At 50.2% G+C, this 142,856-nt stretch overlaps 1 protein-coding gene and 1 non-coding gene across 2 annotated transcripts; one reads left to right on the top strand and one right to left on the bottom strand.

Moving 5' to 3' along the window:
• Positions 1-38,674: 38,674 nt before the first annotated feature.
• On the bottom strand, positions 38,675-38,743 carry TRNAV-AAC (transfer RNA valine (anticodon AAC)). The gene has a single exon. It is a non-coding gene; the product is annotated as a tRNA-Val (tRNA).
• Positions 38,744-40,573: 1,830 nt separating this feature from the next.
• KCP (kielin cysteine rich BMP regulator) lies at positions 40,574-134,718 on the top strand. Its single transcript, XM_056846636.1, has 52 exons — positions 40,574-40,685; positions 45,844-46,400; positions 48,900-48,972; positions 58,607-58,878; positions 60,964-61,147; positions 62,048-62,115; positions 62,792-62,962; positions 64,333-64,446; positions 65,584-65,680; positions 66,420-66,502; positions 68,219-68,312; positions 69,369-69,448; positions 70,063-70,239; positions 71,669-71,762; positions 74,104-74,186; positions 74,416-74,509; positions 77,116-77,195; positions 77,989-78,088; positions 78,264-78,349; positions 78,925-79,018; positions 80,547-80,699; positions 81,774-81,880; positions 83,676-83,769; positions 84,663-84,836; positions 86,891-86,973; positions 87,732-87,825; positions 88,376-88,558; positions 91,249-91,419; positions 94,151-94,327; positions 95,242-95,327; positions 95,718-95,808; positions 97,272-97,354; positions 99,752-99,925; positions 100,469-100,648; positions 101,503-101,773; positions 102,887-102,969; positions 105,043-105,136; positions 107,994-108,167; positions 108,569-108,651; positions 113,833-113,953; positions 116,061-116,143; positions 116,740-116,839; positions 118,477-118,565; positions 119,808-119,910; positions 120,180-120,189; positions 121,252-121,384; positions 123,570-123,742; positions 126,295-126,406; positions 128,519-128,620; positions 129,148-129,312; positions 132,945-133,251; positions 134,480-134,718. The coding sequence occupies exons 1-52, from the start codon at positions 40,574-40,576 to the stop codon at positions 134,695-134,697; spliced, it is 6,984 nt and encodes a 2,327-aa protein (XP_056702614.1). The 3' UTR covers positions 134,698-134,718.
• The last annotated feature ends 8,138 nt before the right edge of the window (positions 134,719-142,856 follow it).

Raw genomic sequence — 142,856 nt, 5'->3', positions numbered from 1 at the left:
CTCGATGGTATACCATTAGGGTTGCTGGGTCCCCTCCAGCCACCAACAGAGGAAGGGGGGTAGTGTTGCCATGTTGCGGTATTAGACAAATATTAGGTTAAAAAACATCAAATACAATGCAAATTGCGGCAATTAAGGTATTAAGGCTTTAAAATCATGGACAAAGCCCCAAACTGAAGCTGTCAAGCTACTGCGATCAGTGACTAAAATTGTATTTTCACTTAAAGGTATGTTGTCTTATTAAAAATAGCCGCCCCAAGTAGAGATGCAACTTCGAATTGTAACACAATTCTTTTATTGTTAGCTTCTAGTTAACTAAAATAAAAACCACACCAATATATTGAACATATGAAAGTTATATTGTATGAAAAAAATCTAACAAAATATTACAGATCTGATTACAGTAAAAATTAAAATACAGTGAAAATACAAAGTTCACATACCTCTGGATGAGCCATGCTGGGGAAGTTCTTTATACAGACAGAATAGAGGTAGCATTCTGAGTAAGGACTTCCCCAGCATGGCTCATCCTGAAGTATGTGTATTTTCACTGTATTTTAAGATATCTCATTATGTATATGCAAAAATTCCAAAATATTCCAATATTAGGAAAGTTCCGAAATACAGACCACATCTGGTCCCAAGCAGTCCGGATAAGGGATAATCAACCTGTAATAATGATGAGTACTAACAAGGTAAAGAGGGCTATATTCTGGGACAGTCTCATTTTCTAAAAAAAATCAGAATAGAAATGTGCATTGATCTATTAAATTTGTTCTGTCGAGCCTTTCTTCTAAAGGCCTCAGGGTGGCATGGGCGGTTCCCCCCTCGGGCATCTGAACCTCACAACAACCCTACAAGGTTGTCCTCTGTAAAAAGAATCCCACCTCCCCCAATAAGAAAGCGGTGGTTCTTTCACCCATCAGGTGACCCAATTTCAGAGCAAGCGGCCCTAACACGCGGCACCAGCCCTGGCTGGACTCCTCGCCCATCCCCAGCTCACCTCACTAATGTTTTGTGCCAAGATGGTATCCTCTCGAAACTGTGGCTTATTGTCGTTCTCATTCATCACTTGGACTATGATCCTGTACTCGACCTGGGAAAGAGGAAAAGGCCGTGAGGGGGTTCTGCTTTCCCAACCCTCTGCGATATATTCAGGGCTGGTTCTCCTGCCAAGCAACCCAAGTGACTGCTTGGGGAAGCACAAAGAAGAGGGCACCAATCCATGGCAGGGGCTCCGTTTGGTCCCAGCCATCAGCAGCATGCGGGGGGTGGGGAATGGTATCCCCTGCCGGACTTGGGACGCTGCTGCCCTGGGTCCAGGAGAAGATAAGCTGTGTTAAGTCTGTCTGTAGCAGTAGAAAAGAGCAGTAGCACCTTAAAGACTAACAAAAATTCTGGCAGGATATGACTCAAACTCATGCCCACCAGAAATTTTGTTAGTCTTTAAGATGGTACTGGACTCTTGCTCTTTTCTACTGCTTGAAATCCTGGTTATTATGGTTGCTTTATTGGGCCCTATTTCTGCATGCACTATGGGAATCTACCCTCTTAATTGGATTATGTTTAGAATCATAAAATCACAGAATCATAGAGTTGGAAGGCGCCCTAGAGGCCATCTAGTCCCACCCCCTGCTCAATGCAGGATTAGCATAGAGCATCCCTGAAAAGTGCTTGTCCAGCCTCTGCTAAAAGACCGCCAGTGAGGGGGAGCTCACCACCTCCCTAGGCAGCCCATTCCACTGTCGGACAACTCTTACTGTAAAAAACTTTGTCCTAATATCCAGCTGGTACCTTTCCACCCACAATTTAAACCCAATATTGCAAGTCCTACCCTCTGCTGCCAACAGGAACAGCTCCCCAGCTGTTTCTTGTACAGCTTGCCGCAACTACCATCCACAGGGTGGAAAGCATCAATGGCCTCCCTCACAGAGTTGGTGTATGGGGAAAACTAATCGGAACAGAAGACTGGACTGCAGACCCCCGAGGAACGCAAGGAGCTGCTGGAAGCTGCGGTCTGAAAGGTGGGATGTGAAAAGCACATTTTACCAAATGAAAGAAAATAAGAAGGAATTCGTACCGGTGAGAACCCATCTTCAACGCAGGTGTAAGAGACCATCAGGACTGAGGATTCCAACATCTGGAATGCAAAAAAAAAAAGGTCCTCTGTCATTCCTACAGCCGGTGCTCCAGTCAGTAGAGCTAGAGACAGATATGGAGAGTTGCTGGTTTTTCTTTTTCTACTTCTCCCATGCCCCCCCCCCAACCTAGCCTAACTGAATTCAGGCTGAATGACATTTTCTAAGCTCCATCTTAAGCTGCTGACAAGCTGTGGACCACAGCTCTCCATAATGCCCTAAAACGTCTTTCTCTTCCTCTCTTTGCTTCTTTGTGCACTCAGCGTTCAGCCTTGACAGCAGGTCCCAAGTCCTTCAGGTCTATCAACTGGCCTGCTATACCAGTTTGGCTAACATGGTGTAGTGGTAAAGAGCAGTGGTTTGGAGCAGTGGGCTCTAATCTGGAGAACTGGGTTTGATTTCCACTCCTCCGCATGAGCGGCGGAGGCTAATCTGGTGGACTGGATTTGTGTTTCCCCACTCGTATACATGAAGCCAGCTGGGTGACCTTGGACTAGTCACAGCTCTCTTAGAGCTCTCCCAGCCCCACCTACCTCACAGGGTGTCTGTTGTGGGGAGGGGAAGGGAAGGTGATTGTAAGACGGTTTGATTCTCCCTTAAGCGGTAGAGAAAGTCGGTATATAAAACCTAATTCTTCTTCTTCTTCTATACCACTTTGGCTTTGTGATCCCTGAAACTGTCGATGCTGGTCTTTCCAGCATGGTGTAGTGGTTAGGAGTGGTGGACTCTAACCTGTTCCGGAGAGGGATGGGCAAAGCTAGAAGAAGAAGGAGGAGGAGAAGAAGAAGAGTTGGTTTTTGTATACCGACTTTCTCTACCACTTAAGGGAGAATCAAACTGGCTTACAATTACCTTCCCTTCCCCTCCCCACAACAGTCACCCTGTGAGGTAGGTCGGGCTGAGGGAGTTTGGAGAGAACTGTGACTGGCCCAAGGTCACCCAGCTGGTTTCATGAGGACGAGTGGGGAAACCATCCCAGTTCACCAGATTAGTGTCCGCCGCTAGCCTGGGCCCCTACCTGCCAAGTGATTCCAAATCCTTTGGAAACCCCCACAAATCAGCAACATGACCCAGAGCGGTTGCAGCCCGCATGAACGCAGCCAAGGGGTGCTCACCTCTCTGTCCAGCACCTTCTCCTGGGAGGCGTTCAACCGCACCGCTTTTCCGTCCAGGTAGAACCACTCGGCGTCCGTCCCACTCAGGCTCAGGTGGATGGTGTCGCTCTCCGGGTCGCCAAAGACCGTCAGGTAGGATACCAAGGTGCCAAAGGGACTGTTCTCCGGGATCTCGGTGAAGATGTTGCTACCCCCACTGCACTGGTCCGCTACCGCTGGAAATGGGACAACAGAGGAGGGGTGGGGGGCGCTGCTGTGAATTCGACTGGCTCGATTCCAGTAACGGAGCGCTCAAGACTTTGAGGGGGAAAAGAAGGCTCCTTGGAAAATCGTACAGAAGATAACACATCTTGACCTGTCTACGAAATGCCAACTGTAGCATCAGCACCATGTGAGAATAGAAGGGGGGTTGCCTAACATTATGGGAATAAATGCTAATTCATTTCTGTAAAACATTTATTAGCTACCTTTCTACTTTGTGGAACTCACATGAACATACGAAGCTGCCTTATACCGAATCAGACCATCAAGGTCCAACAAGGTCAGTATTGTCTACTCAGACCGGCAGCGGCTCTCCAGGATCTCAGACGGAGGTCTTTGACGTCACCTCCCTGCCTGGTCCCTCTAACTGGAGATGCTGGGGATTGAACCTGTGACCTTCTGCATGCCAAGCGGATGCTCTACAAACTGAGCCACAGCCCCTCCCCTCAAGACCACTTGCAATGTCAATAAAGACAACAATCATAAACACACACACAAACACATAAAAGCCCACAATCTAAAATCTCCACTTAGGACTTAAAAAGGATAACAGCAGAGCTGATGCAAACTGAGCTGTCACAATCCTGCAATGTGCATTTTATAGATGCACAGGAACATCTCCTGAAGTGTGAGACACGGATCGATGACTTCGCAGCCAGACAGAGCAGGAAACCGCCGAGAGTGTCTTGCCAGAGTCAGCTGAAATGCGGGTGGGAGGGGGCAGCGTTCAGGGACTGCCCCAGCTGCCCTCCGGGGATCCGTAAGCCATTGCAAACAAGCCAGGGCATATCAACAGCATAAAACACAATCCCTGTATCCAGCCCCAACAACAGCCTGGCTTCTGCGTGCTGGATCGACTGAGCGTCTGGGCAGTTTTCACATAATCTAACCCAGATGCAATCCAAGCATGGGTCATTGTGGCCAGGTGGTGCTTGCTGAGGAACTAGGAAAATTGGATACTACTAGTAAAAATGGATACTAGTCATGATGCAGACCTGTTCTCTCCAGGATCAGAGGAGATACCTATTACATTAGGTGCTGTGGAACACAGGCAGGATAAGGCTGCTGCAGTCGTCCTGTTTGTGGCTTCCTGGAGGCCCCTGGTTGGCCACTGTGTGAACAGACTGCTGGACTTGATGGACCTTGGTCTGATCTAGCAGGGCTTTTCTGATGTTCTTATGTTTTTATGAGCATGCCTATTATATTAGGAGCCATGGAACACGGGCAGGATAACACATTTGTTGTTGTGAGAAAACGGAGGGAGGGAGAACAATGTTCTAAGCCCCTCTGAGTCTGAACTGTGGGGAGAAAGAAGAAGAATGGATTTTTATACCCTGATTTTCTCTGCCTTTAAGGAGTTTCAAACCGGCTTACAACCGCCTTCCCTTCCTCTCCCCACAACAGACACCTTGTGACGTAGATGGGGCTGAGAGAGTTCGGACAGAACTGTGACTAGCCCAAGGTCACCCTGCAGGCTTCATGTGGAGGAGTGGGGAAATGTACCCAGTTCTCCAGATTAGAATCCACCGCTCATGTGGAGGAGTGAGGAATCGAACCCGGTTCTCCAGATTAGAGTCTACCGCTCTTAACCACTACGCCACACAGGCAGGACATAAATAAACGCAATGCAACTTTAGAATCCTAGAATCATAGAATTGGAAGGGACCACCAGGGTCATCTAGTCCAACCCCCTGCACAATGCAGGAAACTAACAACTACCTACCCCACATCCCCAGTGACCCCAACCCTCCCCCCACCATGCAGGTAAAGTATTCATATTTTAATCCAACTGGTGAGCTCACAAAGCTCAATATATGGGAAATTTCGCATTTCTGAGCAGAATCAAAAGTGGTTTACCACTCTTTTGTCTTGGTACAGGTTACCGGGAAAGCGTTTATGCACAGCTTGGCTCCAACAGGGACGGTGCGTCCCGTTGCGCCTCTCTGTCGGTCCCAAGTACTGAACCTCTCCGCTTTTGGGACCCCTGACTCACCTGTGATGAGATGGAAGGTCATGTAGGTGACATGGAGGAGAACTCCGCATGTCAAAGGAGGCATATTTTGCAGCCAAGAGACCCAGCGGTGGAGGGGGGGAGCCGTTTTCACATGCAGAACTGTAGGCGCAAGATCAGAACAGCAGCCAAAAGCAAGTTCCCTATGGGAAAGAAAGAAAACCCATTGATGCAAGGTAAAGCATTCAAAACAAAAAGGGTTCTGAAAGGTTTTGACTTAATCAAAGGAGCAGGTCATTTGAATGAAACTCCGCCGGAAACAAGCAGAAATATTACAGGGCTCTGCCACAACATTTGAGCTTCAGGTAGGCACCGCCTTGGCATGCCTCTGAGCATGTGCATTATGCCTTCTACCCACTGTTAAACTCTTGTCCTCTACCAAAAAAAGGGGGGGATCTGGGATTTGGACTAAAAGGCAGGATGCTTAAACCCCAGAATCCAAAGTATTTGGGAGTTTTGAAATAAATCTGTGCCAGGAATAATCAATTATCTTCACGTCAAGAGTGCATACACTCTGCACATGTGCAGAGTGCTTTCCCCTCATTGCACAGAAAAGGAACGCATCTGCCCATATGGTTTTAGGGAATAATTTCTAGGTTGGAAGGAGCGATTTCCAGACACATTTAATTCCCAGTAATTTCAGTAATTAAGATTTTGCTATCTTTGAGACCCAGCATGGTTAGAGTGTCAGGGTAGGATCTGGGAGACCCAGGTTTGAATCCCCGCTCTGCTATGGAAGCTGGCTGAGTAACCTTGGGCCAGTCACACACACACATATGAACACATGAAGCAGCCTTCTGCTGAATCAGACCCTTGGTCCATCAAAGTCAGTATTGTCCGCCGGCAGCGGCTCTCCGGGGTCTCAGGCAGTGGTCTTTCACATCACCTACTTGCCTGGTCCCTTTAACTGGAGATGCCGAGGATTGAACCTGGGACCTGCCCTATCACTGAGCCATGGCCCCTCTCCATGGCTCTCCAGGGTCTCAGCGCTTCTTCCATCCCAGCTCTGACTCATGAGGGGTTCTCTTGGAATAAATTGTGTCACTCTCTAAAGGGCCAGAGCTGTTCTGCTCCGGCAAAACTCTGCCTGGGACTGAGTGTCACTGGAACAGGGCCGCACCCACACAAAGCACCTACGCATCTTTAGTTTGCACCCCAGAAATCCAGCCTCCCAGATACTGCACTGCCGCACTCCAGAAGCATGCGCAGTTCTGTGGCTGCAGGCCTCTCCAAACGAGACAGAGTCACACCGGGGAAACTCTTTGCCTCGCCAGCATCTCACTTAAATTGGGGGTCCTACCGAGAGACCTTGGAGAGGGTGCAGGAGATGTATGAGAGAATGCAGTCCCCCCAAAAGACCATGCTCTGGATGAGGACATAGGGTTGCCGACCTCCAGGTACCAGCTGGAGATCTCCCGCTATTACAACCAATCTCCAGCCAACAGAGATCAGTTCCCCTGGAGAAAATGGCCACTTTGGCCATTGGACTCTATGGCATTGAAGCCCCTCCCCTCCCCAAACCCTGCCCTCCTCAGGCTCCGCCCCAAAAATCTCCAGGTATTTCCCAACGTGGAGCTGGAGCTGCAATTCTAGGAGCTCCCCAGGCCCCACCTGGAGGATGGCAACCCCACTTCGACAGACCCTTCCCCAAAGCCCAAGCGACCTCGCTCCCCTGCGTCGTGCATCTGTTCTTTCCCTTGCCCCTTGGACCCCGCCCCACGAACAAAGCAAAAAGACCAGAACAGCAGACGCCACCCAGAACTCCCCCTCCCAAGACCCGCACCGTGCGGGTTTGCATCCCGCTCCGGAGTTTCGCAACGGCCAAAGCAATGTTGGAAGGGACCACCAGGGTCATCTAGTCCAACCCCCTGCATAGGGTTGCCAACCTCCAGGTACTATCTGGAGATCTCCTGCTATTACAACCGATCTCCAGCCGATAGAGATCAATTCACCTGGAGAAACTGGCCACCTTGGCAATTGAACTCTATGGCATCGAAGCCCCTCCCCTCCCAAACCCCGCCCTCCTCAGGCTCCGCCCAAAAAACCTCCCGCCGGTGGCAAAGAGGGTCCTGGCAACCCTACTCCTGCAGAATGCAGGAAATTCACAACTACCTCCACCACCCGTGACCCCTACTCCATGCCCAGAAGATGGCCAAGGTGCCCTCCCTCTCATCATCTGCCCAAGGTCACAGAATCAGCATTGAATCAGCATAATCAGGGTTGCCATCCTCCAGGTGGCGCCTGGAGATCCTCCTGCTGTTACAGTTGATCTCCAGGCAACGGTGATCAGTTCCCCTGGAGAAAAGAGCTGCTTTGCGGAGGGGGGGGGCTCATGCCCTGCTGAGGTCCCTCCACCCCCAAGATCTACAGGTATTTCCCAACACAGAGCTGGCAACCCTAGTTTTAATAGCTGTTGCAGGGCAGGGAGGGATGCCAGATTGGAGCTGCTACACCAGTTGAGAGGGAGTTTTCTCCTTTCTCTCGAGCCGTTTTCCTATTTTATCTCCCACCATTAGCATCGCCAACCTCCAGGTGGCGGCTGGTGATCTCCCGCTATTACAACTGATCTCCAGGCAACAGAGATCCATTCACCAGGAGAAAATGGCTGCTTAGGACGGTGGTCTCTATGGCATTATACCCCCACTGAAATCCCTCTCCAAACCCCACCCTCCTCAGGCTCCACCCCAAAATCTCCAGGTATTTTCCAGCCCGGAGCTGGCAACCCTAATTATGGGTGGCAAACCCTGCTCTGTTGCCATGCAATGTAGGAACAGCTCACAGAAGAGTGTGGATTAAGCAGTAGAACCTCAGGAAGAGCAGAGTGGGTGGGGGGAAAGGAGAAAGTGGGGATGACAGGCTGGGTGTAATAGCAGGCACTTCAGGGGAGGGGCCGTGGCTCAGTGGTAGAGCCTCTGCTTGGCATGCAGAAGGTCCCAGGTTCAATCCCCGGCATCTCCAGTTAAAGGGACCAGGCAGCAGGTGATGTGAAAGACCCCTGCCTGAGTCCCTGGAGAGCCACTGCCAGTCTGAGTAGACAATACTGACTTTGATGGACCAAGGGGGTCTAATTCAGTAGAAGGCAGCTTCTTGTGTTCATATATGTTCAGATAGGGTTGCCAACCTCCAGGTGGTGGCTGAAGTTCTCCCACTAATACAACTGACTTTCCTGTGGCACAGATCAGTTCCCCTGGAGAAAACGGCCGCTTTGGAAGGTGGACTCTATGGCATTATACCCCATTGAAGTCCCTCCCCTCCCCTAAACCCACCCTTCTTAGGCTCCACCCCCCAAATTGCCAGGTATTTCCCAACCTGGAGCTGGCAACCCTAGTTCAAGTTACCACTTTAACTGCTTCACCAGGTTGATACTTGCGTACACATTCTGTATGGGAGACCAATACAGTCCACTATAAGAGCAACTTGCAGGCACTCCAACTAGAGGGCTTTATAATTTGAAACACCCTACATGCAAGCCTGGGCTGGTATAGAATCATAGAGTTGGAAGGGACCACCAGGGCCATCAAGTCCAACCCCCTACACAATGCAGGAAATTCACAACTACCTCCCCCCCTCCACACCCCTAGTGACCAGAAGATGGCCAAGATGCCCTCCCTCTCATCATCTGCCTAAGGTCACAGAATCAGCATTGCTGACAGATGGCCATCTAACCTCTTCTTAAAAACCTCCAGGGAAGGAGAGCTTACCAACTCCCGAGGAAGCCTGTTCCACTGAGGAACCGCTCTGTTAAAAAATTCTTCCTAATGTCTAGACGGAAACTCTTTTGATTTAATTTCAACCCATTGGTTCTGGTCTGACCTTCTGGGGCAACAGAAAACAACTCGGCACCCTCCTCTATATGAAAGCCCTTCAAGTACTTGAACATGTATATGGTTGTCTGTACATGTTGAGATATCTGTAAATATCTGTGTATACATTATATGGGTTTAATTTGACCACTGATGAAGGCCTGCTGGCCCAAACATGTCTGGCGCGTGGTATAGGAATATCAACCTTATAAGATGCCATTGTGCCGTGTGCTCTGGGTTGGGAAATACCTGGAGATTTTGGGGGTGGAGCCTAAGGAGGGCAGGGTTTGGAGAGGGGAGGGACTTCAGTACCAATTCCCAAAGCAGCCATTTTCTCCAGGGGAACTGATCTCTATCGGCTGGAGATCAGTTGTAATAGCGGGAGATCTCCAGCCACCACCTGGAGGCTGGCAACCATACCGCTAACAGAGATCCTTTCTGAAAGGGGAGGATATCGGGAATTGGGGCTGGGAGCTTCCGGATGCAAAGGGCGGGCTCTGCCCCTGAGCTCCATCCCCTCCTACTTCCAAGGAACCGTAGCTGCTTGTAGCAGTGTTTAAAAAATGGGCCCAAATGCACACTCCAGCACTGCCTTTGTGCACTGGGGGAGCAGCCTGGCACCAGTAGGGCTGTCGATACGGTTCATCCCAAACTGAAAAGAAGCCAAATTTTGCCTGATTTGGCGGTTTCTAGTTCGGATGGAACCGGGAAAACAACGAGCCGAATTCGGCGAGTTCGGGGCAAACGCCGAATAAATTCAGCAAATTTGGGGGCTCCGAATCAGCAGCATAGCCATAAAGGCATTAAAAACATATTCCACGCCTTTCCAATGGGCTGAGCAGCCGCTCCTGTTGTTTCGAATGGGCTAGCCTGTCATTCGTTTTAGTACATCCCCTGTAATGTATTTCAGTGGAGTCAATGCAAGTCAACCGACATTCCCCTCTCCCATTATCTTCAATGGGCTGGGCAGCCTCTCCCATTGCTTCCAATGGGCTGACCTGTCATTCGTTTTCCTACATCCCTTTTAATGGCTTTATTCCAATGGGCAGATGGGGGGACCCCTTCCGGGCCCCATATCTCGGGACCCCATGACCCAATCTTTACAAAACTTGGGGGTTCTTGCAAGAAGGGTCCCCTCAAGCTATGCTGAAATTTTGGGACCTCTACCTCCAAAAATGCCCCCCCCCCGGAGCTGTGGAAAGGCGCGAATGCGTTTTTAATGGCTTTATTCGGCCAAATTTTTTCCAGAACTCGGAACTTGGTGCCTAATTCCACGGATCCGAATCGGGGGAGTTTGGACTTTGGCATTTCCTGAATCAAAATGGGCTGAATTTTGCCGAATCCGAATTTTACCGAATTTTTTTTTCAACAGCCCTAGGCGCCAGTCAATTCCTGCATTGGCAAGGGGGTGGCCGAATTCATGTAATCATAGAGTTGGAAGTACCCACAGAGGCCATCTAGTCCAACCCCCTGCTCAATGCAGGATCAGCCTAAAGCATCCCTGACAAGTGTTCGTCCAGACTCTGCTTAAAGACTGCCAGTGAGGGGGAGCTCACCACCTCCCCAGCCAGCCAATTCCACTGTTGGACAACACTTACTGTAAAAAAAAAATTCCCTAATATCTAGCCAGTACCTCTCCGCCTGCAATTTAAACCCATTATTGTGAGTCCTATCCTCTGCTGCCGACAGGAACAGCTCCCTGCCCTCCTCTAAGTGACAGCCCTTCAGATACTTCAAGAGAGCAGTCCTGTCCCCCCCTCAACCTCTTCTCCAGACTGAATGTTCCCAACTCCCTCAGCCTTTCCTCGCAGGACTTGGTCTCCAGGCCCCTGATCATCCTCGTCGCTTTTTTCTGCACCCGCTCAGTTCTGTCCACATCCTTTTTGAAGTGTGGCCTTGCTACACTGAGGCCAGGAGGGGTCACACTCAAAGAGGACATGAACAACACTGGAAATAAATATTCACCAAATGCTGTAGGCATGCAGGGAGACAGCCGCACTGCTGTTCCGTAATGACGTCACTGACAATAGCCGATAGGTACCTGTGGCATGTGAGACCAACCCCATTCCACACCTTAACAAGTGTTCTCTGGAGGGGGTGAATCACATGTTTAAAGGCATCAAATATCCCAAGGGGGAAATGCAAGAGAAAAGCAACCGCCAGTTGAGCTGCACACAATAAATGGGTCACATTTGTCTATTGTGTAGATGTACTCTGAGCCTCACATACAGACACACATTCCTAGATCCAGCGAGGGCAAAACTTACTTCTTCAAGAACTTTGAAAACAGAAAGCTGGTCAGAGCAAGCAAATTTATTACTCATTTACTTGATGTGTTTAAAACAATTGTTAGCACTGCCTTTCTGCCTTATGGAGCTCAAGGCAACCTGCATTGTAAGCAAAGCAATAAAAAACCCACAGTTAAAAAAAATTAAAAACCCCACAATTTAAAAATCACAATTTAAGACAGCCAATAAATAAAAACAAAATTAAGCAAACGCTGTCCTGTATAAATAAAACCATCTCCAACTGCCTCCTAAAGATAGAAAGGGAGGCGGGCCAAACCTCTTTCCCCTATAAAGGGGATTGTTTGGTGTATTTTGTAGCATGTCTCAGAAGGTGGAAGGGCTCCTTTCCTGACGTAACTTACTGTCTGCTGAACTCTGGCCAGATCGCCTTTCTTAAAACGTTAACTGTTCAAGGCAGCCTACGCAACAGATGTTGTGTTCATCCCAACGGAAAGCCAGGGTGTGACATTGTGTCCTCTGTGTAACAGCCCCCGTTTTCGCCGGGCCGTCCACCAAGCCCTCCTGGATCTGAACGGAGCGGTCGCGGTAATCGCAACAGCCAGCTTTTTAAAAACTGTACTTCAGCAGCAGTCAGACACACAAAATCGTAGCCACAAAAGCTTTCCTTGGCCCAGAAAGCTTTTCCTGCACATGGCTGTTTCCCCCGCGGTCACCCCTACGATGACTTCGGGTCTTTGGGTGGGTTATGCATGCCGTTTCCGACCGTCAGAGGTCGCCTCGCTCTCCCCGTTTTCAAATTTGAGATAAAGCTGGTCCCTGGAAACGTGGGGAAACGCAGGGGGGGAGCGAGGCGACCTCAGACGGTGGGAAACGGCATGCATCATCCACACCAAGACCCGAAGTCGTCGGAGGGGTGACGGCGAGGGAAACAGCCATGCATAAAAGCCCTGTACCTGTGTGAATAGCCCAGGCAGAGGGCTCCACGCATTTGGTTGCTGCCTCTGGATCAATTTTGCCCTTGATTAGGCCAAGGAATGCTCTGCCTGGTGACATCAGGGCCCTGCGGGACCTTAAAAGGTTTCACAGAGCCTTCAAGACAGAGCTTTTCTGCCAGGCCTACAGTTGAGGGCAGCCACGGGTATCATCTTCTCCTGGCCTCCCTATTTGCCCCCCTCATTTATATGTTACTCTTGTTATGGGGTGGGGGCAACCTGCTGCTTATTCCAGGCACTATGGGCTAAATTAGGCGCCATCTGGAGTTTTAAGGTTTTTAAATTGGGTTTTATTGTTTAATTTTAGAATTATTAATTTTATTGTTGATGTTTTGATGTGTTTGGATGATGTTACCCACCCTGAGCCTGGTCTTGTCCTGAGAGGGAGGGTTATAAGTTGGAAAAAATAAATAAATAATAAATAAGGTCATGCTAAAATTTGGGGGAAGGTCATATAATGTACTACCTTAAATGTCTCCTGGATCCCCAGGTTCACTGTACCAACTAAGAATAGTTTGGCCCTGAGAGCACAGAATGTTCTTGTCTAAAAGGAGGCGGCAGAGCAGCCGGCCGATTGCGAGGGCTCGCTGTCTGGCCACAGGTAATTGGGATCATCTGGCGTTTCGCAGAACCCAGCATGGACAGAATTAGCGCATCACGTACGTGACCAAGAACAGAGACACACCATTTTGAAAATTTTTGAAACCACAGAAACACAAACATTTTTGGGGTAAAAAGATGAATATTGGGGTTTAGCGTCAATATGCTGATCAAATGTACTTATCAAATGAATGGAAGGATGTTGTAAGCAGGGGGGTAGGGTATAAATGAAGTCAATTAAAATAATAAATAATAAAATATTTACCCTTTTAAGAGTATGAGCTGCGTTATCTGTAATGCTCAACCCATAAGTAGTATTTCGTATGTATTTATGAATTGTAGGATTTCTTTATAAAATAAAATAGCAATATTTAAATAAAATGTCAATATACCCTCTTATTAGCAACAAAACTGCAGCTGATGGAACGCAGATACTTTGCATCCCAACCTTACATAGGCTTACTCAGAAGTAAGCCCCCCCCAATTCAACAAGACTGGCTTCCAAGCAGGTGCACAATCACGGACAACCTAATCATGAATCTGGCCCTAACTACAAGTTACACTGACCACTTTGAACTGCCCTTATAATCTGGTTGAGCAGCAGGTTGCTAATGAACACATGAAGCTGCCTTCTACTGAATCAGACCCCAGGTCCATCAAATTCAGTATTGTCTACTCAGACTGGCAGCAGCTCTCCAAGGTCTCAGGTGGAGGTCTTTCACATCACCTACTTGCCTAGTCCCTTTAACTGGAGATGCCAGGGACTGAACCTGGGACCTTCTGCAAAGGTCAAGGCACACATGAAGCTTCCTTCTACGGAATCAGACCCTTGGTCCATCAAAGTCAGTATTGTCTACTCAGACCGGCAACGGCTCTCCAGGTTGTCAGGCAGAGGTCTTTCACATCACCTACCTGCCTAGTCCCTTTAACTGGAGATGCCGGGGATTGAACCTGGGACCTTCTGCATGCCAAGCAGAGGCTCTACCACAGAGCCACGGCCCCTCCTCTAATTGATTTTTTTGTGTCAATTCAGACAAAGCCAGTTTGGCTCCTGCTTGCTAATGGGTTGTTTTTTTTTAACCTGTTCAGACAAAGTCATTTGCGTCCAGTTGGCATCACGGGGCTCTAGCGCTGTATATGAAAACTGCTCTCTCCCGTTTAAGTTCTTCCTTGCACTTCTGAATCGCTCTAGTGTGCTGTTGGAACTGTGGAGCGCTTCCGAAAGGACCCCTATATTTCCCCCACCTTTTTCTGCACAGCATTATATTTTAAACTTAAAAAAAATGTTCTCACATTTGTGCTGTAGTGTTATAACGCTATAGCAGCACCATTGAGATGCCTATTGCTGTAGCCGGAAAAGAACGCACCACCCAAAAAGGGCAGGAAAACAATAGCGGCGCTGTTTGAACTGGCCAGAGCGCTTTCGAGACAGCTCATAGACAGATTGAAATCAGCTGTACGAACACCCATCTCCGTATCACTTTACTTGGAAATGGGCCAACAACAGATGATGTCCAGTTGAGAACAGTAATCTGAAAGGGGGCACTGTTTACAGATCTGCCTTGCAAGCATAAAAAAGAATACGAATCCGTCAAGACATCAGTATATGAAAAATAGGGTTGTCAACTGAGTTGAGAAATTCCTTGAAGTGGAGCCTGAAGAGAATCATAGAATCATAGAGTTGGAAGGGACCGCCAGGGTCATCTAGTCCACTACTTCCCCACCCCCGCACACCCCCAGTGACCCCTACGCCATGCCCAGAAGAAGAGAGGGTGAGGTATAATGCCACAGAGTCCACCCTCTGGAGATCAGTTGTAATTCCAGAAGATCTCCATGACCCACCTTTAGGCTGGCAACCCTAGAAGGAGAATACCATTCTTTGTCTGCCTGAAAACAGTGCGAGGATTCCTGAAATAGTATCTTGCAGAAGCCAAAGAAACCTGTGTTTCTCGAAAAAATGGCCACCCCAAAAGACCACATCATGGGGATCGCCTTTAAAGATAACTGAGGTCATTTATGCATGTGTGTTTTACCTGAGGTTCGTTGCTGGCTGGACCCACACTTTCCTGTTGGGAGTCTCTGCACCAGCAGTCTCCAAGCTCAAATCAAGTCCCCACCCCTTTAAATGCTGCCTTGTAATTGGCTTACTTTGCAGTGCTCACTGTGAGAGAAAATCCTCCCCCAAACTTAATTGCCGCATAAAAAAAAGCATTTTAAGAACAAAAAACAAAAAAACTGAGCAATCTGAAAGGAGGGGGTGGGGGAAAAACAAGCCTGGGTTTTAAAAGGCCTTTCTTTTGCTCAGAAGTATTTAAATTCCAGAGTCTTTAGACTTCCGCACGGAGATTTCAGCCGGGCTGAGCTCAGGGCAGATGGAAGAGTCGGGTTAACAGAGGAATGGGAAGACCCGGACATTGCGAGGACTGGCAGCGAGGTCATTTCCAATGGATGGAAAACTCATGCAGAACTCCAAGGAACAACCGAGTCAGACTGGGGACGAACCTGAGTCCAAGTACCCATGCATAAATGACCATAAAGGCTCTCTAAATAATGTGCTTTCAGCCCACTTTCAATGCACAAGGGAGTTGGGGGGAAAGCAAATAAATGTGGATATAATCAACACACCCATGGGACTGAAACCCCTACCCCCTGGAGACTTGCCGAAAGGAACCCTAGCTTTAAAAGAAAAAAAGTCTTTGGAGGTTTGGCTCGCAGTAGGAGATAATATAAATGTAACTCAAAAAATATGGATAAATTTATATGGCTATCAAAATGAAAGAGAGGTTCTCCAGATGCTCAATTCTCAGCCTGACGCCAAATTCCACATTGCTGAGTAGAGATCACAGAACAGCCCTCTGAAAATATTGCAGCACGTAATGGATGAAAACCCTTTTAAATGCCTTTCTAAACACCATGTCACCGTGTCCGCTATTTTAAGCAACGCCAGAGTCTCAACCTTAGAATCATAGAATCATCGAGTTGGAAGCCACCACCAGGGTCATCTAGTCCAACCCCCTGCACAATGCAGGGAATCCCAAACTATCTCCCCCACACACACACCCAGTGACCCCCTACTCCATGCTCAGAAGATGCCCAAGATGCCCTCCCTCTCATGATCTGCCTAAGGTCATAGAATCAGCATGGCTGACAGATGGCCATCTAGACTCTTCTTAAAAACCTCCAGGGAAGGAGCACTTACCACCTCCCGAGGAAGCCTGTTCCACTGAGGAACCGCTCTAACTTTTAGAAAATTCTTCCTTGTGCTATCCCTCCTTCAAAAGTAAGATTGCCATCAACCTGGAGGAGGGTAAATGTCCTGTCCCTTTAATGGAGGCTTAATGTGTGGAAATCAGTAGGTGAAGCTTTCCTGGATGGAGGTAAACAACATCAGCTGGTACATATCCCATTATGCCTCTGTTAAAGGAGGCTGAAGTTGGTTCCTTATTCCCAGTTTGTTCCCTATTCCCAGTTCCTTATTCACATTTCCTAGATTCTGAATAATTTTGAGGACATTTCAAAAGCTCTGAACGCCAACATATGGATTGGACCACCACATATCATACACCCCCACATTCAGGGGACTTTGCCCTTCCAGATGGCACATGCTGGGTCCTGGTCCAAAGTCCAGTTCTTGTGCCAGCGGCTCCCAAGTAGGGTGACCCAGGACAGATGCCCATACAGACCCTGCACCCCAAAATAATCTTTGGACCACCCCAAATAATACATCACCACACTCCAGAGACTGTCCCCTCCAAGAGGATATACAGCGGTGCCCGGTCCAAACACCGGTTCTGGTGCCATTGGCTTCTTTTTGGGTCCGCCCCCCCGAAAACTGTATTGCAAAGAGGTTTTGAATAAGGAACTGGAGCTCTGCACCCCAAAATATGGATTGGACCACCACATATCATATACCCCCACATTCAGGGGACTGTGCCCTTCGAGATGACATATTCTGGGTCCTGGTCCAAAGTCCAGTTCTTGTGCCAGCGGCTCCCAAGTGAAGTGCCCCCAGGACCAAGGCACATGCAGACACTGGGGCTCAGCTGCAGCCCAAAATAATCTTTGGACCACCCCAAATGACACATCCCCACACTCCAGAGACTGTCCCCTCCAAGAAGACATACAGCAGTACCCGGTCCAAACACCGGTTCTGGTGCCATTGGCTTCTTTTTGGGTCCACCCAGAAACCTGTATTGCAAAGAGGTTTTGAATAAGGAACTGGAGCTCTGCACCCCAAAATATGGATTGGACCACCACATATCATACACCCCCACATTCAGGGGACCATGTCCTTCGAGATGACGCATGCTGGGTCCTGGTCCAAAGTCCGGTTCTTGTGCCAGTGGCTTCCAAGTGGGGTGACCCAGGACAGATGCCCATACAGACACTGCACCCCAAAATAATCTTTGGACCACCCCAAATGACACATCATCACACTCCAGACACTGTCCCCTCCAAGAAGACATAAAGCGGTGCCCGGTCCAAACACCGGTTCTGGTGCAATTGACTTTTTTTGGTTCCCCCCCAGACAACTGTATTGCAAAGAGGTTTTGAATAAGGAACTGGAGCTCTGCACCCCAAAATATGGATTGGACCACCACATATCATACACCCGCACATTCAGGGGTCTGTGCCCTTCGAGAACGTGCATGCTGGGTCCTGGTCCAAAGTCCGATTCTTGTGCCAGCAGCTTGGGAGCCGCTGGCACAAGTTCTTCCTAAGGTCTAGACAGAAACTCTTTTGATTTAATTTTAACCCATTGGTTCTGGTCCGACCTTCTGGAGCAACAGAGAACAACTTGGCACCCTCCTCTATATGACAGCCCTTCAAGTACTTGAAGATGGTTATCATATCACCTCTCAGTCTTCTCCTCTTCAGGCTAAACATACCCAGCTCCTTCAACCTTTCCTCATAGGACTTGGTCTCCAGACCCCTCATCATCTTTGTTGCTTTCCTCTGGACCCGTTCCAGCTTGTCTACATCTTTCTGAAATTGTGGTGCCCAAAACTGAACACAGTACTCTTGGTGAGGTTCAACCAGAGCAGAGTAAAGTGATACCATCACTTTGTGTGGTCTGGACACTATACTTCTGTTGATACAGCCCAAGATCTCATTTGCCTTTTAAGCTACTGCATCACACTGCTGACTCATGTTCAGTGTTTTGTCTACTAAGACCCCAAGATCCTTTTCCTGCTGCCCTCAACTACCACGATTGTCTTTTCCAGTGACTCTTGTCTTCTCATATGTCCAAAGTACGACAGCCTCAGTTTAGTCATTTTAGCTTCTAGGGTCAGTTCAGGCTTGATTTGATCTAGAACCCACTGACATATTGTTGTTTTTTGGCGGTCCAGGGTATCCGAAACACCCTCCTCCAACACCACATTTCAAAGGAATCTACTTTCTCCCTATCAGCTTTCTTCAAAGTCCAGCTTTCACACCCATACATAGTAATAGGGAATATGATGGCATGAATAAAATATTGGAGAGCATTCCCCAAATGATAGTACCAAACTTGCTTTTTTGCCAGTTAAGGGATGGCATGGACGTGCTTGATCTCTTCAGATCTCAGAAGCAAAACAGGGTCGGCCCTGATTAGTACCTGGACGGGACACCGCCATGGAAGTCCAGGGCTGCTACGCAGAGACAGGCAATGGCAATTGGCAAATCACCTCTGAATGTATATTGCCTTGAAAACCTTATGGGTTTGCCATACATCAGCTATAACTTGATGGCACTTTCCACCAGCAATCTCTTATTGCCCTGACCTGGATGGGCCAGGCTAGCCCCATTTCGTCAGAATTCAGAAGCTAAGCAGGGTCGACCCTGGTTAGTTCTTGGATGGGGGACCACCAAAGAAGTCCAGGGTTGCTAAGCAGAGGCCAGCAATGGCAAACCGCCTCTGTTTGTCTCTGCCCTGACGTGGATGGGCCAGTCTAGCCCCATCTCGCCAGACCTTGGAAGCTAAGCAGGGTCAGCCCTGGATACTACTTGGATGGGAGACCACCAAGGAAGTCCAGGGTTGCTATGCAGAGGCAGGCAATGGCAATCCACCTCTGTTAGCCTCTTGCCTGAAAACCTTACATTGTTGCCAGAAGTTGGCTGCGACTTGATGGTGCTTTCCACCACCAAGGGACAGGACTCAGGCTTCATTTAAACATATCCTTGGCAAGGTAGCTTCATTTCCCCGGGCAGCTTGGCTCCTCCGTGGCGTCTCATGGAAATGGGGCTGCCTCCTTTGCAGAGGAGTGATGCACAATGCATCCCAGCTTTGCACCCGGTCCCGGCCTGCACGGGTCTCTTCTGCTGTCTGCAACTCTTCCCCGGGTGGGAGCATTCCCCAAAGAGGATCACTCTTCCTTACTGGCAGTTTCCTCCCCCTGGGCCTCATGATTTGACAGATCAGGGAGACGCCCAACCCAGCCCAGATGGTTTCCGAGCCCTCGACTCTGACCTTCAGCCCCTCCCCCCGTGCCAGCTGCCTCCTCTGCCCTTCCAGCCCGAGACTCTTTATGCCTGAAAAGTGTGGGGTGAGGTTTCCCATCTGTTGGCCAATTTCAATGCCTGACCTTCTCACTGCTTGAACTGCATTACTTTAGGCAGTATCTTTCAGCATCCTATCTGTCACCTAAAGCTCACTGTGCCCAACTCCTAGTAGCAGGGGGTTCCGGAGGTTCCTCGGTGGAGGGTAAGGGATTGGAGAGAAGAGGAATCACCTTTTTTACCTGGAGGAAAAGAAAGATGGGAGAATGCCTGTCCTCCCTCCCCCTCCACCGACTGCAGGGTTTATGTCTTCTGCTGCACTTTCCCAGAGAAAGCCCAGGAGGAGAAGCAGGTGACTTGCAGGACCCCAAAGTAGAGCTGTAGGGACTCGTCTGTATCATGCCAGGCTTAGCCCACCCACACTGGCATCCAGTTTGTTCCTGAGTCTAATTCAAGGTGCTGTATTGACCTTTAAAGCTCTGTATGGTTTGGCACCATCATAACCTGAAGGACCACCTACTCCTTTATGAACCTACCCTACCACACAGAGGCCCTTCTTTGGATGCCCCTTCTTTGTGAGATTAGGTGGTTGTTGGGTGCTCTGACCTGGATGGCTCAGGCTTGCCCGATCTCGTCAGATCTCAGAAGCTAAGCAGGGTTGGCCCTGGTTAGTCCATGAATGGGAGACCACCCAGGAAGTTCTGGGTTGCTACGCAGACCACCACTAAATGTCTATTGCCTTGGAAACCTTATGGGGCCACCATAAGTAAGCTAGGACTTGACAGCACTTTCCACCACCAATCTCTTATTTCCTGACCTGGATGGCCCCTCACTAGCCTGATCTCATCAGATCTTGGAAGTTAAGCAGGGTCAGCCCTGGTTAGTACTTGGATGGGAGACCACCACGGAAAACCAGGCAGACCACCAAAGAAGTCAAAAGAGTTTCCGTCTAGACATTAGGAAGAATTTTTTAACAGTTAGAGCGGTTCCTCAGTGGAACAGGCTTCCTCGGGAGGTGGTAAGCTCTCCTTCCATGGAGGTTTTTAAGAAGAGGTTAGATGGCCATCTGTCAGCAATGCTGATTCTGTGACCTTAGGCAGATGATGAGAGGGAGGGCATCTTGACCATCTTCTGGTCACTAGGGGTGTGGAGTGGGGAGGTAGTTGTGAATTTCCTGCATTGTGCAGGGGGTTGGACTTGATGGCCCTGGTGGTCCCTTCCAACTCTATGATTCTATGAGGCAGGCAGTGGCTATCCACCTCCGTTCGTCTCTTGCCTTGACCTAGATTGCCCGGGCTAGTCTAACCTGCCTCTGACCTGGATGGCCAAGGCTAGCCCAATCTTGTCAGACCTCAAAAGCTAAGCAGGGTCAGTGCTGCTGAGTACCTGAAGGGCTGTCATATGGAAGATGGTGCTGAGTTGTTTTCTGTTGCCCCAGAAGGTCGGACCAGAACCAACAGGTTGAAATTAAATCGAAAGAGTTTCCATCTAGACATTAGGAAGAACTTTCTGACAGTTAGAGCAGTTCCTCAGTGGAAGAGGCTTCCTCGGGAGGTGGTGGGCTCTCCTTCCCTGGAGGTTTTTTTAAGCAGAGGCTAGGTGGCCACCTGTCAGCAATGCTGAATCTATGTCCTTAGACAGATCATAAGAGGGATCTTGGCCATCTTCTGGGCATGGAGTAGGGGTCACTGGGTGTGTGGGGGGGGAGGCAGTTGTGAATTTCCTGCATTGTACAAGGGATTGGACTACATGACCCTGGTGGTCCCTTCCAACTCTGTGATTCTATTCTATGATTCTATGATAACCTTCTACCTGGTCCTTTCAACTGGAGATGCTCAGGATTGAACCTGGGGCCTTCTGTGTGTCAAAGAGATGCTCTACTACTGAACCATGGCTTCGCCCCAAACTCTGGCCAACGGGGATGGGGCCAGTTTCAATGCTGGGGGAAATAACCTCAGTCAGCGAGTCCCACTGGGTGACTGTACAACCAGCAAAGTACTTGGGAAACTGCTGTGCAACATTTTAAAGGTTCCATTTTTCCTACCCCGAATCATCGGCTGAGGCCTGATTTAAACGTGAACCTTGTGAGGCCCGGTCCCTTTTCCCTGGTAGGACAGGTGACGTTGAAACAATCAAACATGTATTGTCCATTTTACCATGGGGCTCGTACTAGTCTTATTGCTCCCCTGATCAGCAGATTCCCAGATAAGTCGGTTGAGTTCCTGTCTAAGAAGCTTCTGATGGGGGAGACGCCTCATTTTTCACTCCCCGCTGCCAAATGTTGCCCCATTGCAGTTAAAATACACAAAAACAGGGTGGAAAAAAACTGTTAAATTCTTTTATACTTTTAGTAATTTTAAGATGGTAAGCCTACATTTGTGTTATGCACCAGTATTTTCTATTTTATTAATATCAGAGTTTTATCAGTCTTTGTAATTTGTATCAGTTTTACAGTCTTATCAAGTTAGATAATTTGATGTACTAACCTCTGGCTGGCCAAACAGACCGCATCAATAAAATAAACAACTAAACATCCCTTTCCCCTGGGGCTTGCGTGGCATCTCGCTGGAATGCGCAACTGCCTTTGCGTGTGGAGCAGCCCTGTTTTAAGGAGATCGGATTGAATGGGATTTGGGTGATTTTCCATCATCACATCCACAGAAAAAACACCATAGCCTCCGAATATCCCCTTGGCAAGACAAACGAAATCCCCAATGAACCACCCGCCCCCTCCATCTGCCAACAAGAAAAAATAGTGATCCCCCCTCCAGCATCTCTGGAGGAAAGGAAGCGCATTTGCTTCTCATGAAAGAGTACCTGGAAAGAATACATAAGCTTTCCAGCGCGCTATACAAATAAGTTTTTCCAAAGACAGTCCTGAATTTCTTTCTTTCATCTTGTTCTAATCATGCTGAACCCATTGTACCTCTGTTCCTGACTCCTTTCTCTGCAATGCCCCTCCCACATTCAGACTGGAATGAAAGGGGAGACATGACAGAGGTCTATAAAATGAAGCATGGTTTGGAGAGAGTGGACAGGGAGAAGCTTTTCTCCCTCTCTGATAATACCAGAATGTGGGGTCATCTGCTGAAGCTGGAGGGGGAGAGCTTCAAAACGGATAAAAGGAAGTATTTATTCACACAACGCACCGTTAAATTGTGGAACTCCCTGCCCCAGGATGTGGTGATGGCTGCCAACTTGGAAGGCTTGAAGAGAACCGCTCACCTGGAGAAAATGGCCACTTTGGCAATTGGACTCTATGGCATGGAAGTCCCTCCCCAAACCCTGCCCTCCCCAGGCTGCGCCCCAAAGACCTCCTGCCGGTGGCAGAGAGGGACCCGGCAACCCTACCCATAGGCCATACACCAAAAGAATTTAAGAAAGAGAAATAGCAGCAACACTAATTCCAGTGAAGCGTTCTTCGTCACGGCACGTTCACCTGATGAATTTCTACTGATTTCCTCTCTGCTCCAGTCGCAAGAGCCTTCCCAAATATAAATCTGGCAAGCTCAAATGGGCTGCCGAACACATTAGTGCAGCAGAACTGTTTTCTGTCATTCAGAGACATTTCTTTGGAAGCAATCTGGAGGCTTAGAGGGAAATGGGGGGCTTAGAGGGAAACCTTACCTGCAAATTTGCGCAACAAATATACACAGACATGATACAAGCATCTGATACTGAATCCGACGCTTGGTCCATCAAGGTCAGTATTGTCTATTCAGACTGGAAGCAGCTCTCCGGGGTCTCAGGCGGGGGTCCTTCACATCACCTACTTGCCTGGTCCTTTTGACTGGAGATGCCGGGGATTGAACCTGGGAGCTTCTGCATTATGCAGAGGCTCTTCCACTGGGCCACAGCCCCACCCCACTTTGTGAACTGGCAGCTGGGAGCCGAGGAGCAATGCTTGGGGAAATGCTAAGTCGTCTGGTCTCTAGAAAATGGCAGAGCCGGAAGACTGAACACCTGGATTCTCGTATTTTTAAAATGTTATTTTGCTTAATTTATACCCCATCCAGTGGGGAACCAAAGCTGCATACAACCTTCTCCTTCCATTTTATCCTTACGACAGCCCTGTGAGGTAGATTAGGCTGAGAGCATGTAACCAGCCCAAAGTCAATCAGCAAGTTTCCACGGTAGGGTTGCCAACCTCCAGGTACTAGCTGGAGATCTCCTGCTATTGCAACTGATTTCCAGCTGATAGAGGTCAATTCACCTGGAGAAAATGGCCGCTTTGGCAGTTGGACTCTATGGCATTGAAGTCCCTCCCCAAACCCCACCCTCCTTAGGCTCCGCCCCAAAAACCTCCCGCCGGTAGTGAAGAGGGACCCGGCAACCCTATTCCACAGCAGAGTGGTGACTCAGAACTGCATCTCTCAGATCCTAGTCCGACGCTCCAACCACTAGGCCACACTGTCTCTTGGAGGCAGGGAGGCTGGTTTTAGGGGTCCAGAGCCGCAGCCCCTCTTCCGCATAGTAGGACAGAGCAAGGAAGATACCAGGCGGTACGGGATGCTTGTAGTTATTCAATGGGTTGTGTAAGTAAGCGAGCAGAATTCTGCATATGTTCAGAGGTACTCTTATTGCTCTTCAGATTCCAGGGCTGAGCTCTAGCATCAGTCAAATTCAAAGAGAAAGTGTTTTCCCTGTAGGCCCCAAAAAATGGGGGCTGCCATCATGATTTCGGGGGGGGGGGCTTGCTCGTAACTATTTAGAGCAATACCTTCCGCTATCTTCTTTCAAGACAGGCTGGGGAATCGTTCCATCCTGGAAAGCAGCTGGCCAAAGAAACTCAGAGTACGCAGAACTTAATCGGGGGGGGGGGGACGACAGATGGGTGACCCCCGCACAGACAGCAAGCGGGGGCTTCTCCTTGGACATGCCAGGAGGATGTATTTCAGCTGGCGATGTGTTTCAGCCCTCCAGGATGGATTTCAGCCCTTTTGGCTGCACCTCTTCAAAATGTGGGGGGCTTTCCTTGAACGCTTTGCGCCAGACCGCAGTAAGTTACATAAACCCACGCAAAACATCCCAGCAATGATGCTCCGATTCCTTCACAAGGAGAGCCTCGAGCATTAGACTGGCATCCCGACAAGCGACATTCAGGCCGCGTCCACACATGGCTGAGCATTGCACCGTAGCGATTGTTTGCAACGGATGCTTCCCAGCACAAACAAGAGAATCCCGGAGCGCAACGGCATGTTGCTCAGTGACGGCACAGGCCTCCGGGCTTGTCTCGCTCATGCCGGAAAACCCAGCTGTGCACAATCGCTACCGTGCAATGCCCAACGATGCCTGGATGTGGCCTTAAAATTGAGACTGCACATGGCAGGCTGCCAGGGCCACACTCCCCTGGGGCTCCATCCCACAGCCACCTCACCTGGAAGTCCGGCTGGCTCCTCGTAGCCCCGGGTCCAGGAACCCCCCCTTTCTCAAAGGCAGCCGGCTGCCGTACGTCAGGAGCCGCCCCTGGTCCGGTGTCGTGGTTCCATGTTCACCTGCCGGGGAGACGCCACCCGCAAAGCGCACACCGTGGTTCGGGGAGACCGCGGGGACCTCGCGGGCAACAGCTGTGGCCCAGGAGGAGGAGGAGGAGATGGCTCAGCGTTAACCCTGTGGGGCCTGGTCAGGTGGGCGTCCCACTAATGCTCTCCCGCCAGCCTGCTAATTGGATTCAACGCAGGGAGGGTTGACCGGCTTACGCTAGCAGACTTGGGCAGAGGAGACGGCCACTACCGGCACCCGGAGGCCGCCCATGGGAGAGCCACGCTCAGCTCAAGGGACGCTGGCAGGGAGAGTTTGCAGGGTCCAGGCCCAGAAGCGAGAAGGGCATTCTTGCCCCCCGGGTTTGCCAGGCCCACGGAGGCAGCCTCGCCGTGAGGTTTCCATCCAACGTTCTCATGATGCGCATCATGATGGTAGCGTTGCCAGCATGGGGTAGCGTGGCCAACAGAGGCGTATCATCCAAATCGCAAGATGTCACGGTCCTGCTGTACACCGCACCTGTGTGCAGTTCTGGAGGGCCTCCCTTCAAAAAGGATGGGGACAGATACTATTGATAACAAAGGCAATAAAAGCAGGAAGGCAGGCGGGTTTTGACGGGCATGGTCACAAAACGAATTGCACACCTTTTCCCTACCCGCCCCCTCCCTTTTCCCCTTCTTCTTTTTCTTCTTTTTCCTTTTCTTTTAGAAAAGAAGGAAAGTAGATAACGTAACCAGTTATATGAACACGTAAAATGTTTTTGAATATAATAATGACAAGGACCAACAAGAATGCTCGTCTATTGCAGACAGAATGCCATACCCTTCCCTTTCTCTTTTCCTGTACCCCATATCTATAATAAAATAAAATTAAAATTAAAAAAAAAGGATGTGGGCAGAATGTAGCGGGTGCAGAGGAGAGCAACAAGGATGGTCAGGGGCTGGGAGACCAAGCCCTACGAGGAAAAGCTGTGTGAGTTGGGAATGTTCAATCCATAGAAGAGGAGGTTGAGTGGGGACCGGATTGATCTCTTCAAGTATTTGAAGGGCTGTCACACAGAGGAGGGCAGGGCGCTGTTTCTGTCAACAGCAGAGGGTAGGACTTGCAATAATTTAAATTGCAGGCAAAGAGGTACCAGCTGGATATTAGGATTTAATTTTTTTACACTAAGAGTTGTTTGACAGTGGAATCAGCTCCCTAGGGAGGTGGTGAGCTCCCCCTCACTGGCAGCCTTTAAGCAGAGGCTGGACAAACACTGGCTGATCCTTAGGGTTGCCAGCCCCAGGTTGGGAACTACCTGTTTTGGGGTGGAGCCTCAGGACGGCGGGGTTTGGGTAAGGGAGAGCTTCAATGCCATAGAGTCCAATTGCCAAAGCAGCCATTTTCTCCAGGTAAACTGAGCTCTATCGGCTGGAGATAGTACCTGGAGGTTGGCAACTGTACTGATCCTGCATTAAGCAGGGGGTTGAACTAGATGGCCTGTATGGCCCCTTCCAACTCTATGATTCTATGGGGCTGGGCAGTTTCTGGTGATTTGTGGATGGAGCCTGAGGAGGGGAGGTCTTGGGGAGGGGAGGGACCTCAGCAGGCTGTAACACCACAGAGTCCACCCTCCAGCCCTTCAAATACTTCAAGAGAGCAATCTGTCCCCCCCTCAACCTCCTCTTCTCCAGGCTAAACATTCCCAACTCCCTCAGCCATTCCTCGCAGGGCTTCTTGGTCTCCAGGCCCCTGATCCTCCTCGTCGCTCTCCTCTGCACCCGCTCCATTCTGTCCACATCCTTTTTGAAGTGGGGCCTCCAGAACCGCACACAATACTGACCCATGCGGTGTACAGCAGAACTATGGCATCTTGTGATTTGGATGTTGATGCACCCCAAGATCGCATTAGCTTTTTTTTGTCGCTGCGTCACACTGGCTGCTCATATTTAACTTACGGTGCACTCGTACCCCAAGATCTTGTTCACACACAGTGCTACCCAGAAGTGTATCCCCCATCCATAGGGTTGCCAACCTCCAGGTAGTAGCTGGAGCTCTCCTGCTATTGCAACTGATCTCCAGCCGATAGAGATCAGTTCACCTGGAGAAAATGGCTGCTTTGGCCATTGGACTCTATGGCATTGAAGTCCCTCCCCTCCCCAAACCCCACACTCCTCACACTCCGCCCCCAAAATCTCCTGCCAGTGGCGAAGAGGGACTTGGCAGCCCTACCCATCCAGTATGCATGTCCCTCATTTTTGTTACCCAGATGTAGAACTCGGCCCTTACCCTTGTTGAATTGCATCTTGTTCACATCCACCCACTTGCTCCATAGTGGTCAACCAGATGCCCCTAGAAAGGCATGGAGGGCAAACTTTCCCCCTGTTGCTACCCCCCAGGAAGTGGTATTCAGAGATACACTGCCTCTGAACAAGGAGGTTCCATTTACTGATCATAGCTAACAGCCATTCCTCTCCCATGAATTTGTGTCCTTTTAAATCCTTTTACGTCCATCTTCGTGGCCAACCTGACGAGCTGCTGTTATTATACACCTGCACTAAAGTAGACAGGATCAGGCAAGAATTTCCTTCCATTTTTACATCCGTCAGCCTCCGCAACTGGGCAGCCTTCCAGAGGACATCGGGAGGCGCGGTGAGGGATCGCCGACCTGACGTGTGTCACCCAGGAAGACCGAAGCGCTCTCTGCTTCACCTGTGAGCGGCCCTGAAAGGGCGTGGAAGTCTATTCTGGTCCTTCTTTAAGCTGCTTGTGGGATCAGCAGGTGGTGAAGCAGAGGTAAGAGCTCACCTTTGTGAAACTAAAATGGGAGTCTGGTGGCACCTCAAAGAAGAACAGAAATTAGGCCAATTTAAGCATCTGTAGGGTGGGCTGGAGATCTCCCACTATTACAACTGATCTCCAAAAGAGATCAGCTCACCTGGAGAAAATGGCTGCTTTGGAAGGAGGACTCTGTGGCATTATATCCCATTGAAGTCCCTCCCCCTCCCCAAACCCCTCCATCCTCAAGCTCCACCCCGAACATCTCCAGGTATTTCCCAACATAGAGCTGGCAACCGATTTCCATCGCATACATATACGCTTCTGGCGTTTCTGATAAGAAAACCCATAAAACGTGGATCGGGTCTGCATCTAAGGGTATAAAAGGGTGCTCTCAAAATCCAGCTGCGGATGGATGGGCTGAGCAGAAACGAGGCTTCCTTTTAATTCCCACATTCAGAGCTTGGATTGCCAGCTTTCCTGGAGAAACAGCCCCTATTCCGTTAATAGAGGCTTGATCGGATTTTAAACCAGGTGATCTTATTTACCTCCATGCCATGAAAAGCTTCAGCTGCCCATTTCCACACTTTAAGCCACTGTAAAATGGGCAGGACGTTCTCCTCCAGGCTGATTGGCAACCCAAGCCGGAGCTCGCTTCTTCAGCTGCATCTGGGGTTGCCAACCTCCAGGTACTAGCTGGAGATCTCCTGCTATTACAACTGGTCTCCAGCCAATAGAGAGCTGTTCACCTGGAGAAAAAGGCCGCTTGGGACATTGGACTCTATGGCATTGAAGCCCCTCCTCCTCAAACCCTACTCTCCTCAGGCTCCGCCCCAAGAACCTCCCGCCGTGGCAAAGGGGGACCTGGCAACCCTAGCTGCATCTGAGCTCCGACTCCCAAAAACTGCTGCAGGAATAAATTCTGTTTGTTTTCACGGTACCACCCGTCTCCTACTGACACACAGCTGCCTGTCTGGTGAGGGGGTTTGAGTGTTGGACTAGGATCTGGGAGACCCAGGTTCGAATCCCCACTCTGCCAAGGAAGCTTGCTGGGTGACCTTAGGCCAGTGACCCGCTCCAGGCCTAACCTACCTCATATGGAGGAGAGGCGAATGCCGTAAGCCGTTTTGGCTTCTCATTGGGGAGAAAGGCACAGTATCGAGGGTTGCCAGCTGTGGGTTGGGAAATACCTGGTAATACCATTCAGTCCACTTTCCAAAAGAGCCATTTTCTCCAGGGGAATGGATCTCTGTTGCCTGGAGATCAATTGTAATAGCGGGAGATCTCCAGCCACCACCTGGAGGTTGGCAACCCTAAGTGTAAATGAAGGAAATAAAAACAATCTTTCAAAAGTCATTTTGTGTGTGCATTAGAGCACAGTACCCAAGTGAGCAGCATCTAAAAGCAGCAGGGTCCAATTGCACCCTTCCTCCAAGGAGGTCAGAGGACTCCCTCCTCTGCTTCATCCTCACGACAACCCTGCACGGTAGGACAAACAGAGAGAGAGAGAGAGAGAGAGAGAGAGAGAGAGAGAATGACTGGCTCACTAAGATGACCTAGAGAGCTTCATGGTTGAGGGCCAAGCTGTATCTGGATTCATAGGGTTGCCAGGTCCCTCTTCGCCACCGGCAAGTGGTTTTTGGGGGCAGAGCCTGAGAAGGGCAGGGTTTGGGGAGGGGAGGGATTTCGATTCCATAGAGTCCAATTGTCAAAGCGGCCATGTTCTCCAGGGGAACTGATCTCCGTCAGCTGGAGATCAGTTGTAATAGCAGGAGATCTCCAACTAGTACCTGGAGGTTGGAAGAGATCCAAACAGCACTCACAAGATAATATAATAAAGAAATCAGTTTATAAAAGTGCAGGTAAGTGTAAAAGGTGAGTATATATACATACAAGAATACTGAGACGTACAGAGTTCATTTCCTCACATTGCTTTCTATTTGAACTCGCATCTTGTCAGTTTCATTATACGCTTTGGAGACCCATGTAGAAATCCTTTTGGTCCCGTTTGAAATTGGTGTTATTCTATGAACTTCTTGGGTAAGATAATTTTTTAGTATTTATTATGATGGCTATATAGTTCCCTTCTTAATTACATATTTTATACTATTTATAATAAAGGTTGAATTTTTAAATTGTTCTATTTATTGATATGAAATTCTTGTATTAGTCTTGTATATTTATTTATTGTGATACACAGATACATGTAGCTGATGAAGCCATATGCGAAACGTGTTTCTGATCTAGACGACACGGCTCTGTATTCTTGTATGTATATATACTCACCTTTTACACTTACCTGCACTTCTATAAACTTATTTCTTTATTATATTATCTTGTGAGTGCTGTTTGGATCTCTTCCATTATCTGTACAGCACTGAGCCCTTATTCTTCTTAAGTACCTGGAGGTTGGCAACCCTACAAATATATGCAGCAGGTTACCCCATAGTTGACAGCAGCAGTATACCCAAAGGGAGGGGGATAGGGAGGCCAGCAGATGATGATACCCACGGCTAGGGTTGCCAGGTCCCTCCTCTCCTCCGTCGGGAGGCTGGTCTGAGATAGTGTGTGCGCGCATGGCGTGCCAACACACGAGGCACATGCGTCACTTCTGGTTTAGAACCGGAAGTGCCCTTAGGTGGTCGGCGGGCAGAGGGGTAAATTGCCGGGGGTTTGCCCGCCACCAGCGGGCGCCTGGCAACCCTACCTGCGGCTGCCCTCAACCGTAGGCCTGGCGGAAGAGCTGTGTCTTGCAGGCCCTGCAGAACTCTTTAAGGTCCTGCAGGGCCTTGATGTCCCCAGGCAGAGCATCCCACCAGGCCGGGGCTAGGGCCAAAAAGGCCCTGTCTCTCGTCGAGGACAGCTGCACACTCTTAGAGCCAGGGACCACCAGTGGTAGCGTTGCCAGGTCCCTCTTTGCCACCGGCGGGAGGTTTTGGGGGGCGGAGCCTGAGGAGGGCGGGGTTTGGGGAGGGGCTTCAATGCCGTAGAGTCCAATGGCCAAAGTGGCCATTTTCTCCAGGGGAACTGATCTCTTATCGGCTGGAGATCAGTTGTAATAGCAGGAGATCTCCAGCTAGCACCTGGAGGTTAGCTAACCACAAAATAGAAGCACTCCCGTGCTAATACCATAAGGTTAGAAATTCAGCACAGAGATACTAGTACAAAGTAGACAAAATATTATAGTGTTTAAACATGTAATGAAACAAAGTGCAATGATACATACAGGAAACACATGCAACTATATATACAAATGTACAATTCTTTTTCTGATGCAGTCTTTATGCAATGAGATTTCCTTGTGTAGTTGTAGGAAAATTCATTAAAAAGTCCATAAGGTACTTCTATAAATATTCAAGTCTTCATAGGATAGCAGTAGATGGGGGACGGCCGTTTCAAGAATATTTCTTCAGCCCCAATTTAATTCAATTTTACAAACTGTATCATGTATCATATACTCAGTTAGCTGGTTCCCGTAGGATGCTCCCAAGTGTAATGGCTAAGCTCGTATATGATACATGATACAATTTGCAAAATTGAATTAAATTAGGGCTGAAGAAATATTCTTGAAACGGCCGTCCCCCATCTACTGCTATCCTACGAAGACTTGAACATTTATAGAAGTACCTTATGGACTTTTTTATGAATTTTCCTACAACTACACAAGGAAATCTCTTTGCATAAAGACTGCATCAGAAAAAGAATTGTACATTTGTATATATGATTGCATGTGTTTCCTGTATGTATCATTGCACTTTGTTTCAGTACCTGGAGGTTGGCAACCCTAGCCAGTAGGCTGTTATCAGTTGACCGTAACGATCTTCGGGGGGGGGGGTGTATACCAGGAGAGGCTGATAGACCTCTTCTCCATGCATCCGTCTAATCTAATGCAGAAAGCATTTGGCAAAGCTGGGGAAATCCTCTGTCCTCTCCCCCACCCTCCAACACTGGAGAGGATTTATTTCTTCATTTTACTGAATGCCTTTCTACGGGGTCTTTCTACCCAATTCAGGGCCCCCAAGGCAGCAGGCATGAGAACATCCAAACAAAACATTAAAACATCTGTCACATTAAAAAGCATTCAAAAAACAAGTAAGTATAAAATATTTAAAACAAATAAAACAATATAAACATATTAAACAACACACCAAAACCACATGAATTGTTGCCTTGACAGTCCAATAGATTGGGGGGGGGGTTGAGGTTGCTTGTTCCAACTTGACCCTGTGGATTTAAGTGCGACCGGCTGTTCCTGGGGTCTGTCAAGGGTGGGAAAGGAGGATGGGGAAGATGGGTGCTTGTGGAGCAGAGAAGCACACATTCTCCTCGGATTTAAACCACACAAGCTCAGATGCTGGGAAAGCTGTTCAGGTCCCTCCTTCCTTGGGCCAAAGGATCGGGGCCGCAGAGAGGCTTTTTCACGCGTGGGGGCATCGTGGTTGTTCAGACTGCAGCTCTAGAGGGTGACCTGAGAGGCCCCTCCCCAATCGCTGGCATCACCCAAGCTAGGGTTGCCAGCTCCAGGTTAGGAAATACCTGGGGATTTTGGGGGTGGAGCCTGAGGAGGATGGCGTTTGGGGAGGGGTGGGACTTCAATGCCATAGAATCCAATTGCCAAAGTGGCCATTTTCTGCAGGTGAACTGATCTCTATTGGAGTCAGGAGCAGGCCATGAGGACGGTATGTGGTAGTGTTGTTGTGCTGCTTCCAGGTGCTGTTGTGCTATTCTGTCCAAGGCCAGTCTAAGCCCCGTGTTTAGTCTTCATAGATTCCCATACTGTGGGAATCGCCAAGTGCTCCTTCCTGCCTGTTGGAGGGGGGGAGTTTGCCTGGGTAACCGGTTATCTCCTTTTGCTCTCCCATATATGCTATGTGCCTTGCCTTTGACCCTTACTAGTGTCCTTTTGAATATGGCTTCTGAAACCTGTCGATTCTAACCAATAAAACTGCTTTCGTGGATTTGCCGTCTGCTGAAATCTGTTTATGGGTTTGCCGCAGGGCTAGAGCTTACAATTGGCTGGAGATCAGTTGTACTAGCGGGAGATCTCCAGCCACCACCTGGAAGTTGGCAACCCTAGCCCAAGCCCTCTGCCCACGGTGTTCTCAAGCCAAATCCCCTAAAGCCAAATTTGGGAACAAGAAGCCCACCAGTATCCCAACCTCCAGGTGGTGGCTGGAGATCTCCTAGGGTTGCCAACCTCCAGGTGGTTGGATAAAGATAATGGTATCAAGCTCAAAATGGTATGCAAAAGTGATATATTATTTACAAGTGCAGATGTTATACAGAAATACAAAGAATATGTAGCATAAAGTTACTCAAAGAAGGCAAATAATTTTCAAAGGTAAGTACAATGACTTGTAAAATACTTTCAAAGGTAAGTACAATGACTTAATTTTTTCTCTTTACAGAACGAAATAATGGAGCTTGAGAACGACGTAGGCACGCCTCTGCTGGAGCATTTTCCGGATGCTTTAAACGCTTTCGCCATATAAAGACAGCTTCATCAGCCGGTGGCCTTAAAATGTTGCTCCTTCACAGAAGCCTTATCATTAACAATATTCGTATATTCAAAGTCTTATTCTTCCATGCACCAGGATAGCTGCCAGAATAACAAGCAACAAAGATCAGTTCACCTAGATAAAAGGACCGCTTTGGAAGGTGGACTCTATGGCATTATGCCTCATTGAAGTCCCTCCCTTCCCCACACCCTGCCCTCCTCAGGCTCCACCCCCAAAATTTCCAGATATTTCCCAACCTGGATCTGGCAACCCTACCATCCCCTATGATCACAACTGATTTCCAGGCGACAGAGATCAATTCACCTGGAGAAAAGAGCTGCTTCAGAAAGCAGGCTTTATGGCATTATGCTCCACTGAATTCCCTTCCCTCCCCTCCCCAGACCCCCACTCCTCCTCGGGCTCCACCCCAAAATCTCCAGGTATTTCTTTTTTAAAAAAATATTTTATTAACATTTTCAAAAGAAAGATAACAAACAAACCTATACATACACTTCCATCCACACATTTTACACTTACTTCAAGGATCAGTTCACATCTTAAGCATTGCTCTGTTGTTATGATATTTACTTAAACATTACTAAACTTATCTATGTTTATACTAAGTTTATCTTTACCTATAACTTAATCAAGGTGCATAGCTATTATTTTTTATCTCTATTAAATTTTAGTCTACCCTTTCCAGTTAACATATTCAAAATAGCATTCCCATTTCTTCTGTGAATCTTCAATCATTCTTGGTTAATCTGGCCATCACTGCAAATTCTTCCATTTTTTGTTGCCACTTTTCTAAGTCTGGGACAGTCTCTTGTTTCCATGATGCTGCCAGCTCTATTCTTGCCGCAGTCGTCAGATATCCAAAAAGTTCTCTATGGTTACTTTCCATATTTTCTGGTGCTATCCCCAATAGCATGATTTCTGGATTCGTTGGAAATTTGATTTTAAGAACCTTCTGCATTTCTTGATTAATCTGTATCCAAAATTTCCTAACTTTTTTGCAAGTCCACCACAACCATCTTTTTTATATCCATTGGTGTGATGTACCATCTGAAAAATTGTTTATACCAGTTTTCTCGCAGATTATTATTGGCAGTCTCCAGGTATTTCTTAACCTGGAACTGTCCTCTCAGGCAGGGCTTTGGGGGCCCCTAACAGACAGATCTAGCCTTTCGTGGGACACAACCTCCAGGTGGAGGCTGGAGATCTCCCGAGATTACAACTGATCTCCAGACTGTGGTGATAGGAAGGAGGAAGGGACTAGGAGAAGGTAGTGGAAGTAGGGTTGCCAACCTCCAGCTACTAGCTGGAGATCTCCTGCTATTGCAACAGATCTTCAGCTGATAGAGAACAGTTCCCCTGGAGAAAATGGCCGCTTTGGCAACTGGACTTTATGGCATTGAAGCCCCTCCCCTCCCCAATCCCCCTCCTCAGAATATTGTCGAAGGCTTTCACGGTCAGAGTTCATTGGTTCTTGTAGGTTATCCGGGCTGTGTAACCGTGGTCTTGGAATTTTCTTTCCTGACGTTTCGCCAGCAACTGTGGCAGGCATCTTCAGAGTAGTAACACTGAAGGACAGTGTCTCTCAGTGTCAAGGGTGTAGGAAGAGTAATATATAGTCAGAAAGGGGTTGGGTTTGAGCTGAGTATTGTCCTGCAAAAGTATTGTCCTGTAAGTATCAAGATAATGTGCTAATGAGGGTATGGTATGTTAATATGGAACCATTGTATCCTGAAGTGATCTGTTAATGTGTGTAATCCAAAGCTAATCTGTATGGCTATTGTTGAATGTTGTCTTTGTCTGGAGGTTTTTCAGGGCAGGAACCCCTCCTCAGACTTCACCCCCAAAATCTCCAGGTATTTCCTAATCTGGAGCTGGCAACCCTAGCTATTACAACTGATCTCTGGGTGACAGAGATCAGTTCCCCTGGAGGAAATGGCTGCTTTGGAGGGTGGGCTGTATGGCATTATACCTTGGTCAGGTCCCTCCTCTCGCCAAACCCCACCCTCCCCACTCTCCACCCCCAAATCTCAGCAGATAGTAGGGTTCCCAGGTCCCTCTTCACCACCAGCAGGAGGTTTTTGGGGGCAGAGCAGGGGAGGGAAGGGTTTGGGGAGGGGAGGGACTTCAACACCATAGAATCCGATGGTCAAAGCGGCCACTTTCTCCAGGTGAACTGATCTCTATGGGCTGGAGATCAGTTGTAATGGCAGGAGATCTCCAGCTACTACCTGGAGGTTGGCAACCCTAGCAGACCGCCATCTTCGCCCTCTTCTTTTGGCATTCCCCCTCCACTGAATGGGCACAGTTCCTCCTCGCCTGCTGGAGAGTGTTGAATTGGCACAGAAATATGGGGGGGGAGGTGTTGTCTTTGCCATGCTTGGGCACCGTCTAGCGACCAGCTGCTTTCTTGGAAACCAGTCCTTGCAACCTGTGCTCGGGGCATTCCATTCCAGTTCGGTTCTGTGCCCATTCCAGGGTGCCAAAAATATTGTGGGAGAATCGCACAATTGCTGGGCCGATGTGCATGCTGTAGCAGGGCCTATGCTATTGCAAAAGCTGTAGGTTGAATCTTGAAGAAATGGGGAGGGGGGAGGAAGTCAGGTGTATAGGGAGGGGGGACGCAGGGGGGACGCAGGCTGGGCGGGCGTTAGTGGCTGTGCCCATTCTAACTAGCCCTGATCCCCTCTAATAGGCTTTGCTAACAAAGAGGATTAGAGATTTCCAGCTGCTAGAGCTATGGAGAGGTTAGAAATGTCCCTGTTAGGAAGGGGGCCAAGCAGGGGGGGGGGCGAAGGGGAGAGGGGAGGAAGGAAGAGATGCTTTTCAGCCATGGCTCTGGGGCGATCTCTTCTATGGGGCAGCCTGGGCAATTGCCCAGTGCTCCATGCCAGCCAGTGGGAGTGATATACTATAAGACCAAGATGTCATAGTTTCTCTGTGTGCTGCATTGGTCAGGCCGCACCTGGAGTCCTGTGTGCAGTTCTGGAGGCCTCCCTTCAAAAAGGATGTGGAAAGAATGGAGCAGGTGCAGAGGAGAGCGACAAGGAGGATCAGGGGCCTGGAGACCAAGCCCTGCGAGGAAAGGCGGGGCAGGGGGAGCTGGGAATGTTCAGTCTGGAGAAGAGGAGATTGAGGAGGGACATGATAGCTCTCTTGAAGTATTTGAAGGGCTGTCACTCAGAGGAGGGCAGGGAGCTGTTCCTGTTGGCAGCAGAGGATAGGACTTGCAGTAATGGGTTTAAATTGCAGGCGGAGAGGTACTGGCTGGATATTAGGGAAAAAATCCAGCCCAGGGTTGCATCTGCTGACACCCGATGACATTTTGCAATAGTCAAGTCACACACCACAGACTCTGTGAAATCCCATCTTGCTTAGAAGTTCGCCATTCTCCTGCTCAATTCAGGACACCTGAAGTCCATAAAAATAGTAGGTGCCTGCAGAAAAAGTTTGCAACCTGAAATATGCCAAGAAGAAAAGGAAGAGGAAGAGAAGGACAAAGTTGTTGTTTTTTAATGCTGGAAAATTGCACATGGTGCAATCAAAGGGACTTGGGGGATCCCACAAACGTCCTTGGATTTTGCCCACCCTACAGTGACTGTTTGTGGGACGTTTGTGGGATCCCCCAAGTCCCTTTGAGGTAGTACAGTCCTTGTTAAGACATGGGGAGATTCTTTCCCCAAAATCAGAAACAGATTCCTTCCCCAATATATTGAACAACTGTTCCTAAAAACTGTACGGAGAGCTATTTAGAACAAACACGAGAGGTCTCAGTCTGGCCAGTTCCATGTTCATCCACTAGATGGCAGCAACAGCCACAAATTATTGTTCTCCAACAAGAGAATCTCAATGTCTCTCTCACTCTCTGGCCATTTACGCAGGGTCAGTTTTGATGCTCGCTCAAAGCTCTTTTTTTAAAATGCCTATTCATGGTCCTGGCACAAAAGGAGAAATTCCACACACCCACCCCCACACACTCACCTGCTCCTTCGTTCCTTCCATTAGCAACCGCCATTTGCATAGCTAGCACGTGGCTGTGATTTTGCATGCTTCCTTGTGGGGATTCTTCGAGGCAGGGGCAGAGCAAACACAAAAGGTCACGTTAAAGGGGCTCTTAAGAAATGCGAAGCAGGTATGTGCCAGCTTTGCAGTCACTTCCTGAATGATGGTTCAGCGTGAAAAACTCAAAAACGTATGTGGGGCACTTCAGCCTGGGACGTGCTGCTAATTACCAAGCATAAATGCACGCTCTCTCTCTCTCTCTCTCTCCTCTCTCTCTCTCTCCCCCTTATAGGCATACCTCACAGATATTGTGTTTTTAAGCAAGTCTATTAGTGCCATTTTTCCAACAGCATGTGCTCACTTTGGTATTTTGTGCATGGCCGTTTCACTCGCCATCACCCCTCTGATGACTTTGGATCTTTGTTTGGATTATGCATGCCGTTTCCGACTGTCAGAGGTCGCCTCGCTCTCCCTCTGCGTTTTCCCACGTTTTTGCCTGTGTTTCCAAATTCAAGATAAAACAGGTCCCTGAAAATGTGGGCAAAACGCAGGGGGAGCTCAAGGCGACCACTGACGGCCAGAAACAGCATGCATAATCAACACAAAGACCCAAAGTCGTTGGAGGGGTGGTGGCTTTGCTTCTCAGACTTGCCCCGGGCTTACAAAGGCATTCCCCTGTTGCTGGTTTCCAGCATGTTATTCACAGATATACTGCCTCTGAATTTGGAGGCTCCCTTTAGCAATCATAGCCAATTAGAGGACTTCCCTGGACAGAGTTTATCAGGAACTCTGAGTGGGTGAAGCTGAAGGAAGACATGGTGACAGTGGCTTAGCTGCAGGGTTGCCAACTGCCTGGAGCAAAGAAAATGTTCTGTCTCTTTAATAGCGTTTTAATGGGATGTTATTTATCTCCAGGCCAAGAAATGCATCACCTGCCCATTTCCACCCACTAAGCCTCTGTGAAAGGGACAGGCCAACATTCTCCAGACCTGTTGGCACCCAACGTAGCAAGTAGGCCGGAATTGTAAATCATTCCAGTGTTTTGGAGGCACCAGATCACCCCTGAGGAAACAGCATGTGATTCAAGAAGGGAGTCCCAGGATCTCTGAAGCCCTGTCAAGATACATCCAACGGATGAAAACAGGAATCTGCCTTCTACTGAATCAGACCTTTATTCCATCAAGGTCAATATTGTCTACTCAGACTGGCAGCAGCTCTCCAGGGTCTCAGGCGGAGGTCTTTCACATCACCTGCTTGCCTAGTCCCTTTAACTGGAGATGCCGGGGATTGAACCTGGGACCTTCTGCATGTTGAGCAGATGCTCTACCACTGAGCCACGGCCCTTCCTCATAAAGCTGCCTTGTACTGAATCAGACCATCGGTCCATCAAAGTCAGTATTGTCTACTCAGACCGGAAGCGGCTCTCCAGGGTCGCAGGCAGGGGTCTTTCACATCACCTACTGCCTGGTTCTTTTAACTGAAGATGCTGGGGATTGACCTTGGGACCTTCTTCATGCTAAGCAGAGGCTCTACCACTGGTCCGCAGCCCTCCCCCAAACAAGTAGGTGGGAGCCTGTTTTTGGGTTGGTGAGGTGGTCAAAATCCCATAATGAAATTGTCAGATCTCAGAAGCTAAGCAGGGTCGGTACTTGGATGGGAGACCACCAAGGAAGATTCTGCAGCGGAAGGCAATGGCAAAACCACCTCTGCCTCTCGTTGCCTGGAAAGCCCCTTGCTGAGGTCTTCTGCTAGGGTTGCCAGCCTCCAAGTAGTGGCTGGAGATCTCCTGGGATTGCAACTGATCTCCAGACAACAGAGATCAGTTCCCCTGGAGAAAATGGCCTCTTTGGAAGGTGGACTCTATGGCATTACGCCTCGCTGAAGTCCCTCCCCTCCCCAAACCCCACCCTCCTCAGGCTCCACCCCAAAATCTCCAGGTATTTCCCAACCTGGAGCTGGGAACCCTAGCTTCTGCTGCAGTCCATCTGCTGGGGTGCTCCAAGACCCCTTACCGCTTTCAGAGAAAGCAAATGGCCACGCCTGCTCCTCCTGGATCCTCTCCAGGCCCACCTCTCGAAGGTGAATAAGGACCCCAGTTCAGCCTGGTTGCACCAGGAGACGGAGATTCCTTCCATCCAGCTGGCATGGTGTAGTGGTTAAGAGCGGTGGTTTGGAGAGGTGCACTCTAATCTGGAGAACTGGGTTCGATTCCCCACTCCGCCACATGAGCGGCCGACTAATCTGGTGAACTGGGTTGGTTTCCCTACTCCTCCACATGAAGCCTGCTGGGTGACCTTGGGCTAGTCACAGTTCTCTCCGAACTCTCTCAGCCCCACCTACCTCACAGGGTGTCTGTTGTGGGGAGGGGAAGGGAAGGTGATTGTAAGCCGGCTTGAGTCTCCCTTAAATGGTAGAGAAAGTCGGCATATAAAAAACAACTCTTCTTCTTCTTCTTCTTGGTGGGCTTCCTGGAGGCACCTGGTTGGCCACTGTGTGAGCAGACTGCTGGACTTGATGGGCCTGGGTCTGATCCAGCAGGGCCTTTCAGTTGTTGTTGTTGTTGTTGTTCTTCTTCTTCTTCTTCTTCTTCCTCCTTAAATGGTAGAGAAAGTCAGCTTATAAAAAACCAACTCTTCTTCTTCATCACCTTCATCTTCATCCTCCCAGGAAAATAATCAACTTCTCCGTTTCCTCTCTGCTGCATCTAATCCACAGGCTGGATCCACCTCTGGTTTTTGCTCAGACCCTTCCAGAGGTGGACCCAGCCACAGCATCTCCCCCCTGGTGCTTTTCGAGTGGGGGGGAGGCCTCAAGTTTGCATCAAAGCTGGGCAGAGCCCAAGACAGAGAGAGAGAGAAGGCCCAGCTCCGACTCTCCCCAGCCTATCTGGTTCAGAGCCTCCCCTTCTCCGAGATGCTCGCTGCAGCTTGACTTTTGCCTTTTACCTCGCCTCCCTTGCTCCAGCGTAGACCGCTTGCCCAGAAACCCCCCCCCACACACACACACACACATCTGGCTGGACTCGACCGCCCCTCGTGGATGCTTCGGAGATCGGCTGCCCTCCACGCTTCTGGCTCTGCAAACTTTGCCAGGCTGGAGGAGAGCTTCTGTCCCCCTTCCCCACCGCTGCCGGGTTTCCAATGACTGTGGCAGCTGTGTGGCTCCGGGGTCATGCAGGGGTGGTGGCGAGTCTATCTGGCTCAGTGGGCAGCCCTGACCCTCCAATGCGCAGGGCACAGCATCCCCGGAGACGACTCGGAGCTGAACTATTATGGGGACAATGGTGAGTGAGCATGGCAAGAAGACCCTGGTGCCTCTTGGCGTCTCTTTCAGCATGTCGGATAGGAGAGAGTCTTGTTGGTGCCAGGGATGGGGGGGAAGCTAACTGGGCATGCTTTGGTTGGGGGGAAAGGAAGCATATGCAGACCTCTGGGTGGCACAGAGCTCTGCCTTGGGCACAACAGCAAGCATGTGTTTGGGGGGGGTGTTTGGAAATGGTTAGAGCCAGCGTGGTGTAAGAGCGGTGGTTTGTAGCGGTGGACTCTGATCTGGAGAACCAGGTTTGATTCCAGATGCTAATCTGGTGAACCAGGTTGGTTTCCCCACTCCTCCATATGAATCCAGCTGGGTGACCTTGGGCTAATCACAGCTGTCTCTGAGCTGTCTCAACCCCACCTACCTCACAAGGTGTCTGCTGTGGGGAGGGGAAGGGGATTGTAAGCCGGTTTGATTCTCCCTTAAGTGGCAGAGAAATTCGGCATATAAAAACCAACTCTTCTTCTTAGAGTAGAAGCCCCATCAAAACACAATGTCCTACTGGAGTAAAACCTTGTTGGTTTTTAATGTGCCACTGGACTCTTGCTTAGTTTTGAGTGTTAGTTTAGTTGGTAGCAGAAAATGCCATCAAGTAGCAGCCGACTTATGGCGACCCCGTAGCGCAGGGGTGGGGAGCCTTTTTCCTGCCAAGGGCCATTTGCTCATTTATAACATCATTCAGGGGCCATAACCAGGTGTAGATCTCCCAGCACGGGGGGGGCTAGGGTTGCCAGGTCTCCAGCCACCACCTGGAGGTTAGCAACCACAGGGGAGGCCGTGCAGAGAAGGCCTGGAGGGCACCCCCGCTCCCCCCTCCCTCCCCCTCCCAGGCGGGAGGGCAGCCAGCGGTGGGCCCCGAGCAAACAAGGTGCCAGGGGGGCGCAGCCAGCAGCCAATCCCCAGGGAAGGAAGGGAGGAAGGAAGGAAAACAGAAATGGAGGGGGAGAAAAGGACAAAAGGAGACAGTCAAAGAAAGAGACAAGGGAGAGAGGGGGAGAAAGGAGAAAGAGTGACAGAAAAAGAGGAAGAGAGAAAAGCCTCCACACACACACACACACGCAGCCCCGCACAACCGAGCCCCAGCCTCCACGCCCTCCCACCCCGAGTCCACAAAAGGCCCTCCAAGCCCAGTTAGCTCCCCTGCGCATGTTCCGCCGCCGGTAGCCACCGGCCTCTCCCCCCCTCGCCACTTGGCAGGCGGCGAGAGGGTCTTACAGTGTGCCACGGCGTTCCTGCATGCCACGATTGTAGGGGGCAGCCTTGGGGGACGCGTCCCTCCCCCTCCTCTCGCCGACCAACAGTCTACCAAAGGAGGTCCAAAGGGTGCTGCGGCCCCAGGAACACCCTCGGGGAGTGCTGCGCCTCCGCGGCTGGGCCCTGGAGCTCCCGAGGGCCACTGAACATGTCATCGGGGGCCGCATACAGCCCCCGGGCCGGACATTCCCCATCCCTGCCTTAGCGTTTTTCCAGGCAAGAGACGTTCAGATGTGGTTTGCTGTTGCCTACCTCCGCGTAGCAACCCTGGACTTCCTTGGTGGTCTCCCATCCAAGTATTAACCAGGGCCAACCCTGCTTAGCTGCTGAGATCTGAAGAGATCGGGCTAGCCGGGGCCAACCAGGTCAAGGCAAGAGATTTTCAGAGGTGGTTTGCCATTGCCTGCCTCTGCGTAGCAACCCTGGACTTCCTTGGTGGTGCTTAGCTTCTCACCAAATACAGAAAGCAAGACTTCCCGAGTTAAGTGATTACTTTCACACAGCTTGCTTCTGTTGGTGTCAAAATGTACACATTTTGTAGTAACTCCAGCCCTCTTTGACAGCAGGAAGCACAAATAACTGCTGAGGACTGGTCAAGAGATATTAAGCACCCGGTAGACCCAAACTGTATGGCCGGGAAGAAGAAATGCTGTCAAAAGAGTTACACTCTTTTGCAAACTGCAGGAAGAGGTCTCTTGCCCCAGACTCTCCCGCACGACACCACCACTAAAGGGAGGATCCACAGTCAGCAAAACCTTTCAAGACCCTTTAATGGCTTAGCAGTGAGGGAAAGACATGTTCAAAAGCACTCCCTGTTGAACATATGCTCAAAAGCACTCCCTGTTGCGTCTCTGTATGCTTCAGTGTCCTATAGCCAGGGAGAAACTTCCTCTGTACCTGGAGGTTCCATTTCCCTAATCCATGGAGGCTGGCTAATACATTTTACTAGAAGCCAGTCAGTTTGGGCCAAACTAGACGTTTAGGAGGGAAAGATGAGATTTCCAATTCTGCTTTTCCATCACAACTCTCTGCTACACACGACAGCTTCTTTCGTGTTTTTGGAGGGCAGTTTCCCACTTTGCAGGTAATATTCACACACACGCGCGCGCGCGCACGTGTAGCTTGAAACACCTGCTTTAATTAGAACATAAGAAAGGCCATGCTGGATCAGACCAAGGTCCATCAAGTCCCACGGTCTGTTTCTACTGTGGCCAACCCGGTGCCTTTAGGAAGCCCACAAGCAAGATGACTGCAGCAGCATTATCCTGTCTGCGTTCCACAGCTCCTCTGATCCTGGAGAGAATAGGGATGCATCATGACTATTATCCATTTTGACTAGTAGCCACGGATAGCCCTCTCCTCCATGAACATGTCCACTCCCTTCATAAAGCCCTCCAAGTTGACAGCCATCCCCACATCCTGGGGCAGGGAGTTCCACAAGTTAACTATGTGCAATGTGAAGGAATACTTCCTTTTGTCTGTTTTGAATCTGTCATCCTCCAACTTCAGCGGATGACTGGTGTTATGAGAGAGGGAGGAAAGCTTCTCCCCGTCCATTCTCTCCACACCATGCATAAGTTTATAGACCTCTATCATGTCTCCCCTTAACCGCCTTCTTTCCAAGCTAAACTACTCCTCCCACTTCTAGGCCAGGGTGGTTAAAGGGTTGCCAGCCTCCAGGTGTTGGCTGGAGATCTCCCGGAATTACAACTGATCTCCAGATGACAGAGAACAGTTCCCCTGGGGAAAATGGCTGCTTTGGTGGGAGGACTCTATGCCATCGTGTCCTACTGAGGTCCCTCCCCTCCCCAAACCCCACCCCTAAAATCTCCAGGCATTTCCCAACCCAGAGTTGGCAACCCTAAAGATGCTTCCATCACTCACACACACACACACACTTCTGGTGCTTCTGGTAAGGAACCCCGTAAAACATGGCTCGGGTTTGCACCCGAGGGTGTAAAAGGGTGCTCGAAATCCAGCTGCGGACAGATGCGCTGAGCAGAAACGAGGCTTCCTTTTAATTCCCACATTCGCAAGTCAAACCGGGCCAAAGTCTGTCGCTGTCCGGGGGCTGTATTAATCCATGCAAACCCATGCAAATGGGACGCTCCCTTTGTTTTAAGAGCCGGAGAGGCAGCCAAGCGGTTGTCTGGGCCCCTTTCCCGGCAAATCCCTCTCAAATCCAGTTTAATTAAGTCCAGCTGGTGGTACTTCAGTGGGGAGAGGGGGGGGGAGAGAAGACAGAGATGGAATGTGTGTGGGGGGAGGTTGCTTGTACAACCCCTGGAGGGCCAGGAGGAGATGCGCTCAGCGGCAGGCCAGATCTGGGGCCAGGTCTTTCTGCCCCAATAAAACTGTTTGGGATTCCTGCACCCCCCCTCCCCCCCTTTGCATTGTAGGATTCCATGCATGCCATAAACCCATTAGCAAAGGGGCTCCCTTCGCTCAATCTGAGCTGCTGCAGAGAGGACGGGCCCTCCTTATCAAAAAGATTCTCGCCACCAAAAGATTCTTGGCAGTGGAATAAGAGAATCTCTCACCCTCCCACCCCGCCAGCTGGGCCCCCGCTTTTATTGATCATTGTTTCAGTGTCTTTCAAAGCTGCCTGATCGGCAGGAATGCAATGGGGGGACTTATTTGCCGCACAGAGAGGCAGAAAGTTCACCTGTTGGATTTCTGGCATTTCCACGGCTGTTAGAAGCACAGAACCCCTGGCAGGAAGAAAAAAAAGGTGTCCAGAGTCCCTGGAACTCCCTGCCCCAGGATGGGGTGACGGTTGCCAACTTGGAAGGCTTTAAGAGGGGAGTGGACATGTTCATGGAAGAGAGGGCTATTGATGGCTACTAGTCAAAATGGCTACTAGTCATGATGCATCCCTATCCTGTCCAGGATCAGAGGAGCAGGCCTCTTATCTTAGGTGCTGTCGAACACAGGCGGGATAAATGCTGCTGCCGTCATCTTGTTTGGGGGCTTCCTAGAGGCACCTGGTTGGCCGCTGTGTGAACAGACTGCTGGACTTGATGGGCCTGGGTCTGATCCAGCAGGGCCTTTCTCATGTTCTTATGAGTCCACCTAGAAAAGGTAAGGCAGGGATGCCAACAGCCAGGCATTACTGATGGGGTTGCCAACAGGCCTGGAGAGAAATAGCCTGTCATTTTGCTAGGGACTTAATCTATATCAGTGGTTCCCAAACTTTTCGGGCTACCGCCCCCTTGGTTCCACAAACTCAACCCCAGCACCCCCCTACCCTACCCTACCCTACCGTACCCTACCCTACCCTATTAAAAGCATTATTCAAAATAGGGGTTTGCATGACGCACTAAAGGAGATAAGAACAATAAAAAATTCAAAACAGTAACAATTAATTGCACATCTGTTCAAAATCAAATTAAAACTTTTTAGTTGAAATTTATTCAACGAAACTGTTGAACTTGATCCAGCGGTACCAGCTCTTCAAAGTCTGGGGGGGGGGGAATTCTGATAGTTTCCCCCAAATTTGCCGGCATGGTGCCATAGCTTGATCTATTGTAAATTAGTGAACAACAAAGTTGAAGGGGCCCACCTCTAGCGCCCCCCCTGCTGCCCCCTTGCCTCTTAGTGCCCCCCTAGGTAAATCCCACTGCACCCCAAGGGGTGGTACTGCCCACTTTGGGAACCACTGATTTATGTAAATGGGCAGCTCTTCGTGGCATTTTTTCTCTCTCTCTCTCTCTCTTTTTTTTGCCGTCAAGTCACAGCTGACTCATGGCGACCCTGTAGGGTTTTCAAGGCCGCCACCACCACATCCTGGGGCAGGGAGTTCCACGATTTAACTATGCGTTGTGTGACCACTGCCTCACCCTGCCTTTCCTCCTGTTCCGGTTGCTTTGCAGTGATTGACCTGCTGGAGGCCCTCAACATCACCCGCTCCGTCGAGGGGGTCACCAAGGCCAAGGGCCTCGATCCGGGAGCGCCAGCCTGGAAGCTCCGCCAGCGGGTGCCCCACCTGACCCTCCCCTGGGATTACTCGGTCTACCTGCTGTCCACGGTGCAGGCCGCCCTGGGGTTCCACTTCGTGGCCCGCCAGAGCCGCGGCTCGGAGGGGACCCTCGTCTCTCTGGTGTCTCCGGCCGCCACCAAGAGGGACGGGCGGCCGCTGCTGCAGCTGTTGTCCAGCACCCGGGCCGACCAGCTCCGGCTGGACTACCGCGCCGTGCACAACATGGAGCCTGCCTCCTTGGTCTTTCCCGGCAGAACGCCCTTTGCCCAGGGCCGCTGGGTCCGGCTGGCCCTCAACCTGGAGCCTCAGCGCATCTCCCTCTTCGTGGATTGCCAGGAGCCGGTCGTCTTCGAAAAGGGCGGCGGGGAAGACGTCCTGAGCCTCATCCTGCCCCTGGATCTGCAGATCACCTTTGCCAGTTTGTCTGGAGATAAGACCAGCAAATTCTTGGTAAGACTCTCTCATATGATCTGGAGAACCGGGTTTAGATGCCCCACTCCTCCGCATGAGAGGCGGACGCTAATCTGGTGAACTGGGTATGATTCCCCACTCCTCCACATGAAGTCAGCTGGGTGACCTTGGGCTAGCCACAGCTCTCTCTGAGCTCTCTCAGCCCCACCTACCTCACAGGGTGTCTGTTGTGGGGAGGGGAAGGGAAGGTGATCGTCAGCCCTCTTCGATTCTTCCTTAAGTGGTAGAGAAAGCCAGCATCTAAAAACCAACTCCTACTCCTCCTACTCCTCTTCTTCTTCTTCACTCTGCAGGGGCTTTGCCATAATAATGAGCTTGTGGAACTCACTGCCACGAGGTAGGACATGAATGGCAGCTAGTTTTTTTAAAAAAACTTATTGTTGTTATTATTTAGTAATAGAAACAGAACAGAAAATGTAGAAAATACAGAATAGAAAACATAACACACCTAAAAAGATATAAATTGATAGCACACAAGTGTCAAATATTAATAACCTAACTCAATTTGCTACAAAATGTACTTTTAACCTGAAATATTAAAACTACTTCATTTACTCTAAATCACGGGTTCCCAAACTTTTTGACTCATGGAGAACTTTTCAGGAGAGGAATTCATCACGGAGCACTAATTTTCACCTGGCACTTGTATACTAAACCGAACGGCAGCAGTATTTTTCTTTCCAATCTCTTCACGGAGCACTAGGAGATGTTTCGCGGAGCACCCAGTGCTCCATGGAGCACAATTTGGGAATCTCTGTTCTAAACTACCCCTGCATATCTTAACATCACTCCCTGTACCTTTTTAGGTAGTTTTATATTTCTAAAAAAAATGATACCTTATATAATCTATCTTTCTATGTTAAAATCTAACCCTATATGTTAATGGCTGCTGGTTTTCATGCTCTGGGCCAATTCATAGAGGAGGGAGGATCAGTGGCAATTATTTTGTTTATTTTAAAAAAAATTATGCTGCCTTTCCACCCAAATAGGATGCCCAGGGCAGCTAACATCAAAACACACCAAACATTAAAACAGCATATAAAATAAAGTATATATAAAATAAACAATTCAATAAAACGCATACATGCATAACACAACCATGGAGAATGGGCCAGAGTAGTTATTGGGAGTAGGGTTGCCAGGTCCCTCTTCGCCACCAGTGGGAGGTTTTTGGGGTGGAGCCTGAGGAAGGCATGATTTGGAGAGGGGAGGGACTTCAATGCCATATAGACCAATTGCCAGAGTAGCCATTTCCTCCAGGTGAACTGATCTCTATTGGCTGGATATCAGTTGTAAATAGCAGGTTATCTCCAGCTAGCACCTGGAGGTTAGCAACCCTCATTGGGTTGGCAGAAGACAGACAAATGTTTGGTGGGAGTTCCAAATTTTTACTGTCACGGCCGAGAAGGCCCTTTCTCAGGTTGCGACCCGTTGTCATGATAGCTAAATGAAACGTCCATGTTCAGATAGTTTCAGGTGGGTAGCAGAGTTGGGAAGAGGGCTTGCAAAGGATGCAGAAGTGCAATCTCCATTGTCTCCAGCTTGATTAGAGGAGAGGGGAAATGCTTGGGGGCAGTGCTTGTCGCAGCTTCGGCTCTTGAAAAGCTTATACCCTGAACCTTATATTGGTCTCCAAGGTGCTGGTGGACTCCAAGCCTACTAGGGTTGCCAACCTCCAGGTGGCACCTAGAGATCTCTTGCTATTACAATTGATCTCCAGATGACCAACAGTTCCCTTGGAGAGAAGGGCAGGTTTGGAGGGTAGACTCTATGGAATGATATCCTGTTGAGCATATGTACACATGAAACTGCCTTCTACTGAATCATACCCTTGGTTCATCAAAGTCAGTATTGTCTACTCAGACCGGCAGCGGCTCCCCAGGGTTTCAGGCAGAGAAGTCTTCCATCTCACCTGCTTGCCTAGTCTCTTTTAACTGGAGATGCTGGGGACTGAACCTGGGGCCTTCTGCATGCCAAGCAGATGCTCCACCACTGAGCCACAGCCCCTTCTCCTTGCTTTCTACTGAGAATGACCCTTGATCCATCAAGGTCAGTGTTGTCTACTCAGACTGGCAGCCGCTCTCCAGGGTCTCAGCTGAAGGTCTTTCATATCACCTACTACACAATCTTTTTAGCTTTATCTTTTAGGGCTATCCATGGCTACTAGTAAAAATGGCCACTAGTAAAAATGGATACTTGAGGTCCCTCTCTTCCCTAAACCCCGCACTCCCCAGACCCCACCTCCCCAAATCTTCAGGTGTTTCCCACCTGAATGCCATAGAGTCCAATTGCCATAGAGTCCAACTGCCAGAGCTGACAACCCTGCCTACCCTCTGAAACCTCCTCTGCATAGCAGGTTCCCTTCTTCCTTGGTGGTCTCCAAACCAAGAGCTGACCCTGCTTAGCTTCTGATGAGATCAGCCTGGTCTGGGCTCCCCTGTGACGCTTTAGGGTGACTTTCCGTGAATGTTTCCGCAGGGCTACTGGCAGACGGCGGAGATCTCGCCCAGTGGATTCCCACACCGCCCCTGGCACTGCGAGAACCTGCCAGGTAAGCTCCTGGAGGTGGAAGAGGAGAGGTGGCCATAATTTGACAAGGAATAGAGGATAAAACTGCTGCTCTCATACTGCCCTTGAACAAATCCATGGTGAGACCACACTTGGAATACTGTGTGCAGTTCTGGTCATCACACCTCAAAAAAGGATATTGCAGAGCTTGAGAAGGGGCAGAAAAAGGGCAACCAAAATGATCAGGGGGCCAGAGCAGCTGCCCTACGAGGAGCTGTTAAGACGCTTAGGGCTGTTTAGCTTGGAAAGAAGGCGGCTGAGGGGAGACATGATAGAGGTGTATAAAATTATGCATGGTTTGGAGAGAGTGCACAGGGAGAAGCTTTTCTCCCCCTTTCATAATACCAGAACGCGGGGTCATCTGCTGAAGCTAGAGGGTGAGAGATTAAAAACAGATTAAATGAAGTATTTTTTCACACAACGCATAGTTAAATTGTGGGACTCCCTGCCCCAGGATGTGGTGATGGCTGCCAACTTGGAAGGCTTTAAGAGGGGAGTAGACATGTTCATGGAGGAGAGGGGTATTCATGGCTGTTAGTTAGAATGGATACTAGTCATGCTGCATACCTATTCTCTCTAGTATCAGAGGAGCATGCCTATTATTTTGGGTGCGGTGGAACACAGGCAGGATGGTGCTGCTGCAGTCGTCTTTTTTGTGGGCTTCCTGGAGGCACCTGGCTGGCCACTGTGTGAACAGACTGCTGGGCTTGATGGGCCTGGGTCCGATCCAGCAGGGCCTTTCTTATGTTCTGATGGTAATGGCTGGAAAGAGCAGGCGGGCACATGTATTTCTGCTGGAGAGGATGAGCAGGAGTCCATTTGCACCCCCAGGGGAAGGTTGAGCAATATAGGGCAAGCTTGGAGTCAAGAGGAGAGGGCCTGTGGCTCAGTGGTAGAGCATCTGTTTGGCATGCAGAAGGTCCCAGGTTCAATCCACGGCATCTCCAGTGAAAGGGACTGGGAAAGTAGGTGATCTGAAAGACCTCTGCCTGAGACCCTGGGAAGCCGCTGCCGGTCTGAGTGGACAATACTGACTTTGATGGACCAAGGGCCTTATTCAGTATAAGGCAGCTTCATGGGTTCATGTGTTCAAGATGAAGGGGGCACCGAACCAGAGAGCAAAGCAAACTGGGGGCGTTTTCTCCTCATTAAGCTCTTGGCATCTGTGCTGAGATCCACAACAGCTGGGCCAGATGTTCCTCATCATGGGCAGCTAAGAACCCAAGGTTTGGAGAAGATCCAGTGACAGGCAGGGTGGGAGAAGGGAACGGGGCTGGTGCCAGGGATCCATGCTGAATTGCAGGGCCAGAAGTGTCTGGCTGGAAGCGCCAACACAACTTCACGTTTCTGGCTGCTGCTAAGCCAGCCAAATGGCCTTTCGAAGAGCTTGTTCTATGACCCAGTCCAGACGATCCTTCTGTCACCCTCTTAATGTCCACAGGGATAGAAATGTCTTTCCCAGAGGGAGGATGTACTTCTCTTGTAGGGAAATAACAGCCCTGAATTCACCCTGGCTAACCAGCAGGGCTAGAGAGCCCCGTGGCACAGAGTGATCAGCTGCAGGACTGCAGTCAAAAGCTCTGCTCACGGCCTGAGTTCGATCCCAATGGAAGTCGGTTTCAGGTAGCCAGCTCCCTTCCGAGGTCGGCGAAATGAGTTTATTGTAGACAACTGGGGAAGACGATGGCAAACCACCCCGTAAACATAGTGTGACATAATCTATGACATGATCACTCCTTCCCCCCTACCCCGCAACTCTCCGCTATCCACTTTCTGCTTCGTGAGCCCCCTTTGTCCTGCGCGCTTCAAGTGGGCATGCTCAGAATTCCCCTCTCCTGCAGTCATTGCAATAGGAGAGGATGCCAAAGATTTGACGTTGCCAGTAGGGAGTGTGTGGTCTACGAGGGTAACATCTGTTTTTGCTAACTCACACCCCACGCGAGCAGTCTTTTGATTTTACCGCCAGCAGTCTGCCGCTGACTTGAACAAATGAGTGATTAAAATGTAGAGTTCACTGTCAGAGGAAATAGTATGATGGCCACAGGCATAGGTAGTTAGGCAGGGGTTAGGCAGATTTGTGGAGAAGAGATCAGTGGCTGTGGCTCAGTGGTAGAGCATCTGCTTGGCATGCAGAAGGTCCCAGGTTTAATCCCTGGCATCTCCAGTTAAAGGGCAAGTAGGTGATGTTTAAGACCCCTGCCTGAGACCCTGGAGAGCCACTGCCGGTCAGAGTAGACGATGCTGACTTTGATGGACCAAGGGTCTGATTCAGAATAAGGCAGCTTCATGTGTATTCATGTGTGTACTAGCCATGGTTACTAAGGCCTTATATGCATGGCTTCCAGTGTGGTATAGTGGTTAAGAGCAGTGGTTCGGAGGGCTAGCATAGTCTAGTGGTTAAGAGCAGTGGTTTGGAGTGGTGGACTCTCATCTGGAGAACCAGGTTTGATTCTCCACTCCTCCACATGAGCGGTGGAGGCTAATCTGGTAAACTGGATTTGTTTCTCCACTCCTACACACGATGCCAGCTGGGTGACCTTGGGCTAGTCACAGTTCTCTTCGAGCTCTCTCAGCCTCACCTATCTCACAGCTGTCTGTTGTGGGGAGTGGAAGGGGATTGTAAACTGGTTTGATTCTCCTTAAAAGGTAGAGAAAGTCAGCATATAAAAACCAACTCTTATTCTTCTTCAAATCATAGAATCATAGAGTTGGAAGGGACCACCAGGGTCATTTAGTCCAACCCCCTGGACAATGCAGGAAATTCTTCTTCCTCCTCCTCTTCTTCCTCTTCCTCTTATTTTTCTTTTTCTTCTTCTTCTTCTTCTTCTATAGTAATTAAAAGACAATAATTCTACTTTTCTCTTCAAATTCATTAATTGGCTGTCAAAGATTTTAAAAATCCTGTATGGTTTCCATGACCGTTTGGTGAACTTTCTACAATGGGTATGAGAAGTACATAAGAACATGCATGTTTGGTGCGTGTATCACAACATTGTTCCTTAAACAGACAGCTGCGCTCAAAAAGCCATGACCAAATTTTAATTTACAGTACCGTGGAGCAGCCTTACATTGGGCAACGAGGACAAATCCAGCTACACAAAGGCATGCCTCCATCTGTGCTGAAATTTGGCTAGCTGCCGCCAGTTTGAGCTTGGAAAATATGCCAGCGGTAATCCAAAATACAGTTCAGATGAAGAATCCTTTGCAGCCAGGTGTTTGTGTGTTGAGGCTGATGTAAGGACTGTTCCCAAAGACCGAATTTTGGCAGTCTTCCCCTTCCTGCCTTAGATTTTAAGCCAATAAGTGAAAGCATCCAAAGCAGCTCTCCGTTAGATCGGCAACTTGCCTAGGTCAGCTCAAAGTTTTAAGGAAGACATATGGTAACCCAACATTTTTGCGTCATATAAAAAGTGCGGGCAAATGTTTGCGTCGATCGTGAGGAGGAGGGCCGCTTTCCTTCTCAGGTGTTCCCAAGACTTTTGGGGCAATCTTTCGGTGGCTGCAGAGAGAAAAATAACAGCACGATGAGGAGGGCTCTGTTTTGTGACCCCAGACCTGCCAAATGAGCATCATAGACGGCCGGCCAAAAACACAACTTTAATGTCATCATAGCTCACACGGAGAAGTCCTGTTTGCAGTGAACACGTGTACAGCCCACACATACGTACACACATCTGTTTGCAAGAAAGAACCAGTGCATGGACTAGGATTGGGGAAACACAGGTTCGAATCCTCACTCTGCCATGGAAACATGCTGGGTGATTTGGGGGCCAGTCGCACACTCTCAGCCTCAACCCTTGAAGAGAGACCTCCAAGGAATACCAGGGGCGCGTGACACGGTCACCATCTTCAAGTTCTTGAAGGGCTGTCATAGAGAGGATGGTGCCGAGTTGTTTTCTGTTGCCCAAGAAGGTCAGACCAGAACCAACAGGTTGAAATTAAATCAAAAGAGTTTTCATCTAGACATCAAGAAGAATTCTCTAACAGTTAGAGCGGTTCCTCAGTGGAACAGGCTTCCTCGGGAGGTGGTGATCTCTCCTTCCCTGGAGGTTTTTAAGCAGAGGCCAGATGCCCATCTGTCAGCAATGCTGATTCTGTGACCTTAGGCAGATGATGAGAGGGAGGGCATCTTGGGCATCTTCTGGGCATGGAGTAGGGGTCACTGGGGGGGGGGAGGTAGTTGTGAATTTCCTGCATTGTGCAGGGGGTTGGACTAGATGACCCTGGTGGTCCCTTCCAACTCTATGATTCTATGAAGAAGAAGTCTGCATTCTCTTGATCTCCTGCCAAGTTCATTCCATACATTGACGAAGTCAGTTCCAGGATGTAGACCCAGCCGGCGTTCCTCTGACCGTGGTCTTGGCCTCTCCTTTGTACAGGGGGGAAAAGCAGGGTGGTGGAAGGAGCATAATACGGGATGCGGCTGCCTGCCAAGGCAGGAGATGCCTGGGGAGGAAGAATCCCCCTCCCCCCAGCCTCAGCACTTCAAAACAAACTGTGTGCATTTTATGGAATGATTATTTACAAACTAGCGGGCTGAGAGCCAGAGAAAGAAAAATGTGTGTGCTGGAAAGAAAAAGAGGGGAAAATTCTGGGGCAACATCTGCACCCCTTGCAAAATGCAATTTGCTGCAACCCCTGGTGGGATTAATGCGAGCCAAAATCTCTCCCGTGTTTGCGTGGGGGGAGGGGGGAATGGTTCCTTGCTGGGGAGAACGTCTTCATGTGGTTGCTGCTGAAAGGTTTTGCTACTGTGCCCTTGGCGCATGTCAAGGGGGGTTGCCAACCTCCAGGGAGCGGGCTGGAGTTTGCCTGGGATTAGAACTGATATCCAGATACATTAGATCAGTTCCCAAGTAGGGGTCTGGAGACCAAGTCCTATAAGGAAAGGTTGAAGGAGCTGGGGATGTTTAGCCTGGAGAGGAGAAGGCTGAGAGGGGAAATGATAACCATCTTCAAGTACTTGAAAGGCTGTCATAAAGAGGAGGGAGCTGAGTTGTTTTCTGTTGCCCCAGAAGGTCAGACCAGAACCAACGGGTTGAAATTAAATCAAAGGAGATTCCGTCCAGACATTAGGAAGAATCTTCTAATAGTTAAGAGCGGTTCCTCAGTGGAACAGGCTTCCTCGGGAGGTGGTGGGCTCTCCTTCTCTGGAGGTTTTTAAGAAGAGGCTAGATGGCCATCTGTCAGCAGTGCTGATTCTATGACCTTAGGCAGATGATGAGAGGGAGGGAATCTTGGCCATCTTCTGGGCATGGAGTAGGGGATCACTGGGGGGGGGGAGGTAGTTGTGAATTTCCTGCATTGTGCAGGGGGTTGGACTAGATGAACCCGGTGGTCCCTTCCAACTCTATGATTCTATAAGTGGCTGCTTTGGAGGGTGGGCTGTATAGCACTATGCCCCGCTGAGGTCCCTCCCCTCCCCAATCCCCGCCCTCCTCAGGCTCCATCCCCAAAATCTCCAGGAATTTCCCAAGCTGGGGTTGGTGGCCCTGGGCCAGCTCCAGGTTGGGAAACTCCTGGAGATTTGGGGGGTGGAACATGGGGGAGCACAGAGTTTGGGGAGGGGAGGGACCTCCGTGGGGTATAATGCCACAGACACCCTCCAAAGTAGCCACTTCCTGCAGCGAAGCTGATCTCTTCAGTCTGGAGAACAGTTGAAATCCCAGGTGATCTCCAGGTAGTGATGCCAGCCTCCAGGTGGGGCCTGGGGGATCCTTCAGAATTACAGCTGATCTCCAGACTACAGCGCTCAGTTCCCCTGGAGGAAAATAACTGCTTTTGGAGGGTGGACTCTATGACATTGTACCCCACCGAGGTCCCTGCCCTCCTCAGGCTCCATCCTCAAATCTCCAGGAGATTTGGCATCCCTACCTCATCCCCTGCCGATAGCTGGGGGGATGTGGCAACCCTATCTCCAGGCTCTGCCTGGAGATTGGCAACACTATTCTTGGGGATCTTTTCTGCTCCCTAGCCCTTGCCACCTCTGCCCCAGAGCCAGCCCCCTTTTTGGAAGCTAGCGTAGTGTAGTGGTTAAGAGTGGTAGTTTGGAGCAGTGGACTCTGATCTGGAGAACTGGGTTTGGTTCCCCCTCTCCTCCACATGAGCGGCGGACTCTAATCTGGCGGACTGGGTTGGTTTCCCCACTCCTACACATAAGGCCAGCTGGGTGACCTTGGTCTAGTCACAGCTCTCTCAGCCCCACCTACCTCACAGGGTGTCTGTTGTGGGGAGGGGAAGGTGTTTGTAAGACAGTTTGATTTTGCCTTAAGTGGTAGAGCAAGTCGGCATAGAAAAACCAACTCTTCTGCTGCTGCTGCTCCTCCTCCTCCTCCGCACAGGCCTGACAGGGTGCTAATGAGCGACATACAAAAATTAGTTATAAAATTCTTATGCACAGTTGATATAACAATGTAAATCACCAATGCTTGACCTGATGCGTTTCAGCCTGAGTAGGCCTTCCTCAGTGGTCATAAATACATAAAATTATAAAAACACATCCGGAAATAGACCTATGAAATATTTTTTATCTAATTGGCCAATTCAGATTAATCACAGGTTGATGTACTCACATCCGTAAGCATTCTTCATTTTTCATCAGATTGTGTGAGCAACCGCTCATTTAGCAAGACCCACAATTTGGGTTAAGAATTCACATCAAGCCACACTAAATATTAAATAAAAATATCTCGTAGGTCTATTTCCGGATGTGTTTTTATAATTCTATGTATTTAGGACCACTAAGGAAGGCCTACTCAGGCCGAAACGCATCTGCTTAAGGGCTGGTCATTTACATTGTTATCTCAACGGTGCATAAGAATTTTATAACTGGTTTTTATATGTAGCCTGTATTCCAGGTAGGGTTGCCAGGTCTCTCTTTGTCACTGGCAGGAGGCAGCCACTTTCTCCAGGTGAACTGATCTCTATCGGCTGGAAGTCAGTTGTAATAGCAGGCGATCTCCAGCTATTACCTGGAGGTTGAGCAACCAAAATAAGCACCACTGTACTGTTACCAAAGGTTAGGAAATGAGCACAGAGCATGGCTGAAGGAACTTACAACTGCTATATAGAACAAAGTGTATTAAAGTGCATAAAGTGACCATAAATAAATAATTACATATATACAATTAAACTAAACAGTCCAAAAGGTACAAGTATCAAAATTCATAGCAAGTAAAGTCTGGAACAATGTCTTCATATATAATTGTTGTTGCAGGGGTATAAATGTTGTTGCAGGGGGATGATCGTTTCATTAAAAGGACATTACCGTTGCCATAAATGCTTGGCTTGTAGCTTATCATTGGAGGTTAAAGAATTTAAAAGGACCGATTCAGACTTTGTTTTTCGACTTCAGGATTGTAAGTTCCTTCAGCCGTGCTCTGTTCTCATTACCTGGAGGTTGGCAGCCCTAATTCCAGGCCTGGTGTTTTTAACAATTTTACTGTGCAATAAATGTCATTTTTTTGTTACATTGTATAGTTTGTAGCTCAGCATCTGAAGCTCCATCCACTCATTTGGGTGAGTTCCCCCTCCCCTTTTTGTTGTCCTGGGGGGCTAATGAGCTTCAGCTTTCTGGCTGGCCGCGGGCTGCCCTCTGTGCTGCTGGCAGGCGGCTTGCCTCCTTTCCTTCTGGAGGTCAGCCTTGGAACGGCTCCCGGTCATCGGCTGGAGCAGCTCGGGGTCTGCCAGTCATGCCCCGCCAGAGGGGTCAAGGCCTGGAGCCAGGAGCGGATGCCCCCTGCTGCTGGCAGAGGCCGGCGGGCCCTGCGGTTCTGGAAACCGGAACGAGGCCAGGCCTCAGGAGGGAATTCCTGCCGCGGGCGGAGGGGCTGGACCCCAGCAGGTGGCGGCTGCAGCAGCCAAGACTGAGTCTTGCCTGGTCCAACCACACCTAGGGTTGCCAACCTCCAGGTGGTTACACAGAATATGACACCTCTGTGTTCAAAAGTATAGCTGAAAGCCAAAATCATCACAGAACGACAAAGATACCGAGATTCTCTATATATTGTCAAATCAAAGAATCTCAACCACAGTTATAATGTATACACAAAATAATCCATATGAGTCATAAACTCAATAGTACACAGGAGTTCATAGTCCCAATAATCCAAATTTATAATCTTTCATTTCTTTACATCCAAGGGAGTGTCCATGAGAGTCCGGAAAACGGTTCTTCTCGAGATTATTATATTCCCTTTCGAGGTCCTCAGTTCCTTTTTATATCTCTCCTCCGGACTCTCATGGACACTCCCTTGGATGTAAATAACAAAGAAATGAAATATTATAAGTTTGGATTATTGGGACTATAGTATACACCACCTGTATACTATTGAGTTTGACTCAAATGGATTATTTTGTGTATACGTTATAACTGTGGTTGAGATTCTTTGATTTGGCAATATATGGAGAATCTGGGTATCTTTGCCATTCTGTGTTGATTTTGGCTTTTAACCTCCAGGTGGTGGCTGGAGATCTCCTGCTATTACAACTGATCTCCAGGTGACAGAGATCAGTTCCCCTGGAGAAAATGGCCACTTGGGCAATTGGACTCTATGGCAATAAAGTCCCTCCCCTCCCCAAACCCCACCCTCCTCAGGCTTTGCCCCCAAAATCTCCAGGTATTTCCCAACCTGGAGCTGGCAACCCTGCTTTAGCTACACCCCTCTTGCCAGCCTTCATCTGGGGAGCTTAGGGTTGCCAACCTCCAGGCGGGGGCGAGAGTTGTCCTGGAATGACAACTGATCTCCGGATGACAGTTATCGGTTCTCCTGGAGAAAACGCTCTTTTGGAGGGTGGGGCTCTTGGTTGATATACCCTGCCAAAGTCTGGAGACCAGTTTTAATCCTGGGGTATCTCAACAACGGAGCAGATGTTCTTGAGATGTCCTTTATTATAAGGAGGTTAGATTAAAATTTGTAAAGCCTCTGTTAGATAAGATTTCTGATGAGACCGATGAAATTAAACTGGATTTTCTGTTATCGGACAGAAACCATTGGATATCATGCCAAGCAGCCAAATTATGCTTCTCGATAAGCAGGATTCGTGGGAAAATAAAATAAAACCATTGTAGGTTAAACGTATTTTGGTCACATTATGAGAAGACAAGAGTCGCTGGAAAAGACAATCATGCTAGGAAAAGCAGAAGGCAGCAGGAAAAGAGGAAGACCCAACAAGAGATGGATGGACTCCGTAAAGGAAGCCACGGCCCTCGATTTGCAAGATCTGAGCACGGCTGTCAAAGATAGGACGTTTTGGAGGATGTTGATTCATAGGGTCGAAATGAGTCAGAAGCGACTTGAGGTCACTTAACACACACAGGGTAAATGGTCTTAAAAGGTTGAAGGTTGCATTTTGAAAAGTTTTAAGACTCGAATTACATTGTCATGGGATTGAACTGCAGTTTTCCTTTTTTTTCTGTAATACTGGTCAATGACCATAATAAAGTTATGACTTTGATGAATCCTGGGTTATCTCCAGGCCCCACCTGGAGGTTGGCAACTCTATTTATTGGGCAGCAAATGGGACATGGCAGCCACGGTGTGACCGCAGGTGTGTTCCCATGTCACCCTGCCCTACGAAGGCACTGAGCGTCTGTCTCACCCTCTGTTTCCCCCCAGATCCTGACCCGCTGCCTTTGCCCTACACCATGGCCGAAGAGCACTACCTGGATCTGCCGGGGCAGCCCCTCACCCAACTGGATGCCCCACCACCCCTCGAGCCGCTGGCCCTCACGGACATCCGCCATTACCAGCGGGAGCCCAGCGAGGCTGATTTCCCACCCCTGGGGGTAGCAGCACGGTCTGGCCTGGGTAGCCCAGAGGAGAGGATCCGGAGGCTGGAGGAACTGGTGGACGGACTGGGGACCATGCTGGATATGGTGAAAGAGCAGGTGAGGAACCTCTCTGGCCGTGCCGAGCTCACACTTCCCGCCCACAGCAAACCCAGAGTGGGAAGATGGGTTATCAGTAGGGTTGCCAATCTCCAGGTGGTGGCTGGAGATCTCCTGTTATTACAACTGATCTCCAGGGGACAAAGATCAGTTCCCCTGCAGAAAATGGCTGCTTGGGCAATTGGATGCTATGGCATTGAAGTCCCTCCCCTTTCCAGAGAGCCAGCATGATGTAGTGGTTAAGAGCAGTGGTTTGGAGTGGTGGACTCTTGTCTGGAGAGCTGGGTTCGATTCCCCACTCCTCCACAAGAGCGGCGGACGCTAATCTGGTGAACCGCGTTGGTTTCCCCACTCCTACACATGAAGCCTGCTTGGTGACTTTGGGCTAGTCACAGCCCTCTTAGAACTCTCTCAGCTCCACCTACCTCACAGGGTGTCTGTTGTGGGGAGGGGAAGGGAAGGTGATTGTAAGTCAGTTTGATTCTTCCTTAAGTGGTAGAGAAAGTCAGCATATAAAAAAACCAACTCTTCTTCTTCCTCCAAACCCTGCCCTCTTCAGGCTCCACCCCCCCCCCCCAAATCTCCAGGTATTTCCCAACCCAGAGCTGGCAACCTTAGTTATCAGGTAGATATGGGGGAAGCAGTAGGAGAGAAGGCAGGGCTGTAAAATGGGAAGGAAATATGAAATAAGGACATCTGAAGAGCCTTACTGGGTCCAACCATCAGGCCCAGCATCTTGTTCCCACCAGTGTCTATCCAGGAGGGTCTGGGGGGCAACGGCAGGAGATCTGCTTTGCTGCTAATCCCTAGCAACAGGTATTCAGTGGTGTACTGCCTCTGAGCTTGGAAGCTCCATTTAGTTATTGTGTCTTGCTCCCCGCTCCTCCACATGAGCGGCAGACTCCATCCTCCAAAAGGAGACATTTTCTTCAGGAGAACTGATCTCTGTCGCCTGGAGATCACTTAATTTTCCAGGAGATCAGTGGCGGACTGGCCAGGGTGCCAGCTTGCCCGATGGCAAGTGGGCCCTGTGGGCCCCTGATGAAGCGGGCCCTCTTAAACATTAGACAGTATGACAAGGCATATGATAACCCTTATGAACTTTATAAAGTCATCTGCACACTATCAGTTACTCAGGTCCAATGTGAGAGGACATTTTCAAAGCTAAAGATCATAAATACAAGGCTAAGAAATTTACTGTTTGAGAAGAACTTGGAATCATGCATTGAAAAGGAATTGTTCGATGATTTGGATGAAGAAACAATCATTGACAGATGCGCACAATCATCTAGTGAATTCAAATGATTGCTCTTAATATAGTGGACTGCATGAAATATTATTTTGAGCTACCTGTCAATGTGTAAATTGTTCAGTAGGTAAGGTAAAGGTCCCCTGTGCAAGCACTGAGTCATTCCTGACCCATGGGGTGATGTCACATCCCGACGTTTCCAAGGCAGACTTTGTTTACGGGGTGGTTTGCCAGTGCCTTCCCCAGTCATCTTCCCTTTACCCCAGCAAGCTGGGTACTCATTTTACTGACCTCGGAAGGAGGGAAGGCTGAGTCAACCTTGAGCCTGAAACCGACTTCTGTTGGGATCGAACTCAACTCATGAGCAGAGCTTGGTCTGCAGTACTGCAGCTTACCACTCTGTGCCACGGGGCTCCTAAAATGTTCGGTACAAGCAAACTATTTAAGAATATCCACCATTTATTTAAAAATTAAAAATAATAATTTAAAAATTCAATTATAACAATCTGTATTTACATTTATTATCTACTGTATACTGCCAGTAATATGTACAATATATGTACACTGTGATTACTAAAAATATATACATTTATTTTGCAAAAAAATTAATTGTACCTTTTTTCCACTTATGTATTTTTAGAAATTTGTATTTATTTCTTATAAAAATTAAATGATAGCCTTATAGTTGTGGGTGGGCCCCCTTTGTCTCCTGGCAACCAATATTTTTAGACCCAATCCGCCACTGCAGGAGATCTCCAGGCCCCACCTGGGGGTGGCAACCCTATGCCTGGCCCCCTCGGCCAGCTTCTTGACTACCTCTGCCACCCCCTCCCCAGAATTCCAACCTGCTGGGCCGTGTGAAGTCCCTGGAGGAGTGCGAATGCCGGCGACTGACCTGCCTTTGGGAAGGGCGGCGCTATGAAGACGGCGCTTCTTGGGATCAGGACCCCTGTACCACCTGCCTGTGTGTGCGGGGCAAGGCGGAGTGTTCGCTGAGACATGACCGACCGCATTGCCTGGGTAAGTCACGGCAAGGGGCACGATCCATGCCTTGAACTGTCTCCCTTGCATGTGTGCAGGAGACCTGCCCGGTGGACTGAGCCCAAGGTGGGAGGTGGGAGTAGGGTTGCCAGGTCCCCCCGACAGAGCAGATGAGTTATCCAAGAAGACCTGGAGCTGGTCAGCTACTGCTCTCTCCATCGCTTCTCCGAGTCCTTTCAACTGGAAATGGCTGAGATTGAACCTGGGACCTTCTGCGTGGCAAGCAGGTGCTCTGCCACTGAGCCACTTCCCTTCCCTACCCTTGGTCCTTTGAGATCAGGATTGTCTACTCAGATGGACAGTGGCTCCCCAGAATCTCAGGCAGAGTTCTTTCAAATCCCCTACCATCTGGTCCTATTGAGTGGAGATGCTGGGGATTGAACCTGGGACCTTCTGCATGCCAAGCAGATTCTGCATGCCAAGCAGATAGAATCATCATAGAGGTGGAAGGGACCACCAGGGTCCAACCCCCTGCACAATGCAGGGAATTCACAGCTACCTCCCCCACCCCACACCCCCAGTGACCCCTACTCCATGCCCAGAAGATGGGGGGAAACCGTCCAGGATTCCTGTCAATCTGGCCTGGAGGAATATTGCTTCCTGATGGTTATCATATCACTGGAAACCCTTTTGATTTAATATCAACCCCACCCCCACCCCCCATATCCATAGTTCTTCCTTCCCTCTTTTTTCTTTTTTTTACCCTCCCAGCAATCTTTTGAGGTAGGCTGGGTTGATAGAGAGAGGGACCAGCCTAAGGTCACCCAGTGAGCAACCGTGGCACAGCGAGGATTCGAACCCGGGTCTCCCAGATCCTAGCCCAACGCTCGAAACCACAGTGACTCTTCCAGCACTGACCACTCGCCTCTTCCCCTGTAGGTTGCACAGACGACCAAAAGGAAGGTGAGAGCTGGATGCCGGACCCGTGTCAGACTTGCCGGTGTGAGGTGAGACGTCAATTGTGCCATTCCGGCTGGGCGTCTGTCCTACCCTGTCCTGGCGGTTCAAAGCCTGCCCCTGTGCACATCTCAGCACCTGCACCCTGGTCCCGTCTGTCTCAAATGGGGGGGGAGGGCGCGGGGCTGCGGAGATTGCGGTCTGAGAGGCTTTCCTCTCTGGGGCAGCTTCCCAAAGGGGTACCTTACTGCTGAATCAGTGGGTGCCAGCTTTTGAGAGACACAGGGCTCTTTGTCGGCAGAAAAGGGAAGCAGCTGAGCATTGCCTCTTGCACTTATTTACTTATTTATTAAATTTCTAACCGGCCCTCCCCAGCCAAGACCAGGCTCAGGGCAGGTAACAACATTAAAATTAATTATATTTCTAGCAGTGGACCCATTCCTGCTAGGGTTGCCAATTCCAGCGTGGGGAATTCCTGGAGATTTGGGGAGGCATTAAGGGAGAAGCTGTGTGTGACGCCATACAAGCTGCCCTTCGAAGCGGTCATTTTCTCCAGGGGAACTGACCTCTGTGTCCTGGTGATGAGTGGTCATTCCGGGAGAACTTCAGTCCCCCCCACTACGCTTCCCACCCCAGTCCTTCTGTATGGACTCTCACATCGAATGCCGTTACAACCATGGTCTTCTCCCCAGCACCACCCACCATATTTTGTGCTTCTCTGCCCAGGATGGCACAGTGACCTGCGAGGTGGAAGACTGCCCCCCGCCACCGTGCCAGCACCCCGTCGTCCCAGAGGGGAAATGCTGCCCGGAGTGTGGGGGTTGCCTGTACAAGGGCCACCACCTGGCTGACGGGCAGAGCTACCTGGGGGAGTCGTGCATCCAGTGCGTCTGCAAGGTGAGGCTGCAGAGAAGGTCGGTCTGGCGGGAAGAGGGGGGGGGCATTGGGAGAGGCCCGTGAAGAACGAGGCTGCCTCCGGGGCCATGATGGATGGTGTACCCTTCGGAACAACAGCACAGTACTTTTGAGAGGGTCCCCGTGGCGCAGAGTGTTAAGCTGCAGTACTGCAGTCAAAAGCTCTGCTCACGACCTGAGTTCGATCCCAACGGAAGTTGGTTTCAGGTAGCCGGCTCAAGGTTGACTCAGCCTTCCATCCTTCCAAGGTCGGTGAAATGAGTACCCAGCTTGCTGGGGGTAAAGGGAAGATGACTGGGGAAGGCACTGGCAAACCACCCCGCAAACAAAGTCTGCCTTGGAAACGTCGGGATGTGACGTCACCCCATGGGTCAGGAATGACCCGGTGCTTGCACAGGGGACCTTTACCTTTACCTTTACCTAAAACACTTCCGTAACAGCTGGAATAGCCCAGTTCTAGCCAAGCTCACTCTGAAACTAATAGGGTTGCCAGGTCCCTCTTTGCCACCAGCAGGACGTTTTGGGGGTGGAGCCTGAGGAGGGCGGGGTTTGGGGAGGGGAGGGACTTCAATGCCATAGAGTCCAATTGCCAAAGTGGCCATTTTCTCCAGGGGAACTGAACTCTGGAAATCGGCTGGAGATCAGTTGTAATAGCAGGAGAGGGCTGTGGCTCAGTGGTAGAGCATCTGCTTGGCATGCAGAAGGTCCCAGGTTCAATCCTCGGCGTCTCCAGTTAAAGGGACTAGGCAGGTAGGTGATGTGAAAGACCACTGCCTGAGAGCCTGGAGAGCTGCTGCCGGTCTGTGTAGACAATACTGACCTTGATGGACCAAGGGTCTGATTCAAGATATGCTTCATGTGTTCATGAGATCTCCAGCTAGTACCTGGAGGTTAGCAAAACAAGAAAAGAGCTCCTCCGTGCTACTACCGTCAGGTTTGGAAACTGGCACGGGAAGAAATCAGTACAATAATACAAAATGTGTATATTGTGTTTCAAAACATTTCAACAAGTACAATGGACTACAACAAGTGACAATAAACAATATATACAAAATATACAAAACGTGTTTGATGCAGTCTATGAATAGTACAGTCTATAAATAGTAGAATCTTCTTAGTATATAGAAAAGTATTTTGACGTAAGATTTCTTCCCGTGCCAGTACCTGGAGGTTGGCAACCCTAGAAACTAAGCAGGGTTGGCTATGTAAGCATGTGGATGGGAAACCACCAAGGACGTCCAGGGTTGTTATGCAGAAATAGGCAATGGCCAACCCCCTCTGTGGTCACTCGCAGCACATGATTCGTCCCCACACAGCCTCCCTAACGCCAACTGCTTTCTAATTGCCAATAGTGTGTGAAATGGAGTTCTGCAGGGATCCCCAGCGCGGTGTCCCTGGGCACAGGGGCGCACGCCGACATCTTTCCTGGCATTTGCCAAGGTCTTCTAGGAAGCAGGCGGGGCCTGGTGAGGCTTTTTGCCCAGCAAGGCATTGGAGATGTAGTTGGCTGTGCAAATTGTTAAAAATGTGGCTTTGGCAGCTGCTGCCACCGCATCACAGGGCTCTTCACTGTGTGACTGAACGTAGACGGCCGTTTTGTAGACGGCTCTGTCTCCTATGGCAGCCGTTTTGTGTCTGTGCCAGCCACACTGTGTCAGAACTCCAAAGGTGTCCATATAGGGTTGCCAACCTCCACGCAGTGGCTGGAGATCGCCTGCTTTAACAACGAGGGTTGCCAGCCTCCAGGTGATCACACAATAAACCTGTGCTGACAATGTTAATTAGATCAAAATAACAGCACATGAGCTCATTTATATATACAATTTACTGGCATATAATTCAAAATTAACCTATAAATTTTGTGTTAGTTAGATTTTCAGAAATTACCTGTTCAACTGTGACTAGAAACAGAACATTAGTTTTTCTTGGACTTCTCTATGGAGTATTATCACTTTGATTTTGTTAATTTTGAATTATATGCCAGTAAATTGTATATATAAATGAGCCCATGTGTTGTTATTTTGATCTAACCTCCAGGTGATAGCTGAAGATCTCCTACTATTACAACTGATCTCCAGCCGAAAGAGACCACCTGGAGAAAATGGCCGCTTTGGCCATTGGACTCCATGGCATTGAAGTCCCTCCCCTCCCCAAACCCCACCCTCCTCAGGCTCTGCCTCAAAAATCTCCTGGTGTTTTCCAACCCGGAGCTGGCAACCCTATGTCACATGAACACATAAAGCTGCCTTCTACTGAATCAGACCCTCGGTCCATCAAAGTCAGTACTGACTACTTAGACCAGTGGTGGCTCTCCAGGGTCTCAGGGAGGGGTCTTTCACATCACCTTCTTGCCTAGTCCCTGTAACTGGAGATGCCGGGGATTGAACCTGGGACCTTCTGCATGCAAAGCAGAGGCGCTACCATTGAGCCACAGCCCCTCCCCAACAGGCTCCCAAAGGTTGGGGACCCCTCCCCTATTGGATAGTACTTGTGAGGTAAAATCTTATGTGATGAGCACCCTCACCCCGTGGATCCACAACCTGATGTCATTTTTACTACTAAACCTGTTGGTCATATTTCTTCTCTATGCATAATTGTCCTAGGCAGGCACCGTGCAATGCCAGGCTGCCACGTGCCCAGAGCTGGCATGCCGGGAACATCACGTGCCACCCGGGGAGTGCTGTCCAGTTTGCCGCCCAGGTAAGAGCCTGGGGTTAATGCATAACAAGGACAGGGAGGAGGACGGCAATTGTTAGGCCTGGATCAAGATTCTGCATTGCCAGAGAGCCTGCAAAGCATGGCCCATAGAAGACAGTCAACAGTCCTATGAGGAAAGGCTGAAGGAGCTGGGTATGTTTAGCCTGTAGAGGAGAAGACTCAGAGGGGATACGAGAACCATGTTCAAGTACTTGAAGGGGTGTCATATAGAGGAGGAAGCCGGGCGCGGGGCGCGGAGCCCTTCAAAGCCCCCCCCCTTCCCTGGACTCCCCGCCGCCTGGCTTTAAAGGGCTCCGCTCTCTGCGCTGCCCTTCAAAGCCCCCCCTCCCCTGGACTCCCCGCCGCCCAGCTGGGAGTAACCCGCTGCCACCCCTTCCCTGGACTCCCCGTCGCCCAGCTGGGAGGAAACCTCAGTATTCAGATTGAATTGCCGTGTTGGCCCTGTGTGATAAATAAGTGGGTTTTGGGTTGCAGTTTGGGCACTCGGTCTCTTAAATGTTCGCCATCACTGCTATAAAGGAAGCCACAGCCCTCAGTTTGCAAGACCTGAGCAAGGCTGTCAAAGATAGGACATTTTGGAGGACGCTGATTCATAGGGTCGCCATGAGTCGGAAGCGACTTGACGGCACTTAACACACAACACAGTCTTGACCCTTCCGGAGGATGAACATAGTGAAGGGAGGGAAGTTCCCCAAGTGATGGTTTCCCTCGTTTTGTCCAGGTTGTGAGTACGAAGGTCAGCGCTACCAAGAGGGAGAGGTCTTCGTGGCCGTGTCCAACGCCTGCATGAATTGCTCCTGTCTGGTAGGTTCAGAGACTCTTGTTTCAGCAAAGAAAGCTATGTGTTCGGCATTCCCACAGGGCCAGAACTTGGGATAGCGGGGGGGGGGGCAGTGACTCACCTGCTTTAGCTGAGGCTTAGACGGTGGGAGCCATGGGGAGGGCTTTTTAGGCTGTTGCCCCCCCCTCACACACACACACACAGTGGAACTCTCTCCCCCAGAATCTGCGAACGGCTGTTTCTCTAAGGGCCTCTCGGTTGGGTCTTAAGACCTTCCTTGAGAGTCAGGCCAGTTATGCTTGGTAATTAGCACTGCGTTCCAGGCTGAGGTGCCCCGCATAGTTTTTTTTAGTTCTTCACGCTGAACCGTCATTCAGGAAGTGATTGCAAAGCCGGCGCACACCTGCTTCGCATTTCTTAAGAGCCCCTTTAACACAACCTTTTGTATTTGCTCCGCGCCCGCACCTCGAAGAATCCCCTTGCGGAAGCATGAAAAATCACAGCCTCCCGTTAGCTATGCAAATGGCGGTTGCTAATAGCTATGCAAATGAAGGAACGAAGGAGCAGTCAAGTGGGGGGGTGGAATTTCTCCGTTTGCGTCGCGACCGTGAATAGGCATTTTAAAGGTCGCATTTTTAAGAAGAGCTTTGAGTGAGCATCAAAATTGACCAATTCACACATTATGGAGTCCTTGTGTTCAACCCCAGTCCTGTGGAGGAGATGTGCTCTGGGGGTTCCATGCTTAGGACTTCATTCCCAGGAATCTTTTTTGGGGGGGATTGGTTCAGATTGGTACTGCAGCGCATGTTGCGAGGGAGCTTAAAAGATCCTAAATCAAAATTGAGCTGTGCGGGGGTTGCAGATGGATTGCTGGCACCTGCTGAGATGCGACTTTTCTAAGCGATGTGTTTAATTTTACTTGCTGATCCCTTACGGATCCCGGGCTTTGTGATCTTCAGGGATTCTTGGAGAAAGGGTGAGGTGTCAGTAGACCAGAGGCGGATAAATGTGGTCCCCCCAATCTTTAAACAGTGTCTCAAGGGAGGATATTATGGGACAGCAAGAACATAGACTCATAGAATCAGAGTTGGAAGGGTCCATAGAGGCCATCTAGTCCAACCCCCTGCTCAATGCAGGATCAGCCTAGAGCATCCCTGACAAGTGTTTGGAGCCAGTGAGGGGGAGCTCACCACCTCCCTAGGGAACTGATTCCACTGCTGAACAACTCTGACTGCAAAAAATGTTTTCCTAACATCCAGCCGGTACCTTTCCTCTCGTAATTTAAACCCATTACTGCGAGTCCTCTCTTCTGCTGCCAACAGGAACAGCTCCCTGCCCTCCAGATCATGCCCCCCCCCAACCTTCTCTTCTCCAGACTGAACATTCCCAACTCCCCCTGCCTTTCCTCCTGGGGCTCGGTCTCCAGGCCCCTGACCCTCCTCGTCGCTCTCCTCGGCACCCGCTCCATTCTGTCCACATCCTTTTTGAAGGGAGGCCTCCAGAACTGAACATCACCAATGCCTTAGAGCAGACTGCAAAACAAGCAATCTAGAAAAATCTCAGAAATGAAATAATGATCGATATGATCAACATAGAACTGGTCAAGAAGGTATGGCAGCCTATATCTTCTTTTTTTAACCAACAGACTCATCTAGTAGACCAGGAAAATGCGGTGGCTGTGATATATATCTTGACTTCAGTAAAGACCCCTACCCACCTGGCTCTTTTGTCTCTTATAGAGAAGCCTAGTCCGATGCCACCCAATCAGGTGCCCTGCGAGCCGCTGCTCCAACCCCGTCCCCCAGGCCGGCCAGTGCTGCCCCGTCTGCCCAGGTGAGTCGCCAAGTGGGAAGAATGGATGGGACCCCTGGGGCTTAGGCTAGAGCGAGAAGGAATCAGGAAAGGGACTGATTTCAGCCAGCACTGAGCCTTAGAAGCAGTGCCTAGGTCTCCGGTGTTGCTTGGCCCCGGGATAGGGTTGCCAGCTCCAGGTTGGGAAATACCTGGAGATTTGGGGGGTGGGTCCTAAGGAGTGTGAGGTTTGGGGAGAGACTTCAACGCCATAGAGTCCAATTACCAAAGCAGCCATTTTCTCCAGGGGAACTGATCTCTGTTGCCTAGAGATGAGTTGTAATAGTGGGAGATCTCCAGCCACCACCTGGAGGCTGGCAACCCTATCCCTGAAGCAGCAAAATCAGGATCTGTAGAAGCAAGTCTCTCAAGCTGTCTATACTAGGCTTACCAACCTCCAGGTGGTGCCTGGAGATCTCATAGAATCATAGAAGCATAGAGTTGGAAGTGTCCATAGAGGCCATCTAGTCCAACCCCCTGCTCAATGCAGGATCAGTCTAGAGCATCCCTGACAAGTGCTTGTCCAGCCTCTGCTTGAAGACGGCCAGTGATGGGGAGCTCACCACCTCCCTAGGCAGCCCATTCCCCTGTCCAACAACTCTTACTGTTAAAAAAAATCCTAATATCTCCTGGAATTACAAGTGATCTCAAGACTACAGAGATCCGTTCCCCTGAAGAAAAGGGCTGCTTTTGAGAGTGGACCCAGGTTCAAATCCCCACTCCTCCTTGGAAGCTTGCTGGGTGACATTAGGCCAGTCGCGTACTCTCGGCCTAGCCTACCTCACAGGGTTGTTGTGAGGATAAAAGGGAGGAGACAAGAATGATGTAAGCTGCTTTGGGTCCCCGTTGGGGGAAAATGTGGGATAGAAATAAAGTAAATTAATACATTAAGTAAATAAAAAAGTGGAGGGGGTGAGACCGGGACTGGCAAAAACTGTATTTTGGACGGCCTGTTTCCAAAGCTTATAGACTCAAATTTGCCCTGGAAGTCAGAGATTGAGCCCTCCAATATGCCCTTCCATTCTGTGCCCCTGTTAGCTTGCGAGCTGGACGGACATCCCTTGGAACCAGGGCAGAAGAGCCTCTCGGCGGACGGGTGTCGGCGCTGCTCCTGTTCCGTGAGTCATGAGTGTGCCTGGGAGCCACGCCGTTGCCCTTCGGCCTAGCAAGGGGCTGCAAAGGGATCTCACTGGAGAGCCAGCGTGGTGTAGTGGTTAAGAGCAGTGGTTTGGTGTGGCGGAGTCTGATCTGGAGAACCGGGTTCGATTCCCTACTCCTCCACATGAGTGGCGGAGGCTAATCTGGTGAACTGATTTCTTGGCTGCAGTCAGACTCCTTTTCGGTTGATGGTGGAGCCCAGGAATAGAAAGTCTGGAAGAATTTCAATTGCCTCGTTGTCAACCTTAAAGCAAACATAGTAAACGTAGTAAAAGCAGAATAGTTGGATGCCTTTGGGAAGTTCCAGGCAAGGCAGGAGCCCACCTCTCTGGCAAACAGAGCTTGCAGGATCAATCCCTGTGCTATCCAGCTGGATCACAGTATTTTCATGCAAAGAGCAGGAGTTTCTCACTGGGCACTTTTCCCATCATGGGGCGGAGGATCCCCCACCCAGCGACTGTTTCCTTTTTAAAATTTGTCAGTTTGATTTACAGCGATTTGCCAAACCGGTCTCTCCGCTGAGTGGTGAGAGCCGGACAGAGCAGACCCGGCCGACAATCCCGTCTGTTTCCAGGAAGGGGAGCTGGTCTGCGTCCCGGCTCAGCCGTGCCCCAAGGCTTGCACCCACGGAGCACCACCCGTGGTTGGCTCCTGCTGCCCGGATTGTGCCCGCTGCCTTTTCCAAGGAAGGCTCATTCCCAGTGGAGTGGAATTCACCGGCCACGATCTTTGTGAGCGCTGCGTTTGCGAGGTGGGTGGCCGAAGGGATGGGGCCGAGATGCCAGGGTGGTTGCCAACCTCCAGGTGGGGCCTGGAGATCTCTGAGAATTACAACTTCTCTCCAGACTACAGAGATCAGTTCCCCAGGAGAAAATGGCGGCTTTGGAGGGTGGGCTGTATGGCATTGTACCCTGAAGTCCTTCTCCTCCCCAAACCCTACCCTCCCCAGGTTCCATCCCCAAATCTCCAGGAATATCCCAACGCAGAGTTGGCAACCATAGACCCCAGTCAGCAGGTTTCTTGAAGGCAGTTCTCTGAGAAGAATCAGTGGCTACATTTTGTTCATGCTCAGGCTATAGCTAATTGGTGAGGCCAGAGAGAATGGTCTTTCATTGGCTGTTAACATATGGCACATGGCTTGGCTCAGTGGCTTGAGTCACCTGGAGCAATCTGCCCTGCAGGTCATCTGTTCTCTGCTTAGAGCAGGGGTGGGGAACGTCAGGCCCGGGGGCCGTTTAAGCCCCGCGAAGCCATTTGGTCTGGCCCTTCGTGGGTCCTGGCAGACCTCTAGCTCAGAAGGATCTAAGACTGGCGATCCGCCCCCTCCCGCGGACAGGATTAGCCTCTAGTCAAGGTAGATGTGAGTTTGTTTTGCCGAGAAACTTTTCCCCCCCTTGCAGAAGAGTCATTAGCTATGGAGCTGCTAGGACTGCCCAAGAAACTGTGTTAACCCTTTCCCACCCGGGCCATGGAGAAACGTATTCCCTCCGTACTACAAGAGGGCTGGGGGCAAAAGTGGCGACAATGGAAAGTTTAAAGGGGGCAGGGAGAGAATGCACGGGGGGAGGCAGTTCTTAGCCAGTGTGTCCACATTTCACCCCTGCAGACGGAGGTAGCAGGAGCCAGCTGTAGAATCCGGCCCCGACCATGCAGAGCAGGAGCAACTCCAGCGTGTGGCTGGACGGCTACACCCTGGTGGTGCAACAGACCATCCTGTGCCACCAGGTGGGCGAGTACGCCACCAGTTGGATGCCTGCCTGCTTGCCTGCACCGGGGGGGTCATCTTGGGCAGCTGCCTGCTTGGGGCTTGGTCAGCTAATTTTGAAGTTGATAATTTTGTATGACCCACGAATGATGTTATAAATATCCAAATGGCCCTTGGTGGAAAAAAGGTTCCCCACCCCTGGCTTAGAGCTCCCCATTTTGCTCTAAGGCAAGGATGGTTTTTCGGGAGGCCTTTTACCTCCCATCCCAAAGATAACTGTGAGATGTTAGTAGTGGAATAGCTTTGTTTTGCCTCTGTTAATCCAAATATTGTTACCATTCAAACATTGCTATATTTTGAAAGTGGTTTACTGATCGACTGAATAGTTTATCGTAATCCACCTTGAGTCCCAGTGAGAAAGGGGGAGTATAAATGACAAAGAAATGAACAAATGTTTCCTGTTTCCTTTCTCCAGGGTGGGACTGTTCTCTGCTCGCAGCTCACTTGCCCAAAGCTGGACTGTACCGCGACAGAGGATGTGGCTGGCAAATGTTGCCCCCGCTGCCAAGGTGAGGTTCTCCTAAGGTCGCCAGGTCCCTCTTTGCCACTGGCGAGAGGTTTTTTTGGGGGGTGAAGCCTGAGTAGGGGGGATTGGAGAGGGGAGGGACTTCAATGCCATAGAGTCCAATTGCCCAAGTGGCCATTTTCTCCAGGTGAACTGATCTCTGTCACCCAGAGATCAGTTGTAATAGCGGGAGATCTCCAGCTACCACCTGGAGGTTGGCAGCTATGGTTGCCAGGTGCCTCTTTGCCACCGGGCGGGAGGTTTGTGGGCGGAGGTGCTTCAATGCCATAGAGTCCAGTTGCCAAAGCGGCCATTTTCTCCAGGGGAACTGATCTCTATTGGCTGGAGACCAGTTGTAATAGCAGGAGATTGGCAACCCTAGGTTCTCCCGAAAGGCCAGGTGTGCGTGTCCAGGGCCACTTTGGGGGCAGCAAGGAATTTACCTCCAGGCCAGATTGGCCAGGGACCCTGGAGGCTTTTTGCATTCCTCTGGGCATAGAGCAGGGGTCATTGGGGGAGTGGGGGGGAGGCAGCTGTGAATTTCCTGTGTTGTGCATGGGGTTGGACTAGCTGACCCTGGTGGTCCCTTCCAGCTCTAAGAAGGAAAGGGAAAAGCTTGGGGGATTGGAGCCCCTAGCCCTGAATATCACTGTTCTACCTAGGGTTGCCAGCTCTGGCTGGGGAAATTCCTGGAGACCTGGGGGCAGAGCCTGTGGAAGGCAGAATTTGGGGAGGGAAGGGAACTCCGTGGGGATATGATTCCACCCTCCAAAGCCGATGTTTCCTCCAGGGCAACTGATCTCTGTTGCCTGGCGATCAGTTGTAATTCCAACCACCACCTGGAGATTGGCAACCCTAGCACTTCTACCCCCCACCCCCCACTCCACATCACTTTCCCAGCTCCGTCTTGGAAGGTAGAAGAACAAGAAGAGTTGGGTTTTTTTAAAAAAAAAAAAATGCCGACTTTCTCCACCACTTAAGGAAGAATCAAACCGGCTGACAATCACCTTCCCCTCCCCACAACAGACACCCTGTGAGGTAGGTGGGGCTGAGAAAGCGTGACTGGCCCAAGGTCACCCAGCTGGCTTCATGTGGAGGAGTGGGGAAACCAACCCAGTCCACCATAGTAATATCATATACTGTTAGTATTGACCACAAGACCCAATAAATGCTTTTTTGGTCTATAATTAGAAATATATTAGGTTATTTTATTGTCTAGCGTTGTGTAGAAACAAGTTTATATACCTCCAATTATATATATTTTAAAATAGGCTGATTGTAGACCCACTGCAGACTTTAAAAGGTACGGTAAAGGTCCCCTGTGCAAGCACCGGGTCATTCCTGACCCATGGGGTGACATCACATCCCGACGTTTACTAGGCTGACTTTTGTTTACGGGGTGGTTTGCCAGTGCCTTCCCCAGTCGTCTTCCCTTTACCCCCAGCAAGCTGGGTACTCATTTTACCGACCTCGAAAGGATGGAAAGCTGAGTCAACCTTGAGCCGGCTACCTGGAACCCGCTTCCGTCGGTATCGAACTCAGGTCGTGAGCAGAGCTTGGACTGCAGTACTGCAGCTGACCACTCTGCGCCACGGGGCTCCTACTGCAGACTTACATAGATAAATATATAACATGTCTAGGATATTCAAAAACCAGCGGGTGAACATTTCAACCGTCCAGGACATTCTGTTGCAGATTTAAGAGTAGCAGTTCTCTTACAAAGGAATTTTAAAGGGAGATTGGAAAGAGAAACTGCTGAATTACAGTTGATATTCAAACTAAAGTCAATGCATTTACCTGGGCTGAATAAAGACCTTGCATTCATGGCCCATTACCAATGCTGATTTCTCCACACCCATCTCTCCCCTGGACATCACAGACTCTTCTGCATATCACACCTAATCCCATCAAGCCTGCTATTCACATTTACATACTGTTCCTCTACTTAAAGACGGATGGATTCACATTCTAGCTGTATCTGAAGAAGTGAGCTGTGGCTCACGAAAGCTCATACCCCTACCAGAAAATATTTTTGTTAGTCTTTAAGGTGCTACTGGACTCTTGCCCTTTATGTCTAGGATGTGTGAAACTATGTTACTAAATATGTATGTTGTGTGTCCTGTATGTTGTATTTTATGTTGTTGAAAACTTAATTTAAAAAATTGTTTTTGGGAGGGGAAAAAAACCAGTTCACCAGATTAGCCTCCGCCGCTCATGTGGGAGGAGTGGGGGATCAAACCCAGTTCTCCAAATCAGAGTCCACCGCTCCAAACCACCGCTCTTAACCACTACACCATTCTGGTAACAAATCTTCCTCTTCCCCCCCCCCACCTCTCGTGTAACAGGTTGTGTGGACGGAACCAGCCGATACGATCACGGAGAGGAGTGGACACCCACCACGGACCCTTGCCTGAAGTGCAGGTGCCAGGTGAGGCCAGGAGGGGGTGCCAATGAGGCAGTTTCGCCCTGTGGTCCTGACCTCCAACTTGTGGGGTAAACCTGCCTCTCGTTTCTGCTTGTCCCATGGCTGAGACTTCACAGTCCGGCTAAAGCGGGAAAGAGCTTTCAGTAGCGTCGCCCTGGAGCGGACAGTCTGGGCGGTGCCGGGTTTTGCCTCCTCTTGGAAGGTGCCAATCCTGTGACCCTTCCCTCCCCAGGAAGGGAATGCCGTGTGCAAGCGGAGGCAGTGTGCCAGTCTGTGCCGCCACCCAGCCCCCCCTCGCTGGGGCTCCTGCTGCCCCGTCTGTGACGGTAAGCCACATGGAGAAATAGAGATGGGGGAACCAGGGACCGACCCCCTCACCCAGCTCCATTGGGTTCCCCCTGGCCCTTTCCAAATCCCTGCTTCCCTTGCCCCTGGGGCTGCCAGGTCCCTCTTCACCATTGGTGGGAGGTTTTTGGGGGCAGAGCCTGAGGAGAGCGGGGTTTGGAGAGGGGAGGGACTTCAATGCCATGGAGTCCAATTGCCCAAGCAGCCATTTTCTCCAGGTGAACTGATCTCTGTCGTCTGGAGATTAGTTGTAATTGCAGAAGATCTCCAGCTAGTACCCGGAGGTTATGCAATCAATAAACAGCACCAAGGCTCGTCCTAGAAGATAACAGTACGTGAACTGAATGATTCACTCACAAAATAAATCTACTGATTGAATCCAAAAAATATTTCACTGAAAATTGGTCTCAAGCAGACAAATTGCAAATACAGGTAAGGAACAGAATATAAAGGTTACATCACCAAAGAGCTAGAACAATTGAGGAAAACATCACCTCAAAATAAATTCTCAAGTCCATGAGTTTAAGAGTCCAAAAAAGAATCAAACTGAGGTCCAAATATAAGGAGGTTACATGACCCCAACGAACCAGTCCAAAACCGAAGTCAAGGTAAGGAATGGGGATGGATGATCCAAACAGAACAGAGGAGAAATCCAAACAACGCAAAGAGACGACACTTCCAGATAAGTGGTCGTTTCGCAAAGGAGTTGCTTCTTCAGTCAATCTTCTTCATAATTTTTAGGGCAATTAAGCCTCTGAAAAAAGTCATAAATGCATGCATGTATATTAAAATGTATAACAATAAATTCAGACTCTTAAATCTGAAACAATCCTTACCATAGCCGACCCAACGGGCTCTCCTATCTTCTGTGAAGTTATCTATGGGGTTTTGCTATACTGATTAAATGCACTGAGGCTGATATCACAGCTGAACACAGTTGTCACAGTCTTAAAGCTACAGGAAACATGATAAATCGAATTCATTATTCAAACCGGCCGGAGCCAGAGTTTTGAATAAAAATATGAGTTTCATTTCTTGTCCATGAAGAATCTTATTTACATCCTCTACTTGATAGGGTCATTGCTGATATTTCCATAGCACAAATAATTTAATATCATCCTCGGAGTGGCCTTTTTCCAGGAAGTGCCCTGTTAACGGGGCGTCCATAGTTCGCGTGCGAATGTGCACCCAATGTTTGCCTATTTTTAATTTGAGTTGTCTAGTCGTGGACCCAATGTACAGAAGAAAACAAGGACACGTGATTGCATAAACAACATTAGATGTTAAACAGTTGCTAAAAAATCTAAGCTGATATTTGAAATTGAACGCTGCTGAACTCACTTCCTTAACGGGAAGACTATATGCACAGAATGCGTGTGCGCCACATTTGTGGTGACCTACCACTTTAACTCTTGGTTTGCTTTCCAACCCGTACGTTTTAACAAGATTGTTTTTAAAGGAACACGTTTTCCTTAATCCAAAGAGGGGCAACTGTTGGCATCCAGGCATATTACACAGAATGTGCCAATGTCTCCTAATTATTTTCTGTATGTCCTTAGTTAGATGAGTAAATTCTAAAGAAGCGCAAATTCTAGAGGGAAGACAGTACAGACCCCATTCCTTACCTTGACTTCAGTTTTGGACTGGTTCGTTGGGGTGACGTAACCTCCTTATATTTGGACCTCAGTTTGTTTCTTTTTTGGACTCTTAAACTCATGGACTTGAGAATTTATTTTGAGGTGATGTTTTCCTCAATTGTTCTAGCTCTTTGGTGATGTAACCTTTATATTCTGTTCCTTACCTGTATTTGCAATTTGTCTGCTTGAGACCAATTTTCAGTGAAATATTTTTTGGATTCAGTCAGTAAATTTATTTTGTGAGTGAATCATTCAGTTCAAGTACTGTTAACTTCTAGGATGAGCCTTGGTGCTGTTTATTGATTGCATAATAACATAGTTTCCAGCACAGGTTATTGTATTATTTTGTTCAACTAGTACCTGGAGGTTGGCAACCTTATGAATGCCATAGAGTCCAATTGCCCAAGCGGCCATTTTCTCCAGGTGAACTGTTCTCTATCGGCTGGAGATCAGTTGTAATAGCAGGAGATCTCCAGCTAGTACCTGGAGGTTGGCAACCCTACTTGCCACCCTCACCTAGGGATGCCAACCTCCAGGTGGGGTCTGGAGTTCTCTCAGAATCGCACCCACTCCCTCCCTATTGCAGGCCACTGGACTTTCCCCATTTTTAAAAATCTTCCATTTTGTTTCATTATATGGCTATACCATTGTAACCGGTTCTGCAAATTTCCAGTTTTCCTTTAAAAAAAAGAGTAAGTCTCTAGCAACAGGAGTGGTTCAAGCAGTTGCCCCCAGTGTTACCGATATTATACAGGTGCGATTCATAGTCAGAAACATCGACCTGAAAAACAAATGGTCTATTACAACACTCGAAAACGTCCACAAGATAAAACAAAGGTAGAACAGATACGTGCTGGTTCAGAGCTGCCCCCTGCTGGCACCTGGGAAGAGTGCAGCCGGAGTTCCCCGCTGTCCCAGCGCTTCTGAACGGGTCTTCGGTTTGCCGCCAGGTTGCCTGTGGGAAGGGCGGGAGTATCGCAGCGGAGATCCGGTGCAGAGTGTCGACCCTTGCAAGAGGTGCCGATGTAGGGTGAGTGTGGCCTCCCCCAGGGCTCGTCTGATTCTTCCCTTGCAGGAATGGCAGGGCCTCTCTGAGGTCATTTATGCACGGGAAGTTTGTGTTTGGTTTGCTGCACGGTTTTCTGATCCGAATTCTCAAACATCATATGCATGAGGGCTTCCCCTCCTAAAGAAATTCCAGTAATACCTTGTGATTAATTATGCATCCCTAGTGAATCAGGGAGCTTCTGGTCCCACCCCCTGAGAATGCAGCCTTGTTGCAGTTTACTTGGAGGGGGGCGGGTCAGCTCTTCAAGGGGCTGTTCCCTGTTTGTGTGTGTGCTTTTGCAAAGCTGGGTATTCCTCCCCTCCTTTCTTCAACAGCTCCCTGCCAGGGAGAGGCCTTCCAGCCTCTCTTCAGTTGGTGTCATCCTGCACATTTCATGAAGGTTTCACTCCCTCTGTTGTTGGATGGGAGGGACAGACACGTGGGAGGGAGAAGCCAGAACGGGTGTGGGGAGAGAAACCCTGAAGTGAGGACTATGCATGGAAAGGGCGGGACTTGCCTCGCTCTTTCCTCGAAGCAGTGTTTAAATTCGTTTCAAAACAGCATCCTAGAACTGTGGGGGGGAAATGAGGTGGGAGCAAAGTGACTTCTCAAAGTCAGTAAAATCATGAATAATGCAAAGGAAGCCTCGAAGCAGTTTAGCAGGAATCGCAACCTAAATACCCCCTGCACACATGGCCTGAGTAAATACGGAAGCTATGGAGGAGTCAAGGGTTTGTGCGGAACAAATGCAGTGATGTCCCTCTTCTTCCTACAGGCCGGGGAGGTCTCCTGTGAGCGGCTGGAGGCAGACTGCCCCCCAGCACCCTGTAGCCACCCTGGCAAAGTGCCCGGCCAGTGTTGCCCGACCTGCAATGGTGAGCATCCACCCCCCAAGCCTCCAAATCCTGGCCCATCTCCCTTCTTTTTCCAGGATACAGGCCTATTGGGTCTTCAGAGCTACAGTTCCTGGAGTCAGAGTGCGGTGCCGTGGCTAGTGTGGCACACACGTGCTGTATTTTTTCTTTCCTTTTCCTGCATCCGGATGGCCAGTTTGTGAATTTGAAGCCCGCCTGTACCAGAACGGAGAGACCGTCACCCCTGGAGGGGGCAACCCATGCCTTCGCTGCTCATGCACAGTGAGTAGGCTTGGTGCACCTGGTAGGATCGCTGGTGGGGACTAAAAGATGTCCTGTAACTATTGGAGCAGGAGATACATTAGCGTCCGTTGCCCCCCAGCCTTTAGGTTCACAGTTATTTTGATCTGACAGATCCTTGGTGGTTGGAGGGGGGGGGGTCTTTCATGCTTTCCACTATGCCTGCTTCAGAATCTGCTGAGCCAGCGTGGTGTGGTGGTTAAGAGCAGCAGAACCGGGTTTGATTCCCCACTCCTCCACATGAGCGGCGGACTCTAATCTGGAGAACCGGGTTTGATTCCCCACTCCTCCACATGAGCGGCGGACTCCAATCTGGAGAAACCGGTTTCATTCCCCACTCCTCCACATGAGCGGCGGACTCTAATCTGGACAGCCACTGCCAGTCTGAGTAGACAATACCAACCTTGAAGGTCCCAGATTCAGTATAAGGCAGCTTCACGTGTTCATGTGTGTTCACCTGGTCCTTGCCTTTGCAAGCGTACATTGCAATGAACTTGCTTGGGATTTTCAGATGCCACCCAATTCTTTCCCGTCTTCCTTCTTTGTGTCCCACTCAGGACGGGCACATCCGGTGCCAGGAGGAGCTCTGCCCCCCCACCCCCTGCTCCCAGCCTGCCCGAGACCCAGAGCGCTGCTGCCCACTCTGCAAAGGTGATTCGTGAACCCAGGGCCATGCCAGAGCCGGGGAGGGCCTCGCCCGTTCCTGGGCATTACCGAACCAATCACCCTTCTCTGTACCTAAGGGAGGAGCTAGATCCAGCGCAGCCCTGTATCAGGTCAGATTGGCCAGTGACCTGGAGGGAGTGTCCACCAACCCTCAGAGCACGCAGCTTGGCTTGTTTCTCTGAGCTATCTTGAGCTGCCATTTGGCAGTGGGGAAAAGATCTGAGCGCCCCAAGTGCAAGATGGGCTTTGGGTAGGGTTTTTTTTCATTTTTTTCTCTGCTCAAGCAACTCTTGAGCAGAGAAAGATCCTCCTGAAGAAGCTTCTGCGAAACACATAGGGGTATTTTATTAAATTTTATTCCCTTCCACTATTTGTTGCTTTTTGTCTCATTACCTTTATGCAAACAACTCACGTTTTAAAAGCTGGAAGTGGGCTTTCAAGTGAAAACAGGACTCTTCTTCAGATAGATTTGAGTCCAGTAGCACCTTAGGAACCAACAAGATTTTGGGGGGTATGAGCTTTCGAGAATTGACGCTCCCTTCGTCAGGGAGATGATGCCAAACCTAAGAATCAATCTGGTGAAGTTTGATTTTTAAAAAATTAATACAAAGGAAATTAATCTTGGATCTCAATTGGAAGAAGGGTAGGGTTGCCAGGTCCCTCTTTGCCACCAGCGGGAGGTTTTTGGGGTGGAGCCTGAGGAGGGCGGGGTTTGGGGAGGGGAAGGACGTCAATGCCGTAGAGCCCAGTTGCCAAAGCGGCCATTTTCTCCAGGGGAGCTGATGTTTATCGGCTGAAGAGCAGTTGTAATAGCAGGAGATCTCCAGCCACCGCCTGGAGGTTGGCAACCCTAGAAAAAGAGTCCTTAGGCTTGCTTCCGACCTTTTGCTTAAGCTACTCCAATAAAAAGAGACCCTCTTTCACCAATTTGGGCATCTTGGTCCATCATGGCTGCAGGGTTCTGATTTTTTGTATGAAAGAAGTAATACACAAGAGTCAGTTGCAAAGTCTTTTTCTGCCCAGATTTGTAGCTGAAGGCATTCGGAGCCCCTCAGCCCTATAAGGAGGTCTAGGCATCTTCCCAAACACAGACATACTGCAAGGCGAAGTGCCTTCACCCTGATCCCTCTGACACATAGGGTTGCCAACCTCCAGGTACTAGCTGGAGATCTGCTGTTACAACTGACCTCTAGCCGATAGAGATCAGTTCCCCTGGAGAAAATGGCTGTTTTGACCATTGGACTCTATGGCATTGAAGTCCCTCCCCTCCCTAAACCCTGCCCTCCTCAGGCTCCGCCCCAAAAACCTCCCGTTGGTGGCGAAGAGGGACCTGGCAACCCTACCAACACAACAAGGAGAAACGGGGGGGGGGGGGTTCCAGGGGCGGGAGGGAGTCTAGCAAAGGCCCTCCTCCCAATATCGTGAACTAGCGCACTGCAACTAGCTCACAGACCACTGCACTGGTCTGAACTATGGCGGCTCTCTCACCATCCCCTGCCTCCCTCCCTGCCAGTTTGTATCCTTGACAGTGTGGAGTTCGAGGAAGGCACCGAATGGGAGCCGGAAGGAGATCCCTGCAGCACCTGCCTCTGCCTCCAGGGGGAGCCCGTGTGCAGCGCCACCCAGTGCCCACCTGTCCCCTGCCAACATCCTGCCCAGCTTCAAGGTGAGTGCTTCTTACCTGTCACAGTACCATGAGCAGAGCGAAGGAGCGTGGCCTTCCCTTTAGGGTGCAGCCCCCCAGAAGGTGTGGGGAAGATAGACTTGGTGGTGCAGAGAACGCCTAGGGCAGGCCAGAAAAGGGACGGGATCGCATGACAGCGTTTTCCTTCCTCCTTGCTCTTTGCACATCCAAATCCATCTCTTCTGTTCTTGGGCACAGATTCTTTTTTCTTCTCCTGTCCAAAAGCTGGCTGGGGGCAGGGGCAACAACGTGCCATTCTGCAGCCAGTGTGATGCAGCGACAAAAAAAGCTAATGCAACCTTGGGGTGCGTCAACAGAGGCATAACATCCAAATTGCAAGATGCCATAGTTCTGCTGTACCCTGCTTTGGTCAGGCCGCACCTGGAGTATTGTGTGCAGTTCTGGAGGCCTCCCTTCAAAAAGGATGTGGGCAGAATGGAGCGGGTGCAGAGGAGAGCGACGAGGATGATCAGGGGTCTGGAGACCAAGCCCCATGAGGAAAGGCTAAGGGAGGTGGGAATGTTTAGTCTGGAGAAGAGGAGGCTGAGGGGGGACAGGATTGCTTTCTTGAAGTATTTGAAGGGCTGTCACTTAGAGGAGGGCAGGGAGCTGTTCCTGTTGGCGGCAGAGGATAGGACTCGCAACAATGGGTTGAAATTGCGGGCGGAGAGGTACCAGCTGGATATTAGGAAAACAATTTTTACAGTAAGAGTTGTTCAGCAGTGGAATCGGCTGCCTAGGGAGGTGGTGAGCCTCCCCCCTCACTGGCAGCCTTTAAGCAGAGGCTGGACAAGCACTTGTCAGGGATGCTCTAGGCTGATCCTGCATTAAGCAGGGGGTTGGACCAGATGGCCTGTGTGGCCCCTTCCATCCCTATAACCCAGAATTCACTTGGTCCCTGCTGCACGTGGCTGGATTGGGACAGGAAGAGAGCCGTGGAATGGGTAAAGTCAGAACAGCACATTCTGTACAGCACCTGGCGTTTTGCTGCCACCAAGTGCTTGTTCAGCAGTACCTCTGACCCTCTTCTCGGTCTCCCGTCTTCCTTCTCCACAGGCTCCTGTTGCCCGACCTGCCAGCGATGCTCCTACAAACAGCGGCTCTACGAAAACAGGCAAGAGTTTGTCGACCCGGACAACCTTTGTCAGAGCTGTCGGTGTATGGTGAGAACCGGCCAGAGTCAAAACCTCACTGCATGACCTTCGTGCCCCAAAGTCGCTTTGCCAGACCTGAGTTGCTTTACGAACCAAGTAAGGAAGCCAGTGTGGCGTGCTCTTGCTGACTTGGTAAGCTTCCAGCAGCTTAGGTCTTGCAAGGCCAGCTTGACTTCCCGATGTGTACATCATGTAGCAGCTCATGTTTAGCAAAGTATGGCACAGCTTAGTTACAAAGGGACTGTGGGCCAGATGTTCCTCAGGCCTTGCCTTTGCCATGAACTCCATGAGCCTCATGTGTGAAGCTGCCCTTTGCTGCCCTGTGCAGATAATACTACGGAACCGCCTTACAGGCTTGTGAGGACTCAAGCCAGATCATCCCACATTAGGGTTGCCAACCTCCAGGTACTAGCTGGAGATCTCCCACTATTGCAACTGATCTCCAGCCAACAGAGATCAGTTCACCTGGAGAAAGTGGCCACTTTGGCCATTGGACTCTATGGCATTGAAGTCCCTCCCCTCCCCAAAACCCCGCCCTCCTCAGGCTCTGCCCCAAAAATCTCCAGGTATTTCCCCACCTGGAGCTGGCAACCCTATCCTGCATGCATCAAGCCGTCCCCAGCTGCTGACATTGCGCAAGACTCGTTTTAAGAAGCTTGCAGCTGTCTTGCAAGGTTTTCAAACTGTTCTCTGGTACAGTTTATCTAAATTGCCTGGGGCATCACTTAGGAAAGGTGAGGGGTCCTGCCACAAAGGAGAGAATTCCAGAGACGTCAGTTGGCAAACCAGGAAGGCAGGAGGGGAATGTTAAAGGTTTGGCTCTCCGGCGGTCGAAGAGAGAGACCCGGCAGGCCTGACGAGAGCTAGCATGGTGTAGTGATTAAGAGCAGCATACTCTAATCTGGAGAACCGGGTTCGATTCCCCCCTCCTCCACATGAGCGGCGGACTCTAATGTGGAGAACCGGGTTGGTTTCCCCACTCTACATGAAGCCTGCTGGGTGACCTTGGGCCAGTCACAGTTCTCTTAGAGCTCTCTCGGCCCCACCTCCCTCACAAGGTGTCTGTTGTGGGGAGAGGAAGGGAAGGCGATTGCAAGCCGCTTTGAGACTCCTTAAAGGTAGAGAAAATTGGGGTATAAAAACCAACTCTACTTCTTCTTCCTCCCCACGGTATCCTGTGTGTCGCTGAGCACTGTGAGCCAGCCTTACAGAGTCACACTAGGATCTGGGGGACCCAGATTCAAATCCCTCTGCTGACCTTGGGCCACTCACATGAACACATGAACACATGAAGCTGCCTTACACTGAATCAGACCCTTGGTCCATCAAAGTCAGTATTGTCTACTCAGACCAGCAGCAGCTCTCCAGGGTCTCAGGCTGAGGTCTTTCACATCACCTTATTTGCCAAGTCCCTTTAACTGGAGATGCCGGGGACTGAACCTGGGACCTTCTGCATGCCAAGCAGATGCTCTACCACTGAGCCATGGCCCCTCCCCAGTCACACACTTTCAGCCTAACCAACCCCACAAGGTTGTCGTTCGGATAGAATGGAAGAGAGGAGAATGATGTTAAGCTGCTTTGGGTTTCCACTGGGGAGACAGGCGGGGTACAAACGAAGTAAATAAATAACATTTACTACAGTTTGGAGGAGCCGAACGGGCCGGCCCAGATTTCAAAGTCTCCTAGACCCTGCTCCACTTTTGCAAGCTCATAAGAACAGGGGTGGCAGGGGAGACGGGAACTGGATGCTATCCCACACCACAGCAGAGGGTGTGGGAACCGCCTGCCACTTTCTCTCTTGCAGGACGGCACCGTGTTTTGCTCCCCCACCGTCTGCCCACCTGCGGTCTGCCCCCATCCGGAGAAGAGGCTTGGATTCTGCTGCCCCAAATGCCCCGGTGAGTCTTTTAACTGGACAGAAATTAGCCAAGTGAGGGAGGGGCTCTGGTTAGGGTTGCCAGGTACACACCCCCCTCTCAATGCGCAGGAGGTTTTTGGAGGCGGGGCTGGGGCGATTGTGTGCGTGCGCAGGGTCGCGCATGCCGCAATTATGCCATTTCCTGGAAATGATGTAATCGCGGCACACGCAAACACACGCGTACGCGATTGATGCTCCGGAGCAGCCAGGTGGATTGGCTGGCAATTGCCCGCCAAAACCACCCACCTGGCAACCTTAGCTCTGCTCCCTTTTCTTTCCAAAAAATAAAAAAAATCCAGATTTTGCCCCAAGAAAGAAACAAATAGACGCGTGTGTGCAGAACGTTGCCTTTCTTTCTTTGAAATAAAATCCAAACCATGGAGGAAAGGGGTTGCAGAAAGTCGGTCCTGGAATTCTCCCAGAATTACAACTGATCTCCTGACTAAAGAGATCAGTTCCCCTGGAGGAAATGGCTGCTTTGGAGGGTGGTCTCTATGGTTTGATCCCTCAGTGAGGTCCCTCCCCTCCCCAAATTCTTCCCTCCCCAGGCTCCACCCTCCAATTCCCCAGGAATTTCCCCATCTGGGGTTGGCAACCCTGGGAAAATGTGCCACTTAGGGTTGCCAACCTCCAGGTGGTGGCTGGAGATCTCCTGCTATTATAACTGATCTTCAGCCGACAGAGACCAGCTCCCCTGGAGAAAATGGCCACTTTGGCCATTGGACTCTATGGCATTGAAGTCCCTCCCTTCCCCAAGCCCCGCCCTCCTCAGGCTCAACCCCAAAAACCTCCCGCCAATGGCGAAGAGAGACCTGGCAACCCCAGGGGGGGATGCAGTTGTCAGCTGACCTGTCTCTTCCTGCCCCTCCTTAGACTGCACTCATGACAACCATGTGGTGTTGGACGGAGAGGAGTTCCCCAACCCACAGAATCCCTGCCAGGCTTGTCTGTGCACCAGTGGGGAACTCTACTGCAAGGAGCGGCACTGCCCTGGCGCTCTCTGTGCCCACCCCTTGCCAGGATCCTGCTGCCAGAACAACTGCAACGGTAAGAACTGGCGAGGCCCACCGTGAGGTTTGAAGGCGTTTTGCTCGGTTTCCAATTCCTGTAATCCTAATCTGGCTGCATTGCTTATTAGACGTCACGTCCTATAGGTTGCATTCGCTTACACTTTGTAGGCCACCTTGAGTAGGGTTGCTCAACCTCCAGGTGGTGGCACTGGCTGGAGATCTCCTGGGATTAAAACTGATCTCCAGGTGACAGAGATCAGTTCCCCTGGAGAAAATGGCCACTTTGGCAATTGGCCTCTATGGCATTGAAGCCCCCCCCCTCCCCAAACCTTGTCCTCAGGCTCCGCCCCCAAAATCTCCAGGTATTTCCTAACCCTGACCTGGCAACCCTGTCTCTATGGCATACTTCTCTCTCCCTGACATAGTCACAGTGATCCATGCAGTGGTCACCTCTAGACTGGACTACTGTAAAGCTCTACACAGGGCTGCCCTTAAGACTGTTCCAGAAACTTCAACTGGTCCAGAATGCAGTAGCACGGGTCCTTACGGGAGCCTAGTGTTGCCAACCTCCAGGTACTAAAAATAGAAAAGTTAGCCTGCTGTAACAGGGGTTTGTAAACAAAAAACAGCAGTAAGGAAGAGAAATACCATATAGTAATACAATGTTGCTATATTGCTATATTAAGCATGGGTAATTCACCAAGCGCATTTGGAAGTATATAGTCCATACAAAAACAAATACAAACAAACTAAGTAGTCCAATATTGTTGAAACACTCTGTTGCTTCACAGGTGTTTAAAGGTAGAGTAGGCAAAACAGTTCTTGTAGATGTCTCACTTAATTGACATATGAGGAGCACGGGCAGCTTTCACGGTGCGTCTTGCAGCTTGCCTAAGAGATAAAAAATTGCTTCTGTTTAAGCTCTGTGGAATATTGCAACTCACTGTTCACATCAGTGGCACTGATAAGGAAAAGACGATGGATGCAGCGGGGCGGTTAATTACCCTGTTTCGACCTCGGGGCCTTCATCAGCAGCCACTGTAATAAAATATTGGAGTACAGTGTATATTTTATAACTATGCCAAATTGATCACATGTGACAGAATTATATACACATTATGTCACAGTATACAGACAATTATATCTCTTCGCATATCAAACATGTGTTAAGGAGGTCTATAAGTATATTTTGGATTGTCTCACCATAGGGAATAAAGGAAGCCACGGCCTTCAATTTGCAGGATCTGAGCAGGGCTGTCAAAGATAGGACGTTTTGGAGGACTTTCATTCATAGGGTCGCCATGAGTCGGAAGCGACTTGACGGCACTTAACACACACACACATAAGTATATTACATTCAATTAAGAATATGATACAAACATTATATAGCAAAATATAATAGAATACTCACACTTGGGCTGTTATGTAACAGCCTGTTATCTCCTGCTATTACAACTGATCTCCAGCCAATAGAGATAAGTTCGCCTGGAGAAAATGACCGCTTTGGCAATTGGACTCTATGGCACTGAAGTCCCTTCTTTCTCTAAACCCAACCCTCCTCATGCTCCTCTCCCAAAATCTCCAGGTATTTCCAGGAGACAGGCCGTGGCTCAGTTTGTAGAGAATCTGCTTGGCATGCAGAAGGTCCCAGGTTCAATTCCCAGCATCTCCAGTTAAAGGGACTAGGCAAGTAGGTGATGTGAAAGACCTCAGCCTGAGACCCTGGAGAGCTGCTGCTGGTCTAAGTAGACAATACTGACTTTGATGGACCTTGATGGTCTGATTCAGTAGAAGGCAGCTTCATGTGTTCCCAACCTAGAGCTGGCAACCCTATCCAAGTAAGGCCTGGAGATGTCCCAGAATGACAATTGATCTCCAGACTATAGAGACCAGTTCACCTGGATAAAATGGCTGCTTTGGAAGGTGAATTCTATGGGCATTAAACCCTAATGAAGTCCCTCCCCAAACCCCGCCCTCCTCAGGCTCCTCCCCCAAAATCTCCAGGTATTTCCCAACCCGAAGCTGGCCAGCGTACCCTTTCCCTCTCCCCTGTGTCATACAGCCAGGATTTACCTTTCCTGTCCTGCACAGGTTGCAACTATGCTGGGAAGGAGTACCCCAACGGAGCCGAGTTCCCCCACCCCACGGACAAGTGCCGGCGATGCCATTGCATTGTAAGTGCCGCGGCTGCAGAGTCACGGAAGCAGCGGACAGGGCTGAGCGGGGACCACTGTCGCTACAGCAGGGAGGGAGCGTGAGTCGGGCCCTGGGGCCCCAGAGGGTCCTTTTCAGCTCTCTGATTCTGTCAAATGATGCACCCTCTCTTAGGGTTGTGCCCACCTGCAGGTGGGGCCTGGAGATCTCCTGGAATTTCAGCATCTCCAGGCAACAGAGATCAGTTCCCCTGGAGAAAATGGCCACTTTGGAAGGTGGACTCTATGGCCATTTATGCTTGGTAATTAGCAGCATGTTCCAGGCTGAATTGCCCTGCATATTCTTTTGAGTTCTTCACGCAGAACTGTCATTCTAGAAGTCACTGCGAAGCCGGCGCATACCTGCTTCGCATTTCTTAAGAGCCCCTTTAACGCGACCTTTTGTGTGTGCTCCACCCTCACCGTGTAGAATCCCCTCAAGGAAGCATGCATACGGTGATTGCTAATATCTATGCAAACAGGAACGAAGGAGCAGGCGAGTGGGGTGTGTGGAATTTCTCCTTTTGCGTCAGGACCATGAATAGACATTTTAAAGGTCGCATTTAAAAAAAGAGCTTTGAGCGAGCATCAAAACTGATCCTGCATAAATGGCCTATGGCATTGAAGTTCTTCCCCTCCCCAAACCCTGCCCTCCTCAGGCTCCATGCCCCGCCCCAATCTCCAGGAATTTCCCAACCCGGAGCTGGCAACCCTAATCCCAAATCTACCCCCCCCTGCAGAACGGCAACGTTCAGTGCCTCTCGACCAGGTGTGGCCCCTTGGTCTGCCCAGAGCCCTTCATGATGCCTGGGGAATGCTGCCCCCGCTGCCCAGGTATGGAACTGCATCCTCCGCAGTTGGATGGGGAGGCTGATGGGGGGTGTGTGGGGGGTCTGCTCCTTTGCCTCACAGGGGATATGACCCTGGTAGAGGGCTAGTGGGGGGTTGTGAGCAATCTAGAGGTGAATTCAGCCAGGAAGCACCACTCCACCTTTGGGACCTGGGAGTCTCTGTGGGTCAGTGTGGTGTAGTGGTTAAGAGTGGCGGACTCTAGTCTGGAGAACCGGGTTTGATTTCCCCACTCCTCCACATGAGCTGCAGACTCTAATCTGGAGAACCGGGTTCGATTCCCCACTCCTTCATTTGCAGCCTGCTGGGTGACCTTGTGCCAGTCACAGTTCTCTCCGAACTCTCTCAGCCCCACCTGCCTCACAAGATGTCTGTTGTGGGGAAAGGAAGGGGAGGAGATTGTAAACCAGTTTGATTCTTCTTAAAAGGAAGAGAAAATTGGCATATAAAACCAATTCTCCTCTTCCTCGTCCTCCACCTCTTCCTCCTCCTCCTCTTCTTCTTCTTTTCACCTGCCTTCTGCTCCTTCCTGTAGCCCCCCCAGCCAGCTGCCTTTACCTGGGCCTCTCCTACCAGCACACGGAGCGGTTCTACGACCCGTCGGACAAATGCCGGGACTGCATGTGCAGCAACGGGACCATCACCTGCCAACGCCAGCCCTGCGCGCCGGTCCAGTGCTCTCACCCGCTGAAGCAGGACTGCTGCCGTTCCTGCGACGGTAACAGACGAGATGTGCTGTTCTCTAGGGAAACCTCGCAGCCCACCCACAATGTGAACAGAGTGAACCACGTGAACAGAGCTTACCCATTTCTGCAGTGGGGGAGATTGTGGGGAAGGGGCAGCGATCAGAGTCTGACTTTCCCTCCCACTCCAGAGCCAGAGGTAAAATCCAGGTGCTCCAGTCCCATTTGCTCTCACCCACTGGCGCTGAACTAGCTGGTCATGGCCTCCTTTCACCAAACCACCAGCTTCCCATCATCACCTGGGCAAAAGATGCCAAATGTGGAGGGGCTGTGGCTCCGTGGCAGAGCATCTGCTTGGCATGCAGAAGGTCCCAGGCTCAATCCCCGGCATCTCCAGTTCAAGGGACTAGGCATGTAGGTGATGTGAAAGACCCCTACCTGAGACCCTGGAGAGCCGCTGCCTGTCTGAGTAGACAATACTGACTTGGATGGACCAAGGCACTGATTCAGTATATGGCAGCTCCATGTGTTCATAATGAGGAGGGGCTGTGGCTCAGTGGTAGAGCCTCTGCTTGGCATGCAGAAGGTCCCAGGTTCAATCCCCGGCATCTCCAGTTAAAAGGACTAGGCTAGTAGGTACGGTTGCCAACTCCGGGTTGGGAAATACCTGGAGGTTTTGGGGGTGGAGCCTGAGGAGGGCGGGGTTTGGGGAGGGGAGGGACTTCAATGCCATTGAGTCCAATTGCCAAAGCGGCCATTTTCTCCAGGGGAACTGATCTCTATCAGCTGGAGATCAGTTGTAATAGCGGGAAATTTGCAGCCACCACCTGGAGGTTGGCAAAATACAGTGGGCTGAAGATAATTAGCAAAATAACAAGACGCAACGGCAGCAGCGCAACTGCTGATAACTGTGCGGTGAGTGTTTATATAACAACTCTATAAATATAAGCACTGAGTTACTAACTTGCTTATCAAATATTCTAAGTACAATTCTATTATACAACATTAATAAATACTGTTCGGTTGTATTTATTAATGTAATATAATAGAATTGTACTTAGAATATTTTATAAGCAAGTTAGTAACTCAGTGCTTATATTTATAGAGTTGTTATATAAACACTCACCGCACAGTTATCAACAGTTGTGTTTTTGCTAAGTACCTGGAGGTTGGCAACCCTACAAGTAGGTGATGTGACTAGTCCTCTGCCTGAGACCCTGGAGAGCAGCTGCCAGTCTGAGTAGATAATACTGACTTTGATGGACCAACCGTCTGATTCAGTAGAAGGCAGCTTCGTGCGTTCATGTGCTACACTCTGGCTGTTTCCTCGCGATCACCTCCCCGGCTACTTCGGGGCTTGGCTTTGATGATGCTTGCATTTTCCAGCCGTCAGAGGTCGCCTCGCTCTCCCCACCCATTTCCGCCAGTTTTGCCCACATTTTCTGGATTCATGTTTAGCCAGCATCCAGAAGACGCGAGGGAAATGCAGAGAAATGCGACCTCTGACAGTTGCAAAATGCAAGCATAATCAAAGCGAAGCCCCGAAGTAGTCGGTGAGGTGGCCGCGAGGAAACAGTCATCCATGAAAGGCCTCTGAGTCTCCTAGTTTCACAACCGAACACTAATATTCCCATTTCACAGGCCAGGAGAACTGAGGGGGTTACCGCACTTGTATTCCCAGCGATGTATTAAGAGTTTGAAAACGTTATAAAAAATACTGTTCGCACTTTGTTTGGCCCCTTTAGCTGTGAAGACGCCTTCCAACCATTTATAAGCCGTGGTATCCAAAAACCCTTTTAAAGCGATGTTTTTTATAACATTTTCAAACTCTTAATGCATCGCTGGGAATACAAAGTGCGGTGACCCTCTGAGGCTAAAAGAGCAGTCTGCTGAACAGCCCCTCACTGAGGTCAAACTGGAATTGTACCTTTTTTCCCCACATGGCTGGGCAGTTTAATCTTCTTCTGCAGCACACACAATTCATTTCCCCCCTGCCCTAACCTTGTTAGCAGTCCTAACCTTATTTGGGGCTCTGGCAGGGATGGGGGTTAGCGTTGCCAACTCCCAGTGAAGGCTAATCTAGTGAACCGGGTTTGATTCTCCACTCCTCCACATGAAGCCAGCTGGGTGACCTTGGGCTAGTCACAGTTCTCTCAGCCCCACCTACCTCACAGGGTGTCTGCTGTGGGGAGGGGAAGGGAAGGTGAATGTTAGCCGGTTTGATTCTTCCTTAAGCGGTAGAGAAAGTCGGCATATAAAAACCAACTCTTCTCCTTCTCTCCCCAAACCCCACCCTCTCCAGGCTCCATCCCCCAAATCTCCAGGAATTTTCTATTCTGAAGTAGAAAAAAAGCAACAAATGGTGCAAGGGAATAAAATTCAATTGATAAAGTACCCCTATGCATTTAGCATGAGCTTCTTCAGGGGGATCTTTCTCTGCTCGAGCATGCAGAGAAAAATCCCCCTGAAAAAACTCATGTGAAATACATAGGGGTACTTTACTGATTAAATTTTATTCCCTTGCACCATTTGTTGCTTTTTGTCTCCGTTTTGTTTTGGTGCAGCCCCCTCTCTTTTTGCTATCCTGGAGTTGGCAACCCTAATTGGGGGGGGGGGAGAGAATGCACCCTGTTCCCTCTCAGAGCGCCCAAGCAATGGCCCTCTGCCACCCTCATGTTCTTCTCTGACTCTTCCTTCTCTGTCCCCCCACCCTCTCTCCATCCAGGCTGCCTTTACCATGGGAAGGAGCTGCCCAACGGAGAGCAGTTTGCAGACCCCAAGGACCCCTGCGGCATCTGCTCCTGCTGGGAGGGGAGCGTCACCTGTAAACCCAAGGCCTGCCCCCCAGCGGAGTGCCCGTTCCCTGTCCCCGGACCATGCTGTAAGCTCTGTGAAGGTGAGTGGTTGTTTGTGTGCGTGTGTGCGTACGTGCATGCTTATACATGTGGATCAAAGGAGCTGCTTCTGAAGGAGGAGGAGGAGGAGGAGGAGTTCGTTTTTATATGCCAACTTTCTCTACCACTTAAGGAAGAATCAAACTGGCTTACAATCACCTTCCCCTCCCCACGACAGACACCCTGTGAGGCAGGTGGGGCTAAGAGAGCTGTGACTAGCCCAAGGTCACCCAGCTGCCTTCATGTGGAGGAGTGGGGAAACCAATCCAGTTCACCAGATTAGTGTCCGCTGCTCATGTGGAGGAGCGGGAAATCAAACCTGGTTCTCCAGATTAGAGTCCACTGCTCCAAACCACCGCTCTTAACCACTGGCTCTCCTTCAGGATCAAGGTGGGGGCATTACACCACCTTCAAGATCAAGGTGGGGGCACGGCAGGCACACCCTCTGATCTGCCCACAGCCTGGCTGCCCCCCAGCCCCCCCAGCCAACAGAAACTGTAAGGGGCAGAGTAGGGCTGTTGATTTGGTTCGGGCCGAACTGAAAAACAGCCGCATTTCCCCCGATTCGGCTGTTTTTCGGTTCAAACGAACCGAACTCAAAAAAGGCGGGAAACGGGGGAGCCGAATTCAGTGAGTTCGGGGGTTCGGCGAATAAATTCAGCAGATTCGCCCCCCCGCGCCTTCACGGGGCTTCCATGAAGGCGCGGGGAGGGGGCCCTTTAAATAGGTCAAGGGCTCCTTGCCGGCCCTGCCGGGAGTCCCGGCAGGGCTGGGGGGGGGGTCTGGAAACCCTCTGCGCTGTCTGTGCAGAGAGCACAGAGGGGCTTGACAACCCCCCGCCAGCCCTGCCGGGAGTCCCGGCAGGGCTGGGGGGGGCTTTAAATAGATCTGTGCCTCCCGGCCGGGAGGCACAGATCTGTTTGAAGACCCCCCGCGCGCCTCCAGGGAGCTTCCCTGGAGGCGCGCGGGGGGGCCTTAAAATAGATGTGTGCCTCCCAGCCGGGAGGCACAGATCTGTTTAAAGGGCCCCCCGCGCGCCTTCAGGGAATCCCCCTGAAGGCGCGCGGGGGGCCGAATTTTCCCCCGAACTCCGGATCCCCCCGAATTTCCAGGGATCTGAAGCGGGGGAGTTCAGACTTCGGCACGGCCCAAATAAAAACGGGCCGAATTTTGCCGAAGCCGAACTATACTGAATTTTTTTTTCAACAGCCCTAGGGCAGAGGGCTTTTCCCAGATGCCTTTAGGAGCCTCCCAAAGGGCAAAAGGCCTCAGCGTTCATCTCTCCCCAGGACACAGCCCTGCCAGCCTGCCCGGCATGGGACCCCCCTCTGGTTGCTCTGCCCACCCACCCACTATCCCCCCTCCATCCTACCTCTTTTGCCCCATCTACTTAGAGAAGCTAGGGTGGCCTAGGGGCCCTACCTACATTACCATCCATCAGAGGATATGGTCAAAATACCTTTGAATTATGAAACCAGACCCAAATATGCTTTTATTACCCCTATGGGGCTTTTTGAGAGCCAGCGTGGTGTAGTGGTGAGAGTGTCGGACTAGAATCTCAGAGACCCAGGTTCGAATCCCCACTCTGCCATGGAAGATTAAGTAACCCTGGACCAGTCACACACTCTCAGCCTACCCCGCCTCACAGAGCTGGCGTGAGGATAAAACGGAGGAGAGGAGAATGACGTAAGCAACTTTGGGTCCCCATTGGGGAGAGAGAAGGGGTATAAATTAAGTAAATAGAATAAAGAAATAACATTCAGATCTCCAGTGGGGCTTTTAAGCGAGAACATCTGCCTGTGGTAGAACCTGGATGGAGTAATCATTGGGGGAGGGCAGAGATTGCAAGGTGTCATTGTTCTGCCGTACCCTGCGTTGGTCAGGCCGCACCTGGAGTATTATGTGCAGTTCTGGAGGCCCCGCTTCAAAAAGGATGTGGAAAGAATGGAGTGGGTGCAGAGGAGAGCGACGAGGATGGTCAGGGGCCTGGAGACCCAGCCCTACGCGGAAAGGCCGAGGGACTTGAGAATGTTTAGTCTGGAGAAGAGGAGGCTGAGGGGGGGGACACAATTGCTCTCTTTAAGGATTTGAAGGGCTGTCACTTAGAGGAGAGCAGGGAGCTGTTCCTGTTAGCAACAGAGGATAGGACCCGCAATAATGGCTTTAAATTGCAGGCAGAAAGGTACCAGCTGGGTATCAGGATACGTTTTTTACAGTCAGAGTTGTTTGACAGTGGAATCAGCTCCCTAGGGAGGTGGTGAGCTCCCCCTCACTGGCAGTCTTTAAGCAGAGGCTGGACAAGCACTTGTCAGGGATGCTCTAGGCCACTGGTTCCCAACCGGGGGTCCATGGACCCCCAGGGGTCCGCAAGAACTAAATTAAGGTCCGCGAAACAAAGTTATAAACCCATAATAAATTAATATTTTCAATTAAAAGTTCTCTATTATAAAAATATATATTCAAATATTATTCTAAGTTTAATGTTTAACTAACAGTTATGATTAAAGTTTATTTTCAAATTCTCGGAATTTTTATTTTGAACCTTGGGGTCCCTGCACCGAACAAAAAAGTCCTAGTGGTCCCTGGTCAAAAAAAGGTTGGGAACCACTGCTCTAGGCTGATCCTGCATTGAGCAGGGGGTTGGACTAGATGGCCTCTATGGACCCTTCCAACTCTATGATTCTATGAAATTCTCCCTGAGGCCATTTCTGTCTTTTCCCCACCTACCCCCAGGTTGCGAGTACCTCTCTGAGCCCTACCTGGACGGCCAGGAATTCCCGGACCCCCAGGACAGCTGTGGCATCTGCTCCTGCCAGGGCGGATTCGTTACCTGTGCCAAGAAGCCCTGCTACCAAGTGGGCTGCAGCCACCCGGTCAATGTGCCCGGGCAATGCTGCCCCGTGTGCCATGGTGAGGTCAGAGTGCCGGGACGGAGTTTGGGGGCGGGGGAAGGAGAGGGGACTCAGCGACTAGGCAGAAATGTTGTAAGCAAACAATTACAGTACATAGTATGACGAGAGCCCTACTGGCAACAGGGAACCGACACGTTCACTTACACCTCTAAAGGCATTCTGCACATGCTCAGGAGCGCTGCCTTCTTTTTAAGCCTGGAACATAATCTGAGAAGATACACTGGTGAGCCCTTGATCTGTCTAATCTCCTTTTATAGCTGCGACAGCCACAGGTAGAGACGGCTTTCAAAGGGGATTAGACAAGATTCATGGAGGAGAGGGCCATCGACGGCTGCTAGCCATGGTGACTAAAGGGAACTTCCACATTCAAAGGCAGTCAACCTGTGAATCCCAGTGCCTGAAGACAAAAATCAGGGGAAAGCCTTGGCTTCTATGCCCTGTTGGTTGGTCCTCCAGAGGAGCTGGTTGGCCACTGCGTTAGAGACAGGATGCTGGACTAGATGGACCCTCAGTGGTCTGATCCAGCAGGGCTCTTCTGAGGTTCTTGCGAAGGTCTTGGTCTCTGTGCCCTGCGGTTGGACCTCCAGAGGAACTAGTTGGACCCTCAGTGGTCTGATCCAGCAGGGCTGCTCGTTCTCCAAATTAAGGAGAAAGAACCCCATCGGGAATGTCCTAAATGCTTCCTCTCAGGTCCTTTTCTCCCGAAGAGGTCTTCCACTGGCTGCCCCATGCAGGTGATGGGGAGGGGGGGGACGACACACACCAGGCCTGCCTTCTTTTCCATCCATGCTGACGGATGGTTTTTCTGGCTTACGAGAGACCAAATGGAGCAGAGAGCAGAGAGGGCCTTTGAGATTCCTCAGCACCGCAGCTGGAGGTAACCGCTTGTTTTCCTCTCCTGGCCTCACGTAGGGTGCTTCTACAACGGCGTCACCATTGGCAATGGGCAGACCTTTCCCGACCCCGGAGACGCCCTCTGCTCCCAGTGTACGTGCCGGGTGAGTGCACCAGCAGCCAGCGGTGGGTTGGGAATGAGTTAGAAGGAGGTCTGGGGAATATGGGGGTCAGGCTATGTGGGGTCAAGATATCACCTGGCCCCGGGTCTCCCCCCTTCAGAAATGGTGATGAATACAATTGCCAGGTCCCTCTTTGCCACCAGCAGGAGGTTTTGGGAGCAGAGCTTGAGGAGGGCGAGGTTTGGTGGAGGGGAGGGGCTCCAATGCCATAGAGTCCAATTGCCCAAGCGGCCATTTTCTGTAGGTGAACTGATCTCTATCGGCTGGGGATCAGTTGTAACAACAGGAGGTGTCCAGCTAGTACCTGGAGGTTGGCAACCGTAGCAGAAGCCCATCACACAAGCCCAATTGATTGCGTTCCATTTCCTGCAGGAGGGTTCAGTTCAGTGTCTGAAGAAGCTCTGTGTGCCCGCCCCCTGTGCCCATCCTGTGCCCGGTCCGTGTGCCTGCACCCTGTGCCAAGGTGAGTGGGGCCTGAAGGATGGACAGAGGAATCACATTTGGGGTCTCGGTGATGGTTGCAACCTGCTTTGTGACAAGAGAGTGAGTTTTAAACAGAAACACAGCTATGGACTTAATGCAACCTCGGCGAAGCTCCCTATGGGGAGAGAGGGGCCGTGGTTCAGTGGAAGAGCCTCTGCTTGGCATGCAGAAGGTCCCAGGTTCAATCCCCAGCATCTCCAGTTAATAACAACCGGGCAATAGGTGATGAGAAAGACCTCCCCATGAGACCCTGGAGAGCCATTGCCAATCTGAGTAGATCAAGGGTCCCTAATGCGGTGCCCATGGGCTCCATGGCACCTGCAGACGCCTTTCCTGGTGCCCACCAAGTCTTGTTAGGAAGTGGGTGGGACCAACAGAGCTTCTGATTGGCCACTGGAGATCTGACAGATACCACCAGATGAGTGTTTCTTAGCTGGACCTGAGGTTGCCAGCTGCAGGTTGGGAAACCCCTGGAGATTTGGGGGGGGTGGAGCCTGAGGAGGGCAGGGGTTAGGGAGGGGAGGGACTTCAGTGCCATAGACTCCAAAGTGGCCATTTTCTCCAGGGAAACTGGTCTCTGTCGCCTGGAGATCAGTTGTAATAGCGGGAGATCTCCAGCCACCACCTGGAGGCTGGCAACCTTAGCTGGACCAAACTGTATGCTTGTGCATTTGCAAGAAAATATTTTGAGCAATATGTCCATCCTGTTAAACAGAAAGAGTGGCAATCAGAGTATTACCTAGTCTCTCCCCCCCACACCCCAGTTTGTGGTTGTCTCCGCCTCACACAACGGTAGGGTTGCCAGGTCCCTCTTCGCCACCGGTGGATGATTTTTGGGGCAGAGCCTGAGGAGGGATGGGTTTTGGGAGGGACTTCGATGCCATAGAGTCCAGTTGCCCAAGCAGCCATTTTCTCCAGGGGAACTGATCTCTGTCGGCTGGATCAGAATGGCAGACTCTAATCTGGTGAACCGGGTTGGTTTCCCCAGCTCCTCCACATGAAGCCAGCTGGGTGACCTTGGGCCAGTCACAGTTCTCTTAGAGCTCTCTCAGCCTCACCTACTTCACAAGGTGACTTTTGTGGGGAGAGACAGGGAAGGATATTGTAAGCCGGTTTGATTCTCCTTTTTAAAAGGTAGAGAAAATCGGCATATAAAAACCAAGTCTTCTTCTTTCTCCTAGAAATGCTAACTTTCCATTTGCAGGGATTCCCCCCCCCCCCCATGAGCAATCGTTGAAATGCACGGTCCTCCATCTGCACTCTGTACAATCCAGGAAGGCCTGTACCACGTGGTATTTTGGATTGTGTAAGAAGCTGTTAAGAGACATGCAGGGAAGCTGCTTTGTAAGGAGCACACAGCCTGAGATGTGGGTGATGATGTGTCTGAGGACCAGGGTGTGCGGGGCGGCCCCACTAGGTCTGATCCGGTTTCCCTTTCCCTAGGCTGTTACTTCCAAGGGCACGAATACAAGGACGGAGAGAAATTTGCTGCCCCCAACAAGCCCTGCGAGGAATGCCGCTGCCTGGTAAGTGTTGGGGGGGCAACTGGGGAGCAGATTGGCTCTAGACAAAGTGGTAGGGGCTCCAGCGGGATAACCTGCAGGGCAGGGGGGGATCAGGCACCTATTAGAGTGGCCAGGCATCCTTGGGTGCCGCCCAGACCCCCAGCGTGGCTTCTTGCTAGGGTTGCCAGCTCTGGGTTGGGAAATACCTGGAGATTTTGGGGGTGGAGCCTGAGGAGGGCAGGGTTTGGGGAGGGGCTTCAGTGGGGTAGAGTGCCATAGAGTCCCCCTTCCAACGTGGCCATTTTCTCCAGGGGAACTGATCTCTGTTACCTGGAGCTCATAAGAACATAAGAATATGAGAAAGGCCCTGCTGGATCAGACCAAGGCCCATCAAGTCCAGCAGTCTGTTCACACAGTGGCCAACCGCCTCTAGGAAGCCACTAACAAGACAACTGCAGCAGCACCGTCCTGCCTGTGTTGCACCGCGCCCAAAATAATAGGCATGCTCCTCTGATACTAGAGAGAATAGGTATGCAGCATGACTAATATCCATTCTAACTGCCATGAATACCCTTCTCCTGCATGAATATGTCCACTCCCCTCTTAAAGCCCTCCAAGCTGGCAGCCATCACCACATCCTGGGTCAGGGAGTTCCACAATTTAACTATGAGTTGTGTGAAAAAGCCTCTCACCCTCCAGCTTTAGCAGATGACCCCGTGTTCTAGTATTATGGGAGAGGGAGAAAAACCTCTCCCTGTCCACTCTCTCCAAACCATGCATAATTTTGTAGACCTCTATCATGTCTCCCCTCAGCCACCTTCTTTCCAAGCTAAACAGCCCTAAGCATCTTAACCGTTCCCCATAGGACAGTTGCTCTAGTCCCCTAATCATTTTGGTTGCTCAGCTGTAATAGTGGGAGATCTCCAGCCGCCACCTGGAGAATTGCAACCCCACGTGCAGATGGGGACCCACTGAGTGCTGCAGTGCTGCAAGAGTAGGGTTGCCAACCTCCAGGTACTAGAAAAAATAGGCAGCACCAAGGCTCAAAATACAAACATTCTATAATACAAAACAACTAATACACCATACAAGAGTATGATATACATATACAAAGACAATGTCATACAAATCTAATATACATAGAAACCAACAGTACACACACAGTTGTATGGGAAAGTCCACAGATCCACTTTCCAGCAGTCCCGAGAGCTGTCCACGGAACCGGACTCGACAAGAACGCGAATCCCTGTTAATTGCGCGTTTCATTATTTTCTTCAGCTTGTCATTGTAATATTAAAGCAGTCTTCTTAACCCAGACATGAGTAATATCAATCTGTGTGTGTAATAAATATACATGCATAGCCATCATACAATATTCATTATCGTGCATCATTCATCAGAAAACAACTTATGTAATAAAAAAACTACTTACGGATTAAATAAACATGCACTCAGACCTCCATGGATTCAGAAGAAGCTTTTCCAAGCATGCGTGGCCACTGTGCTACAAACAGGTACGATAAATCTCTCACAGGTGTCACGGGCTGACTCAGCAAAAAGTTGTTAAAGGAGACAGGCTCATATAAAACAAGATAGATCAAATTCTGTGTTTAGTCCCAAAGGAACCAATGTTTTAAACATAAAGATGAATTTCATCTCCTGTTGCAGGAGGATTTTTTGAACATCTAAATCGTTAAAGCGATATCCCAGGTGTTGCCAAATGACAAAGAACCTGATGTCAGATTCACTATGTTTTTTCTCCAGAAAGTGTTCTACGAGGGGAGACTCTTTAACATGAGCTCATATACGAGACTTATGTTCACCAACTCTGAGTCTCACTGCCCTCAGTGCTGCCAATATACATTAAACCACAGGGGCAAATGCTCAAATAAACAACCTGCTTAGATGAGCAATTAGAAAATTGTCTAAGCTCAAAGAGGGACCTGGCAGCCCTATGTGAGAGCCAGTGTGGAGTTGGACTAGCATCTGGGAGACCCGGATCCGAATCCCCCCTGGTGCCGTGGAAGCTTGCTGGGTGACCTCGGGCCAGTCACACTCTCTCAGCCTAACCTACCTCACAAGGTTGTTGTGAGGATAAAGTGGAGGAGAGGAGAACAGTGTAAGCTCTTTTGCCTCCCCAGTGGGAAGAAAGGTGAGGTTTCAATGAATTAAATAAATAAGATGTTGTTCCCTTTCGGGGGCTGAAAGACCACCTTGGGACGGCCACTTCTCTCCTCTGGGCTCCACTTTTCTGTCCTGAACCTGGAAATTGATGTTTTTAAAATGCATTTGTCAAAGTGGGGAGGGGAGAGCGGAGATCCCTGCTTCGGTTCTCTTAGCGTCACGAGGGACCTGGGAACTTTCCTGACCAGTCTGTTTCCCTCCCCCTCTCCTTTTCACTGCCCCCTTGCTTCGCAGAGAGGGGATGTGTCCTGTGGGCCCCGCCTGTGCCCCGTGCCACCCTGCCCTCACCCGTCACGTGACCCCTGTGGCTGCCCCATGTGTGACGGCTGCAGCTTCCACGGTCGAGACTGTGGAGATGGGGAGCGCTTTCTGGACCCCCAGGACACCTGCCGCCAGTGTACCTGCTTGGTAAGTAAAGGGAGATGGGGAAGGGAAGGGCAATGCTCACCTGGGGACTTGGGAAGCCCCCACACTGGAGTAGTGTCCTCCCTCCTCTGCCCTGCTTGACCCCTCCCCCCCGGTCCATTTAACACTGCCAACTCCAGGTTGGAAAATTCCTGGATGTTTAGGGGATGAAGTCTGGGGAAAGAGGAGTTTGCAGAGGAACCTCAGCGGGGAAGTGATGTCAGAGGCCTTTTAGGCAAGGGAAGTTTGCATTGGATTTGCCACTCTCTAGAAATTCTAATCACTTTCTATGATTCTAAATCCTTGGTGTTCTATAAACATTTTGCTTAATGTTGCAATAATTTATGTTGACCGCTGTTGCGTTACCACTGTGTTTTCCTTTTATTCCTGGGAGTTACACACATTAATATTGGTTATTTTATACCTTTGCAGCTTTAACGTTATCTTATTTTATGCTTCTTAGCTGCCTTGAATGCCTACGGATTGAGAGCGCGGGGTAGAAAAGTTGCACGTAAATCAATATCAGGCCCTGTTCCTCCCCCATAGGGTGGCACCGTGACATGCTTGCCCACCCCGTGCCCGCCCACGGCTTGCCAGAACCCGGTCGCTCTGCCCGGCCAGTGCTGCCCAAAATGCACGGGGGCCTGCCACTACCAGGGGCACCTCTACCAGAGCGGCGAGACCTTCCCTTCCCCCGAAGAGGCTTGCCAGACGTGCGGGTGCTTGGTAAGTGGGGGAGGCGGAGGGTTGCCAGGCTCCTCTTCGCTACTGGCAGGATGTTTTTGAGGCAGAGCCTGAGGAGGGCAGGGTTTGGGGAGGGACTTCAATGCCATAGAGTCCAAGTGCCAAAGCGGCCATTTTCTCCCGGGGAACTCATCTCTATCAGCTGCAGATCAGTTGAAATAGCAGGAGATCTCCAGCTACTACCTTCAGGTTATGTAGAAAATACTCACAATACTAATAACAAGAAGCTGGAGAAAAAAATCAGTACAACTCACTATATTCAAAAATTCATTAACAAAGTGCTAACAATAAGACCACCACAATAAGGTGCAGGATTACAAAAAATTACACACAAAATATATACAAATATAGTTATTTACAGGATTGTTATCACGAGCATAATAGCAAACTCCAAATAACCAGGCAACAGTCTATATCCAAGGCAAAAAAATTCTTCAGATCCAACTGTGGGCGACAATGTAAAATCAAATGGCACAAAGTCCAAAAGAAGTCCATCAAAGGATGAAACGCTATTCCGGATATTCTGTAGCGCTTTCACCAAAGCATAGCTTCATTAGCCTCAATTGTGTTAGAAGCATACAAATAGGGAGGTTTATAAACCTTTTTATACAAAATCAGTTCCAGCAAATAATTTTTTCTTATTATTTCAACTTTTGAAATTTTTAGTATTTTTACATAGGTTGTTTTAGGCTCCCATAAAGATTGGGCTGCTGATCTCTCTGTATCACAGTGGTCAGTGGTCAGTGGTAATAGCAGGAGATCCCCAGCTAATACCTGAGGTTGGCAACTCTACCCCATTGACTCGGCGCCTCCCTCTCTTTCTCCTTTCTTGACAGGCGGAAGTGGTGACGTGCCATCCGAAGCCCTGCCCACAGCAATGCTCCCACCCCTTGCCCCCCACCGCCCCAGCCTGCTGCCCGACCTGCGATGGCTGCCTCTTTGAGGACCAGAAGCATGCCAACCGACAAACCTTCACCCCGCCCTCGGAGCCCTGCCGGCGCTGCAGCTGTCTGCATGGCAACGTGGCCTGCGCCCCTCTTGTCTGCCCCCCAGCGCCATGTGCCAGCCCCCTCCACAGGCCAGGCCGCTGCTGCCCGGAGTGCCCCGGTGAGTGCATAACGGGCCTTGTGGAGCCAGCGTGGCGCAGTGGTTAAAAGCTGTGGTTTGGACTCTGATCTGGAGAACCGGGTTTGATCCCCCACTCCTCCACATGAGCAGCGGACTCTAGCCTGGAGAACTGGGTTCGCTTCCCCACTCCTCCACATGAAGCCATCTGGGAGACCTTGGGCTAGTCACAGCTCTCAGGCCCACCTACCTCACAGGGTATCGGTTGTGGGGAGGGGAAGGGAAGGTGATTGTGAACTGGTTTGATTCTGCCTTAAGTGGTAGAGAAAGTCAGCATATAAAAACCAACTCTTCTGCTGCTGCTCCTCCTCTCTGGGACCTGCTAGGGAAATGGTGGAGCTGATGTGGCAGTAGGATTGCCAGGTCCCCTCTTACCTCCGGGGGGGGGAGGATTTTTCCAGGGGGGCTGGGGGGAGCGTTTTCGGAGCTTATGGCTAGTGCATCCCGCGCAATACCAGAACCTCTGGGGTAAGCCCAGAAGTAGCAGTATTGTTCCGGGAGCGGGCACGTGCAGGGTGATCTCCCCTGCTCTCCCCTTCCTGCTTCTTCCCACTGACCATCAGCTGGTCAGCGGGCAGCCCGGTTGATTGGCGGGCAATTGCCTGCCACAACCAGGCAGTTGGGGAACCCAGTTGGGACACGGTTGAGAATTAGCCTGTTCCCTGAGCTACAGTCCCCAGAGTCCTTTAGGGCAACACGCCCCGACAGGTGAACTGGATGATGTTTGCAGTGCAGACACTGGAAATTAGGGTTGCCAGCTCCAGGTTGGGGAACTCCTGGAGATTTGGGCGTGGATCCTGGGAAGGGCGGGGTTAGGGGAGGGGAGGGACCTCAGCTGGGTATAATGCCGTAGAGTCCACCAGCCAAACCTGCCCCTTTCTCCAGGGGAACTGATCCGTGTCGTCTGGAGATCAGTTATCATTCCAGGGGATCTCCAGGACCTACCTGGAGGTTGGCAACCTCAGCTGGAACAGATGGAGTGAGGGGCATCAGAAGGCGCATAAGCTAAGCAGGGCGGCACTGTTAGCTTAGTCTGGGGAACATGGCCAGTTGCGGTGATCCTGATTCTTCTGCCTCTCTGCCCCACCCTCCCAGTGTGCCAGCACGCGGGCCAGGAATACCCCGAAGGCGCCCAGTGGATCTCGCCCTTGGATCCCTGCCAGCAGTGCTCCTGTGTGGTACGATCCTCCCCTCACCCACTTCCTTGCTCAGGTTACATCTTCTTGGCCTCTGCGCTGCTCCATGATGGTTCACAGTTGGCACTTTCACACGTGCTGAACAGTGCACTTTCAATCAGCTTTCAATGCACTTTAGTGATCACTTGCAAATCCAGTTGCAAATTGGATTGAAAGTGGATTGGCCGAATCTGAAAGGCCAATTGTGTCAGACCTATGTCCCGCCCCATATTGCTTCTGAGTCCCCCCTAGGGTTGCCAGGTCCCTCTTCGCCACCAGCGGGAGGTTTTTGGGGCGGAGCCTGAGGGGTTTGTGGAGGGACTTCAATGCCATAGAGTCCAATGGCCAAAGCGGCCATTTTCTCCAGGGGAACTGATCTCTATCGGCTGGAGATCAGTTGTGATCGCAGGAGATCTCCAGGTTTGATTCCCCACTCTTCCACACGAGCAGCGGACTCTAATCTGGAGAACCAGGTTTGATTCCCCACACTTTTACATGAAGCCAGTTGGGTGACCTTGGGCAAGTCACAGCTCCCTTAGAGCTCTCTCAGCCCCACCTACCTCACAAGGTGTCTGTTGTGGGGAGGAGGAAGGGAAGGAGATTGTAAGCCGGTTTGATTCTCCTTAAAAACCCTCTTCTACTACTTTAGGCAGATGATGAGAGGGAGGGCATCTTGGCCATCTTCTGGGCATGGAGTAGGGGTCACTGGGGGTTGTGGGGGGAGGTAGTTATGAATTTCCTGCATTGTGCAGGGGGTTGGACTAGATGACCCTGGTGATCCCTTCCAACTCTATGAATCTCCCCAAGTAGCTTACAACATTCTCCCTTTCTCCATTTTATCCCCTCAACAACCCTGTGAGGTAGGTTAGGCTGAGAGTGTGTGCCAGCCCACGGTGACTCAGCAAGCTTCCATGGCAGAGTGGGGATTCGAACCTGGGTCTCCCGAATTCTAGTCTGACAGGAAAGGCACCAGCTAAAGCCCGGCCAATGCTCTGGTCATTCCCACCCCAAGCAACCGCACCCAGTGCCCCCACCCCACCTCTGGTCTCTTTGCAGAATGGAGACCCTTCCTGTGAGCCGGTGCCCTGCAAAGACCCACTCTGCTCCCACCCTGCTCTGGTCCCTGGGCAGTGCTGCCCACTGTGCCATGACTGCCTCTTCGAAGGAGCGCTCTACCTCCACGGGCAGGCCTTTAACCCCGAGTCTTGTCTCCAGTGCAGCTGCCAGGTGAGTCCCCTGCTCCTGCATGTTGGGCAGGACAATGGGCTGCTTCCAGGGAGAAAGCCCAGATGTGACTTCACGGCTGGATTACTGCAACACACTCCACTTGGGGCTGCCCTTGAAGACAGCCCGGAAAGAACAATTGGTCCAGAATGCAGCAGCGCAACTGCTGTCAGGGGCTAGCCACCAGGAACATACATTGCCCATTTTGAAACAGCTAAATTGGCTGATTTCTCTGATCAAAACTGGGGAAATTTTCACTTGATGTGCATTTAAATATGATCACTGGCTGGTCTGTTTTGGTTTCCTCTTTAGCTTCTATCAGGCCCCAAAGTAGGGTTGCCAGCTCCACTTCATAAAATTCCTGGAGAGTCGGGGGTGCAGCCTCGAGACGATGGGGTTTCAGGAGGGGAGGGAGCTGTAGGGTATAATACGTTCCACCCTCCAAAGCAGTCGTTTTTGCCAGGGGAACTGTCATCTGGAGATCAGCTGTAATTCCAGGAGAACGCCAGGCCCCACCTGGAAATATTGAACTTATTGTATTATTGATGCTTTAGGCTTTATATTGATTTCCAATACTTGACTATAGCTTTATGTTTGTTTATACTGATTAACCCACCTGGAGAATGGCAACCCTACCCCTAAGGGAGAAAGGTGGGATAGAAATTCCATGAGATGTCTATAGCTTGGCCATTACAGAACAAAAGTGTCACGTCCCTGCGTCAACCAACCAGTCAGCCAGGGGCCAGCTTTGGGAGACTTTAGAAAGATCTCCTGGATCCATAGACAGGAATGGGACAGGAACGTGCTGGGGCAGAGAAGCTGAACTAACCTCCTTGCCTTTCCCCTTTGCAGGATGGAAATGTCCGCTGTGATATGATCCAGTGTCCTGTGACAGGCTGCTCCCACCCGGTGACTGAGCCCGGGGTCTGTTGTCCACGTTGTAAAGGTCAGGATCAGGGGTGTGCCCCCAAAAAATTAAGGAGTATATTCCAGATTTGGTTTAATAGACCCGAATTTTTTTGTAAAATCCAAAAAAAGCCAAACCCCCATACCGATATGGTATTTTTCAAAATTTTGGGTCTATTAAACCCTATGGGAAATCTTTGTGGGACTTAAGGGGCATTTTTTTTTTAAGGTAGAGCCACCAAATTTTCAGCATAGCTTCAGGTGATTCTCCTTAGAAGAACCCCAAGCCTACGTAAAGATTACGTCAGGGGGTCTAAAAGGGTTATTGTAAGGAGTAGGGTTGTGCATATCGATAAACCCAAACAAAAAATAAACCCGAAATTAGCCATTTTGGTAAATTTCGGGATTTGGGTTTACCGGATACCAAAACCTGGGGATAAAGCCAAAGCCGAATAGGCGATTCCCGAAAAAGCCGAAAAGATAATCGTCTTTTTGGGTTCAGCTATTCATCTTTGCTCAGAGCCATGGCTCTGTGCTCTCTCCCCTTTTTCTTTCTTTCTTTCTTTCTTTCTTTCTTTCTTTCTTTCTTTCTTTCTTTCTTTCTTTCTTTTTTTTACTGGTTTTGTTAGGGCCCCATCATTGGGCATCGTTGGGGCCCTTTTGAGATGGGGATCGTGTAATCGGTGCCAACTTGGTCTGACCAACTTTCCAGGTACATCACCCAGCAGAAGACTAGTCTGCAGGCAGAAGAGTCATTAAAAGACGGGGCTAACCCAGTCCCGTCTGGAGGGATGTGCCCTCCAAATAAAAAGAGCCTGCTTCAACAGCTGCTGACACCACCAAGCTTCTGAAGGAGATTTCTTCATCCACGTGGATGAGCAATCTCCTTCAGACAGCCCCCATGGTTGAGACTCTGGCTGGCTTCAATCTCACCACCCCTGAAAACCTGCTCTCAAACTGAAGTTCGCCCCAAGTAGAGGCTTCATTTCCTAGCACAGTGACCATCTCTTGGAATCAGATTTTTCATGACCACATAAGAATATAAGAAAGGCCCTGTTGGATCAGACCAAGGCCCATCAAGTCCAGCAGTCTGTTCACACAGTGGCCAACCAGGTGCCTCCAGGAAGCCCCCAAACAAGACAACTGCAGCAGCATTATCCTGCCTGTGTTCCACAGCACCCAAAATAATAGGCATGCTCCTCTGATACTACAGAGAATAGGTATGCAGCATGACTAATATCCATTCTAACTAATAGCCATGAATACCCCTCTCCTCCATGAATATGTCCACTCTGTGGCGAGAAAATCCAAATTCGTTGTGTATGGCCCTCTCTGCCTGCTTCACTTACCAAAGCAATGCCAGAGAGTGCAATAGGAAACCAAAACCATGTTCTTAAGACAGCCTCAGACCACACGTTCATAGTAGTAGAGCATATAGGTTTATTAAAGGTTATAAGGCATAGAGAAGAATAACAATAACCCACAGAGATACACACAAACAAATAACATGTAGCAAAGTACTTTGGGTCGTTCCAAAGGAGAGTGAAAATGCTTCTCCCTGGGAAGGACAAAGAACTGGGTTTTGGGTTGTTCCTTTATAGAGAGGAGAGGGGGTCCCATATGACCCCTCCCTGTCACATTCTTAGGAAATGGGTTTTTCCTCAAATCATGACTTAATTGTTTAGAAATATCTTGTTCTTTTCTCTGTCTGTTTTGATATCTGATTGTGCTTGTCCATCAGTCAGTGTTCCGAAAAAAATTTCTCCCTTAGTGGACAAATGATTTCTTGTCTGTTTTTATAACCTTGCATAAATTTTGGGCATCAGATGTGCTTTGGGTGATTAATTGCTGGCGATGCAATTACTTATGACCCTTTTAGGTCAGAGTCCTGCTTGGAGCTGATGTCAGCTAAAGGCTGCTTTCTGAGAGTCAGGTCTATAGGTGATAATGTATGTGGTCAATTTCAACCCAAATTTAATATAAATTAATAATATATTGAACATGAACTAATGTTCAATACTAAAAATTCTCGCGACACACTCCCCTCTTAAAGCCCTCCAAGCTGGCAGCCATCACCACATCCTGGGGCAGGGAGTCCCACCATTTAACTATGCTTTGTGTGAAAAAATACTTCCTTTTATCTGTTTTGAATCTCTCAGCCTCCAGCTTTAGCAGATGACGCTGTGTTCTAGTATTATGGGAGACGGAGAAAAACTTCTCCCTGTCCACTCTCTCCAAACCATGCATAATTTTATAGACCTCTATCATGTTACCCCTTAGCCGCCTTCTTTCCAAACTAAACAGCCCTAAGCATCTTAACCGCTCCCCATAGGACAGTTACTCTAGTCCCCTAATCATTTTGGTTGCTCTTTTCTGCACCATCTCAAGCTCTGTAATATCCATTTTTAGGTGTGGTGACCAGAACTGTACACAGTATTCCAAGTGTGGTCTCACCATAGATTTGTACAAGGGCAGTATGATATCAGCAGTTTTATTCTCTATTCCTCGTCTAATTATGGCCAGCATGGAATTTGCCTTTTTTACAGCAGCCGCACACTGGGTTGACATTTTCATTGAGCTATCCACTACCACCCCTTTCTTGGTCTGTCGCTGCCAAGGACTGTTCACAGGATGTCATTTGCCACCAAAAGGAATGTTTTCCATGCCTTATTTCTCTTGCATTTAAGCCTTTTTCCTCCGTTTGGAAGCTAATTTGCATGGAAATCATGCAAAGTGACCCAGAAACTCTGCCTCCAAAAATGCCCCCCTAGGAGCATTGACTATAATGTGCTCACATTTTTAAGGAAACCCGAAAATAAGCTGAATACTGAAATTTACTGGTATGGGTATTTGGCTTATACAGGAAGTGCATGAGTGTCTGGCGTCTCTCCCTGCAGGCTGCGTGTACGAGGGCCGGGAGCACGCGGACGGCAGCCACTGGCTTTCCTCCTCCACGCCTTGCATGGCCTGCATGTGCGTGGATGGTGTGGCCACCTGCGCTGAGATCATCTGCGTCAGCTCCTGTATCAATCAGATCGAAGTCCCTGGGGAGTGCTGCCCGCTTTGTGCAGGTGGGGTGCGGTGCCGTCAGAGGGGAGTGTGTCAGGGGGCACGAAGGGGGGCAGCGAGCTTGGGGGTGCTTGCAGGTTTGTGGAACAGAAAGAGGCGGGAGCAGGGGTGTTGGGGTACGGGCTGGGCTGGGAGCCAAGAGGTCAGCATGGTGTCATGGTTAAGAGCGGTGGTTTGGAGCAGTGGACACTAATGTGGAGAACTGGGTTTGATTCCCCACTCCTCCACATGAGTGGCAGAGGCTAATCTGGAGAACCGGGTTGGTTTCCCCACTCCTCCACAAGAAGCCAGCTGGGTGACCTTGAGGAGGTGGGGGAGGTCATATTGTGTCATCCTACCTCCAGTTCTATTTACATAACCCCCTGCCCAAAACCTCATCTCGGTCTTGGCCTCTCTTCTCTAGACTGCAGTTATGACGGCCAAGTCTATGGACCAGGGGAGAGTTTCCAGCCAGGAGAGGACCCCTGTGAAATCTGTACCTGTGAGGTAATCCCCCCACTTCCAGGAAGCCCCCAGGGTGTTCCTTGAAGCATCAGCTAAGGTCACCAACTCTAGCTTGGAAAATTCCTGGAGGTGGAAACTGGGGGAGGTAGGGTTTGGGAAGGGGAGAGACCACAGTGGGGTATCATTCCGGGGGATCTCCAGGCCCCATCTGGAGGTTGGCAAACATACAACTGACCCACCCCACCCTACTCCACACTTGGGCCAAGAGGGCCAAGCTCCCATCCTACATCCACCCAGTCTGTTCCTAGCATTTCCTACACCTAAGAGAGGGCAAAGGCCTGTGGTAGAGCATCCTGATCGGCTGATGCTGAATATTTACTGTCCCATGACCAGGGAGATGCTCATGAGAACCAGCATAGTGTAGTGGTTAAGAGTTGCAGACTCTACTCTGGTGAACCGGGTTTGATTCCCCACTCCTCCACATGAAGCCTGCTGGATGACCTTGGGCTAGTCACAGCTCTCTCTGAACTCTCTGAGCGCCACCTACCTCACAAGGTGTCTGTTGTGGGGAGGGGGAGGGAAGGCGATTGTAAGCTGCTCTGAGACTCCTTAACGGTAGAGAAAAAGCAGGGTCTAAAAACCAATTATTCGTTTTCTTCTTCATTCCTGCATCCAAGGATTCCTTTTGGAAACTTTATTTTTCAAACCTCCTGCATAAAATGTCTGCATAGTATGGATAGTTTCTTTGCATCTGACGAAGGGGGCTCTTGTACACAAAAGCTGCTGTTGGGATGAAATGTTTTTAGACCTGAAGATGTCCCGCAATTCTCTTTTGTTTTGGGTATAAAACAGTGGCCTGCAGTTACTGTTTTGGCCACTAGAGGACAGGCTTCACTTGCCAAAACTCTATTGCCCAAAAAAAATGTGTCCCCGCAACTGTGGTTGCCAACCGGTCTGGGGAAAAATGCCCTATCCTTTTCATAGACACTCAATGGGATGTTATTTATCTCCATGACCTGAAAAGCTTCAGCTGCCCATTTCCACACATTAAGCCTCTGTTGAGAACTATAGTGGTATAGTGGTTAGAGAGTCGGTCTAAGATCTGGGAAACCCAGGTTCGAATTCCCTCTCTGCCATGGAAGTTCGTTGGGTGACCTTGGGCCAGTCACACACTCTCAGGATCAGGCAGGACATTATGGCATGCACAGGTCCAACCCGTGGTCACCACCAGCATTTTAGAGCTGAATTTGGGCAATTAGAAATGTTGCAAGGGCCTGATCCTGATAGAGTCTGCAGTGTACTTTTGTTTCCCTGTCTCACACACCTTTTTTTGGGGGGGGGGGGACAAGATGAAGAAGAAGAGAAGAGTTAGTTTTTATACTCAGCTTTTCTCTACTGTAAGGAGTCTCAAAGCAGCTTACTATCGCCTTCCGTTCCTCTCCCCACAGCAGATACCCTGTGAGATAGGTGGGGCTGAGAGAGCTCTAAGAGAGAACTGTGACTAGCCCAACGTCACCCAGCAGGCTTCAAGTGGAGGAGTGGGGAATCGAACCCGGTTCGTCAGATTAGAGTCAGCCGCTTGTATGGAGGAGTGGGGAATCAAATCCGGTTCTCCAGATGACAGTCCACCACTCATGTGGAGGAGCGGGGAACCGAACCTGATTCTCCAGACTAGAGCCCGCCGCTCTTAACCACGACACCACACTGGCTCTCACCTGGTCCCGCTGTTCCTCAGGCCCAATCAGGATCATGCCCTTGTGCCATTTTTTTAATGGCTGTCCTTGACAACAGCCCAGACTTGTGGACCTTGTAGCATCTAGTTTGGACCTCATCCTTGCTGGGATATTAGGTTTAGCAGAGCGCTCGAGGCACATGACCCAGCAGAGTCTATCTGGCTTGTGAGTGCTGCTAAATTGCACACGAAGCCTCGTTTATCTTCGCGAAACTCCTACGAGTCCTTTATTGTAAGGAACTCCATGCTAGACAGGATAGAGACAGGATTCTAATCTGGGGTTAACTAGCTAGGATGGGTAGAGAGATGCCGAAGGCATGTCTTGCCCTCATGGTGCCAAGGTGGAGAAGAGGAGAGAAGTGTGGAGAGAAGGAAGGAAGGAAGATTCCCTGAGAGTCGTCTCAGCTGAAAGTTATGATTTAGACAGTTATGATATAGGGCGCCTTCCTTAGACAAGAAGTGGAGAGGACAGGGCAGAGGAGAAAGACACAGAGAACTTCCTGGAAACAGTGATGATGGCATCCCGGCAGCAATATGGGAGGGTCTTGAGAGGGCAACTCTAGATTAAGGCTGCCCACCTCCAGGTGGGGCCTGCAGATCTCCTAGATCCAGCGCCAGCGTGGTATAGAGGTTAAGAGCGGTGGGTTTGGAGCGGTGGAGTCTAATCTGGAGAAGCAGGTTGGTTTCCCCACTGCCTGAAACCCTGGAGAACCGCTGCCCGTCTGAGCAGACAATACTGATTTTGATGGACCAGGGGTCTGATACAGCATAGGGCAGCTTCATGTGTGTTCATGTGTACACATGAGTAGCGGAGGCTAATCTGGTGAACCGGGTTTGATTCTCCACTCTTACACATGAGCGGTGGACTCTAATCTGGAGGTCTGGGTTCGATTTCCCACTCCTCAACATGAGCAGCAGAGGCTAATCTGGTGAACCAAGTTGGTTTCCCCACTCCTCCACATGAAGCCAGCTGGGTGACCTTGGGCTAGTCACAGTTTTCTTAGAGCTCTCTCAGCCCCACCTACCTCCCAGGGTGTCTGTTGTGGGGAGGGGAAGGGAAGGTGATTGTAAGCTGGTTGATTCTCCCTTAAGTGGTATAGAAAGTCAGCATATAAAAACCAACTCTTCTTCTTCTTTCACAGCTGCTCTCCAGACTGCAGAGATCAGTCCTCCTGGAGAAAACGGCTGCTTTGGGGGATGAACTCTATGGCATTATCCCCCACTAAGCTCCCTCCCTCCCCAAACTCCGCCCTCCCCAGGCTTTACCTTCGAAATCTCCAGGAATGTCCCAGCCCAGAGTTGGCAGCCCTACAGGATGCTCTTTGCATGCCAACCAACTCAGCCTGTGCCAAGCGCAGAAGATCTCAGGTTGCACCGAGGAGCCGTGACCGTTCTCTTGTTTCGAAAAAAAGAAAAGGTTATTTGGATCTCCCTGCGAGGCTAAGCAGAGCACACGAAATCCCCGATGCAACAGAGTGATATTGGCAAAGCTGCAAAATAATTTTTAGGTGGTGCAGTTACAGTTTTGAGTTAATGGGAGTAGTATGGCCTAATGGCTGGAGGAAGATTCCCCCCCCAAAAAAAGTCCTGTCATTACGTAGTCGAAGACCCGTTCCTGCAGATTTGTGATCTCTCACACAATCTAAAGTTGCTAAAATGGAAAATTCCTGGAGATTTGGGGTGGGTGGAGCCTGTGGAGGGTGGGGTTTGGGGAGAAATTGGATTTCAGTGGAGTATAATGCCATAGAGTTCATCCTCCGAAGCATCTGTTTTCTCCAGGGGAACTGATTCATGTAGTCTGGGGATCAGCTGTAATTCCAGGAGATCTCTAGGCTCTACCTGGAGGTTGGCAACCCTACTTGCTCCCCGTTATTGTGGGTGCCCTCTACCCATGTCCTCCAAAATACCACAAAAGTTCTTGGGGGTGGGGGTGGACAGACGCAGCCTGCCTTTGTTAGGACAGACAGCTTTGCTCGAGGTTTCTGGTTTCTGTTTCCCCAAAAGGGCACTTAAATGCCTCTGGGACGAATCACCCATGTGAAGAGTTTCATTTCTCATTACGGATCCTCTTTCGAAGACCAGTTCCTTGGTTGACCAGGAATTTTGTTCTTCTGGCTGAACCGAATCTGAAAGGCCAAAGCCGCTGGGCTGTTACAAGCAGCTGGACAGATCCTGCCCCTCCTGATGAGTAAGCTCTCTTGTAAGGGTGCTTCAGCCTTTTGCAAATGCAAAATGCACTTATCAAAAACCAGCAGCCAGATGTGGTGGGGGTGGGGAGGAGGAGGAGAGATGGAATCAGGACCGATACCTTCTCCCCTGTCTTCTAGGCAAAGAAATTAGAGGTGTGCAGACATGTTCTTGGGGGGGGGGGATGACTAGGGTTGCCAGGTGCCTCTTCACCACCAGCGGGAGGTTTTTGGGGCGGAGCCTGAGGAGGGCGGGGTTTGGGGAGGGGAGGGACTTCAATGCCATAGAGTCCAACTGCCAAAGCAGCCATTTTCTCCAGGGGAACTGATCTCTATCGGCTGGAGATCAGTTGTAATAGCGGGAGATCTCCTGCTGCCACCTGGAAGTTGGCAACCCTAGTAATGTCTCAGGAGCAGTATGGGGGGGGACATAGGTCTGACGCAAGTAGAAATGGAAGCAGGTTGGGCCTTTTGGTCTACTGATTCCATAGGCAGACCCTCATCCTGGTGCTCCAGCCCCATCCCTGACTAGATGAATCATAGAGTCGGAAGGGACCACCAGGGTCATCTAGTCGAACCCCCTGCACAATGCAGGAAGTTCACAACTACCTCACCCCCATGACCCCCTTCTCCATGCCCAGAAGATAGCAACAAAAACCCTCCAGGATCCCTGGCCAGTCTGGCCTGGAGGAAAATTGCTTCTTGACCTAGGGTTGCCAACCTCCAGGTAATAGATAGAGATCTCCTGGTGTTACAACTGATCTCCAGCCAAAAGAGATCAGATCACCTGGAGAAAGTGGCCGCTTTGGCAATTGGACTCTATGGCATTGAAGTCCCTCCGCTCCTCTTTAGGATCCACCCCAAAAACCTCCCGCCGGTGGTGAGGAGGGACCTGGCAACCCTATCCTGACCCCAAAGTGGCGATCAGCACTACCCTGGGCATGCAAGAAAGGGCCACGAGAGCCAAACACGGACGCAAACCTTCCTGCCCTCCCTCTCATGATCTGCCTAAGTTTGCAAGCTGACTTAAAGCAATCTAAGTTGACTGGTAGCCATTATCAGTGGGGCGACTCGTAGAGTCGCCAACCCCAGCTTGGGAAATCCCTGGAAATCTCTGGGGGTGGGGTAGAGGGTTTGGGGGAGGGGAGGGACCTCAGCAGCGTATAACGCTACAGAATCCACCCTCTGGAGCTGATCCCTGCCGGCTGGAGATCTGTTGCAATCCCAGGAGCTCTCCAGGCCCTGCCAAGAGGTTGGCTGCCCGAGGTGGCAGCCTCACTGCCCGTCCTGCCTTTCCTTCCCCAGCTGATGTCGGATGGCGAACAGCGCCTGCAGTGCTACCGGAAGCAATGCCCCAGCCTGGTGGACTGCCCCCGGGAACAGATCCAGCGCCCTGGCCCTGGGCAATGCTGCCCCACGTGCACTCGTGAGTAGATACCCCCCCTCACCCAGCAGGCACCAGAGGGGTGGGTGGTCAACGGAGTCCCCGCTCAGCCCCACAGACGCATCGGGAACTGTCTCGTCTTTTACTCCCCTGTACAAATCTAATCCCCATAAGGACTGACACACTTTTAAAAAAGTTTGTGTTTCATAATCTCTATTAGAAAATGATCACAGAAAGTCACCCTTAGAAGTTCTGGGGTGGAGAAATTTAGCCCCACAGCTCTGTCCTGCCCATTGATTTTTGGGGCTGGCGAGTGGTCTGGGACCCCCTGATATTTTAAAGAACAACTGTGTGGTGGATCAAAGGTGTGGTTTCTGATAGAGGCAGCCAGATGTTTCTGGAAGGCTGCCCAGACAAGCCAGGAATCATAGAGCTGGAAGGGACCACCAGGGCCATCTAGTCCAACCCCCTAATGCAGGAAATTTACAACTGCCTCTCACACACACACACTCCCAGTGACCCTCTGCTCCATGCCCAGAAGATGGCAACAAAAACCCTCCAGGATCCCTGGGCCAATCTGGCCTGGAGGAAAATTGCTTCCTGATCCCAAAGCGGCGATCAGCATTACCCTGAGAAACCCTAGTCCCCTGGTGTCTCAAGGTACACTGCCTCTGAACGTGGAAGCTCCATGTTGCTATCATGGCTATTACATTAGTTAATCTAATTAGTTTGTCGAACTCCTTTTAAAGCTGTGTTAGCTATCCAACGTGGTCGCGTTGCATAGCAGTGGATTCTGTAAATTCACTGCGTGCCACGTTAAATGGCACTTCCTTATACAAGCCTGTGTTTATTTTACCACCCTTCCAAGCGAGTTGCCCAAGGCAGGACAAAAATGAGGAGAGCCAAACAAAGAGGTGATGTAGCGTAAGATAGGAACCTGAACGCCACGGCTGCAAAAATCACCTCTGCCTCAGACTCGCTAGGAAACCATAGACAAGCTTCTCTTTCTCGGCTGCAGCTGCCTCAGCAATAAGGAGGCATAACCATGTTGATTTATAGTTGAAGGGCTAGATTCGAATCCTGTAGCACCTTAGAGACCAGCAAGATTTTCAGTTGCTGTGTTGATGGCTCTCTTTAAGTATTTGAAGGGAGGAGGGCAGGGAGCTGTTCTTATTGGCAGCAGAGGATAGGACTCTCAATAATGGGTTTAAATTGCGGGCGGAAAGGTATCCAGTAAGAATCAAAGAATCATAGAGTTGGAAGGGACCACCAGGGTCATCTAGTCCAACCCCCTGCAAAATGCAACAAGAGTTGTTCAGCAGTGGAATCAGCTCCCTAGGGAGGTGATGAGCTCCCCCTCACTGGCAGCCTTTAAGCAGAGGCTGGACAAGCAATTGTCAGGGATGCTCTAGGCTGATCCTGCATTAAGCAGGGGGTTGGAGTAGATGGCCTCTATGGACCCTTCCAACTCTGTGATTCTATGGTTCTAAGTAGAAGAGCTGTAGAGCCCCGTGGCGCAGAGTGGTAAGCTGCAGTACTGCAGTGAAAAGCTCTGCTCACAACCACCTGAGTTCAATCCCGACAGAAGTCAGTTTCAGGTAGCCGGCTCAAGGTCGACTCAGCCTTCCATCCTTCCGAGGTTGGTAAAATGAGCACCCACCTTGCTGGGGGTAAAGGGTAGATGACTGGGGCAGGCACTGGCAAACCACCCTGTAAACAAAGTCTGCCTAGTAAATGTTGGGATGTGACATCACCCCCATGGGTCATGAATGACCCGGTGCTTGCACAGGGGACTACCTTTACCTTTAAGTAGAAGAGCTAGATTCAAGTCCTGCAGCACCCCAGAGACCAACAAGATTTTGGGGGGTATAAGCTTTTGAGAGCCAAAGTTCCCTTTGTCAGATACAAGTAGAGAGGGAAGGGAGCTTTGACACTAGGAAGCTCACACCCTGAAAATCTTGTGGGTCTTTAAGGTGCTAGAGGGCTCAAATCCAGCTCCTCTACAATAAGGCAATCACAATCCTGGCCAACCTCACCGGGCTGTTGTGAGACTGAGCATTCGGGGAAAGTGCCGTGTCCATGCGAAACAGGCTTGCTGCTGCTGTTAATGACGACGGCTTCTGCTGATGCCGCCAATCCGTTCTTGCAGAGGCGCTGAGCAACTGCACCTCCAGCCTGGTGGGCAACGAGGTCCCGGCCACCGACGAGCCCTGCTACACCTGCCAGTGCAAGGTGAGACATCCCCCGTCCCCCGCAAGCCAAGCCTGGTGAAGAGGGGTCGCCTGGGCGGGGGAGGGGGTCTTGTGGCTGGTTCCTGCCCCCTTCTCTTGAGCCCACACTGCAAGGAGGTTGTGACGTCAGACCCAACTGTCCTGCCATCAGCTCGGTGTGCATCTCCTTAGGTCTGCCCGAACACCCGGTGGGTCATTTCTTCCCCGCTCCCCTCGCTTGTCTGACCTCCCCTCGAACCCAGACCTAGTTTCTTAAACCGTGCCCCTGGTTTCCCCTTTATCATCCTGGAAGGCCCTGTGTTGGCAAAATTTATTTTATGTGTTTAGAAGGGAGGGAAGGCAGCCTGGTATAGTCCTACCTCGTCAGATCTCGGAAGCTAAGCCGGGTCAGCCCTGGTTAGTACTTGGATGGGAGACCACCAAGGAAGTCCAGGGTTGCTATGCAGAGGAAGGAAATGGCAAACCACCTCTGTTAGTCCCAGCCTCTGCAAGTGGAGCAGATGAATTGCAGAGGAAGATGCCCCAGGAATGACCCACGCACACTTCCCCACCCTCTTCCAAAACTCTCCCAGCCCACGATGTCTGTCTTCCTTTCAGGATCTGACCTGGGTTTGTGTCCACCAAGGATGCCCGCTGCTGAGTTGCCCCACGGCCGAGCAGTTCACCCCTCGCGGCGCCTGCTGCCCCATCTGTGACGGTGATGTATCCTGCCCCCCTCCTGCCCTTTACTCCTCTTTGAACTACATCCTGCATCCCCCTGTAGCCAACTCTGGCTCCATCATTACAAATGAGAGCAGCTCTCTGGGGTCACCAACATGGAAAGTTCTTTCCCAGCACCCAAGAACCACGAGCCAGACTTTTGGCCTGCCCAGCAGGTGCCCAGACTCTGAGCCATGATGCCTATGGTAGAGTTGCCAACCTCCAGGAACTAGCTGGAGATCTCCTGCTATTACTGATTTTAAGCTGATAGAGGTCAGTTCCCCTGGAGAAAATGGCCGCTTTGGCCACTGGACTCTATGGCATTGAAGTCCCTCCCCTCCCCAAACCCCACCCTCCTCAGGCTCTGCCCCAAAAACCTCCCACTAGTGGCAAAGAGTGACCTGGCAGCCCTAGCCTGTGGGCACCATGGCACCCATGCCCGCCAAGTGTTTTTAGGAAAATGAGCAGGGCCAGGTGTGGCTTCTGCCCAGAAAGTCTTCCAATTGGCCATTGAAGATTTGAATGGCTGCTTTTTTGAAAAGGTCACTTCAAAATGGCTAGATGGGTGTGACCCAGTTGTGCCATTGGTTCCGAGTGGACCGCAGAAGTCATCTAGTCCAACTTATGCCCACTGCTGTGAGGCAGACAAGATTGTCCATCTGTAAGTCCCCACAGCTCTGACCTGGATGGCCCAGGCTAGCCTGATCTCAACAGATCTCGGAAGCTAAGCAGGGTCGGCCCTGGTTAGTATTCAGATGGGAGACCACCAAGGAAGTCCACGACTGCTATGCAGAGGCGGGCAATGGCCAACCACCTCTGTTCACCTCTCATCTTGACCTGGATGGCCCAAACTTGGAAACTAAGCTTGGAAACATCTTGGAAACTAAGCAGGGTCGGCCCTGGTTGGAGCTGGAATGGGAGACCACTGAGGAATTCCAGGATTGCTGTCCAGAGGCAGGCAATGGCAAACCAGCCAGAATACCTCTTCATCGCTTCACTGAAGAGAAGCCAACTTCCTATGCAATATTACCCCAGGAAAAGGTTGCCACTTGAAATGCCAGATTAGGTGTTTGGTGGGGGGGGGGGGTGGCTGTCGATCAGCTCAGCCTAGTCTTCCGTTTCAAGGAGCAAGCTAGCCAGGAACCCCTTTCCCTCCCCAAAGACCAAATTTCCAGCTTGTTGTTTCCAGAAGGCAGCCCTGTCACTGCTTCTGGTCCAGTCCATTTGACTAGTGCAGCTCAATTCTGAATTTCCAGCCTGGGAAATACCTGGAGATTTGGGGGTGGAGCCTGTGGAGGACAGAAGTTGGGGAAGGGATTTCACCCAGAATCTATGGTATACCATAGAGTTTGCCCTTTGAACCTTCCATTTTCTGCAGGGCAACTGTTCCCTATAGTCTGGAGATCAGCTGTAATTCTGGGAGAGCTCCAGGCCCCACCTGGAGGTTGGCAGCCCTAAATTCTGGGCATGTTTACTTGGAAGCATAGCCCATTACATTCACTCCCAAGTAAATGTGGACTGCAGTCTGAAGAATGGGGGGGGGGATATTTCCCCAGGAGCATTACCCCCCCCCCCCAAGACTAATACTTATTAGACCAGAACTGACTAGACCTGCTTACCCTTTCCTTCTTGCAGAATGTGTGATCGAAGTCGAGGGGCGGCGTGTGTCTGACGGGGAAACCTGGAGGGACAGCGTTGACGGTTGCATCACCTGCTCATGCAGCGTAAGACCTGGCAGCCTTTCCTGCCCCAAGCCAGAAGGGGGATGTTTTCCCGGTAGCTGAGCAAGTGGGAAAAGAAGGCGTCTTTACCAGGGTCCTCCGGGATGGTGTCCGTGGGCCCCGCGACACCTGTCCGTACTTCCCACTTTTCGGGAAAGTGGGCAGGGCCCCAGTACGGCAGCCCTTGTTATTGGGTGCCCTCAATCCAATGAAAAGGTTTTCCACTGGAGAATCAGGAGAACTGGTGGGCAGCATGGTGCAGTGGTTAAGAGCGGTGGACTCTGATCTGGAGAACCGGGTTCGATTCCCCTCTCCTCCACATGCAGCCTGCTGGGTGACCTTGGGCTAGTCACAGCTCTCTTAGAGCTCTCTCAGCCCCACCTACCTCACTGGGTGTCTGTTGTGGGGAGGGGAAGGGAAGGGGATTATAAGCCGGTTTGATTCTCCTTGAAGGGAGAGAAAATCAGGGTATAAAAACCAACTCTTCTTCTTCTTTTCATCCCCCCTTCAGTATTTCCTTTTTCCTAGGAGGTGTAAGGTGGAAGGTATTCCTTTTGGCTCCACCTCCGGAGGCAGCCCTTTTGGGTGTGGCTCTACATCCTGTTGCCGCCATTTGGGGGTGGTCGTCCTACCCCCTCTTCAAATTCCCAAGGTGCCTGCGGCTTCAAAAAGGTTGGGCGGGGGCTGCTTTGTTGGATTATAACTTTCTCAAAGTGTTCCTCTGTGTTCACAAGGCTTCGGGTGCACATTTGAAGCCCCAGGGGTAATTGATGGGTTCCTCCTGATGCCATTTTACAAAAGAGAAGAAGAGGAGGAGTTGGTTTTTATGTGCCGACTTTCTCTACCACTTAAGGAAGAATCAAACCGGGTTACGATCACCATCCCTTCCCCTCCCCACAACAGACACCCTGACATCTCTCCAACCAGCATGGTGCAGTGGTTAAGAGCGGTGGTTTGGAGAAGTGGACTCTGATCTGGAGAACCGGGTTTGATTCCCCCACTCCTCCACATGAGCGGCGGAGGCTAACCTGGTGAACCGGGTTGGTTTCCCCACTCCTGCACATGGTGCCAGCTGGGTGACCTTGGGCTAGTCACAGTTCTCTCAGCCCCACCCACCTCACAGGGTATCTGTTGTGGGGAGGGAAGGTGATTGTAAGCTGGTTTGATTCTGCCTTAAGTGGTAGAGAAAGTCGGCATATAAAAACCAACTCCTCCTCCTACTCCTACTCCTCTTCTTCTTCTCAGTTGGGCCACATCGAGTGCCACATCCAGGAATGCGTCCCTGTGGTGTGCCCGGATGGGCATGTGAAAGGGCAGACTCCAGGAGGCTGCTGTGTCCAGTGCCAAGGTAGGAACGGACACCCCATCGCCACGCTGGTCAGATTATTTGAACCTGTCGTGTGTGTGAGCGTGAGGAGCAGAGCCTTCTGAGTTGGGGCCCACCTCCCTCGTAGCCAGAGGAGAGGACGAGGAATGGGGAGACCCAGGCTCAAATCCCAACTCAGCCGTGATTGGCTCTCAGCCGGGCCTACCTCACAGGGTTGTTGTCAGGATAGAATGGAGAAAAGGATAGCTACCCTCAATGCCTCGGTGGGTGGTGGTTAAGAGGGGTGAGAGCCAGCGTGGTGTAGTGGTTAAGAGCAGTGGTTAAGAGCAGCGGACTCTAATCTGATGAACCGGGTTTGATTCCCCGCTCCTCCACATGAGCAGGGGAGGCTGATCCGGTGAAGCAGGTTGGTTTCCCCACTCCTCCACATGAAGCTAGCCAAGTGACCTTGGGCTAGTCACAGCTCTCAGAGCTCTCTCAGCCCCACCTTCCTCACAGGGTGTCTGTTGTGGGGAGGGGAAGGGAAGGAGATTGTAAGCCGGTTTGATTCTCCCTTGTGGTAGAGAAAGTCGGCATATAAAAACCAACTCTTCTTCTTCTAATTCAGGTGTTTTTATAACTGTTTTCATTCTGCTGTTTTTTCCTGCTTTCAATATGTTTTGAAGACAATAATGCTAGGAAAAGTTGGAGGCAGCAGGAAAGTAGGAAGACCCAACAAGAGATGGATTGACTCTATAAAGGAAGCCACGGCTCTCAGTTTGCAAGACCTGAGCAAGGACATTTTGGAGGGCATTAATTCATAGGGTCACCATAAGTCAGAAAGCAACTTGACAGCACTTAACACAACACACACAATGAGTAATTCTCCTCTCCAGGTTTCTTCTACCCAAAACGCAAATATCAGGATGTGGTTTCACCACCTCAAACGAGACATGAGGTCAAGTCAAGATCAGAGGACTGTGTTTTTCGTCTTTTGAGAAACTCTTCTTCAAATTAAGAAATACCCTCCTACTCCCATTCCTCCCATCAGCGTGGTGTAGTGGTTAAAAGCAGTAGTTTGGAACGGTGGACTCTGATCTGGAGCACCGGATTTGATTCCCCACTCCTCCAGAGGAGCAGTGGAGGCTGGTGAACTGGGCTGGTTTCCCCACTCCTCCACATGAAGCCAGCTGGGTGACCTTGGGCTAGTCACAGCTCTCTTAGAGTTATCCCAGCCCCACCTAGCTCACAGGGTGTCTGTTGTGGGGAGGGGGAGGGAAGGCGATGGTGAGCCGGTTTGATTCTCCCTTAAGTGGTAGAGAAAGTCGGCATATAAAAACCAACTCTTCTTCTTCTGCCGTCCCCCTTTCCAGATCCCCACAGCACCTGCTCCCACCAGGGCCGCACCTTCCAGTCCAACGAGCACTGGCAGGTGGACGAATGCACAGCCTGCAACTGCATCTCCGGGGAGGTGCATTGCCGCAGCGAGAGATGCCCTCCTGTCGCCTGCGCTGCGGTGAGTGGAAGGCACTGTGCTGGGGTGGGGGATGGAAGCAGGACACAGGGAGGATCCAGGCACCAAAGGGCACCTGAGCCTTCCTTTGGGACAGGCGCTCCAAGGAGGAGACCCCATTGCGGGGTGCTGCAGCTCTCTCCTGTGTCTGAATCCTAGCTGCATTGGTCTGTTCTAGCAAAATACAACAGAAGTCCAGTGGCACCTTAAAGCTGCCTTATGCAGAATCAGACCCTCGGTCATAGAATCATAGAGTTGGAAGGGACCACCAGGGCCATCAAGTCCAACCCCCTGCACAATGAAGAAATTCACAACTGCCTCCCTGCCCCACACCCCTAGTGACCAGAAGATGGCCAAGGTGCCCTCCCTCTCATCATCTGCCTAAGGTCACAGAATCAGCATTGCTGACAGATGGCCATCTAATCTCTGCTTTAAAACCTCCAGGAAAGGAGAGCTTATCACCTCCTGAGGAAGCCTGTTCCACTGAGGAACTGCTCTAACTGTTAGAAAATTCTTCCTAATGTCTAGACCAGTTGGTTCTGGTCTGACCTTCTTGGGCAACAGAAAACAACTCGGCACCATCCTCAATATGACAGCCCCTCAAGTACTTGAAGATGGTCGTCATATCCCCTCTCAGTCTTCTCCTCTTCAGGCTAAACATACCCAGCTCCTTCAACCTTTCCTCATAGGACTGTCCCTCAAGGTCAGTATTGTCTACTCAGACTGGCAGCAGCTCTCCAGGAACTCAGGCAGAAAAGGGTCTTTCACATCACCTCCAACTGATTCTTTTAACTGGAGATGCGGAGGATTGAACCTGGGACTTTCTGCACGCAAGGGAGATGCTCTACCACTAAGCCAACAGCTCCTCCACTGAAGTTCTCACATATAGCTGCCTCATAGTGAATAAGACCCTTGGTCCATCAAAGTCAGCATTGTCTACCCAGACTGGCATCAACTCTCCAGGGTCTCCCACTGAGGTCTTTCACATCACGTACTGCCAGACCCTTTTCTAACTGGAGATGCCGGGGATTGAACCTGGGGCCTTCTGCATGCCAAGCAGATGCTCTACTACTGAGCCACCAACTCCTCCCTAACTGCACTTATTTTCCTATGAGACCCAGCTCACTTCTTCAGCTATGTGGAGATCAAACTGGGAATCCTTCTTGTGGGATAGCTTGCAAAGGGGAAAGAGCTAAGGCAGAGATGTGAGTGTGAATGCTTTCAAGTCTAAATTATCTGCGTGGGGGAAGATAGGAGGTCGGAAAGGCGAGAATCTCTTCATCTCCTGAGTCTTACTTCCTGGTGAGCCTGAATTAGCAGTGACAAATTATGTGTGATGAGAGCGGTCTGAGGTTCGAGCAGATAAGGAAGGTGATAAGTGAAAATTAATTGATATTGGTACAAGACTACAGTCTGATAAAACCGGTTAAGAGAAGTCCTTTCAGGGTGGACCAGGCAGGAAGTGGTGTGGGAGAGCTTTGTGTTTTGGAGACCATGAAGAGCCGCTTCCAGTCAGAGGAAAAAAGGCTGACCTTGGCCTTTTATGGAGGGACGTTTCCCCACCCCACCGACTGCTTCGGGGCTTCCTTTTGATTATGCATGCCTTTCCCAACCGTCAGAGGTCACCCCGCTCATTTTGACCGCGTTTTCCAGATGCTGTTTTAGCCAAAATCTGGAAAATGTGGGCAAAACGTGCAGGGAGAGCGAGGTGACCTCTGATGGGCAGAAAAGCCGTGCATAATCTAAAGGAATCCCCGAAGCAGTCGCCGGGGGTGAACACATGAACACATGGAGCTGCCTTATACTGAATCAGACCCTGGTTCCATCAAAGTCAGTCTTGTCTACTCACACCGGCAGTGGCACTCCAGGGTCTCAGGCAGGGGTCTTTCACGTCACCTACTTGCCCTGTCCTTTTAACTGAAGATGCCAGGGATTGAACCTGGGAATTTCTGCGTGCCAAGCAGATGCTCTGCCACGGAGCCACAGCCCCTTCCCCACGGCTGAAGGGAAACGTCCCTGCATAAAAGGCCCTAGCGAAACCGGGGTTCTAACTCAATATGAGGCCCCTCCGTGTGTTCATGTGCCAGTCGGTGGTGAAATCCCTGTCCTGGATGTTGGGAGAGGTGCTCGATGCAGGACGGGTGGGAGAGCAATCCTCACGCTCTCGTCCCTTCCCAACGCTTGGCAGGACGAGACGCCGGCCGTGACCCCCGGGGTGTGCTGCCCGCACTGCGTGCCCCGCCCCGCCACCTGCGTGGCCTTTGGTGACCCCCACTACCGCACTTTCGATGGCAGGATGGTTCACTTCCAGGGCAGCTGCACATACGTGATGGTCCAGGACTGCGAGGGAGGGGATTTCAGGTGAGTTCTGCTCACTCCCCGGTCAACAAAGGATACTGGGTATGGAGCGCCAAAAAGATCTAGAGAAGGCACCGACTTTTCTAGCTGCAGAACAGTCCAGATATATGTAGCCTCTCCAGCCGCCTATCTCTCCCAATTAGAGATCTTCAGTTAGCGGAAAGCATTCACCCGTGCTAGATGCCAAGCTCTTCCCTTGGCGGTTTTGGATGGGAGGTTATAGAAAGGTTCCCTTGGAGGGTAGGGTATGTCCCTGTGCCTTAAGGGAAATCAAAACAATGGAGCAATTTCTACTGCACTGTCCACTGTACCAAGAGGTTCTTTCTAATTTTATCTCCCCCTGGCTAAGTAGGCATCCCAGCCATTCGTAGGGTTGCCAACTGCCAGGTAGTCTCACCGCAGAGCGTGAGCAGCTGGGTATAGACTACCTGGACAAGTAAGATGGACTTTGAACCAATAAGGACTCATACATGGACTTTCTACTAATCTAATAGGGTGAATTTAACCCTGTGCATATTCTATTCCATTTTTGTTGTGAACAGGAAGGATTTAAGTCTGTTTATATTTGGTTTGTGTGAATTAACACATTAAAATAGTCCTTAAAATAGCTTTGTTGATTGCTATATACATTGTTTAGCCATATTTTGGCTCTTTTAATTTGAGTTACTTTATATATATTCACAGTCGACATTGAGCAGGAGTGCTATATAGTACTGTTAGTATAACTGCTAGGTAGTAGCAAGAGATCTCCTGCTAATTCAACTGATCTCCAGCCGATAGAGATCAGATCACCTGGAGAAAAATGGCTGCTTTGGCAATTGAACTCTATGGCATTGAAGTCCCTCCCCCAAACCCCACCCTCCTCAGGCTCCACCCCCAAAATCTCCCACCCATTGAGAAGAGGGACCTGGCAACCCTAGCCATTCAGGTCCAGGGTATACTAAAATGTTGCTTATAGATGAAAATCTACAGGATACAGCAGGAAGGGCAAAATTTTGTGCAACGGATGAGCGCCTGCTTAATGTCAAGATCAGGTGTCCACCTCTAGACCTTTGCAAAGGACTCAGACAGGTGTGGTCTGAAGTAAAAACGCTTTATTCAATGACTAGCAGGCATAGACTAAAGACATGACCGCTTATAGGCGTAGCAAAGCAGGCAATACTTTTCAAGGAAAGTGACTTGACTTAAAACACTTCTTCTGTTTGGCATTGCCGGGCAACCCAAAGATAAGGATTATCACGGCTGAAGACTCAACCCACCCCAGGTGCCTGGCCCGAACACTACACTGAAAGCCCAAACAATGTAGAAATCCCTGGGAAGCGAGAACAGGCCAAGACCCTGACATTGAGAACGTTGGTGTGCCAATAATTGTAATGGGTAGTATAAATAGTTTATACTGAGGCTGTCGTATTTTGGTCATGTCATGAGACGACAAGAGTCACTGGAAAAGACCGTCATGCTAGGAAAAGTGGAGGGCAGCAGGAAAAGAGGAAGACCCAACAAGAGATGGATGGACTCAATAAAGGAAGCCACAGCCTTCAGTTTGCAAGATCTGAGCAAGGCTGTCAAAGATAGGACATTTTGGAGGACTTTCATTCATAGGGTCGCCATGAGTCGGAAGCGACTTGACGGCACTTAACACACACACACACACACACAGTATAAATAGTTTATAATAATTGTGCAAATAACTATTTAACAATTTGTATAAACCTGGGGGTAGAGCGTAATAGCAAGGGATTCAGTGGTAAATTGTGAAGAGCTGTGCAGGTCTATGGCTGTTTTTAGAAACCATTGATTGATTGACACCGTGGCACTGGGGCGGCTCTGGGGGCCTCAAACCGGGGAGGGGAAGGGAGGAAACACCTGGATTCTTTGGTGGTGGAGCCTGAGGAGTTTGGGGAGGGGGAGGGAATTCAGTGGGGTATAATGCCATAGAGTCCACCTTCCAAAGCAGCCATTTCCTCCAGGGGAACTGATCTCCGTTGCCTGGAGAGCCATTGTGATAGCGGGAGATCTCCAGCTACCACCTGGAGGTTGGCAAACCTAGGGGGTCTGAGGGATGATGGAGACCCCGGGCCGTTTGATTTCTGCTTCAGCTTGAGAAGAGAAAGGGGCTTTGTGGCTTAGGATGAGGGAGAGGAGAAAGGCCTGTGTGGGATGTCCCACACTTTGAGGGATGGAGCACGTGGTCCCGTCTGTCTTCCTCTTCCCAAAACGTGGGAGAGTAGGCTGGGAGCCAGAGCTAGGGTTGCCAACCTCCTTGTGGGGCCTGGAGACCTCCCAGAATTACAACTGCTCTCCAGACGACAGGGACCAGTTCCCCTGGAGAAAATGGCTGCTTTGGAGGGGGGGGGACTGTATGGCATTATACCACAGTGAAGTCCCTCCCCTCCCCAAATCCCTCCCTCCCCACGCTGTGCCCCCAAACCTCCAGGATTTTCCCTATCCAGAGCCGGCAACCCTAGCCAGAACCGCCACCCTGCTTGCAAAAGCTAGCCCTCCTGCACCCCACGGCCAAGTGCCCCCCACATTTTTTTTGGTACCCCACGCAGCATCCACGTGACCAACGATGACCGCGGGCGCCAGGGCGTGTCCTGGACCAAGGAAGTGACGGTGCTGATGGGCGGCGTCATCGTGCAGCTGTTGCAAGACCGGGTCGTCATGGTGAGGGGGGCGGGGAGGGGGGAGCGGCGGCTTTGCCCAAGCGAAGCTTCGGGTGGGGGTCCTGAGGTATTGGCGGCTTCCCAGCAGGGCTGTGAGAGCAACCGCAAGAACCCAGGCAGGGGTGTCTTCAGAGCTACGCCCCACATCTCATTTGGGCCCCCTTCCAAGCCGGAGAGCACTCACACGCTGCTGGGTTTGAACTGGCATGCTGCTGACATCCTCAAAGGCACCTTCTCGGTTCCCCACATCACCCTAGGAATTTTACCCTCTGCATCCTCCCTCTTGGAGACCCTGCCTGGCCATAAGGGGAGACATGATAGAGGTCTATAAAATGATGCATGGTATGGGGAGAGTGGACAGGGAGAAGCTTTTCTCCCTCTCGCATAATACTAGAACACGGGGTCATCTGCTGAAGCTGAGGGGGAGAGATTCAAGACAGATAAAAGGAGGTATTTCTTCACACAGCACATAGTTAAACTGTGGAACTCCCTGCCCCAGGATGTGGTGCTGGCTGCCAACTTGGAAGGCTTTAAGAGGGGAGTTGTCATGGGCCCTGCCTTGGGAGCTGAGGACTCGGAGGACTCTGAAGCTGAAGTGGAGGAACCGGTTGCCTCTGGGCCTTCAGTACCTCCATTGCAGTCAGTAGCACAGGAACCTGAAACAACTCAGCAGGAACCACAGCTAGGCAGAGAGATGGAACAAGGGCAGACAGACGCTACTCTTCCCCCAACCCCTGCAGCAGAAGCTGAGAATGGCAGCCCTCCACGCTCACCTGAACCTAATAGGCATATCAGGACTCGGCAGCGTGTGGTTTTGCAGGGTAAAAGGAGGAGTGCTCGCTTGGAGAGGCTAAACAGACAGAGAACTGGTGCTGAGTCTTTTCAGGATGAAGCCTAGCTTGGAAGTGCACTGACTGATAAAGGCAGTGCAGGCATGCTTTCACTTTGCGGAAGCAACCGTGCAGTTTCTCTGTGTTCCTGCTACTGCCTCTGATTAATCTTTCCGGCCGTTGACTCCTGCCTGCTTTGACGACGCCTCTGACTTCTGACCCTGGTAGATAGCATAATCTTTGTCGCCTGCTCCGAAAGGGGCTAAATACCTCCCGCACGTCTGAGGACTGCGGGCGCCGCCCAGCCCTTGGCCTACGCCGGCACAGGAGTGGACATGTTCATGGAGGAGATGGCTATCCATGGCTACTAGTGGAAATGAATGCTAGTGATGGTGCATCCCTATTCTCTCCAGCATCAGAGGAGCATGCCTATTATATGAGGTGCTGTGGAACACAGGCAGGATGGTGCTGCTGCAGTCGTCTTGCTTGGGGGCTTCCTGGAGGCACCTGGTTGGCCACTGTGTGAACAGACTGCTGGACCTGATGGGCCTGGGTCTAATCCAGCAGGGCTTTCCTGATGTTCTTATGTTCATGCTCCGGGAAGCAGAGGGCACATGTCAAGTCCCTGCGTAGCCTCCCGGAGCCAGGGTTCCCAACTGCCTGGTGATGGCAGGCAATTGCCCGCCAACTCACCAGGCTACCCACTGCCCCTCAGCTGGCTGGCAGGCGGACGTAGGCCAGCTGAGGGGAGAGAGGCAAACCATGTTGGCAGTGTGCACTGAGTGCAATTCCGGCACTTCTGGGTTTACCTTGGAAGTACCAGAGATGCTCTAGCACTCCTCCCCAAAACTCTATGGTATCCCATTGAGTTTTCGGAAGGAATTGCTAGAGCGTCCCGCGCCGCATGCACGTGGATCGCTCACCCACAGACCTAGGTGAAAAAGGCTCCTGCCAGGGGCCGGGTAGGACCTGGCTACCCTACCCAGAACCTGTTCTGCAGCCCTTCGTGGAGTCTGGGAAGGGTGGACATGTGTGTCTGAGTGAGCCAGTGTGAGGCAGTGGATAGAGTGGTGGACTAGAACCTTGGCCAACCCAGGTTCGAATCCCCACTTCTACCTTGGGCTCATCACAAACTCTCGGTCCAGCCTACCTCGCAGGGTTGTTGTTGTAAGAAAGTGGTGGAGAGAACTTCAGTTCTGACCGGGGAGAAAAGCGGGATGTAAATAAGCAAATGCGTGCAATGTGACTGCCGCAAGCCTGAATATCTTCTTGCTGTTCCCCAGGTAGACTCCCAGACTGTGACCCTCCCCTTCCTGAAGGAACCCCACCTGTATGTCGAGCTAAAGGCCAACACCCTCCTGTTGAACACCAATATTGGCGTGAAGGTACCGAGTGATGGGCAGATGGGTGGGATCATGTTAGGGCTGCCAGATACCAGGTAATAACGTGCAATTGCTGCCTGCCACTCCTCAGCTGGCCAACGGATGGAAACAGGCCAACTGAAGGGGGGGCAATTAACACCACTTCCTGGGCAAACCTGGAAGTGATGGGGATGCACTAGCATATTCCTCCATGGTTTCCACCTGCCTCCCCCTGACCCATGGCAGAGCCACGCAGGAATGGGGTGGGGGGCACTTCAGGCAACTGCCCCAATCAAGCAACCGAGCGCGTTGCGTAGTAGTTCAGAGCGGTGGACCCTAATCTGGAGAACTGGGTTCGATTCCCCACTCCTCCACATGAAGCCTGCTAAATGACCTTGGACTAGTCACATTCTCTCAGCCCCACCTGCCTCACAAGGTGCCTGTTGTGGGGAGGGGAAGGGAAGGCAATTGTAAGCCACTTTGAGACTCCTTAAAGGTAGAGAAAAGCAGGGAATAAAAACCAACGCTGCTTCTTCTTCTGTCTCTTCCAGGTGCTCTGGAATGGCCGCTCCCACCTGGAGGTCAGCGTGCCCGGCACATACAAAGGGCTCACTTGTGGGCTTTGCGGCAACTTCAACAGCTACCCCCAGGACGACCTGCGGCTCCAGTCCGGGCACCTCACTTTGTCCGAGGCTGCCTTTGGCAACAGCTGGAAGGTAAAGCTGGGACGAAGAGAAGTGATGTGCTTGACCCCAGGAGGTGGACTCGAGAATGTGGACTCTCCGATGGGAAGGGGAAAGGAAGAGGCATGGATCAGTTGGAAGGGCTCCCTTTTTCCTCTCCAGCGGCGCAAGAGGAGAATGGAACCTTTTCTGGAGCTGAAGCAGCTGAGCGACGTAGCATTTGATCCAAATCTCACTCTTAACCTACAGCACCACCTTCAGCAGAGTTACACCCTTCTAAGCCCGTTGAAGTCAATGGATTAGAAGGGCATACCTCTGCATAGGATGGCACTGAAAGTCGCTTTAGGAAACCCCGTAATCTGTAATCCTCAACTCTGCTTTTGGATGGTGACGAGGATATTCACATCGCCCCCTCTTGCAGAGCTGCTGAAAGAATATCAGTGGTAAATAACAACCTTATGATCGTTATTATCACAGTTACTGAGCCAGTGGTGTGTAGTGGTTAAGAGTGGCGGGCTCGGATCTGTGAGACCCAGGTTCGAATCCCAACTTGTGCCATAGACGCTTGCTGGGTGACCTTGGGCCGGTCACCCCTTACAGGATTGTTGTGAGGGTAAAATGGAGGAGAGGAGGAGGATGTAAGCTGCTTTGGGTCCCTTTTGGAGAGAAAGGTGGGGTAAAAATGAATTTAAAAAATATCATTGTTAGAGTATGTGAAGCCCGTGGAACATATTGCCTATTTATTTACCACTTCTTCCAAGGAGCTCCCAGGTGGTGACCATGTTTCTCCACTCCTCTACTGTATCATCACAAGAACCCTGTGAAGTGGGTTAGGCTGAAGGAGAGCAGTTGGTCCAAGTTCACCCAGTGAGCTTTGTGTCTGAGTGGAGATTTGAATCCAGGTCTTTCACATCCTAGTCAGAATCTCACACCATTATACCAGACTGGGGTTGTTTATGCATGGGTACATTCACTCACGTTCACTCACACACACACACCCGGCTGTCTCAGTTGTTCCTTGGAGTTATGCATGAGTTCTCTGTCCATTAGAGATGACCTCACGGTCAGCCCTCACAAATCCTGGGACTTCCCGTTCTTCTGTTAACCCGGTTCTTCCCTCTCCCGAGCTCAGCCTGGGTGAAATCCCCCTGCATAAGGCAAAGCGCGGGACACTCAAGCTTGGTTTCACTCACAGCCAATTACAAAGCAGGGTGTAAAGAGGCAGGGATTCAAATGCTTCCTGCTTCCTCGGAGCTCTTTCTGAGCAGAAGAAAGGCTTTTTAAAACCAAGGTTTAGATTTCTCCCCCCACCCCTTTTCAGATTGCTCCGTTTTTTTTGTTTTATGTTCTTAAAATACTTTTTTATGCGGCAATTGAGTTGGGGGGAGGGAACTTTTCTCTCACTACAGCCAATTACGATGCAGCATTTCAAGGGGCAGGGATTCAAATACTTCCTGATTTGAGCTTGGAGACTGCTGGTGCATAGACTCCCAACAGGAAAGTGTGGGTCCAGCAAGCAATAAACCTCAGGGGAAAAACTCCCAGGCATAAACAACCAGCGTCTCTGTGTAAATGTCCCATAGAGGTGCCAAAGATGATGATGATGATGATGATGATTAGCTGGGCTCTATAGGCTCTATAGGCAAGCACATTAGGGGCTCAGAAAGGAAGGCGGGCCCATTACTAGCACTTGACCTTTGGGAGGGGAGAATTTATTTATTATTTACTTCACTTATACCCTGCCTTTCTCACCAAGGTGGGCCCAAAATAGCTTAAATCGTTCTCCTCTCCTCCATTTTATCCTCACAATAACCCTGTGAGGCAAAGGCGGATCTACTGTGAAACTAATGAAGCTTAAGCTTCAGGGCCCCTAATCCCAGAGGGGCCCCCTGAAGCAACTTTTTTTAATGAGTGAATTTCTCAACAAAATCGATCAAGTTTTTTAGTGATCGAATCATAAGCCATTGGGTTGAAGTACTTAAAATTGACTTTGGAATATGCTCTGATATCCATTTCATATGGCCTGAAAACGTCCCTGTAATTGGTCAAATTTCAAAATTTTCTTGGGGGCTTGCAGCACATGAACCCCCAGCTGTAAGGGCTCACTGAGCTCACCAGAATCTATTCACAGCCTACAATTTGGCAGCTGGATCCTCAATTCCTTCGTTGGTGCACGGCTTAATAGTTCTGTAGTTTTATTTCGTCACTGTATGGCCCATTTTCAAGGACTCCACCCCACCCCACTGTTCTCCAGCATTTTGGCCTTTGGACCTTGTTGGATGTTGCCCTATTGTTGCTGGTTGCGAAGGGGGCCCCATAACAGTTCAAGCTTCAGAGCCCCAAAAATGTAGGTCCACCACTGCTGTGAGGTAGATCACGATGGGTAGCCATGTTATTCTTTCCGTAGCAGTAGAAAAGAGCAAGAGTCCAGCAGCACCTTAAAGACTCAACAAAATTTCTGGCAGGGTAGGAGCTTTCGTGAGTCACAGCTCACTTCTTCAGATACCTGTGAGGTAGGCTGAGCTTGTATGACTGGCCTAAGGGCACCTAGTAAACTTCTATGGCAGAGTAGGGATTCGAACCTGAGTCTCCCAGATCCTTGCCCAACACTCTAACCATTGTGCCACACTGGGTCTCATATATATGAGGCACCCCCTTTTCAGCCAAGGGACATGCTCAGCTGCTTTCGCCATGAACCCACCTTCACCGGGCATAGGCCATTTATGCAGGGGTATTTAGCTCACGATCCCTGCTGGACTGCCTCGAGGCTTCCTTTGCATTATTAATGATTTTACCAACCTTCAGAAGTCGCTCCCGCCTCGTTCTTTCCCTGCAGTTCTAGGATGCTGTTTTATAATGAATTTAAATTCTGCTTCGAGGCAAGAGTGAGGCAAATCCCTGCCCTTTCCATGCATAGTCCTAACTTCGGGTTTCTCTCCCCACACCGATTCTAGCTTCTCCCTCCCACGTTTCTGCCCCTCCCATCCAACCCTTTCACTCAAAGCGAAGCACAAAAGAGGGAGTAGTGAAACCTTCATGAAATGTGCAGGAAGACACCAACCGAAGAGAGGCTTGGAAGGCCTCTCCCTGGCAGGGAGCTGTTGAAGAAAGGAGGGGAGGAATACCCAGCTTTGCAGAAGCACACACAGACAGGAAGCAGTCCCTTGATGAGCTGACCCGCCCCCTCCAAGTAAACTGCAACAAGGCTGCGTTTTCAGGGGGAGGGACTCAGAAGCTCCCTGATTCACTGGGGGTGCCTAATTAATCACAAGGTACTCCTGGGATTTCTTTGGGTAGGAGAAGCCCTCATGCATAACATGTTTGAGAATTTGGATCAGAAAAATATGCAGCAAACCAAACACAAACTTCCCCTGCACAAATGACCATCACTCTTCCTCTGAAAACTGGAAACATCTCAGCCCTGGAGGATGCCACCGAAGAGCTTGTCCAGTTTCATTTGCAGGCAGCTTCCAGAGGAGATCCTTCCAGGCAGAGCTGCAAGTGAGAACCAGGGAGAAAGAGCATTTGGTCCTGGATGGGAGGGGGTGCCCTGGAAGAGAGAGATTACCCGTAACTGCCCCCCATCCGTAATGCTCCAATTGTGGAGAAGTGGCATGGTCTCGCCCCCGCAGAAGCGGCTGCCATGTGTCATTTCTTTGGTGCAGGTGGTCGGGGCCAACAGCACGGAACGAGGTGGCTGCGCTGATGGGCAGGACGTGGACCCCTGCAAAGAGACCGGGTACCGCTCCCGCAAAGAAGCCAACGCTCGCTGCAAGGTGCTGAAGTCGCCGCCATTTGAGCGCTGCCACGCCGCCGTCCCCCCGGAGCCGTTCTTCGCCTCCTGCGTCTATGATCTGTGCGCCTGTGGAACGGCCAGCGGTGATGATTGCCTCTGCGAGGCCTTGGAAGCCTATGCCGCTCAGTGCCGCCATGCCGGGCTGGTGCTACAGTGGAGGTCGCCCATGCTCTGCGGTGAGTACGCGGGCAGGGCTGCGAAGACCGCAGTGAAAAGCATCAGGCGAAGAGAGAAAGCCAAAAGGAAGGGCAGCAAATGAGCCACATTCTTTAGGTTTGCCAACTCTGGGTTGGGAAATCCCTGGAGATTTTGGGGGTGGAGCCTTGGGGAGGCTAAGGTTTGGGGCATGGGAGGGACCTCAGCAGGGTACAATGCCATAGAGTTCACCTTCCAAAGCGGCCATTTTCTCCAGGGGAACTGATCTTGATCGACTGGAGATCAGTTGTAATTCCAGGAGAGCTCCAGGCCCCAACTGGAGGTAGGCAACCTTACTTCCCATCCACCTAGTGTTGCCAACTCCAGGTTGGGAAATACCTGGAGATTTTGGGGGTGGAGCCTGAGGAGGGAGGGGTTTGGGGAGGGACTTCAATGCCATAGAGTCCAGTGGCCAAAGCCGCCATTTTCTCCAGGGGAACTGATCTCTATCCGCTGAAGATCAGTTGTAATAGTGGGAGAGCTCCAGCCACCACCTGGAGGTTGGCAATCCTTCTTTCCCTACCAGGACTTATTACAGCTTCATCAGGAGTAGAAATTTGGATCTGGAAAATGGCCCAGGGGTAGGGTTACCAACCTGCTATTACAACTGATCTCCCGCCAATAGAGATCAGTTCACCTGGAGAAAATGGCCGCTTTGGCAATTGGACTTTATAGCATTGAAGTCCCTCTCCCCCCAAACCCTGCCCTCCTCAGGTTCTGCCCCAAAAACCTCTTGCCAGTAGGGAAGAGGGCCCTGGCAACCCTACCCGGAGGGCATGTTAACCCCTCATTGACTGGTGCCATGGCCCTGATCTACCCTGAATAGCTCTTTCATGTAAAAATTACACCTGTAGAGGTTGCCAGGTCCCCCTGACCCTCGGCAGGGTATGGGGGTCAGGGTTGCCAAATCCAGGTCAGGAAACTCCCGGAGATTTGGGGGTGGAACCTGGGGAGGACAGGGACTTCAGTGGGATACAATGCCATATAGTCCCCCCTCCAAAGCACTCATTTTCTCCAGGGAAACCTATCTCTGTAGTTAGATGATCCCCAGATCCCACCTGGAGGCTGGCATCCCTAGGAGATGCAATCACAGATGCCCCACATAAAAGCTAAGCTGTCAACCAAAGCCGTGGCTCAGTCCTCAGCTTCTCTGCCTCTCCTCTCTCACCCTGTGTCCCCCTCTCTCTTTCTCTTTCTCTCTCTCCTCAGCCGTGGGCTGCCCGCAAGACAGGGGCTACGTGTTTGATGAATGCGGACCGCCCTGTCCCAAGACCTGCTTCAACTACGCCGTGCCCCTGGGGGTGCTGGAGTCCCATTGCTTCAAGCCCTGTGTGCCCGGCTGCCAGTGCCCTGCAGGGTTGGTGGAACACGAAGCTCACTGTATCCTGCCCGAGGCCTGTCCCCGCGTCATCTACGGCACCCTCTGAGCCGGGATCGGACTGGATTGGCCCCGGAGAGCTGTACTGTCATCCTCAGAAGCCTGGAACTTTTTTGGGGGTGGGGGGCTTTTCTGCAGGATCTACAAATTACCAAAGAGCGTGACTTCCTTTCTATCGAAAGTCGAGGCACATCAGCAGGGGTGGAATTTGGCATCCTGGGAAATCTCTAGTTTCTGTTAAAAACGTGATCCTAGTCCTCATGACCAAGTGGAAAAATATGGAAACCTCTTCGGTGCTGGAAAAAGGGTCCAAGACGAGCCAAAAGCTTGAACCGTGAAGCCAGAATAAATTATAAAAAACTAAGCAAATGTATACATTGCATTATCTCTGCTAATAGCGGTGGCTTGGAGCGGTGGAGTGTGATCTGGAGAACCGGGTTTGATTCCCCACTCCTCCGCATGAAGCCTGCTGGGTGACCAGTGAAGTGCCTGGCTGTCTCATAGAGTCCAATGAACAGACAGCAAGGAGGAGGTTAAGGTCAAAAGCAAACAGTTCTTTATTTAGCTAAACACAGAGCTGGGTGAGAACCACAGATAAGGCACAGGGTTACTCACCAAGGAACAAAGGAAGGTCAGCATCATTTATGCATTCGAATGGGGCAGGCCCATAGCTGCTTACAAGCAGATTGATACACAACAGTGAAATGGTCTGCATTATTGTATTAATTTCCAATGACAATAATACAGTAGGAGGTTGAGAGTTTAAAGCAGTCTGTTTATTAGGCCCAATATACATACCGGGTGAAAACTGCCCCAAATGCGCAGGACAATTCACACAGAGAACAAAGAATTGCAACAACGTTTATAACTTTGGTTTAAGGATGTTACAATTACGTCATATAGTGTGTAGAGACACAAAGACCCAATAGTGGATACATTTGGATTAGCATAGGCCTATCAGTGTGGTTTTGAGGCATGGATTTAGGTGGCTACATGATCTGGAACGGAGAAACGAAACTTAACATTCCTTTCTGACACTCCTGGTGTCGTAAATCAAAGCTTTCGGCCTTGTTAAGGCGGCTGGCGGTACCAGGCCTGAAAGGATGATCTCACCAGCACCTGATCCATAATGGCTGCTAGCTTATGCTAACCCAGTGGTCACACACTAGTGGATCTGAACCAAAGAATAATACTTGACCCCTTATACATGGGGTATTGCCATTATATATGTGTGCAAAAGATGGTCTTGTGCTAGATGCTAACCCTTATATCCTGGGCTTAGCATCTTTATAAGTGCAAGGATGCGGACTGAGCATAAAAGCATACATTTCCGATACATTTCCCATAGCATATAATGATTTCGGGCATTACAAAAGCACCAATACACGTTAGGTATCTACTCTATGTTAATTAGCATAGCCTATAGATATTGCCCGAAGGCGTCACTTAGGAAAGTGCTTGATCTTGTGAGCTAGGAAACAGAAACTACATTCCTAAGGTTAGAGGTAATTCAATGACAGCTTTCTCTCTACTAGTGAGAGGCAGTACCAGGCAGAGTATGATTTATTGGCTCAAAGGCCTTTGGATGCCAACTTCCCTTAAGCTCCTATGTGTGTGCATATGAGTACATAGTGTTTTATACCAGCCCTTATATCTGGGCACTACACCTTGGGCTAGTCACAGCTCTCTCAGCCCCACCTACCTCACAGGGTGTCTGTTGTGGAGAGAGGCAGGGAAGGTGATTGTAAGCCGGTTTGATTCTCATAACGTAAGAACATAAGAAAGGCCCTGCTGGATCAGACCCAGGCCCATCAAGCCCAGCAGTCTGTTCACACAGCGGCCGACCAGGTGCCTCTAGGAAGCCATTAACAAGACGACTGCAGCAGCACTGCCTGTGTTCCACCGCACCCAAAATAATAGGCATGTTCCTCTGATACTAGGGAGAATAGGTATGCAGCATGACCAGTATCCATTCTAACTAATAACCATGAATACCCCTCTCCTCCATGAATATGTCCACTCCCCTCTTAAAGCCTTCCAAGTTGGCAGCCATCACCACATCCTGGGGCAGGGAGTTCCACAATTTAACTATGCGTTGTGTGAAAAAATACTTCTTTTTATCTGTTTTGAATCTCTCACCCTCCAGCTTTAGCAGATGACCCCGTGTTCTAGTATTATGGAATTTCTAGTATTTCTCTACCACTTACTCCCTTAAGTGGTAGAGAAAGTCGGCATATAAAAACCAACTCTTCTTCTTCTTTCTTCTTCTGGAGAACATGCCGCCTGCTGGGTGACCTTGGGCTAGTCACAGTTCTCTCTGAACTCTCTCAGCCCCACCTGCCTCACAAGGTTTCTTCTGCTGCTGCTCTTCTGCCTCTTCTTCCTTGTCCCACTACTGATTGACATGGCCATTAGCCAATAGGCTCTTCAGGAGACATAAGGGATCAGATGGACAATTCTCCATGGGGCAGATTATTCCAACCTCCCCCCACCCATTCTTGCAACTAATCCTCCCTACAGGGGTAGCAGTTTGCATTTGGACATAGCTCTCCCAGATCCTAGTCCAACACTTTAACCATTACACCACACTGCCTTTCCTTAAAGGGCAGACACTTATTTGCCACACTTTATATATTGATAACTGCTGAGGTTGCCAACTCTGGGTTGAGCAATTCCTAGAGATTTGGGGGTGGCGCCTGGGGATCGTGGGGTTTAGTGTGGGAAGGGAACTCAGACGAGATGTGATGCCTCAGAGTCCACCCTCCAAAGCAGCCATTTTCGCCTGGGGAATTGATTTCTGTGGAGATAATTTGTAGTTCCAAGAGATCTCCAGGTCTTGCCTGGATGTTGGCAATGCTAATAACACTAGTGGAACCAGCTGCCCCATGAAACGACAGTGGGCTGCCGGATTTTACTTTTTCAATCTGAAAGGTTATGCCATGATTGGAGGAGGGGGTGGGAGAAATTTCCACCTGGTGGCAGTTAGGGTTGCTCCAGGTTGGGAAATACCTGGCAATTTGCGGGGTGGAACCTAAGAAGGGCAGGGTGTGGGGAGGGTATAATACCATAGAGTTCACCTTTCAAAGCGGCCGTTTTCTCCAGGGGAATTGATCTGTGTCACCGGAAAGCCAGTTGTATTAGTGGGAGATCTCCAGCCACCACCTGGACCAGTCACCCCCCACTTTCTCTTCTTCCCCCCGCCTCCACTCTGCTCTTCCTGGGGTTCCACCCACATGATCCACACTCTTCTGTGAGCCATTCCCACATTGCATGGCAACAGAGTAGGGTTTGCCATAGGGTTTGCCACCCATAATTAGGGTTGCCTGCTCTGGGTTGGGAAATACCTGGAGATTTTTGGGGCGGAGCCTGAGGAGGATGGGGTTTGGGGAGGGGAGGGGCTTCGATGCCATGGAATCCAATTGCCAAAGCGGCCATTTCCCCCAGGGGAACTGATCTCTATTGGCTGGAGATCAGTTCTAATAGCAGGAGATCTCCAGCTAGTACCTGGAGGTTACTATATAGAGCAGGGGTGGGGAACCTTTTTTCTGCCAAGGGCCATTTGGATATTTATAACATCATTCGCGGGCCATACAAAATTATCAACTTAAAAATTAGCCTGCTATATTTGGTCAAACATTTAGCCAAGAAGCACAACCGGAGACGGCTCTGAGTGTCTGCCACGTAGTTTCTCCACAGCCCGGGTAGGAAAGGATTAACACAGTTTCTTGGGCGGTCCTAGCAGCTCCATAGCTAACAACTCTTCTGCAAGGTGGAAAAAAGGTTCCTTTTCTTGGCAAAACAAACTCATATCCACCTTGAATAGAGGGTATTCCTGTCTGCCAGAGGGGGCAGATCACCAGTCTTAAATCCTTCTGAGCTAGAGATCTGCCAGGAACCATGACGGGCCAGACCAAATGATTTTGCGGGCCTTATACGGCCCCCGAGCCTGACGTTCCCCACCCCTGATATAGAGAAACAGCACGTGGCTCAACGTATTCACAATTGAAGTAAGAGCATGTTACATCACACACAGGAATATTTCAAAATCAATATATTCACAACAAAATTCAAAACTGAAATAAAACATGTTACATCACACACAAGAAAAACCACCAAACTGAAATATAGCCTCACAGGGCTTAAGGCAACGCCAATAGGAGCAAGTTCAATGCAGCTAGTCAGCTTAACAAAATATAAAGCCTTTCAGGCTGTAACTGAACGTAAATGCAAAGAGCCAAAAGGCTATAAATTACAATCACTTTCGAAGTCTTCTTCAACTTGCCGACCCTGAGGAATTTAAAGGGACCATTGAAATTGACATGCATGAAATTCCTTATTATAGGGTATCAAAAAATGGCCAAAAAAGCCCAAGCTTATATGTTGTGGAGCTTACCAATTAATTCATGGAGCAAGGTGGTCATGAATGCAAAAATTCACATTTTAATATGCATCCTGCAACATAATAAAACAAGTTATGCATCTAATACCAATTATGTTAAACAAGAGGAGGAACTATCCCAGAAGTTGCAAATCTTACCCCTGTTGTAACAGGGAGGCTGGCAACGCTACTCTAACCCCTACACCACGCTGACACTGGTTCAGGGCCCAAATCTCAGTTTCCATGCCTGAAATTCCTTTTTGGAAGCACAGTTCCTCACACAAGGCAACTAGCCGGGGGCACTCGCTTTCAGAACGGGAATCAGCAGCTTTAGGTTTCAATTTCCGAAGGCTGGCTGGTTGACCTCAACTCAAACTTTCATTTCTCAGGAAGGCTGCTGAGCAAAGCTATCGGTTGGAAACCTCCCTTCCTTGTGGCGCTCTGCGGAGAGTGAGATAAAAGTCTTGCCTTTCTGCTCTGCAAAAGTAGGCGATTGTGAACCCGGCCCTGGGCTGCTCAAAAGCCGGGCGTGATACAGCATCCTCATTTCCCGGCTTGCCTGGCCCCGATGCCTTTGGTGGCGCACACATTCATGAACAAAAGAGATAGGGTTGCCAGCTCCAGGTTGGGAAATACCTGGAGACTTTGGGGGTGGAGCCTGAGGAGGATGAGGTCTAGAAGGGAGGGACGTCAATGCCATAGAGTCCAATTGCCAAAGTAGACATTTTCTCCCCAGGAACGGATTTCTATCGCCTGGAGATCAGTTGTAATAGCGGGAGATCCCCAGCCACCACCTGGAGGCTGGCAACCCTAATGATCTGACAGGGGTCATTTTCACTGGCCAGGGCTACTAAAATGGCTCTCCTGCTTCAAGCGGTTGACAGGTGGGCATTTTGATTAACAGAAAATACCCTCCAGGTGGCAAAATCCAACAAGATTTTTGGGTTTTGTTTCTGGCAATCCAAAATGTAGCTAGCGAAATGGCCTCATATAGGGCAGATTGTGGTGGGGGGGGGGGAAGCGCCCTCGTCAAGTCGCAGCTGACTTATGGTAACCCCAGAGGGTTTTCGAGGCAAGAGATGAACAGAGGTGGTTTGCCATTGTCTGCCTCTGCGAAGCAACCCTAGATGTCTCCCATCCAAGGACTCGCCAGGGCTGACCTTCTTAGCTCCCGAGATCTGATGAGATTGAGGCAGCAGACCTGTAAGAGTTAAAAATTGAGAAATATTATTATTATTAAAAAGCTCCAAAATCAGAGGGCCTCCAAATATGTTTAGAAGCTAGAGACAGACAAAAAGGAATTCAAGAAAAAGATAACTATACAATGCTGTTGTTTAGTCCAAGGTTGGCCAACAGATAGAGGCGACCAAATGTCTCAGAAAAGTAGGGAGGACAAGATTACTTGTAACTAGATAAAATACCAGATGTTAGAACAATGACTGTATACACAAGTTTCTTTAACCAATCATTATTACTGCTTCATGATTTACCAATGAAATGTCTGTATAAGTAAGCCAGTGAACAAATGAATTGCATATTAACCCACCAATTAGTTGTAAAAGATTTGCATGACCAATCAACAGTATAATGTATGTGTGATGTATTTTTGAATGTATAATGAACTAACCAAAGTCTATAAAGGATCTTACACACCTTTGTTCAGGGCCGAGCTTTTCCATTTTTATACTCTCAGAGTAAAAGCTGGGACTAGCAATTGCTAAATAAATCTGTTTTTTTCCAAGACAAGTGGTCCGGGTCTTTGTGTCATGAACTCTGACATCCAGATCATAAATTCCTACAACAAGATAAACTGGCATGGGCTATCCAGGTAAAGCAAGAGACTAACAGAGGTGCTTTGCTATCTTCAGCAGATGCCAGAAAACAAAGCCACTGTCAAAAAGCTGCTGAAACGATGACCTAGGCTTAAGAAGATAAAATACTCACTTTGAAGAATCAACATGGAATCAGCTACTAGCGTGGAGTAGTGGTTAACAGCAGTGGTTTGGAGCGGTGAAGTCTGATCTGGAGAACCGGGTTCGATTCCCCACTCCTCCACAAGTGGCGGATGCTAATCTGGTGACCTGGGTTGGTTTCCCCACTCCTACACACGAAGCCAGCTGGGTAACTTTGGGCTAATCACAGCTCTCTCGGAGCTGTCTCAGCCCCACCTACCTCACAGGGTGTCTGTTGTGGGGAGGGGGAGGGAAGGTGATTTTAAGCCAGTTTGATTCTCCCTTAAGTGGTAGAGAAAGTCAGCGTATAAAAACCAACTCTTCTTCTTCTACCTAGGGAGGTGGTGAGCTCCCCCTCATTGGCAGTCTTGAAGCAGAGGCTGGACAAGCACTTACCAGGGATGCTCGAGGCTGATCCTGCATTGAGCAGGGCGTTGGACTAGACGGCCTGTGTGGCCCCTTCCAGCTCTGTGATTCAGGGGTATTGTTAGCTCTTAGCATCAAGCATTGAGAGGTACACTGCCTCTAATCAGGGAGGCTCCATTTGATACATCATGGCTACTATCCATTCAGAGGTCCATCTTCCATAAATTCTTTTTTAAAGATGTTAAAGTCGGTGGCTACCATTATTTCACGTGTTTCGGGGACAGGGGCTTCCTTGTGTCAGTACTAAATCTACTGCCGAAGAGCCCTGTGGTGTGGATTGGTAAGCTGCAGTCAAAAGCTCTCCTCACGACCGGAGTTCGATCCCAACGGGAGTCGGTTTCAGGTAGCCGGCTCAAGGCTGACTCAGCCGTCCATCCTTCCGAGGTTGGTAAAATGAGTACCCAGCTTGCTGGGGGTAAAGTGTAGATGACTGGGGAAGGCAGTGGTGTTGGATGTAAATATACACTCTCCTCTGTGACCAGATTTATTATCACAAAGTAGAGACGACGCCAGGTTTAAGAAGCAAAGGGAGAAAAAAGCTTTTTTTTTTATTTTGCCAGGCAAAAGAGGAAGACATTTCAGCCCTTTTCGGGTTCAAAAGTGAAAGTCTCCTAACAGACTCCGCCTAGTTCTCATATTTATACTTTTCCAGAGTTCTTTGTTCTAAGAGGATTTGAATATCTCCTCCTCTCAAATCCACCCTAACTCTGATCTCATTTTGTGGTCACATGTATATGATCTCATCTGTTATTTGGTGATATCTTGTACCAGATACGAAAAATCACCTGCTTTGTTCAGTTTAAGTTAGACAGGACTATTTTCTACTGACTTATATAAATAACCACAGCTTACAAATATAATAGAAAAATAACATTTTTCTAATATGCTAGAATTAAATTAATTAAAATCTTACACATCCCACAGTCCCCCCTCATGATCAAAATCAAAATTATTTTGAATCTTGATCATTCTATTATATTAACTTGCAATTTTAAAACAATAATGTAGACACAATGTTTCCCTAGCCACTTTTTCTTAACCCAAAGGACCAAATAATACATCAAAATGGCTTTCTAAAAGAGTCTCAAACATCTACTCTTGTTCTTTAGCTAACAATTGTGCTCTGGTTTCCAAGTTTTCAATCATAAGTCTTGTTGATTTTTGAATAAAAATTAAGTTCGCCTGCAGGTTCGACCAACCACTTCGAGCCTCTTGCACTTGAGCTCTCTCTCCAGTTGCAGTGGCTTTGGCTGCCACGACGTCATTTACTGCCCTTCTGATCTCGGCCTCACACGGTGGTAGCACTTTCTTGCATCTGGATTAATGGACCCAGCCTTCCTTTCCATTTACCTTCACTGCGACATCTGTGGTGAAAAGAATTTGGAACGGACCCGTCTACCTGAGCTGGAGAGTAGTATGCTTTTAAGATTTTACAAACACCCAGTCTCCTAT

The sequence above is a fragment of the Euleptes europaea genome, chromosome 3 (genome assembly GCF_029931775.1).
Source record: "Euleptes europaea isolate rEulEur1 chromosome 3, rEulEur1.hap1, whole genome shotgun sequence".
NCBI lineage: Eukaryota > Metazoa > Chordata > Lepidosauria > Squamata > Sphaerodactylidae > Euleptes > Euleptes europaea.
Note: the sequence above shows the minus strand (reverse complement) of the source record. Positions and strands in the feature narration are given on the sequence as shown.

Bases quoted from the DNA above. Each gene is read 5' to 3' on its own strand.
- KCP (XM_056846636.1), top strand. From the start codon at position 40,574: ATGCAGGGGTGGTGGCGAGTCTATCTGGCTCAGTGGGCAGCCCTGACC. The intron at 62,116-62,791 runs GTGAGACGTCAA...TTCTCTGCCCAG, and splicing joins GTCAGACTTGCCGGTGTGAG to GATGGCACAGTGACCTGCGA. The intron at 74,187-74,415 runs GTGAGGCCAGGA...TTCCCTCCCCAG, and splicing joins GCCTGAAGTGCAGGTGCCAG to GAAGGGAATGCCGTGTGCAA.